This window comes from Oryctolagus cuniculus, chromosome 4 (assembly GCF_051225735.1).
Source record: "Oryctolagus cuniculus isolate XC-2025 breed Fujian yellow rabbit chromosome 4, ASM5122573v1, whole genome shotgun sequence".
Classification (NCBI taxonomy): domain Eukaryota; kingdom Metazoa; phylum Chordata; class Mammalia; order Lagomorpha; family Leporidae; genus Oryctolagus; species Oryctolagus cuniculus.
In genome coordinates, this window is record NC_142870.1 from 150795117 (window position 1) to 150936494 (window position 141378).

Below are 141378 nucleotides of genomic sequence, written 5' to 3' on the forward strand. Positions count from 1 at the left end.
CAGCTTCTACACAGCTACCTCCAGTTCAAGCAATAAGCAGCAGGACCTGCTCCTGATTGGAGGAGAGCAGCATACTCGGCGTGTGGGTAGCAGAGTTGGGATTGGTGGAAGAGGACTATAAAGGAGGAGAGAGACAACATGCACCAGGAACATCTATCTGAAGGAACACCTGTGCAGCCCCCGAGAGAGCCGGCCGGCGGTGTGCCGCTCCCCTGCGGAAGTGGGGAATGTGGCAGGGGGAACCGCCCTTCCACGGAGGTGGAAGGGACGGTAGCCAACCCGGGAAGAACCAGCAGCAAACCCGGGAAGGGCCGAGCAGACAAAAGAACAGTGCAGGGTCCTGTGTCGCTCCTCCACGAAGACGGGAAGCGACATAATGGTGCCGTGACTCGGATAGGAAGCCTAGGCAGGGTTTAGTGTCGTTCCTCCATGAAGAGGGGGAGCGACAGCCCTTGGCTTCAGATCAGCCCAGCTCCAGCTGTTGTGGCCATTTGGGGAGTAAACCAGTAGATAAAAGATTCCCTCTCTCTCTACCTCCTTCCTCTCTCTCTCTCAACTCTGCCTTTCAAATAAATAAATCTTTTTTTAAAAAAAGAATTCCGTAGTTTTGTGGAAGTTGAATATTGTTTGAGATTAGGTTGGCAGAGATTACAGGGAAACTAGAGATCCTGGGCGTGGGTCCTGAACTCCCGGAGAGATTGGTTCCTATCCCCTCTCCTACCCCTAGTGATTCTTCTAATATCTCTCCTCTTTGTCCTAACTCCTGGGACTCCCCTTTTGAATCATTCAGTATAGTTTATCTCCCCTAGAACACAGCAAATCCATTTCCAAATGGTAATGCAAGACCATCAACACTTCAACATCAAATTCCTCCATAAGAGGCCACCTCCAGTGCCCTGGGCAGCAAGGGCAGACATCTCCAGAGTGGACCACCCTCTCTTCCCTGAGGCTCCACCACCTGCTGCGGGATCCCTGCAGCCACACCCCAGAACACTTGGGCCCTGCGGTGGGCCAAAGCGACACCCCTGTCCAGCTCGAAGCAGCACAGAAGCTGAGACCTTCACCCCAATGCCCAAGATTCTACACTGTCTATCCATCAGGAGGGCATGTGGAGGGTCATTCTGAGGCACCTGATGGACTGGCAAAGTCCCTAGCTAAGGGTAGTGCAGACCTCCCCCCAGCTCCACCCAGAAATGCAAATCACCTGGCTGGGGAAACCTGTTGGACTGTGGGAAAACTCAGCCTAACTCTGGAGAGACTTCCATTGCATGTATATACTTTGGATTATGCTTGCTTCCGTGCAGTGCGTTCAATAATCCGACTGCTCTGGTCAGTTATTTCCCCCTCTGAAAGAACGGGCTCCACCCATGGCTTCCTGTAGCACTCCTTGGCATCCCTTCCCAACCTCCAAGCTGCTCCCTAACCTTACAGACTATTCTGGCGTTTAATACAAAGGAAACCACTGTTACTGCTGAATTCTGATTTCTCAGGGAGGAAGACATTAACCAGATAACCACCCAATTATCCAATAACCTCACGACGTTAACCTAAGGATGCTACAAATGAAAATAGGCTACATTGTTAACCAACCAACAATACATGGCACAGGGGTTGGGTGGTGTGGAGAGTAAAAATAAGCATGTGGCAAACAAATGCTATCCAGGAGCATCTCAGCCTAACGTCACAGCCTCACGTTAGGCCCTCGCTTTGTTTCTGATCAGTGCAGGGAGTGCTGGGAGGTGCTCCTCACAGCGCAGGGAAGGCTCCGTAAGGCGCATGCTCCTCTTGTGCCAACTGCGGACCACAGCCTCCTCCACTGGCCCTGCGTGAAGTCTACAGCTGAAACCCGACACCTGTCACTGCCAGCCCAATCCGGAGCGCCACAGCGGTCACGTGCACCGCAGGCCACGCCTCCCCTCGTAGAGCCGAGTTTTAGCCCCGCCCAGCCCAGCGCCCTTTAAACAGGCTCTAGTCTGACGGGCCTCCGCCACCCCCCCCCCACTTCGCCCGCCTTCCGGGGTGCGCCTGCGCACTGCGGCCGGTGGGCGGGGCGAGGGGCGCCGCGACCAAGGAGTGGGGATTTTCGGCTGACGGCGAACCGGGCCGGGAGCCAGACTGCGCCGAGGCAGTGGGCGGCGCGGCGGGTCGCCGTCGGGAAAGCCCGCACTCCGCGGCCCGCGGGCGGACGCGGCCCCGAACCCCGGCCGTGGTTGCCGGGGGCGCCGCGGCGGGCCGGGCACCTCCGCGCGTCAGGGCCCCGCCCGGGCCGGCGCGGCCTCGGCGCCATGGACGCGGCGGCGCTGGAGCGGGACGCGGTGCAGTTCGCCCGGCGGGCGGTGCGGAGCGACCACGAGGGCCGCTACTCGGAGGCGGTGTTTTACTACAAGGTAGGGCCGGGGGCCGGGGCTGCGGCCGAGCCTGTGCGGCCCGAGGCCGGAGGCGGGGCCTGGGGCTACTCTCGCTGTCACCCGGCTTGGATTCGTGCCCCTGAAGTAATAAACTCAGTTTTAAAAGGATGAGACCACAGTACTGGGTGTACATCTTTGCGGTTGCTTGTCGTTGGGTGTGTGTAAAACTTTTTTTTTTTAATGTAAAACTTGGGTCGTACTGTTGAGTACTAATTTTTCAACTGTTCTTTCATTCGCATTTGTCCCAGATAAATTTACTCCTGTAATTATGAACAGCAGCTGCGCATCGTATTTTCCTTACGTGCATGTACTGTAGTGTATTTACAAACTGCTGGGCGTTGAAGCTCATTCTGCTTTTTCAGCATATTTATGAAATTATTTTTATAGCGAATGATTTTTGGCACATTCGTTCAGAGTCTCTTCTGAGTGAATTACTGGGTGCGGATTTGCTAAATCAGAGGGCCTGAGTGCCCGCCGCATGGGAAATCGTGCCCACGCCCCCCAGCTCCGGCCGCAGGCACAGCCAGCTGCACCCGGAGGATGCCTTGTCTTTTAGGAAAAATGTCAGACTTTGATGATATTGAAGGTATTTTTTTTTAAAACAATAGCTATATGTACCATCAGTAAAGTGTGATTTACTTCAGATTACTATCTTACTACCAATATTTTATAATTTATATTTAGAGATGGTGTGTTTCAGAATTGTTCCTTGTGGGCTTTGTTAAAAGTTTCATCAGGTGATGTTTCTTTAAAAGAAAATTCTGTGTGTTTTAGTTTTATGAAATGGTGCTGACAAATATCAACAGGTTAGAATAGTGGGATACATCTACAACCTACCACTCTTTGATAAATGAGCTAAAATCCCTCCTTGGAGAAAGAACAATTTGGAAAATTAGATCTCTAAGGAAATGTGGAACAAGACCCATACCTGAAACCCTGTACAAAAATCAACTCACAATGGATCAGGGCTCTAAATCTAAAACCTAAAACTGTCAGATTCCTAAAGGAAAACAGGAGAAACACTGCAAGACATTAGCATAGGCACGGACTTCTTGTGTAAGACTGCAGAGGGGCCGGCGCTGTGGCATAGTGGGTAAGGCCACCTCCTGCAACGTGGGCATCTGTGGGGAGCAACTCGGACTAGACTAAGTTACTGGAATTAAGACTTATTCTATGCATCTGCTCTCCTACAATATGGCGCTGGGAGAGGAGTAAAAACAACTTTTACACAGCTGCCTCCAGTTCAACCAGTAACCTGCAGGAGCTGATCCCGCTCCTGATTGGAGGAGAGCAGCGTACTCGGCGTGTGGGTAGCAGAGTTGGGATTGGTGGAAGAGGACTATAAAGGAGGAGAGGGACAACATGCACCAGGAACATCTATCTGAAGGAACATCTGAGCAGCCCCCAAGAGAGCCGGCCGGCGGTGTGCCGCTCCCCCGCGGAAGTGGGGAAAGTGGCCAGGGGGAACCGCCCTTCCACGGAGGTGGAAGGGACGGCAGCCAACCCGGGAAGAACCAGCAGCAAACCCGGGAAGGGCCGAGCAGACGAAAGAACAACGCAGGGTCCTGTGTCGCTCCTCCACAAAGAGGGGGAGCGACAGGCATCCCGTATGGGCGGTGGTTCAAGTCCCGGCTGCTGTGCTTCCGATCCAACTCTCTGGGAAAGCAGTGGAAGACGGCCCAACTCCTTGGGCCCCTGACCCGCATGGGAAGACCCAGAAGAAGCCCCTGGTTCCTGGCTTCGGATCAGCACAGCTCTGGCTGTTATAGCCATCTGGGGAGTGAACCAGCAGATGGAAGACCTCTCTCTCTCTCTCTCTCTGTGTGTGTGTGTGTGTGTGTGTGTGTGTGTAAAACCCATACTTTCAAATTAAAAAAAGCAGAAACACAAGCAGTAAAGGCAAAAATTGACAAATGGGATTACATCAAGCTTCTGCACAACAAAGTAAACACTCAACAAAGTAAAGTGGTAACTAAAAGAATGGGAGAAAATAATTTCAAACCATACATCAGATTAAGTATTAATATCTAGTATATATTAAGAAGCTCAAGAAAATAACAACAAAACAGTCCATCTAAGAAATGGGCTAAGGATATGAACAGGCATTTTTGAAAGGATGACGTACAAATGGTCAACAGACACATGAAAAGATACTCAGGATCACTAGTTATCAGGAAATGCAAATAAAAGCCACAGTGAGGGGGCTGGCACTTTGGTGCAGTGGGTAAGGTAAAGTGGCCACTTGAGGCAGCAGCATTCCATATGGGCACCAGTTGGAGTCCCAGCTGCTCCACTTCATATCCAGCTGACTGCTAATGTACTTGGGAAAGCAGCAGAAGATGGTCCCAAGCACTTGGGAGTGAACCAGCAGATGGAAGATCTTTCTCTGTCTCCTCTCTAACTCACAACAAAATGGATATAACTGGAGACCATAATGCTTAGTGAAATAAGCCAAACCCAAAAAGACAAATATCATGTTTTCTCTGATTTATGTTAACTAATACACAGAGTACCAAAAAAATGTATATGAACAAAATTGACATTTTGAGATTTGCTTATTGTTTATAGCCCTTGTCTATACTCTGGAGGAACAGTGATTTTTCTGCTTACTATTTGTTGAATTCTTTATTCAGTGGAGAGTTAAAGCTTGTGATTTTTGAAAGTATATCATTATAAAAATTAGAAGAAAAATAAAAGGAGAAAGGGAAGAAGTATCATTATGCTTTTAAAACTGTATATCTGAAATACATGAAATTTGTTCACTTTATATAAATAAAAGTTTAAAAATTTAGGAAAGAAATTATCATTAGTAATGTCTGACCTACCATTATCTTGCCTATAATAGTTAAGGAATCTCTAGGTTTTCAGTCAGTGTTACCTACTTCTCATGTCATATACCACAAAAAGATTGTTAAATCCTACTCTAATTCAGATAGAGTTAAAGCTATATCCCACTTTTAATTTTCTCATCACAACAGTCTCTCAGATGTAACAAAGAGTTATTTTGGGCAAGTGTTGTCTTAGATGTTGGATTAATTGGAGGAAAAACACAAAATCTCTGCCTTCACTGGTAGTTATTAAAGATATTCTTGAACACTCACAGAATTATAGACATGTATAGTACAGACAGAACTTAACTTGGAATTTAGTTAATTCTGGGACAGCGCTAGGGCGCAGTGGGTTAATGCCCTGGCCTGCTGCACCAGCATCCCATATGGGTGCCGGGTTGAGACCCAGCTGCTCCTCTTGTGATCCAGCTCTCTGTTATGGCCTAGGAAAGCAGTAGAAGATGGCCCAAGCCCTTGGGCCCCTGCACCCGAATGGGAGACCTAGAGGAAGCTCCTGGCTCCTGGCTTCGGATCAGCACAACTCCGGCTGTTGCGGCCATTTGGGGAGTGAACCAGCGAATGGAAGACCTCCGTCTCTGTCTCTACCTCTCTCTGTAACTCTTTCAAATAAATCTTAAAAAAAAAAAAAAAGAAATTAGTTAATTCAACCTAATTTTCAATTACAATTTTTTTTTGACAGTGAGAGACAGAAAGGTCTTCCTTCCGTTGGTTCACCCCCCACATGGCTGCTACGGCCGGAGCTACGCCGGTCCGAAGCCAGAAGCCAGGTGCTTCCTCCTGGTCTCCCATGCGGTGCAGGGGCCCAAGCACTTGGACCATCCTCCACTGCCCTCCTGGGCCACAGCAGTGAGCTGGACTGGAAAAGGAGCAACCAGGACTAGAACCCGGTGCCCATATGGGATGCTGGCGCCACAGGGGGAGGATTAACCTGGTGCACCAAGGTGTCGGCCCCTCAATTACAATTTATTACAAACAGGAAAACACAGATGCAACTGGTAGGGACAGAAGTGCTTAAAAAAAAAAAAAAAGAAATGACTATCAATTTTACTGTAAATATTATTTTAGTCAGACTTTGTTTTTTGTATCTGTCATACTAGTGGTCAAAAATGATATACTAGTATAGTTTTTAATGAGCTATGATTATTTTAAAATTTACTGTATATGGGTGAAATGGTCATCTTTTCATTTGATTGTTGTTTATAGTGCTTGCCTGTATTACCATTGATAGTCGAATCTATTTTACTTTGATCTCTTTATTTAGTGCAGTATTAAGCCCTTGGCTATAATAGTAATTAAGAATATGTGAAATATCTCAAACAAAAATGAAGACGAGAAAGGGAGAGGAAAGGTTGGAGAGAAAAGAGGAATATCATAAAATGGTTTTATAAAAAATTATTTAAAAAAGGAATATCATTATGTTCTTAGAATTGTATCTGTGAACTAGATTGGATCTCTACTCTTTGTATCAATACCACATAAACATGAAAAAAAGTATCATTAAGAATAGTACAATGTAATAATAGCTTTTTCCAAAGCAGAAGGAACTATGCAATGCCTCATTTTCCTATAGGATTACATATATGTCACATAGGACAAATTTTTCCTCTTTGAGAAAGTAAAAGAAGTGTTTGTGGGGCTGGCGCTGTGGTGTAGCGGGTAAAGCCGCCACCTGCATTGCTAGCATCCCATATGAGCACCAGTTCAAGTACAGCTGCTCTACTTCCCATCCAGCTCTCTGCTGTGGCCTGGGATAGCAGTGGAAGATGGCCCAAGGCCTTGGGCCCCTGTACTCTCATGGGAGACCTGGACAAAGCCCCTGGCTTCAGATCGGCACAGCTCTGGCCGTTGCAGCCATCTGGGGAGTGAACCAGTGGATAGAAGACCTCTATCTCTCTCTGCCTCTGCCTCTCTGTAAATTTGCCTTTCAATTAAATAAATAAATAAATCTTAAAAAAGAAGTGGTTGTGCTTCTAGAAATTATTTACATAAACTTTATCAGTTGATTTTCAGTGTTTTCTGTTGTAGTACTGTTCTGTAAGCAGTTTCTGAATTAGTCATTTTTTTTTTTTACAGACCCTGTCCCACCATTGATCAATAATTGGGTCTTTTTTTTTTTTTTTTTTTTTTTTTGACAGGCAGAGTGGACAGTGAGAGAGAGAGACAGAGAGAAAGGTCTTCCTTTTTGCCATTGGTTCACCCTCCAATGGACGCCGCTGCCAGTGCGCTGCGGCCAGCGCACTGTGCTGATCCGATGGCAGGAGCCAGGTACTTATCCTGGTCTCCCATGGGGTGCAGGGCCCAAGCACTTGGGCCATCCTCCACTGCACTCCCTGGCCACAGCAGAGAGCTGGCCTGGAAGAGGGGCAACTGGGACAGAATTCGGCACCCCAACCGACCGGGACTAGAACCCGTTGTGCCGGCGCCGCTAGGTGGTTTTAATATGAGTAAAATAAAATTGATACCAGCTTGGCCGGCACCGCGGCTCACTAGGCTAATCCTCCGCCTTGCGGCGCCGGCACACCGGGTTCTAGTCCCGGTCGGGGCACCGGATTCTGTCCCAGTTGCTCCACTTCCAGTCCAGCTCTCTGCTGTGGCCAGGGAGTGCAGTGGAGGATGGCCCAAGTCCTTGGGCCCTGCACCCCATGGGAGACCAGGAGGAAGCTCCTGGCTTCGGATCAGCATGGTGCGCCAGCGACAGCGGGCACTGGGGGATGAACCAACGGAAAAGGAAGACCTTTCTCTCTGTCTCTCTCACTGTCCACTCTACCTGTCAAAAAAAATTTTTTTTTAATTTTAAAATGGGCTTTTTTCCTGTTTGCTTATTTTTTATTTGAAAGGCAGCAAGACAGCAAGCTGCCATCTGCTGATTCACCCCCTTTGTGCCAGTGTTGGGCCGGGCTGAAGTGGAAGCCAACTTCTCAGTTTGAGTCTTCCATGTAGGTGACAGAAAACACCTGCCTCCCAGGGTGTCATACACAGGAAGCTGGAAATGGAGCCAGGATTCAAGCTCAGGCACTCTGATATGGGATCTGGGCATCCCAACTGGTACCTTAACCGCTGGGCAAAATACACATGCCATCTTTATTTTTTAAGCAAGAATACTATTTAAAAATCATTATTTATATCTAAGATTATTGAATAGTTTATTATATTACATAAGGCATTAGGTTTGTTGATGTGTATAAGTATTTTCATAATGATGATGCGTAAGATAACAATGTTTATGTGTAAAGTTTTCTTGTCTCCCCTAAAATATCTGAGTTGTGGAATCTGAGAATTCGTGTTTTTTCTACCCTACTGCCTTTTGATTGAATTCCACTAGAATCAACCTGGCACTTTTCTTACTGATTTTGTGAAGTTCAGTGAAACAACTGCTTACATAACTGCATTCCAGAGTTGATGCCCAGTAGGTGTATGTGGCAGAAATGGGCAGTCAGGCATGAGACCCCACAAAGCTTAGCAGATGCGGCAGTGACTGTAGGAGGCTGCTGTCACTTGGAGAGCCCTGTCAGCTCTTGCTGGGTGGCAGCATTGGTAACCTGCTCTGAATGGCGGTGGCAAGAGCGAGCTCTCCAACCGTAGCATAACTGACTGGGGGAGTGACAGCACAGCTGGAAGAAGAGTCAAGGTTTTCTTTCTTTTTATTTATGTGAAAGAGTTATAGAGAGAAAAGGGGAGATTCCATTCTCTGGTTTACTCCCCTGATGGCCACAATGGTCAGGGATGGGCAGTGCTAAAGGCAAGAGCTTTTTCTAGGTCTCTCACATGGGTGCCAGGGGCCCAAGCACTTTGGCCATCTTCTTCTGCTTTCCCAGGCTATTAGCACTGAGTTGGATTGAAAACGGGGCAGCTGGGACTGGAACCAGTGTTGATATGGGATGCCAGTGTTGCAGGCAGTAGCTTTACCTGCTATGCCACAACCCTGACCCCAAAGTTTTCTTAATAAAATATGTTTATTAAACCCAACTGAAACCTGCTTTAAAATGTCACCCCAAGTATTTTCTGTGGAGGTAAACATTTTCTTCCTTTTGTGAGGTGTATTTTCTATCTAAACTTCTTCTTCACATCTTTTCTTGATATCTTACAGTTTTAGTGCTTTTAAAAATCATTTTACCTCTTCTAGATATATAGTTTTCTGTCTAATCTGTATAATGAAAACAGAAAGCATGTAACTCACAGCTGTTGTAAAGAGATATTTGTGGCCGGCGCCGCGGCTCACTAGGCTAATCCTCCACCTAGTGGCGCCGGCACACCAGGTTCTAGTCCCGGTCGGGGTGCCGGATTCTGTCCCGGTTGCCCCTCTTCCAGGCCAGCTCTCTGCTGTGGCCCGGGAGTGCAGTGGAGGATGGCCCAGGTGCTTGGGCCCTGCACCTCATGGGAGACCAGGAGAAGCACCTGGCTCCTGCCATCAGATCAGCGAGGTGCGCCGGCCGCAGCGTCCATTGGAGGGTGAACCCACGGCAAAGGAAGACCTTTCTCTCTGTCTCTCTCTCTCACTGTCCACTCTGCCTGTCAAAAAAAAAAAAAAAAAAAAAAAAAAAAAAAAAAAGATTTATGGGGCCATGTTGTAGCACAGTGGATTAAGCCACCACTACAATGCTGGCATCCTGTAAGAGCACCAGTTCAAGTCCTAGTTGCTACACTTCCGAACCAGCTCCCTGCCACTGTGCCTGGGAAGGTAGCAGAAGATGGCCCAAATGTCTGGGTCCTTGCCACCCACATGGGAGACCACATGGAGTGCCAGGTTCCTGACTTCATCTTGGCCTAGCCCTGTCCGTTATGGTCATTTGAGGAGTGAACCAGTGAATAAAAGATCTCTGTCTCTCTATGCCTCTCCCTCTCTCTAACTCTGCTTTTCAAATAAATCTTTTTTTAAAAGCGGTTGGCCAGCGCCGCGGCTCACTAGGCTAATCCTCCGCCTAGCGGCGCCGGCACACCGGGTTCTAGTCCCGGTCGGGGCGCCGGATTCTGTCCCGGTTGCCCCTCTTCCAGGCCAGCCCTCTGCTGTGGCCAGGGAGTGCAGTGGAGGATGGCCCAGGTGCTTGGGCCCTGCACCCCATGGGAGACCAGGAAAAGCACCTGGCTCCTGGCTCCTGCCATCGGATCAGCGCGGTGCGCCGGCCGCAGCGCGCCGTCCGCGGCGGCCATTGGAGGGTGAACCAACGGCAAAGGAAGACCTTTCTCTCTGTCTCTCTCTCTCACTGTCCACTCTGCCTGTCAAAAAAAAAAAAAAAAAAAAAAAAAAGCGGTTATAGGGCTGGCGCCACAGCTCAATAGGCTAATCCTCTGCCTGTGGCGCCGGCACCCCAGGTTCTAGTCCCGGTTGGGGCGCCGGATTCTGTCCCAGTTGCCCCTCTTCCAGGCCAGCTCTCTGCTGTGGCCCGGGAGTGCAGTGGAGGATGGCCCAAGTGCTTGGGCACCTGCACCCCATGGGAGACCAGGGGAGGCACCTGGCTCCTGGCTTCGGAGCAGCGTGGTGCGCCAGCCACAGCGGCCATTGGAGGGTGAACCAACAGTAAAAGAGAACCTTTCTCTCTTTTTCTCTCTTACTGTTCCCTCCGCCTATCAAAAAAAAAAAAAAAAAAAGTGGTTATAACAAGTCTCACATACTTGAGTTCATAAATTTTATTTATTTATTTATTTTTGGACAGGCAGAGTGGACATAGAGACAGAGAGGAAGGTCTTCCTTTTCCGTTGGTTCACCACTCAATGGCCACTGCAGCCATTTGTGGAGAGAACCAGCAGTTGCAAGATTCTCCTTCTCTCTGCCTTTCAAATCATAAATAAATCTTAAAAAAAAAAAAAAGAAATCTGAAGAAAAGATATTGGAGGATAATATAGCAGTATCAAAAAATACTAATACCTTAAGGACATTCTTGTTTTGTCATTCACGGAAACCAATCGTGATTAGAAAGAGACAAAGAAAATTCAAATTATAATGCGTCTATTGGCTTCCTTTGTTTTTAGGAAGCTGCTCAGGCCTTAATTTATGCTGAGATGGCAGGATCAAGCCTGGAACATATTCAAGAAAAAATAAATGAGTATCTGGAAAGAGTCCAAGCTCTCCACTCAGCAGGTGAGTAAAGTAATGTTTGTTCTCTCCCATTGTATCTCTCCCATGTGTTTCTTTCTCCCCACTGTTATCTCTGGGTCTTGTCTTCATTCTTGCTGCTCATTCCTCTTTTGGTAATCACCCCTTTAAAACCTTAATGTAGAAGTAAGCAACAGGGGGCCTGCACTGTGGCTTGGTGGGTAAAGCCACCACCTGCAGTGCTGGCATCCCATATGGGCACTGGTTTAAGACCCGGGTGCTCCACTTCCAATCCAGCTCTCTGCTATGGCCTGGGAAAGCAGTGGAAGATGGCCCATGTCCTTAGTTCCCTGCACCCACCTGGGAGACCTGGAAGAGGCTTCTGGCTTCCTTGCAGCGCAGCTCCGGCCATTGCAACCAATTGGGGAGTGAACCAGGGGATGGAAGACCCATCTCTCTCTCTCTCTCCACCTCTGCTTCTCTCTCTGTTGTAACTCTGACCTTCAAATAAATAAATCTTTAAGAAAAGAAAAAAGAAATAGGCAACAGGTCTCTGAAGATGAACCTTGGAGATAATCAAGTCCAGTTTCCTGGTTTCCTGGAGGTGCATAGATGACGAATCATCTCCATTGAAACAGTTTATCAGGGGCAGGGCGAGGACAGAGTGTGTGTGTGCAACATGTGTTGCATGGCTTCTTCTGGTGTTAAATTGGTGACTGTTCTTCAGGGTTTAAAGACTTGAGCAGGGTGTTCACAGTGTCCTCTCTGCCTGTGTCCTCTACATCCAAACCTTTGCTAAACTTCCAGACTCTATTTTGGAAAAGCAGCATGTAAGCAGAGACCTGGAACAACATCCTTATTTTTGTAAACAGCATGGCAAGTGCTGAGATAGAAATGTATGTAGGCTTGATAGTCCCATTTTGGTAGAGGTAAGTTTTTATCTCAAAATCTGCTATTCATAAGGAAAGGAAATTATCACGTATTGACATCTTGTTTTAGAAGTGCATTCCTCTGAGACAAGTGTGTGGCACAGCAGTTGAGACACTGCTTGGGATGCCTGCATACCGTGGAACGCCTGGACTTGAGTCCAAGCTCCACTTCCAATTCCAGTGTCCTACTGATAGGTACCCTGAGCCCCTTACACCCACGTGGGAGACCCAGATTGAGTTCCTGACTTCCGGCTTTGATCTGGCCCAGCCCCAACTGTTTGGAGGTATTTGGGGAGAGAACCAATGAATAAGAGTTAGCTCTCTCCCTCTCCTCCTTTTACTGTTCCCTTTTGCTCTCTCCTTTTCTCTATCTGCATTTCAGATACATGCATAAATAAATATTTAAAAAGAAGTGCACTCACCCCTTAAGAGGCTCTCTTTCTGTTGCTGTGTAATAAAGGCACAAGCAGAAGAATCTCCACCCCATTGGACTCTGCTCTCTACTGCTCTTTACATGTGAGCAGTTACTTAGGATTCCTGTCCCCTTAAACACAACACAGTTTACTTCAGGGGGGCACCCAGGAATTGTTTGCATTAAAAAATAGACTACCTGAGGAATGGGCCCTCACTTGATACAAAGTTTCTCTGATTTATGTGTTCGGAATACCAGGTAATTCAAAGGTATTTTGTTTTCCCAGCCATGTAAACAAAATTCTTACATTAACTGACCAATAATTAGGTATCTTATTTCCTGAACAGTGTGTTCAAATAAAATTATCTCTGAAGTATAGAAGGTGGTAACATGCTTGCTTCCATGATCCCCCTCTTTCCATTCCCCTGTCCCTTTATTTCTTTTTTTTTTTTTTTTTTGACAGGCAGAGTGGACAGTGTGAGAGAGAGGCAGAGAGAAAGGTCTTCCTTTGCCGTTGGTTCACCCTCCAATGGCCACCGCGGCCGGCGCACCGCGCTGATCCGATGGCAGGAGCCAGGAGCCAGGTGCTTTTCCTGGTCTCCCATGGGGTGCAGGGCCCAAGCACCTGGGCCATCCTCCACTGCACTCCCTGGCCACAGCAGAGAGCTGGCCTGGAAGAGGGGCAACCGGGACAGGATCCGGCGCCCCGACCGGGACTAGAACCCGGTGTGCCGGCGCCACTAGGCGGAGGATTAGCCTAGTGAGCCGCGGCGCCGGCCCCTCTGTCCCTTTATTTCAACAACCATTTATTGGTGCGTATTTGGCCGTGCAGTGTGTGCTGGGTGATAGATGAGTGATTGCCCTTAATCTCCCGGTCTGCAGCGTGCCAGACTGTGGAATCCAACTCTCTGGAGGGGAGAGAAACCCTGGCCGCCAGAGGGACATTTCCGTTTTCCCCTTCGGATGTACTCACACTCAGGCACCCCGTTTCTATTAGATTTACCTCAGTGATTTTTTTATACCCTAGGGGTCCTTAGAACAACTGGGGAAAAATAAGAATACCCTTTTATTTTTTCTAAAGAATTCTGTAAATACTCTTCATACTTTGAGTGAAGTGCAACTAAACCTTAAAAATCACGTTTGATTTCTGGGAAGTAAATTCTCAACACTGATATTATAAATGTGATACCTGGCACAGAATGAGACAGCCCTAATCTCTGGAAGATAAGGCTTTGGCAATGAAACAAAGTTCAAAACGGAATTTGAAAGCATAACTATACATACATTGTGTCAGCCAGGTTTTGACCCAGCTTGTTTCTTAAATAAAGCTGAATTTAGAGTTAAATTTTCTTATTTATCATTTTTAGCAGAAGTGTCCTTTATCAAATAAAAATCTTATTCACAGCACCAGGGTTTTTTTTTTTTGTTTTTTTGTTTTTTTGGTTTTTTTTTTAGATTTATTTGAGAGGTAGAGCTACAGAAAGAGAGGGGAAGACACTGAGAGAGAGGTCTTCCATCCGCTGGTTCACTCCCCAAATGACCACAACAGCTGGAGCTGGGCTGATCTGAAGCCAGGAGCCAAGAGCTTCTTCCAGGTCTCACACGTGGGTGCAGGGGCCCAAGCACCCTTGATATATTCTGGATATGTTTTGTAGGAAGATATCTTTGTATTAAGATGGAAATACTTATTTCAAAGAGCAGTAAAAATACAGCTTATTCTGGACCCAGGTGAATAAGAAAAGCAGGAGCTTTTGTCATCAGAGCCGAATATAACATAATTACAGTCTGTTGTTGAAAGAAATTTAATTACCTTAGGGTAGAGTTTCTTATGTTGTAGCATTTTCCAAGATTTTGGGTTTTGTCATTTTTGGTTTTGGAGTAGATGGGTATGTGAGAGGAGGACTCCAATGTTTTATTTTTTAAATAAATAAGAGTATTGGTAAAGAGAAAAATTCAGGGGAAAGCATTTTTAAATTTTTTTTTTTTATACATAGGATTTTATTTTGCACTGCTGTAACAATTTCATTATAGACCAAGGGGAAAAAAGGAAAAAAAGATAAAACCACCACACTGAGTAAATTACTAAACCTTTTCTACTTTTCAACAGGATTTTCCATCGGGTAGATTTATTGTCATATCCCTTTCAAAACAGACAAGATGCTTACCATATTTTAAAGATTATAGGTTGCCACTGAAAGAAAAATTTTACACAGTCACTGTACATCAAGGTTGAAAAACTGTCCTGCCTGAAAAATAAACTTAGAAATCATGTGAATAAAAGAAAAAGAAAACATTATTGTGTTAAGGAAAGATTAAAGTTCTCATAATGTGCCATCTAAATGTGGATACTCATTCTTCTTAAGAGTTGCGCATAGGTAGGGATTTCTTGCTTCTGCCCTTTTCACTCATTATACTGTGTTTTAACCCAACAGTACTCATTAAGGCAAACAAATCCTTTTCTGAAGAGGTCTTAAGGAAACTGTGGACAAATAGCAAACTTTTGGCATTAAAACAGGTTAACACGTACACAGCCTTTAGTAATATACATTAAGCATATTTTCCTTGGACTAGTGACAAGAAAAGATGAACATGCTTGTTAACAATGTCAAAAAGTTTAAAATTCAGTGTCCAAGCAATTCCTAACAATGCTTATGTAGCTTTAAGCTCTAAACAGTATAGAATTTATGCAAATGCATTAAAGAATTCAAGCTTGGCAAATTACACCCAAGCAAGTTATTAAACTATATATACACAGAAAGTAAATGATAAATACAGAATTAAAAGAGTTCTGTTTTTCCTTACAGCCTTGAAAACTGACAAACTTTCTGAGGACAGTTCTATAATATTAAACATTAGGTAACCACAGGTATTGGGGAACCTAACTACATAAACCGATTTAAAATACTCAAGATGACTTTGTATGTTTAATACAATTCAGTTCGTAGTTAAGGCCACAAGACAACATTTAACAAAAATAATCACATCAATTGACCTAGAAATCAAATGCAAATAGATATGAATACAATCTCCAAAATCTGTCTTTTTAAGTGAACATGAACCATTTATTCAAAGTTATACAAGAATTTGGAGGATTAAAGTCTTCTGTGACATAAAGCCATTTCAAATAGTTTCATGTCTCAGCTGAGCAGGAGGAGAGGGTGAAAGAATAAGTGAGCGGGCCCCAGTGGGCAGCGAGACAGTAAAAACAGACTCAACAGCAGCCGCCCCCGGCCTGCTGTCCTCCCTGATTGCCGGCATGTGTTGCATTAGTAGCAGCATGCTGAGTGCCAATTTTAATGCCATTTGCCTCATTATTAATGTCAAAGACTCCTTCTTGGATTTTTTCATAAATCTCTTTTGCTGTATTAATAAATGCCTCTTCTACATTGGAAGCAGTCTTAGCAGAAGTTTCCATGAAGATAAGTCCATGTTCTCTTGCAAAGGCTTCACCTTCTTCCTTTTTTACTTCTCTTCTAGATTCTAAATCGCTTTTATTTCCAATAAGCATAATGACCATGTTGGAATTGGAATGCTGGCGGGCATCTTCTAACCATGTTGTCAAGTGGTTGAATGTATCTCTCCTTGTAATATCATACGCTAGTAAAGCCCCTGCTGCACCTCTGTAATATGACCTTGTGATGGAACGAAAGGACTCTTGACCTGCTGTATCCCATATCTGTAGTTTTATCTGTTTCCCATCAATCGTTATCATTCGAGCACCAAACTCTACACCAATAGTAAGGTCGTGCACTGGCTGAAACCTCTTGTCCGTAAACTGTAGCAATAAGCATGATTTACCAACACCTGTGTCGCCGATGATGATGTACTTGAAGAGATAGGCGTACGCCATGGCCGCGGCCGCTCGGTGCCAGGGCACACGGCCCATTTTTAAAATTTTTAATTGATGTATTTATTTACTTGAGAGACAGCCATAGAAAGAGAGCTCCCATCCACTGAATCACTCCCCCAAATGCCTGCAGTGGGTGGGGTTAGGCCAAGGCCAAAGCCAGAACGTAGGAACTTAATCCAGGTCTCCCATGTGGGTGATAGAAACCCAGTTACTTGTGCCATCACTTGGCTTGCAAGGTCTGCATCAGTGGAAAAATGGACTTAGGACCTGGAGGCAGAACTCCAGCCCAGGTACTCCAGTATGGGATATGGACATCTTAATTGCTGGGCTAAATGCCTGCTCCTGTGCTACATTTTTAGTATTCTTCATCACTGGTCTTTGTGTGATAAATCACACAATTGAGGGGTTTTTGTGTATGTTTTTGTGTTTGTTTGTTTGTTTGCCTACAATGATGATTGAAAAGAGAATGTGTAGAGCGAGTAAAGCAACTGTCTACACCACCAGCATCCCATCCCATCCCATCCCATATGGGCTCCAGTTTGTGTCCCAGCTGCTCCACTTCTGATCCAATCCCTGCTCATGTCTTGGGAGAGGCAACAAAAGATGACCCTTTTGGGTGGTTGGGACTCTGCCACCAATGTGGGAGACCCACAGGAAGCTCCTGGCTGCAGCCTGGCTCAGCCCTGGCCATTGCAGCCACTGCCGTGTGTGTGTGTGTGTAACTGACTTTCAAGTAAATAAATAAATCTTTTAAAAAAGTAATTTTAGGCCGGCGCCGCGGCTCACTAGGCTAATCCTCCGCCTTGCGGTGCTGGCACACCGGGTTCTAGTCCCGGTCGGGACGCCGGATTCTGTCCCGGTTGCCCCTCTTCCAGGCCAGCTCTCTGCTGTGGCCAGGGAGTGCAGTGGAGGATGGCCCAAGTGCTTGGGCCCTGCACCCCATGGGAGACCAGGAGAAGTACCTGGCTCCTGCCATCGGATCAGCGCGATGCGCCGGCCACAGCGGCCATTGGAGGGTGAACCAACGGCAAAGGAAGACCTTTCTCTCTGTCTCTCTCTCACTGTCCACTCTGCCTGTCAAAAAATTAAAAAAAAAAAAAAGTAATTTTAAAGACTTTTATTTGTTTTACCTTGCTGAACTTTTTAAATTAAGGATTATAGTGTTTTGATAAAGAGTGTCTTACAAGTATTAAAATGTTTTGTTCCCTGGCTATATTTAGGTAGTATTCCTTCTGATATGCTTTTTTTTTTCTATTCTAGTTCAGTCGAAGAGTGCTGATCCTTTGAAATCAAAGCATCAGTTGGACTTAGAGCGTGCTCATTTTCTTGTTACACAAGCTTTTGATGAAGATGAGAAAGGGAATGTGGAAGATGCTATAGAATTGTATACAGAAGCTGTGGATCTCTGTCTGAAAACTGTATGTATGGCTGCAACTGAAATTATATAGAATTATACTGAGAAATTTCTTAGAGAATTTTACTTAACTCCTTGAAGAAAAATAATTATTCTATCATTATAATTAGTTCCTCATTAAAAGGATAAAGAATCAAACATTTTTTAAAAAATTTATTTATTTGAAAGGCAGTTACAGAGAGAGAGATCTTCCATCAACTGGTTTACTCCCCAAATGGCCTCAATGGCTGGGGCTGGGCCAGGCCAAAGCCAGGAGCCAGGAGCTTCTTCCCCATCTCCCATGTGAGTGGCAGTGGCCCAGGCACTTGGGCCGTCTTCTGCGGCTTTCCCAGGCACATTAGCAGGGAGCTGGATTGGAAGTGGAACAGCCGGGACTCGAACTGGTGCTTATATGGGATGCTGGCACTGCAGGCGATGGCTTTACCCCACTAAGCCACAGCACCAGCCATGAAAATTAACCTCTTTATAGCCTAACAATTAGTAGCAGAAAAATTCAGATCACAGATCTGTGGATTTAGAACAATCTTTTTTATTCAGTTTGGTTTGGGAGAGTTTTATTAATGAGAAGTACAGAATACGGCACACTGAGTGGCTTTTACTGCTCTCTGAGGAGCCCCTGTTGGGACTGTGGACTTCAGACAGCATGTGGTCTGCCATGGTGGAGACTTGGTCCTGCTCTCTGTCCCCCAAGGCTGCCTTTCTCACAGGGTGATGTATTCACGGACAGCGTCCAGCCTGATTTCTGTGTGCACCTGAGATTACACACATGTGATCTGATTAGCAGTGTTCACTTTTAGCAGTATGTAAGTTCATTTCAGTGACAAGTTTTTAACATTATTTTAAGTGATACCTTGAAGGGTGAAAATAAAAGATCTCTTTTTTATTATAATTTCAAGAAGTATAATGTGCATTGTAAAATTTTTGCGTAGAAATGTCATGGACCAAGCCAATTAAAAGGAATTACGTTTTAAAATGTCTGTCTCTTTCTTTTAAGTCTTATGAAACTGCTGATAAAACCCTGCAAAATAAACTGAAACAGTTGGCTCGACAGGCCCTAGATAGGTGAGTTTTGATCACTCAAGTTCTTGTTATACAGCATATCTATCTAAATGTGTAGCAGGGTCATGGTAGCAAGCTTCCACCTTTGAACAGATCCGGAAATCTGCCTTCTTCCCTGAGTGAAGTTCCCTCCTCTCTCTAGTCCCTTGCTTAAATTTAAGAAGCACTGAGCAATCAGATGTTTTCAGTTTTTGCCATGTATGGAACAAATAATTGCAATGTCTGAAATGGAAGATTCCCCTTTCCAGAAAGCCTTCCAGAGCCACTAACAAAAATAGAGAAATTGGCAATGAGCTTGCTACAAATACCCCAATTATACAATATGTGTATAATACCTCTTAGCCCAAATGTCAATTTTCAATGATGCCTATTCTAGCCAGGTACTTTGATCTTGCTTATTTTATTCTAATGTTCTTTCTCAAGTTCTTACCACTTTGAAAGTATATGAAATTTACCAGTTTATTAGACTCATACTCTCTAACCCCATCTCCCAGATACAAGTTGTGTGAAGGTAGAGAATTTTCTCTGTTTTGTTCAGTGCTGTAACTAGACATCTAGCGTAGTGCCATGACATATGGTATGTACTCAGTAGGTGTTAGTCAAGGAATGAATGAATTTGTATAAGAGAAATATACCTTTCATAAGGGTGTTATAGACAAAGGAAACGGATAGGCATTACATGTGTATCTACAGCATGAGTTAATGCAGTTACCTGCTTTGAGGCTCTGACTAGATAGTTGTACCACCCCCAGCACCACTTTTTGTACTTGAGGTGTAGCAGTCATCTCCCCGTTTCATCACCGTCGTTTATCAGCCTTTAGCATGTTTCCCCAAATGCATGAAAATGTGAGAGCTTGACAGTGGTTGCCTTCTCCATCTTAACTTCTTCCCTGTCAGAACCGCAGGTGCCTCCCCTCACCTGCGGGGGTAACCCAGCCAGGATTCCTGAGTGCACCTGAGTGCACCTTGAGTGCATCAGGGGACTGGGAGGGGTCAGCCACGGGATCCTTGGAGGAGCTGTTGACAAGTGTGGGTCCGTTCCAGGACAGTGTGCACAGAAAATGTACATTGATCTCAGAGTGGACCTCAGGTTGAGAACTTCCATGTGCAGCTCGTGCCTTCAGGCAGAACAAAGTCCAGGTTCCCTCGCGTTTCATGTGGGGCCTGGCAGGATGCAGCCCTGCCTTCCTGTCCCAGCTCGTCTCCGCTGCACTTTTCCCAGGGCTGCCGCCGTTGTTGTGGAGTGAGCCCAGCTCACTGCGCAGCTGCCTCATTCTGCACATGCTCCCATGCGCTTCCTACACACATCGCGGCCCCTCTCCCCCGGGTGGGGGTGGGGGAGCTCCTCTGCAGCTCCAGCATCAATGGAGCAGCCTTCCCTGACCCACCCCCTTCAGCGGTGAAGGCTGTGGCTGGGCTGTGCAACACCTCCATCCAGCAGCTCGCATTCTGATGCACTTCTTTCTCGTTCCCCACAAAACTGTGAGCACCTTAAGGGTAGGAATTGTTTTGTACATTCTTGTATACCTCTTACTTTATTAATTAAGTATAATAAGTGCTTGATTAATGATGTTGACAGAATATTTTTGGCAAAAATATTCATCCTACCTTTGCGAGTAGCCTAGAAGTGACTTACTGACTAGGATGTAATGTTACATTAGGGTGGTTTGACTACTTGTTGACTAAATTGTCTCCTGAAAAGCTTAAATGTGAGAAGAAAAACTAGAACAGTTTTTCTGTGCATCTTTTACAGAGCTGAAGCATTGAGTGAGCCTTTGACAAAGCCACTTTGCAAAGCCAAGTCAACAAATGTTAAACCAAAGCCACCTCCAGTGAGAACACATTTCCCACTAGGATCTAACCCCTTCCTTGAAAAGCCTCAGGCATTTATAAGTCCACAGTCTTGTGACGCACAAGGACAGAGATACACCGCGGAGGAAATAGAAGTGCTGAGGTAAATAGTTTGTGATTCCTTGGGATGGATTTGTTAACATAATCAACACAGGTAATTTTATTCTCATTGAGTTTGCTGAATTGTGTTCAGATCTTACAGTATATTGTGCTATTATTATGTAATTATAAATCATGTATTTTTTAAATATTTATTTGAAAGGCAGAGAGAGAGGTCTTCCATCCCCTGGTTCACTCCCCAAATGGCCGCAATGGCCAGAGCTGGGGCTATCTGAAGCCAGGAGCCAGGAGCTTCTTCCAAGTCTCCCACGCGAGTGCAGGGGCCCAAGGACTTGGGCCATCTTCTACTGCTTTCCCAGGCCACAGCAGAGAGCTTGATTGGAAGAGGAACAGCCAGGACTCGGACCAGTGCCCATGTGGGATGCCTGCACTGCAGGCAGCAGCTTTACCCACTATGCCACAGTGCAGGCCCCTAAATCATATGTATTAAAACAACTTGAAATAGTTAAAGTGTGTTCCTCCTAATATATTTTACTAGACATAATGTATATTCCTGAAAATCCTAGCATTCTGTAAACTGAGCACTAAAAGATCAAGGAGCAAATTAGAGCTGCAGCAATCACTTGTATTTGTGTGGCTTTGCAACCAGAGCCCTAATGGGGGAAAAAAATGTTCCTTCCAAATAATCTAGGCCAGCGGTAAGCAAAAGAAACCTTGAATTATGAATAGTTTCTATTAAATAGTTTTTAAAAAGACAACAAAACCCAGAAGAATATGTATCATAAACCTCACTGCAAACCCTAAAAGGTATATCATCTGGCTCCTTAAACATTCATGGGCCCCTGGGCAGCTAGCCCCATGCATCTGAAAGCAGCCTCCAGATACTAGAATTGCAAAGCACAGTAATGTGGAAACCACTGATTGCCTTCTGAATCAGAGCAAATTGGATGGGTCTCCCAACCAGCGTGGCTATTCTTAAATTGGGCACAGCATGCTTAGAGCTGTGCAAGTCATGTGAGTTCACATTTTAATTTTCCTAAAATTGAACTGTGAAAAGGCCCCCTTCTACTCATGTTTGGAATTCCACATTGCAACTAAGCAACTCTGTGTTTCCACTTACTAAAGTGTTGCTGTTCTTCACGAAAAGGAAAAGTTCTCATCTCCTCACCAAGATGAATATATGCCTAGTTCCAACAGTCACGGTTTGCATTGCTAGTTGTGTTCTTCAATACTCAGATTACCCAGATGCTGTTACCTAAAGACAATAGTGGACCAGGCATTTGACAGAATCATTGGTACAGCACTTAGGACATCTGTAACCTGTATCAGAGTACCTTTCCTAATTCCAGCTTCCTGCTCTTTGCTCCCTGCGAAGCAGCAGGCAGTGGCTCGAGTAGTTGGGTCTCTGAATTCCAGGCTCCTGGCTTCAACCTGGCCCAGCCCTGGCTGTTGCAGGCTTTTGGAGAGTGAACCAGCAGATGGGAAATCTATCACTGCCTTTAATATAAATTTTAAAGAAAAAATTTTAAAAGACTAGGTTGTGAGGTTTCTCTGCAGCTACTTTAAATAAAAGAAGCCAACAGATGTAAAGAGAAATAGTGAATGTATACAAATAAGCATATATACAAAATGAAGAGAAAACATGCAAAGCTACCACAAACCTCATTTCTTTGTCAGTAGACTGTAGCTGATGATTGTGACAATTTGTTCTTGTATTACCCATTCTGTATTACCATAACCAGAAAATATAAAGAACATATTTGTTAGAATTATGTGTCATGTTTTTGAATTTCAAAATCATGAAACAGCTGGTTTCTCCCTTGGGGCTTAAGATAGAAGTGGCTTGTGTCTTGGTGCTGGGTACAAGGGACACTTTCATTACCTCTAGAATGAAATCGTAAGTCTAGGATTTTGTTGTAAAGGATGTTAGCCTTAAAAGACTACTCTTCCTGAATTGAATTGAATCAGTTATTTTCTGGTATTTGTTTTATGAAAACGGTGTCCAAATAAAGATAACAATATGAGGTTGTCAGTTTAATTTTAATACAATACTAGATCTTATCATTTGAATTTTAAAGATTTGTGATTAAAATAGACTTGGACATTAGATATTTTTCTTGTGTTTTGTAGGACAACATCAAAAATAAATGGTATAGAATATGTTCCTTTCATGAGTGTTGACCTGAGGGAACGTTTTGCTTATCCAATGCCTTTCTGGTAAGTAAAAGCTGTTGGTATTTTACTTCTAAGGTCATTTTAGTATTCCTGTACCTTTTCAATACTCTGAAGTCAAATTTTATTCATAGCCTTGAGATTAAAGTTGGTGATTAAAATATTGATCTCTCTGTCTCTTCCTCTTAAATAAATATTTTAAAAAGTAGTGGGGGGTGGGGCTGCTGGCACTGTGGCGCAGTAGGTTAATCTGCCTGCAGCGCCGACATCCCATATGGGTGCCGGTTCTACTCTCGGCTGTCCTCTTCTGATCCAGCTCTCTGCTATGGCCTGAGAGAGCAGGGGTAGACGGCCCGAATCTTTTTTACTAAGAGTATTCAACGTTCCTGGGTAAACTGTGACACATTGATCTTAAATGACTCATAGTAGTGCGTGAGCCAGAAAGGATTTTATTACATCAGGCTCCAGTGATGAGACAGAGCACTGAAGAGTGTATCAGGCAGCACTGTAATAGCAAACTATGGGAGACAATCTGCATGTCCACATTTTCTGGATAACCAATTGGAGGTGGATAAAATTTGTCTTCCTCAAGTGGTGAAATAGTACATAGGTAGCTAAAAGGAGTAAAAACTCTGCATAGAACATGGATTTTTTTTTATAAAGATTTATTTATTTATTTGAAAGTCAGGGGTGCAGCACTGTGGAGTGGTAGGTTAATCCCCCACCTGCGGTGCTGTCATTTCATAAGGGCTCTGGTTCTAGTCCCAGCTGCTCCTCTTCCAATCTAGCTCTCTGCTATGGCCTGGGAAGGCAGAAGATGGCCCAAGTGCTTGGGCCCCCTGCACTTGCATGGAAGACCCGGAAGAAGCTCCTGGCTTCGATTTGGCTCAGATCTAGCCATAGCAGCCATTTGGGGAGTGAACCAGTGGGTGGAAGACCTTTCTTTCTGTCTCTTCCTTTCACTGTCTGTAACTACATCTCAAATAAGTAAATAAAATCTTCAAAAAAAAAAAAATTGATTGGAGGAGAGGTGTGGCTGTGGGAAAGCAAGAGAACCTTGCTTATCCCTCGTCTGCTTGCAAGCTAGTGTGGGCCTGCAGTGGGCTGACATGGGCACAAAGGAAATAGTGTTTGTCCAACTAGTGATTTAACTGTGGTAGAAATACAAGTCAGCAAAGGAACTGAGTGGAAACGTGGAACAGAATGACAGTGTCATTGTTTACTGAGAAGATCCAATTCAAGGACCTACAGTAAATGAATGGCTATCGTTGGTTAAAGATATTGAATGATTTTTTAAAAAAATTATTTATTGGGGCTGGCGCTGTGGTATTAAAGGTTAAGCTGCCAGCCACAGTCCAACATCCCGTATGGTTGCTGGTTCAAGTCTTGGCTGTTCCACTTCCGATCCAGATCCCTGCTAATGTGTTTGGGAAAGCAGTGAAAGTGGCCCAGATACTTGGGCCCCTGTGCCCACATGGGAGACCAGAAGAGGCTCCTCGCTCCTGACTTTGGCCTGGTCCAGCCCCGGCTGTTATAGCCATTTGAGGAGTAAACCAGTAAGTGAAGATCTCTCTTTGTTGCTTTCTCTGTATCTCTGCCTTTCAAGTAAATAAATTAAAATCTTAAAAAAAAAAAAAATGATTTGAAAGGCAGAGTTAGAGGGTGAGAGATACCTCTTCCATCTGCTAGTTCACTCTCTAAGTGGCTCTAATGGTCCAGGCTGGGCCAGGCCACAGCCAGGAGCCAGTATCTCCATCCAGGTGTCCCACATGGGTGGCAGGAGTCCAAGTACTTGGGCCATCTTCTGTTTTGCCAGGTGAATTATCATGGAGCTGGATTGGAAGTGGAGCAGTCAGAACTCAAAATAGCACTCATGTGGTATACCAGCGTTGCAGGAAACAGCTTAACTTGCTGTTCAACAGTGCTGACCCCGGTATTGAATGATTTTTAAATGTTTTTCTATTTTGGTCATATATTAATTTTTTTTTTGACAGGCAGAGTGAACAGTGAGAGAGAGAGAAAGGTCTTCCTTTTGCCGTTGGTTCACCCTCCAGTGGCCGCCGCGACTGGCACGCTGCAGCCGGCGCACCGCGCTGATCCGATGGCAGGAGCCAGGTGCTTCTCCTAGTCTCCCATGGGGTGCAGGGCCCAAGTACTTGGGCCATCCTCCACTGCACTCCCTGGCCACAGCAGAGAGCTGGCCTGGAAGAGGGGCAACCGGGACAGAATCCGGCGCCCCCACCGGGACTAGAACCCGGTGTACCGGCGCCTCAAGGCGGAGGACTAGCCTAGTGAGCGCGGTACCGGCCTATTTTGGTCATATATTAATATTTTTTTTTATTTTTGACAGGCAGAGTGTACAATGAGAGAGAGACAGAGAGAAAAGTCTTCCTTTTGCCGTTGGTTCACCCTCCAATGGCAGCCGCAGCTGGCGCACTGCGCTGATTCGAAGGCAGGAGCCAGGTGCTTCTCCTGGTCTCCCATGGGGTGCAGGGCCCAAGCACTTGGGCCATCCTCCACTGCCTTCCCGGGCCACAGCAGAGAGCTGGCCTGGAAGAGGGGCAACCGGGACAGAATCCGGCGCCCCGACCGGGACTAGAACCCAGTGTGCTGGCGCCGCAGGTGGAGGATTAGCCTATTGAGCCACGGCGCCAGCCGGTCATATATTAATATTTAAGTCAAAATTATAGTTGTAGTTTTTTAATATCTCTAAAGTTCTAAAGAAAAAGTGTGTTTGGTAATTTAGTTGTGACCTGCAAGAGTAAAGAGTAAGATATCTTGCATTTGCTCTATTATAGTTTGTATGGTAAATAATAATACTAAATAATTAAGATTATAAGCTTGAGTTAACCTTTATTTTTCTCCTGGAGATTTTGTGGTAGCTGTCTTCAGACTGTTCTAAATTCAGCCAACTATTTTTTCCTTATAATGGACTCCTGATATTACCCAGGTACCAAATGTTACCCTGAATACTAGTGGTCCTGTGGGATGATCCTTGAAAAAGTTTGAGAAATACATACCACCTTCTGCTCTGGGAAATTACAGTAAACGCCAGATCCTTAAAAATCTATAGGCATCAGCCGGCGCCGCAGCTCACTAGGCTGATCCTCCGCCTGCGGCACCGGTACCCCGGGTTCTAGTCCCGGTTAGGGTGCCAGATTCTGTCCCGATTGCTCCTCTTCCAGTCCAGCTCTCTGCTGTGGCCTGGGAGGGCAGTGGAGGATGGCCCAAGTGCTTGGTCCCTGCACCCCATGGGAGACCAGGAGGAAGCACCTGGCTCCTGGCTTCGAATCAGCGCAGTGCGCCGGCTGTGGCAGCCATTTGGGGGGTGATCCAACGGAAGGAAGACCTTTCTCTCTGTCTCTCTCTCACTGTCTAACTCTGTCAAAAAAAAAAATCTAAAGGCATCCTAGTTCTGATATTATGGAATGATGGCATTGTGCTTATTTAAGTGAAAAATTGGTCAAGAGACACAGCCATCTAGAGAGCAGGTCAGTGTTTGGAGAAGCCCTGGGGCAGGGTGCAACAACCCGTCTCCTGCCCCTTCACCAAGGGCTCTCTGCGTTGTCCTCACAACTCGGAGGGCGTGACATCCGTGCCCAGGTCTGGTCCCCTGAAACTCACCCACTGCTGTGGAAGGCCTCCTTCCTCCAGCAGGAGTTCCAGGGGCCTCTTCCTACAACCAGAACCGAGGCCCTGTTTTCCCAGATTCAGCACAAAGAGGATCCCTGCTCTGTCCCACCCTGGGACCCGAATGTTTCCTGGAGCATAGGCCTTGCAGGTTCCTTAAGCTACCTCCCCTGAGTGAAGGTGGACTCCCCTCCTGAGTCTGCTCTCCAGTCTCATTCCACACGCCTCTGCCAGCGTAGCGGTGCTGGCTCTTAGAATTACAGCTTACTGTGAAGCAGGGTGGTGGGCTTGCAGCCAGCACCTCAGTTCTCTTTGAACCATATGGTATTACTCTCCTGTCGCTGGGACAAGTATTGAGCGCAGGGAAGCAGAGGAGCCTTGGCTAGCTAGTTGACTGACATTTCTCAGTTGAGCAAAATTCTGATTCCATGTGATGTCCACTGTGTCAGCAGCCTTCGAGCTGTAAACCCTGATGCATCTCGAGAGGTTTCCATTTGCAAGTGTGTGGAAAGATTGAGCTTTGCCACTGTCACTCCTGAAGAGCAGTTTTCACTCTGCTCAGGAGTGCGAGGTGCTGGCCCTGGACTCGGCAGGTTCATCACATGCTGTCTGGGTGTGTCTGCAAAAGGGACAGCCAATTTTTAAAAAAGTCACAACCCAGAAAGAACAGTTTCTTAAAACGTCGTACATAGATTTATCATGTTGAACAAAATGAATGCTCTCCTTTAGTTTGGGAATTTTGATGAAAAAGCATGAAGTATCGATGATATTAGTTTATCAGGAATTTGGTTTAGTAAATACCAAAGAGTACTGCATGCTGCTTTGATCTGTGTAACTTCTCCTGGTCCTTATACCCTGGCAACTCCAAGTTTGCAAGCCTGACAAGTTGAATTACCCATTCCACCCCACTGGGCCCGCCCTGTGTTAGCCCTAGTTGACTCCCCACGGTGTGGCTTCTCTTCTGGCTGTGCCTGTGGTCACCGTGGTTCCCTCCCTGGGCGCTCCGTCCCCTCCACCCCCATCTCACGTGGATGTCTGAAATGTGAGCTACTCAGGCCTGGGTGCAGACAGTGCCAAGCCAGTGCTGCCTCCTTCTAGAAGGAGAGTCTCTTCCTTGCCAAGGGCAGCTGCCTCAACTGCTGAGAGTCTGCACCCCACATCCAGGGCCTGACCATGCCGCTGTAGGGAGCCCTGCTGGGTCAGGGCAGCAGGTGAACCTCAGACAGATGAGGGCAGTTTGCCTAAAAGGTGCAGAAAAGACAGACGTAGCTGACCCCAGTCTGGCATCAGGCCTGAAAATCAGAGTTGACATCACTGATCTGTTCGCATTGCCTTCAGCCTGCTTTTATTTCTGTATGCTCTGCACAGCCAGCCTTCCCTCCACCTCATTCACTTCCAGGACCACTCGCCCTTCTGGGACCCGGGGCAGCTCCTCTGGGGAGTCCTGTGCCCGAGCTTCCTGAGGCAGCCTGTGGTCCTGGTCCCTCCTGGGGAGTGGCGGTGACGGCCCACACCTTCTTAGCAGAGCGGCAGGATCTGAATCCATGCCCCTCCCTAGTGACTGCATCGCACCACTTTTCCAGTCTGTCAGTGACATCAGTCGGTTTTGTTCTTGGTCATTTAAAGGCAAAAAAGAGAAAGTTGGTTTTTTTAAACTCGTAAGTCACCTGAAGTACCGGGGTCTTGTAGACGCCAGGCCTGGGTTTTCCTCCCACCGTGAGAAGAGCAGCTGGTCTGTTGTTGGGCCACCCTGCTCACCGTGCCAGTCTCTTCACTGGGACCTGCTCTGCGGGATCCCTGTGCTGTTTGTGTGGATTAGGCGGTTAGACGTTTTGTACATTAGCATGTTGTAGGTTGCTCATTTGTTTTATATGAAATACTTTACTTCTCAGTCACCATTTTTCATGTTAACATGGACTTGTTTCCCATAATGTGTGACTCTGCTCTCCAGAAGTCAACAATAAAAATGAATCCTGTTGTGTCCTTTTGAGGACATTTATGTATAGCAAGTTGGTTTTTTTTTTTTAACTGTTATTTTCAGGAAAAAAAAAAAAAAACACCTTATCCCTTTGCAACCTTGCCCATTGCCCATTGCCTTTTTTTTTTTTTTTTAACATCCCTGTGAAGAAATGTTCTTCCGTGTTTTAGGAGGAATAAACAGACATAGATTTTGATAAACAAGAAGATTTCAGATTAATAACAAAGCTTTGAGAGACCATTTTTCAAAATTTTGGTGAAGTGTGAATATTTTTTAATGGCTTTTTCAAAGAGAGTGAAACTTTTACATGATTTTCAGAGTTTTTATAGAAATGCCAAATTGATACAGTCACATGTCATGGAAATATTAAACAACTGCTCATAACTGTGGCGATATTTAATTCAGTTTCCAGAGCTCTCAACACGTGTACTTTGGAAGTCAGAGTGGCGTGGTTTGGAGCGTTGCCGCTGGTTGTAAATGAGTCAGTTGTCCAGTTACTCAGTCTTGCTGCAGGTATCAGGTTTGTTTTAAACACTGTGTCTGAACAGTGACTGGAATTCTGCCGTATTTTGGTAGTGAGGTGGGATAACTGAGAGTGGGAAAGAAAGAAAGGGAAGTCTACAGGTGGCCTGCAGTGGAAAACTGATGCTTAAACCCGGAGTTTGCAAACCACACCTGACCACAGAGCCATCTTTCCTGCTGCCAGCCTTCACTGAAATGAGTGTTGCAGTAGGTTTGTTTCAGGCTGCATATCGTGTACCTTATGTTATCTAAAAGGTTTTTGAAATCCAAGGATTTATTGCCTTTGTTCAAGAAAAGGACTGGGGAAAGGTAGATTTATTTTCTTTGGTGCTGTATAACAGTTTTAGAGAAACATAACACAGCTAGTAGGCGGCACTGGGTAAGAATGGTGAAATCCCCAGAGACCTGGATTCAAGTGGTAGTTCTGATGCTTCTTAGCTGTTTGATCACTTTATCCACTTTCAAAGAATATTTGTGGCCGGCACCATGGCTCAATAGGCTAATCCTCTGCCTGCGGCACCGGCACACCGGGTTCTAGTCCCGGTCGGGGCGCCGGATTCTGTCCCGGTTGCCCCTCTTCCGGACCAGCTCTCTGCTGTGGCCCGGGAAGGCAGTGGAGGATGGCCCAAGTGCTTGGGCCCTGCACCCCATGGGAGACCAGGAGAAGCACCTGGCTCCTGCCATCGGATCAGCGCAGTGCGCCGGCTGCAGCGGCCATTGGAAGGTGAACCAACGGCAAAGGAAGACCTTTCTCTCTGTCTCTCTCTCTCACTGTCCACTCTTCCTGTCCAAAAAAATAAATAAATAAAAAAGAATATTTGTTAGAATAGAGTTATTGTGCTCATGAAGTGGAGAATGTGTGTGAAGGACTTCAGCCGATGCCTGCCACGTGGTTTGTATTCCACAGCTGCCCTTTCCCATCATTAGCCTGTTTGCTTATGAGTCAGACTTGCCTTGACAGGACCCTTGATGATGACACTGTTACTGCTGAGTTTCTTGAGCACAGGCAAGTTAGGTTAAACTTTTAAATTGTATATTTTTAGAGATTTATATATTTTATTTAAAAGAGTTACATGGAGAGAGAAGGAAAGGCAGAGAGAGAGAAGTCTTCCATCCACTGGTTCATTCCCCAGATGGCCACAGCGGCCAAAGCTGCGCCAATCCAGAGCCAGGAGCTTCTTCCAGGTCTCCCATGTGGGTACAGGGGCCCAAGGAGTTGGGCCATCTTCTACTGCTTTTCCAGGCCATAACGGAGCTAGATCAGAAGTGGAGCAGCCAGGACTTGAATCGGCACCTATATGGAATGCCAGCACTGCAGGCAGTGGCTTTACCAGCTATGCCACAGCGCTGGCCCCTAAATTGTTTTCTTAAATAGGCAAATTTAGGTTGTTCTTCTGTTTTCAGTTACTTATGCATATTTTTAACTGGGAAATTGTGATCAGGTTGACTGGATTCAAAGTTAAGTAGAATCAGGTTCGACCAGAGAGTTATTTTAGGAAAGTATAAGTGTAGTTGTGATCACTGTACCAGGAAAAAAAAAAAGGATTTGTAAGAAATGAGGAAATTTAGTTTGGCTTTGGTTCATCTAAGATGAATTTTGTTACATGTTCTGATTTTTTATTATCTCAGTGATAGATGGGGCAAGCTACCATTATCACCTAAACAAAAGGCTACATTTTCCAAATGGGTACGACCAGAAGACCTCACCAACAATCCTACAATGATTTATACTGTGTCGAGTTTCAGCATAAAGCAGGTAAACATTTTTGTGTAATTTTATATGAAAGTACTTTAACATGAATACAGTATTCAGTTGTCTCTTTGGTTTAGAAAGTTTACTCATTTTGTACATGTTGACTTAAACATACTACTGTAAGTATGAATAACTTATAAGTAGTTGTTTTTACAATACTGTTTATATGTTTGTGGGTTAACTTGAAAATCTAAATTTCACCTTTTATAAAGAAACTAAATATCAAAAGTAGAAGGATAATTATTTAAATATCTATTCTAAAATAATTTCATTGAAATACATTATTTGATTTTTCTAGCACGTGTTAAATAAAATAGGTGAGTCTGCAATGTGGCATGTCTGTTATTTTCCTCTTCAAGCAACAATCAAGAAGATATTTATCATAAAAAGTCAGATGCTATGTGCAATGCCTAAATATTGTGATGCTGAAATTACAGGAATGAATGAGGGTAATTCAGAAGTTCATGGGAAAGAGAATTAAAAGATAAGTTTATTTTGGCCAAAAAAATTTTTTTAAAGATTTATTTTTATTTATTTGAAAGAGTTACAGAGAGGTAGACACACAGAGAGAGATCTTCCATCCACTGGTTCACTCCCCAGGTGGCTGCAACAGCCGGAGCTGTGCTGATCCAAAGCCAGGAGCCAGGAGCTTCCTCCAGGTCTCCTACATGGGTACAGGGGCCCAAGGACTTGGGCCATTGTCCACTACTTCCCAGGCTACAGCAGAGACCTAGATCAGAAGAGGAGCAACCAGGACTCGAACCGGCGCCCATATGGGATGCCGGCACTTCAGGCCAGGGCTTTAACCTGCTGCGCCACAGCGCCGGCCCCACAAAAAATTTTTAAATCCATTCGTTCAAGAAATCTTCCAAAAGTTAATGGAAAATGTCTATTATGAAACCCATGCATGAATTCATTTATTTTTAATATGTATGTATTTATTTGAAAGGCAGAGAGGCAAAGAGATAGAGGTCTTCCGTCTGCTGGTTCACTGCTCAAAAGTCCACAATGGCCGGAGCTGGGCCGATCCAAATCCAGGAGCCAGGAGCTTCTAGGTCTCCCACACGGGTGCTGGGGCCCAAAGATTTGGGCCATATACTACTGCTTTCCCAGGCCATAGTGGAGAGCTGGATTGGAAGTGGAGCAGCCAGGACTTGAACCAGTGCCCATAGGGGAAGCCGGCACCGCAGGCCAGCTCCATCCATGCGTGAATTTAAAAGAAAGTTTGTACCAGATAAGCTTATCTTTAATTTCATTTCCCATGAGCCTTTTTCATGTGTTAATAAATTGTTCTTATTAACAGACAATAGTATCGGATTGTTCCTTTGTGGCATCACTAGCTATCAGTGCAGCTTATGAAAGACGATTTAATAAGAAGTTGATTACCAGGTAAAATTTTGTATTTGTCCCTTTACCCTTTTGTTTCTTAACTGGAAATCAAAAATTTAGGTCTTAACTTTTGTAGAAAGTGGAGAGAGCATATCACCCAAAATTTGGTCCTTTTTACAGGTTAACCAGATGAATCGCAAATGGGGAAAGAAGCACTAAGGCATTGTGATAACATATGCAATGTAGTCAGCATATAGGGAATAAGTAGATTTTGATATAAATGAAAGTGGCCAAAGTGAAACCACGTCTTGTGTATAATGCTGTATAATTGTACTATATAGTAAAGCCATTGCTGGACACATGTGGCTATTGAGCATTTGAAATAGGCTAGTCTGAATTGAGATAGGCCATAAGTATAAAATACACATGAGATTTTGAAAACTAAGCACAAAATATAAAACTGAAAAATATCTCAAATTTTTATATAGATTACATATATTTTTGATGTTGCATTAGTCAAAATGTTATTAAAATTGGTTTTTACCTTTCTCTAACTTTTTATGTGGCTATTGGAAAACATAAAATGACATATTTCTACTGGCTAGAACCGCTTTAGAATGTAGTGAAATGCTTCTGAAAAAAATTTATCTTCAGTTTTTAGAAATTCTGTTAGCTTACAATCATTCATTGTAAAAATTATTATACATTATACTTTTTTAAAAAAATATTTTATTTATTTACTTGAGAGGTAGAGTTACAGATAGTGAGAGGGAGAGACAGAATGGTCTACCTTCCATCGGTTCACTCCCCAGTTGGCCACAATGGCTGGAACTGTGCCAGTCCGAAGCCAGGAGCTAGGTGCTTCTTCCCAGTCTCCCATGCAGGTGCAGGGGCCCAAGCACTTGGGCCATCCTGTACTGCTTTCCCAGGCCACAGCAGAGAGCTGGATTGGAAGAGGAGCAGCTGGGACTAGAACCGGTGCCGGGATGCCGGTGCCACAGGTGGAGGATTAACCTGCTACGCCACAGCACTGCCCCTATACTTTTTTTCACTTGGCTTTTCCTGAGTGGTTTTTGTGTTATGAGAGTACAAAGATGGATTAAACAAAGCCCCTAGTTTCAGCTGTTTGTCAAATAAGTAAATAATTCACAACATGTTCATTTTGGTTCAGATTTGTTTTTAAAACAAAAGCAAATTGACCCTGATAGTTTTTGTCAGTATCTTACTGTATAATTTTATGCAACTCCACTAGAGTTGTACATAGTTGCCTTGGTTGTGGTAGTTGAAATAGCCTTCTTTTTTCTTCTTCATTTTATTTATCTTAACTGGCTTAAAATATATCTACTTAAAAGATAATTTACTAGGTATGTAAATAGATTGAAATTTTTTTCTAGGTCTATTAGAGGAATAATAGGAATATATTATAAAATTATTTTATATTTATAAAAATATTGTCACTAAGACAATAGCATATGTTTAAAACATATTCTGTTCAGTAGTTGAATATTAATATTGGTATTTCTTCATTTTCCTTACAAAAGCATAATTTACCCTCAGAATAAGGATGGTGAACCAGAGTACAATCCATGTGGAAAGTATATGGTGAAACTTCACCTCAATGGTGTCCCAAGAAAGGTGAATGATATCTCTTCTTACCCCTACCCCTTGTCTCTGTTCCTTACCTTTGAATCTTGAGTGGAATTAATCAAAAAGTGTTACCTGTATAAAGGGTTCTAAGCTCAGTTTAGTTGACTTTGCATCTATGATAATATTATATTTGTGAGTATTACTACCAGTAGCATTTTTTGTTAATTAAAAGTAAACCTTGACAAGTATGAAGTGTTTTTAAGTGATTTTGAGAAAATTTACACAAAATTCCAGTAAACAACATTGAACTAAAGATTACTAATGCATAGAATAAATTTAATCTTGTAGTGATTGATTCTTATTTGATTAAATGGAAATCAGACAGACTGAGTCTGTTAAGCCCAAAGAGTTTATATGTAGTCATAATTTGAGATAGAGGAGGCCTTTAAAGTTCTGTCTTTGGTGACATATATGCACAGTTTTAACTTTAATTTCTTCAGCACTCTGAACTTTAAGGGCCTTGCATTGTTAGAATCCTCTAGTGCCTGCCTCCTCCTGGTGTGTGCATCAGCATCAGCATCACCAGGCCAGCTGGGTCAGAATCTGCATTTTAACAAGATTCCCAAGGGGGTCCATCCTGACAGTCATTGCTGTTTGGCTCAGTAATGCGCAAATTTGAGTTGCACAGAGCCCTCTAGAGGACCTTGTTAAAACACAGATTGCTGGGGCTCCCTCCCTGAGATGTTCTAATTCGTATCTGGAATGGGACCAGAATTTGTGTTTCTCTCAGTTCCCAAGTGATCTGATACTGTTGTATAGAACCCCTTCGAGAGCCACTGCAGCCAATTAAAAACTAAACAAAATGTTTGGCAATTTTTTTCTAAAGTAAAATTCTCAACTTCTTTGTCTAAGAATCATTCAAAATGCCACTGCGGATCTTCCTGTTAGTGTTAGATCAAACTTACTCTTATCCCATGTCTTCCAGCTCACTTCTTTATGTAAATTGGGAACTGTATCTTTGTGTGATTATTTTCTCTGTTATTTGAATGTATTTTAGGCATATTATTCCACCTTTACAGCTTCACATAACGCATGTTCTTTTTACAGGCTTAGACCAAGAGGACACATGATATTAGTGTTTACCTTACTAGTGAGACCCTTTCAGAATTATTTTAAATGTACATTTCTAGGATCCCTCATCAGTTTGGTGGTAATTACGTGACATGTAACCAGTTGGTTCATTTAAGACTGAATGAAGGTGCCATGCTAAACATCGTTTGACAATTGATCAGATTCCAGAAGCATGAAACTGTCATTACCTTAACAATAGGGATATTATATCTTTTACTTTATCAGTATGTTAAAGGTATCAGGCTTTTTTTCTTGATAGAACTTTAATATATTTTGTGCCACCCAAGGAAGTTAATGCTCTCTTTCTCCAGGTGATAATTGATGACCAATTACCTGTTGATCATAAGGGAGAATTGCTCTGTTCTTACTCCAACAACAAAAGTGAATTATGGGTTTCTCTCATAGAAAAAGCATACATGAAAGTCATGGGAGGATATGATTTCCCAGGATCTAACTCAGTAAGTAATGGTGGATGGGTTAACCCAAATCAGACTCAGCCTGTCGGACTCTTTAAATTTGAAACTTACAGGTGTTGGTTTTGTTTCTAGGAAAAGAAACACGATCAAGCCCTGGAAAATGACCATCCCCTTATTATGGGGGTACTTACATTGATATTTTGATATTGTATTAATCAAAATGTTACTAAAATTAGTTTTTGCCTTTCTCTTTAACTTTTTATGTGGCTATTGGAAAACATAAAATGAAAGATTTCTGTTGGCTAGAATTGCTTTAGAATGTAGTGAAATGCTTCTGAAAAAAATTTATCTTCAGTTTTTAGAAATTCTGTTAGTTTACAATACACATTGAGAGGGGATGTTTGGCCTAGTGGTTAAAATCCTGGCTAAGATGCCCACATCCTGCCTCGGAGTGCCTAGGTTCCGTATCTGGCTCTGATACCAACTTCCTGCTAATGCACACCCTGGGAGTCAGCAGTAACTCAAGTAGTTGAGCCCTGCCCTCACAGGGAGATCTGGATTGCTTCCTGACTCCCAGCTTCTGCCCCAGCCAGGAGCCCTTGCAGCCATCTGAGGAGTAAACCAGCAGTTGGGCACTCACTCTCATGTACCTTCTCTTTCTCTCTCTGCATCTCAGAAAACACATTGCACATAGATTGTGTATCCAGGAAAGCCTAAAATGTATATGTTTGCTCTTATGTTGGAATATGGGCCAGTTAAGTACAGTATATCTTTCCAGAACAGGCTGCTTAGCTCAGAGAGGTGTGTTGTATTGTCATCCTTATGTATATTTTGATTTGTAATTTCAAATTGAGGGAGTTGTTTTCTTCAACTCTAATTAACACAACCTATAAAACTGACCTGTCTGCCAGTGGCCTTCCATTGTGTGAGAAGTACTAGACAAACCAAAAACTAGTCAGTTAGACATGACTTTAAATTTACATACTAGCCAGTCTGTAGCCTTCGAAAGGCTATGAGTATTTACCCTTCCTTAGCTTCACACAGGATAATAGCCTCCTCTCAGGGTTGCAAAGAGTAAATGAAGGATTATATGCAGATCACCCATCATTCATACCTCATTTGTTTCCTTGCCTAATACCAGGCCTCCTTCACTCTTCAGGTTCTTTAAATGCCAGGCAGAGGATGTATAAGTCACGGTTAAATGTGATAGAATGTTACAGTTTCATTCATTGACTCCATTCTTCAAATACCTTTAGGCTGACTTTCTAATCCAGTGCATTAATTTGCCAAGCGCAGTTTAGAGAAAGAATAAGTGTGTATAAGACATTAGAAGTGACTCAGTAAATGGTGGCAAGAATCATCAAAATTGTTTTATAAGTTCTCATTACATTTATCAGTAAAACAGTTCTTTTGTATTCAGGAAGAGTTATAAGGAAAAACAAGCATGTATCTAAATCCAGGTAGGAATTTGAGTTAAAGAATTTATTACTGGTTGAAAACAACTTTACCCTCTAATTTAATTCCTGTCAGCACCATTATGCCAAATTGATGAGATTTAATAGCTGCCTTGGGGATTTGAGAACCATTGACAGCCCTGAAATATGTTTATGTTGCAGAATATTGATCTTCATGCACTGACTGGGTGGATACCAGAAAGGATTGCTATGCATTCAGATAGCCAAACGTTCAGCAAGGATAATTCCTTCCGAATGCTTTATCAAAGGTATTTATTACTATTATTATCATTATTATTATTTTTTAGTAGAAGAAGCTCCTTAAACACATCATGCCTTGTTTTGATTAGAGATTGCAGAAGCTGTCATCCTAGTTATTAGGGAAATTGTTTTAAAAATAGACTTCACTATGTACTTGCTAAAATCAACTCTCATTTATCCTCACTGATGGTTATACTTCATCTAAACTATGGATAACCCAGAGTACTTGCATCTCAAATACATCATATGGAAAAAGTATTTTGTAGTATTTTTCCACTTGAGGGAAGGTGGGAAAAGAGAAGTCTGAGAGTTTAAGCTTGATTGGATAATCCATGATAGGGATGGGGAAACTGTCAAATCATGAGATACCTTTGGTGGCAAACTAAAAAGCCCAATGATTTGATGAATAAAATGATACCCCTTTTTGGTGAATTTGGTGTTTCACTTCTTCACCCTAATTGTTAACATTTGAAAATTGAGTATTTGCTTTCCTTCATTATTCTCATTCATTTTCGTTACCTGAGTAAAAAAATGATGGATGGGGTAACTCAAAACAGACTCGGCCTATTGGACTCTTTAAATTTGAAACTTGTAGGTGTTGGTTTTGTTTCTAGGAAAAGAAAGACGATCAATCCCTGGAAAATGGCCGTCCCCTTATTATGGGAGTAGGAAAATTGTTTTTTCAAAGTAGGGAAATTATTTTTTCAAAAGAAAAAAGGGAATGATGTGATTTATCTGATGTGCTGTGGATTGTCAAGTTCTTCTTGGGTGTTAGAAAGAGCCCCCTCAGACAGACTTGCAGCCTGCAGAAGTGGCGATGTGAGCCATCGGACCCCCAGGGAGGATGGTGTGATGAGGGGTGGTAGTGCGCTTCCCTGATTGCCGCTTGTCTTCTGGGGTCGTCCAGGTTTCACAAAGGGGATGTCCTCATCACCGCATCCACTGGGATGATGACGGAAGCTGAAGGAGAAAAGTGGGGTCTTGTCCCCACTCACGCCTATGCTGTTTTGGACGTTCGAGAGTTCAAGGTTTTGTCTCTTTTTCTATGACTCTTAAGATATTGCATGGATCCCAAATGATTTCTGAGACTTCAAACACTGACAAATCAAGGTTTAGGTGGCGTTCTTAATCCCTTCTACCTATCACATGAAACAGCTTGGCCTCTCCCTCTTGAAATTATGGTGTTAAAAAGTGGGAACTAAAGTGATGCTGGCGGCAGAGATACTGAGGACAGAAGAGAAATGCTGTTACCTCTTTTGTTCCCCCTAACTGGTAGGATTGAGATAAATACACCTTGTCCCCAAGGTCCAGGGGGCATTGGGTCAATCAGTGTTAAGCTGTAGGGTTTAGTAGACGCTGAGGAAGTACTCAGGAATGGAGGAAAAGTAGGACACTCCCTAGGAGTAACAGGCATGCCACTGGCCTAGGTGAGCAGTTCCCTTACTCTCAGCCCTTGCTTGCTCTCAGACCTGCACACCCTTTCTAACCCTTTCATTGTTGGAATGTTTGGCTTCATTATTTCTCAGGTTATTTTTAACTGAAAAATTGATTGGTTCAAAACAGAAAATACAGAGAACAGAAGTAATGATGAGTCAGCAACAACAGTATCACTAAGCATTTATTAGACTGGTTTTCACTTGTTTATTTTTTTAAGATTTATTTGAGAGGCAAAGTTATATAGAGAGAGCAGGGTCTTCCATCCGTTGGTTCACTCCCCAAATGGCCACAATGGCCAGAGCTGGGCAGATCGGAAGTCAGGAGCCAGGAGCTTCTTCCGGGTCTTTTTGTGAGTACAGGGGTCCAAGCACTTGGGCCAGCCATCCTCCACTGCTTTCCCAGGCTGTTAGCAGAGAGCTTGATTGGAAGTGGAGCAGCCAGGACTCAAACTGGTGCCCATATAGGATGGCAGTACTGCAGGCAGAGGCTTAACCCACTACACCACAGCACCAGCCCCTAGACTGGTTTTCAAGTGTGCCACATGGAATTGCAGTCATATATGACTTATTGACCAGGATGCATTCTGAGAAATGTGATGTTAGGTGATTTCATTGTGATGCAAGCATCATAGGGTGCACTTACATAAACCTAGATGGTATAGCCTGCTGAACAGTGAGGGTGGTGTGTGTTGGGGTGTGTGTGTGTGTGTAGCCTATTACTTCTAGGACCATGCTAAACAACAAAACACTACCATATAGCCGGCGCCGTGGCTCAATAGGCTAATCCTCCACCTTGCGGCGCCGGCACACCGGGTTCTAGTCCCGGTTGGGGCGCCGGATTCTGTCCCGGTTGCCCCTCTTCCAGGCCAGCTCTCTGCTATGGCCAGGGAGTGCAGTGGAGGATGGCCCAGGTGCTTGGGCCCTGCACCCCATGGGAGACCAGGAAAAGCACCTGGATCCTGGCTCCTGCCAACGGATCAGCGCGGTGCGCCGGCTGCAGCGGCGGCCATTGGAGGGTGAACCAACGGCAAAGGAAGACCTTTCTCTCTCTGTCTCTCTCACTGTCCACTCTGCCTGTCAAAAAAAAAAAAAAAAAAAAAAAAAAAAAAAACACTACCATATTAAAATGGGGTCAATGGCCAGCGCCGCAGCTCACTAGGCTAACCCTCCGCCTGCGGCGCCGGCACCCCGGGTTCTAGTCCTGGTACCTACATGGGATGCAGGTACTGCAGGCGGCGGCTTTACCCACTAACCCACTACGCCACAGCACCAGCCCCAGTAATTTCAGTCTTGAAATAAAAAGTGGGAGGGGCCGGCACTGCAGCTCACTAGGCTAACCCTCTGCCTGCGGCGCTGGCACCCTGGGTGCTAGTCCCGGTCGGGGCGCCAGATTCTGTCCCGGTTGCCCCTCTTCCAGGCCAGCTCTCTGCTGTGGCCCGGGAGTGCAGTGGAGGATGCCCAAGTGCTTGGGCCCTGCACCCCATGGGAGACCAGGAGGAAGCACCTGGCTCCTGGCTTCGAATCGGTGCAGCACCGGCCATAGCGGCCATTTGGGGGGTGAACCAACTGAAGGAAGACCTTTCTCTCTGTCTCTCTCTCTCACTAACTCTGCCTGTCCAAAAAAAAAAAAAAAAAAAAAAAAAAATTGGGGTCAAGAGGAAACGTGAGATGTGTGAGGCTGCAGCTGGTGTAATGTGGCAGACTGTTGTACCAGAAACTGAAAAGTCATGATGAAAAAGAGAAAACGTGCAAATCAGTAACAGACTTATTATGCAGTTTGAGGACGACACATCATTCTGTGTGCTGTCCTTTGATAGGACCCCGAGTGCAGTTGTGTTCACCCCAGCACCACTGCAGACACTGAGTACTGCCCTGGCGATACCACAGCAACAGTGGTACCAGCAGTGGGAGTTTTCCGGCTCCATTACAGTCTTTGGGACCACTGTCCTTTTCATGGTCCATTGTTGACATCATCACGCAGTGCATGACTGTGTATGAATTTAAGGGACTCTTCCAACATTTTCTAAAAACCTACACTCTCAAGACTTGCTGAGTTAGCTAGTAAATATGACAACCTTAACCTTTCTGTATAGGATTGTGTGTTCCTTCAAAAATGGCATAAAGGAGCCAGCATTATAGCTTAGGCAGTTCAGTCACTGCCTGCAATGCTGGCATCCCATATGAGCACTAGTTCAAGTCTGGCTGCTCCACTTCCGATCCAGCTCCCTGCTAATGCTCCTGGGAAAGCAGCAGAAGGTGGCCCAGCTGCTTGGGCCCCTGTACCCATATGGGAGACCTGGAAGAAGCTCCTGGCTCCTGGCTCCTGGCCCCAGCCCTGGCTGTTCCAGCCATCTAGGGAGTGAACCAGCGAATTGAAGATCGATCTCTCTCTCCCTCTCTCACTCCGACTTTCAGATAAATAAATAAATCTTTAAAACAAAAGGTAGCATAAAAATTGGCCTCCTAAAGCAAAAAAATATATAAATTATATTAAATTGAATAAACTGAGAGGTTTGTGTTTGTTTTAGAATTGTAATTTGCCACAAACACTAGCTCAAACATTACAAATAGCAGTTGCCATTATTCATTACAGTGTGTACATCTTTCTTTGTATTGTCAGAACATCCTGTGAGGTAAGTATTAATGATTAGGTGACCAACAGTGAGCTAATGGCCGGAGATTTACATTTAGATAATGAAATAACCAACAGCAAAGTGAGCTTGAATGAATGAAATTTCTCTGAAGATTTTATCACTTATTTTGAATAACAAGCCTTTTTCATTGTTCTAAAGAAACCCAGTATTTATGAGAAAGATAGACACCTGTGCTCTGACCTGATTTTAAAAAATCACTGACGGCCAGTAGTGTAAGAATTTCAAATAACAGCCTTTCTGGTATATAAAATGAGTGGCACTGTGCACACACTATCAGTTTCTCATGGCAGTGACTGTAAAGATTGAGGCATTTGAGAGCAGGCATGCAGTGTGCAGGATTTGCTGCATCACGCTCACCTTCACATTGTAATTCTGTGACAGCTGCTGACGGGAGCAGCGGGACCCAGCTTGGGCAGACATCACGCTGGCCTTGGCTGCTTGGGCAGACATCACGCTGGCCTTGGCTGGGTTTCCTTTTGTTTATGTGCTCTTTGTACAGTCAGGATTGATCGTTGCCTATAGCCATCTTCATGTGTATTCAAATTAGTGTGGATTTCCTTGAGTATTTTTTATTGGGTATATATTTGAATAATTTCCTGGCTTCAAAAAAAATTTTTTTTTTGTGGGCCAGAATTTTGAGACATTTACTTAATTCTGACTTATGTTTTAAAATATCTGATTGCTTGAATAATTGGGAGTCCTGGATTGAGTTCCTGGCTCACACCTTTGGCCTCAGCCCCAGCCCAACCACTGCAGGTGTGAACTATGAACTAGTGGATGGGAGTTCTGTCTGTGTTTCTCTGTGTCTGCCTCTGAAATAAAATGAGAGTTTAAAAAAAGTTTTAAATATTTACGTGTCTGTCTCATTCAGACATTTATCTCTAGAGTCTTTTTTGCAGGTAGACTTAAAGATTAAAGCTGTGCTCAGTCTTATATCACTTTTTACTTTCTTTGCTTAAGAGTCTTAAGATTTATTAATACTTGCATAGAAGTATTAATCTTTTTATTAAAAAAAAAAGATTTTATTTATTTGAAAGGTCGAGTGACAGAGATAGGGATCCTCATCTGCTGGTTTACTCCCTGGATCCTTGTAATAGCTGGCACTGGGCCAGGCTGAAACCAGGAGCTCCACCCACATCTTCCATGTGGGTGGCAGGGCATAAGCACTTGGACCATCTTCCACTGCTTTCCAGATGCGTTAGCAGGGAGCTGGATCAGAGCTGCAGCAGTTGGGACTCAACAGCCCTCTTTTTTCGTTTCAAGTGGCAGCTTAGCCCCCTGCACCCTAGTGCCAGCCCCGTGACTGCCTCCAACCTTCCTGCATGTTCTAGGATCTTCTCTTCAGTTTCGTCTCAGCTGCTTTGCTTGAGAGTCTCGTCTGTGTCTTCTCCATGAGGTCGTGTTCCGTAGTCTGCTATGGAGCTGCATCTCTGGTTCAGGGTTTCGCTCTGAACCTACCTGAGGCTTTTCCTTTGTAGCTCTTTGGGGATATCTTTGGAAAAGGAATGTTGCAGTGTTAAGTCAGATTCTTATTTTTAATTCTGTAGTAGTTCTTCCCTTAGTTGGGCCCATTTGAATTGCTGATTCTCCACTTATCCAAACAAAACCTGCAGTGTGATCTGTCCTCGAATGTCCCTGGTGCCTGGGCCCCGTGTCTGAGAAGGTTAGCAGCACATTCCTCTCCTCTGTGTTCCCTTCGAGGAACTGGAAGAGTCCTGAGATGAGGGAGATTTCCTACTCAGATGAAACTGGGCTTTATGAAAAGGAAGGACAGCATCCTGTGTGCACTGACTGATGTAAGGTGCAGATGATACAGAATAAATCCATCACTGTATTATTAAGGATCCAGGAATATAGCCTGAGAGGAATGAGTCTTGTACAGAAATCATGGGAAGGGGCCAATGGTGTGACACAGGAGGTTAAGCCATGGTCTGCAGCACCGACATCCCATATGGATGCCAATTCGGGGCCCAGCTGCTCTACTTCCTGTCCCACTCCCTGCTAATGTGCCTAGGAATATTTACATGCCTAGGAATATAGTGGAGGATGGCCCCAGCCCCTGGACCCCTGCACTCAGTTGAGAGACCTGAAGGAAGCTCCTGGCTCCTGGCTTCCGCTTGGCCTACCCCCAGCCTTTGTGGCCATTTGGGGAGTGAACTCGTGAAGATCTCGCTCGCTCGCTCTCTATCTCTGTAACTCTGCCTTTCAAATAAATAAATCAGTCTTTTTAAATAAAAAGAAATCATGGGTAGCCCAGGCCACAGCTTGCCACCATTTAAAATATCAAAGGAATGTAGGTTCTTTTTTTTTTTCAAATGCCTCTAGTTTGATTTATGACATCAATAGAAAAAAGTATAGTTGGGGCCGGCACTGTGGCGCAGTGGGTTAAGGCCCTGGCCTGAAGCACCGGCATCCCATATGGGTGCCAGTTCGATACCCAGCTGCTCCACTTCTGATCCAGCTCTCTGCTACAGCCTAGGATAGCAATAGAAGATGGCCCAAGTCCTTGGGCCCGTGCACTTGCGTGGGAGACTTGGAAGAAGCTCCTGGCTCCTGGCTTCAGATAGGCACAGCTCCAGCCATTGCGGCCATCTGGGGAGTGAACCAGCGGATGGAAGACCTCTCTCTGTGTCTCTGCCTTTCTTTATAACTCTTTCAAATAAATAATAAAAGAAATCTTTAAAAAAACAAAAAGGTATAGTTTTCCCAGATCGCCTGTTTGAAGTAAGACTAATATTCCATTTCAAGGAGTTTATTATCTCAGTGGGAAGATCAGATTCCCACATTGTGCAAGTAGGGAACAGGATAAATAGGATATTCTTTTAAGCTAAGGTAATACAGATTGTTAGCACTATATACAGTTGAGAAGAGAGGGAGTGCTTAGAAGAAGAAAGCTCTAAATGCTAGATATGTGGCATGTTACTTCAGTTTGTCTTCACCGCAGTCTTCCAGGGAGACAATCCTCATTTTATAGACCAGTAAGCAAGCACGCACTAGTGGACGCCCCCTCTCAGTCCACAGAGCTTTTAAATAGACTGGAATTTGAGCCCATTTTATTCCAACAACAAAGTCCATGTCCATTTTTCTTCATTGCTTCAGGCTGCATTGAGAGAAGAAAGGGTAGCTAAATGGGAACAGAGCAGGCCCTTTAGCCAAGGGCAAATGCCTTCACAGGCAAAGTGGAGTCTGGATTATTTATGGGGATGGCGATGGGGACACAAAACTAGAGTCAAAGATACTGGAGTACTAGAAAGGCAGGAAGTGCCTGATGCTGTCAGGCAGCCTTGTCCAGCAGAATGTACGTGCTGACGGCGCCGTCCACTGCAGTAGCTACCGGTGCCGTGTTGCACACTGAAAATGTGGCTTCTGTGACTAAGGAACTCATTTTTAAATTTAATTTTCATTTAAGTAAATTAATTTAAGTAATTTAAGCCAACTTGTGGTTGGCTAGTGACTAGCGTACAGGGATAGCATAGCTCTGAGGAGTAGGTAGCCCATTAACGGTTTTTGATCAGATACGTGATGATGTGAAAATGTTACCCAAAGAATATTAATGTCCAGGAGATTTGAAGGGAAGAAGAAACTACTCAAGTTCCATTCTCTCTTAATAAGAATGATGTAACTAATAATAAAACTGGTTTACAACTCGGTATTATCTCCTAATTTCTACTTAGGGGCTGCGATTTATCCAGTTGAAAAACCCTTGGAGCCATTTACGTTGGAAAGGAAGATACAGTGAAAATGATGTGAAAAACTGGACTCCTGAGTTGCAAAAGTACTTAAACTTTGATCCCCGAACAGCTCAGAAAATAGATAATGGTAAATACCTTTTTAATTTTAACACCATTTATTTGTCAATGAAGTAACATGTTTTAACCAGGGAAAATATACTTGAGTCATTTATCATTAAGAGATTTTTAGATTAACAAAGAATTAACTTTCAGGAATATTTTGGATTTCCTGGGATGATCTCTGCCAGTACTATGACGTGATTTATTTGAGCTGGAATCCAGGTCTTTTTAAAGAATCCACGTGTATTCACAGGTAATTTTTGTACATTTCAGAATGTGCTTTATAGTATTCTCTGCTTTCTAAACTAAAAATGTAATGGTTAATTTAGAAAAACTAGCATTCCTTTTTTGTCATGCCTACCCATAACTATCTTGTAACAGTTGTTTTCTTTTTTTTTTTTTTTTTTTTTAATTTTTTTTTATTTATTTATTTTTTTTTTTTTGACAGGCAGAGTGGACAGTGAGAGAGAGAGAGAGAGAGAAAGGTCTTCCTTTGCCGTTGGTTCACCCTCCAATGGCCGCCGCGGCCGGCGCGCTGCAGCCGGCGCACCGCGCTGATCCGATGGCAGGAGCCAGGAGCCAGGTGCTTTTCCTGGTCTCCCATGGGGTGCAGGGCCCAAGCACCTGGGCCATCCTCCACTGCACTCCCTGGCCACAGCAGAGGGCTGGCCTGGAAGAGGGGCAACCGGGACAGAATCCGGCGCCCCGACCGGGACTAGAACTCGGTGTGCCGGCGCCGCTAGGCGGAGGATTAGCCTAGTGAGCCGCGGCGCTGGCGTAACAGTTGTTTTCTTTGTATATTTCAGGGTTATGCCAAAAACTTTAAAAACAGTCAAAAAATCTGGTAGTTTGTTTTTGAAACACAACGCTTTTTAAAGCAATATAGTATTTCAGCTCTATGAGAAATGTAATTCCTTCCTTCTTTGTTGACTTTATCTTTTAGTACTTGGGATGCTAAGCAAGGACCTGTGAAAGATGCCTATAGCCTGGCCAACAACCCCCAGTACAAACTGGAGGTGCAGTGTCCACAAGGGGGCGCTGCAGTTTGGGTTTTGCTTAGTAGACACATAACAGACAAGGTACTGATACCCTTCTAATGCACTCCAATCCAGAAATTCTTTTCAGTACGCGTACAATCAGACCATGAGATGTATGATTTGATCACCAATCTGTCTCTTTATGTGCCCTGATAATACTCTTTTCTTAAATATATAGATATTTTCCTCCAGTGAAATTTCTATTTTGTGATCAGTTTAAATCTTGTTCAGACATCCTCTCTAAAGAAAAATGTGAGAGAGTTTATGCTTTTCTTTCTAGTGAGGGTTTTGGAGTTGATTATATATACTTTAGATCTTAAGAATATTACGCTGAAGGGGGTTTGAGAATGTTGTCTTGATTCTAATTTTAATACCTCAGAATATTATTTAGTGCTGTGTGCAGTGTGTTTATTGAAATGACAGTATGATTTAGAAATTGTTTTATAGCACTAAATAACTGAAAGAATTGCTATTAAATATTCTTCTTAACATTAAATACAGAGTATTTTTAATGACCATTTCCTTAACCACATTGAGTTCTTTGTGATTTTAGGATGATTTTGCAAATAACCGAGAATTTATCACAATGGTTGTATACAAGACTGATGGGAAAAAAGTTTATTACCCAGGTATGTTCAGTAGCCACACAAATGTACATTAAATTTTTATTTACATCGTTAAGTTGAAAAATGACTGATTTTGGTTAGATGCTATACAGATATTATTATGCTGAGAGACTAAAGGAAGCCACTCTGGTGGATGCTTGTGCTCTTATATTTGGGTTATTTGGTTAGCAATTTAGATACTCCACAAATTTTGGATTTCTACATTCTTGTATGTTGCTGATTTCTGAAACTTAAATCATGTTGTCTTCTGTGGTCAGAAGTATTTTCTGGTTTCCCATGGGCTCTTGGATGAATCTGATGAACTCTCCAGCATGGGATGGGCCTTCTTACGTTCTGGCCTTGATCTTCCTGTCCCACTTTATTCTGTGCCCTGGTTTTCAGAGCTTTCACTGAGAAGCTTGGTCCTCCTGAGCACACCATGGCCTCATTGCCCCTGCTTCCACACACACTTCCATCAAGAGTCTCCCCCTGCCCTCTCCCACACACTCCTTATGCCCTGCTCTGCTCATTCACCGTGGTGAAGACACCTCTCTGGGTTCTGCCAGGCAAACGGAATCTCTTCTTTAACACTGAACTAAAGCACCTTTGCTTTCCCACGCAAAAACACACACACACACACACACACACACACACACAAATACTAAGTGATAGGAAGTGTTTCAAGGCCATGGGGAACCCATGGTGAACAAAACAGGACCCTCCTTCATGTAGTCTATGTTCTGATTGGAGAGACAGATAATAAGCAAGGAAAATACCAGGTGTGTAAAGAAATAGGGTCTAGTGTTGGTGCTTGGTTGGTTGCTTTGGTTGAGTGGTGGTGGAAGGCCTCTTTGAGGAACTCTGAATCACAAAAAAGGAATCAGGCATGCAAAGAAATGGAGAGAAAAGCATTACAGGCCGAAGGAGCCAGCACGGGGATCCTGAGAAAAGACTGGCATGGTGAGGAGCAGGAAGAAGGCCGATGTGCCTGCTGGGTGTGGGATCTGAGACAGAGGGCATGCAGAGGAAGCCACTGGGAATTGGGGCTCTTCATCAGGAAAATGGCATCATCTGATTTTTAAGATTTATTTATTTTACTTGAGTTACACAGAGAAAGGAGAAGCAGAGAGAGAGAGGTCTTCCATTTGATGGTTTACTCCCCAGTTGGCTGCAACGGCCTGAGCTGCACTGATCCAAAACCAGGAGCCGGAAGCCTCCTCCAGGTCTCCCACGTGGGTGCAGGGGCCCAAGGGCTTGGGCCATCTTCTACCGCTTTCCCAGGCCCCAGCAGAGAGCTGGATCAGAAGTGGAGCAGCCAGGACCCAAACCAGTGCCCATATGGGATGCTGGTACTGCAGGCGGTGGCTTTACCCACAACACCACAGTGCTGGCCCCATCATCTGATTTTTTTTAAAAGAACATTCTTTTTTTAATTGAACAGGGCCAAAAATGGAAGCAGAGCAACCATTTAGGTGATTTTTTTAAAAAAAAGATGTGTTTATTCATTTATTCATTTGAAAAGGCAAAGTCAGAGAGAGAGGGGGATCTTCCATCCATTGCTTCATGTCCCAGATGGCCACAGTAGCCAAGGCTGGGCCAGACTGAAGCCAGGAGCTTTCTCCAGGTCTCCTATATGGGTGCAGGGGTCAAAGCACTTGGACCATCTTCTGCTGCATTCTCAGGCACATTAGCAGGGAGTTGAAATGGAAGTAGAGCAGCCAGAACTCAAACCAGCACCCACATGGGATAGCAGCGATGCAGGCAACAGCTTAACCCACTATACTTCAATGCCAGCCTCCATTTAGGTGATTTTATGTGTGAGAAGTGATAATGGTTTGAATTTGAGGTGGTAGGAGTGGAGACGAGAGGAAGCGGGCATATTTGAGTCTCAGTAGAGTTGTCAGGACTTATTGACGAAGGGGGCAGAGGGATACCAAGGATGACACCTTTGTTTTCTTGAACAATAGAAAGGTGAACGGTTACTGCAGTGAGCAAGAACTGGTGGGGAGGGCAGGGAGCAGATTCATTGTAGAGTACAATCTGATGTTCATTTTTGGTTTGTGAAGTAAGTAGGTGGATTTTTTTTTTTTTTTAACCGTTCTGGGGTGAGGTTAGCACTGGCGGTATAGATGGAGGCATTTGAGTCCTGGACTGTGTCAGTCACCCATGGAGAGGTTTGTGACTACAGAGGTGGACATCCAGGACCTGACCTTTGGACACTTACATGTCTTGAAGCCGAGTAGAGGAAAAGACTGAAAAAGAACCTTAAGAGTTCCTGGTAAAACAGAGCGAGGTTTCACATAACTCGAGAGGAAACGATGGGGCAGCTGCATCTGTTGCCATTTGGGAGATCAAGGAAGATTAGGTGACGAGACTGTTGGACCTGGCGTGCTGGTAGTCACCAGCCTTGACAGAAGAGCCTGCTGGAGGAAGCAGACCCTTCCTGAGAGAAGCACCTGTGCAGAGAGCGGGGCAGTGATGGGGCGGTGTGAGCGAGTTACTGAGCACAGGAAAATACGGCGTTCTTCCCATTTCACTGTGTTGAGGGCAGGACAGGGCTCCCATTCCCGAGTACCCACACCAGCCAGGCCAAGGTAGGAATTTGGTCAGGTCTCCCACGTGGGTGTCAGATCCAGTCACTTGAGCTGTCATCTGCTGGCTCCCAGGGTGCACAATACCAGAAAGTTGGAATTTGGAGCAGAGCCAGGACTGGGACCCAGGCATTCAATACAAGAGGCAAGCATCCCAACCAGCACCTTAACCACCATGCAGACATCGCTGAGTCTTCATCAGTCAGTATCCCTAGATTCTGGAGTGGTCAGTGCCAAGCTAGAATAGCTAAATTTTCCATTTTTTATATATTTGTTGGTCATTACAAAATCAGAAAGAAAGTACAGATACTCTGAGGTATTACTGACATTCAAAAAGTGTTACATGGCTTTTCAAGTAGGTGAGAGGACTTTGATTGGTTCTTAGAGGAGCCTGAGTTGTGGAGCAGCAGGTTCAGCCACTGCTGGGGTTGCCCACCTCCCATACCAGAGTGCCAGTTCGAGTCCCAGATCCTCCACCTCCCATCCAGCTTCCTGCTGATGTGTACTGTAAGGCAGCAGCTGATGACTCCAGTGCTTGGGCCCTGCCAGCGAGGTGGGACCTGGCTTCCGCCTGGCCCAGCCCCTGCTGTTTGGGTTATTTGGGGAGAGAACCAGTGGATGGAAGATCACTTAGTTTTCCTCTCTGTCACCATGCCTTTCAAGTAGATGAAAATACACATTAAATGGAATGAAAAAATTTATTTTGGTATAAAAATCCTTAGAAATATAAAAATCCTTAGAAATGCATAGCTTTTTCATAATGACATATTTTCCATAAATTCTTTGAAGTACCCTCATATTATTATTTTTATTTGGATTTTTAAAAAAACAGTTCTATTTTACTTATAGTGAGTTCACTTTTCTAAGAATGTTTTCAGGTTTATGGCTCTATTTTCATCACAGCACAACAATAAATAGGCCTTATCTTGTTCTGCATTTGGAGGAAGGTTGGAAACCTGTCCAGGACCACAGATTTGCCCATTCTCTTTCTCTTCCAACTAGGGCACACCACCTCTCAGTATTAGAGACTTACTGAGATACACATTGTGAGTATTCAACATTCCTAGGTAAACTGTGTGACACAGCATTGACCTTAAATGACTCACAGTAGTGCGTGAGCCGGAAAGGATTTTACTACATCAGGCTCCAGTGATGAGACAGAGCACTGAAGAGTGTATCAGGCAGCATTGTAATAGCAAACTATGGGAGACAATCTGCATGTCCGCATTTTCTGGATAACCAATTGGAGGTGTGGATAAAATCTGTCATCCTCATGTGGTGAAATGTTATTATAGGCAGCCAAAAGGAGTAGAGGCTCTGCATAGGACATGGATTTTTTTTTAAAGATTTTTTTGTTTTTTTGAAAGTCAGGGGGCCGGTGCTGTGGCACAGTAGGTTAATCCTCCACCTGCAGTGCCGGCATCCCGTATGGGCACCAGTTCTAGTCTCAGCTGTTCTTCTTCCAGTCCAGTTCTATGCTATGGCCAGGGAAGGCAGAAAATGGCCAAAGTCCCCTGCACCCACGTGGGAGACCCAGAGGAAGCTTCTAGCACCTGGCTTTGGATTGGCTCAGCTGCAGCCAAGGCGGCCACCTGGGGAGTGAACCAGCAGATGGGAGACCTTTCTCTCTGTCTCCTCTCCCTCTCACTGTCTATAACTACCTCTCAAGTAAATCGATAAAATCTTTAAAAAAGAAAAAAGAAAAAGAGTTACACAGAGAAGAGAGAGAGAGAGAGAGAGAGAGGTTTTCCATCTGCTGGTTCACTCCCCAATTGGCTGCAATGGCCAGAGCTGTGCTGATCTGAAGCCAGGAGCTTCTTCCAGGTCTCCCTCACAAGTGTAGGGGCCCAAGGACTTGGGCCATCTTCTCCTGCTTTCTCAGGCCATAGCAGAGAGCTGGATCGGAAGTGGAGCAGCTGGGTCTCGAACCGGCACCCATATGGGATGCTGGCACCGCAGGCAGCAGCTTTACCTGCTACACTACAGCGCTGGCCCTAGAACATGGATCTTAAAAAACATGACGGATGGGGTGGACAGCTGGTGCAGCAGTTAAGATCCATTTGGGATGCCCACATTCCACATCAGAGTGCCTGGGTTGGCGTCCCACCTGCACTCTCCAGTTTCCTTCTAATGAGCACCCTAGGAGGCAGCAGATGACAGCTCAAGGAATTGGATCCCAGCTATCACGCAGGAAACCCCGATTGAGTTCCTGCTCCTGGGCATTTGGGGAGTGAACCAGCAGATGGGAGGTCTCAGAATTTAAAAAAAGTTTTAAGTTGAATGAAAAATAAGAGAGATAAAATGAAATGTATACTACCCTTTAGGTGTAGATATGCTAGTATCTCTGATATGAAATGCTCTGAAGTACACTGAAAGTCCAGCATGATATGCTCAAAACATTTTGGATTTTAGACCTCTAAGATGTTCAGATTAGGGATGCTCAGCTTGTACTCAAAAATACAATTTTGTTAATTTTGTCACAAAATTTTGTTGATTTGTTCATTTTAGACCCCCACCAAATCCATCAGTGGATGGGCATAAGATAGGGGTGGTAGGTAGAAGAGTTTGTTTCACAAAGAAGCTGCTGGCCAAGGATCTTTATATATTTTAACCTCAAAAAGAAAAAAGCTAACCTGACTTTAAAATCCTGTACTGGAGAAGAATGCAGTGCAGAACAAGTAACAGGGATCATTGTACTCACTGGACATGCTCCAAAGGGTGGCTCTTGTTTGTTAAAGACTGCTTAATGTCAGAGCTTTACCATGATCTGCCAATATCATGTACTCGTATCTTAAAGGCCCAGCCAGTTAAAAGGCTATCTGTCCATTGCACTATTTTTCCTAGTATCAGTAGTGTAATACGGAATCTAAAGAAAAGTCTCCATTTCTGTAAACCTGCTTGCTTGTTTGCAGCTGACCCCCCTCCCTACATTGATGGGATTCGAATTAACAGCCCCCATTATCTGACGAAGATAAAGCTGACCACGCCTGGGACCCACACCTTCACCTTGGTGGTTTCTCAGTATGAAAAACAGAACACGATCCATTACACTGTTCGGGTAAGCCAAAGCCCGTGGCAGGCGTGGTTCTAGAAAGTAGTCACGTGGTGACTGCCTGGGAGAGGCCTGTCCGGAGAGGAAGCCTGTTTCTGAAAATGTATTGTTCTCTTCTTCCACAGCGGTACTTCCAAAAGATCATGGAAAAATGGAATTAAAGTTTATTTTGATACAAAAAAATTGAAATTCATGGAGTTCTTTCATAATATACATTTTCCATGAATATTTTAAAGTATCCTCGTGTTTGTACCAATATTCAGTTATGCTTTTAAATATTTTTGTTTTGAATGACATTTTGAGTATTTTCATTTTCACAGTAATAGTTTAGTCCTAAGGTAATGTGCTGTGTTGGACTAATAAATTCAATTTTAAACCAAGGAATAAAAACTCTTTTTAGCCTACGTAATACCCTTCTTGACTTAGAAAAGACTTTTTGACCTTTTTATTCACCAGTAAAAATACTGTTCTTGTGTAGTTGGGAAGATCATTGTAATGTTGCCCTGCATAGATTTGCCACAAATAAGATGAGACTGAATCTGAACAGGTTTTTGGTGATGAGCGGGCACCCACGCATCTTTGCAATGCAGTCACCAAGGCCTAGGCAGACCGCGGTGTGTCCCGAGCCGTGCGGGCGCAGCAGGGCGTGCTCACGCCGGGCCGAGCTCCCGGCCTCCCAGCTCCTTCACGCTGACCTGCTTCCCACTGCATTGCCTGCACAGAACAACCCGCAGATGCCAGCTGTTTGATGAGTCTCCCAGCATGTTCTCTCACTACTCTGAAACTGCAGTTCCTCAGTGTATCTTTCATGTTTAAATCTAGGTGTATTCCGCATGCAGCTTCACCTTTTCAAAGATTCCTTCACCATACACCTTATCTAAACGGGTAAGACGATACTTTCTCCAGGTTGTAATCTCAGCATCCTTCTAGAATTTTAGAACTTCCTTTCCCCTTTCTCCTTTTTTTCTTCATTTTATGATTTATTCCAAAACAAACATTCTGGGGCTCGACAGGAATACGAGAGAAGGAAGCGGCCTTCGTCGGGGCTGGCTGTGAGGCCGTCCCTGAGCGGCATTAGAGTGATTCCGTGGAAAGGGAAGTATCCAGACAGAGGAGGAGCAGAGACCTCAGTGGTTAGAGAAGGCCGTGTGCAGGGGAGCCCTGGAGCAGCATCAGGGCTGCAGGCTGCAGGCTGCAGGCTGGGCGCGTGTGCAGAAGATTCCAGGGACGCTCTTGGCAAGAGGAACCATTTTAGTAAACAGGGAGACAGAGGGCTTGGTGTGGCAAGACAGCCTGGCTGAAATGCAGCAACACGGACTGTCAGTGGCAAAGAAAGAACTAGCAACGGGGTAGAAGTATTATTTTTTGTTTTGTTTTTGTTGGTAAGATAGAAAGGAGTATTGTCTGTACAGTGGAATTGAAGAATGTGAAACTTCACTAACACAAAAACTTGTTTTTGTTAGATTAATGGGAAGTGGAGTGGTCAGAGTGCTGGAGGATGTGGGAATTTTCAAGAGACTCACAAAAATAACCCCATCTACCAATTCCACGTGGAAAAGCCTGGGCCGTTACTGATTGAGCTAAGAGGACCAAGGTGTGTGATGGGAAACGTTCCTGATGTCGTTAAAAGTGAACGCCGTAGGAGAGGATGAGGTTTGGAAACAGCTCTGCGTCTGTGTAGACGTTAGATTTGTGGTGACCGTGGCACCGGGGCGAGGGCGGTCTCTCCAGGGAATGGAATGGCCGAGTGCCCAGGGACGAGAAATGGTAACCAGACCCCACCTCACCTTGCATCCAAAACCAGTTCCAAGTGGATTCCACACCTAGGTGTGACCAGCAGAAGAGTACAGCCTCTGGAAGGTAGCAGAGGGTACTTCAGAAAGTTCATGGAAAATGCATCGCCTGATTCCGTGTGTCCGGGAACTTTCTAGGTACCCTTGTAGGCGAAACAAGGGATCTCATTGCCCTTTTGTATTTAATGTCTACAGAAATTGAACACGTAAGAATTTTTAGTTCATGAGCAGTTTTTCCTTTTATTGCGTATTCATGTCTTCTGCTCATTCTTCTGTTCCTGTTCTTAATTATAAAAGTTATGAACAAGGATATTAATTCCTTCATACATTTGCAAATGTTTTTCCACATAGAGAAGTAGCCTTTTTCCTTAAGGTTTTGTTTATTTGAAAGCCAGAGTAACAAAAAAAGAGGGAGACACAGGAAGAGGTCTTCCATCCACTGGTTCACTCCCTCAGTGGCTGTGGCTGGTCCAGGCTGAAGCCAGGAGCCTGAAACTCCATCCAAGGCTCCCATGTGGGTGGCAGGGGCCCAAGAACTTGGGCCATCCTCCAGTGCCTTCCCAGGTTCATTAGGAGGGAGCTGGATCAGAAACGGACCAGCTGGGACTCGAACTGGCGCCCAGATGTGAGGTGCTGTCACAGGCAGCAGCTTACCCCACTGCACCACAGCACCAGCCCCAAGGATCATTTTAAAGGAATCCAATCTGTCATTTCTGGATTCCTTTTACTGTAAACAGGAAATCTCACCCAAATACCAGATTTGTACCTTATTTTCTTCTGTGAATTAATTTTTTACATTTTTAAAAATCCATATGGTATATATTTCAGTATTTGATAGGAATTCAATTTTATTTTCAGCTCATCACCATCTAAATTAGTCCTTTATTTCCTTATTGATTGGGAGAACTATGTCAGTTCACTGTTTGTAGAAATTTCTATTTTATTCCAGGGCTTTCTTTGCTGTTCCATAGGCTTGTCTCCTATTACAATAAAAACTATCAGATCTTTTAAATTTACATGACAGAATATTTCATCTTTTAAATTAGTTCTCGGGGAACCTGTGATAAAAATAATCTCTTTTAAAGTAAGTTTAGTACAGTATTACTCTTTATGGCTTCAAATAAAAAACACACTTGATTAAAAACATACGGGGGTGCCGGCGCTGTGGTGTAGTGGGTAAAGCCACTACCTACAGTGCCAGCATCCCAGCGCCAGTTCAAGTCCTGGCTGCTCCACTTCCATCCAGCTCTCTGCTGTGGCCTGAGAAAGCAGTAGAAGATGGCTCAAGTCCTTGGTCCCCTGCATCCACATGGGAGACCCAGAAGCAGCTCCTGGCTCCTGGCTTTGGATTGGCCCAGATCCTGCTGTTGTGGCCAATTGGGGAGTGAACCAGCAGATGGAAGACATATCTCTCCCTCTCCCCCTCTCCCCTCTCCCCTCTCCCCCCTCCCCCCTCTTCTCTCTTCTCTCTTCTCTCCCTCTCTCCCTCTCTCCCTTTCTTCTCTCCCTCCCTCCCTCTCTCCCCCCTCCCTCCTTCTCTCCCTCCCCCCCTCCTTCTCTCCCTCCCCCCCCCTCACCGCGTGACTCTTTCAATAAATATTTTTTTAAAGCACAGGGGATTTAGTATAATTAGAAGTGAAAATAGTTTGCAGCGGTTTCAGAAGCTTCAGCAAGCATACACGGGCACTTCAAAGAGCAGGAGCCACTGTCACGGCGTAGCAGCTAAAGCCGCCGGCTCTGGTACCAGCTTCCCTACGGGCGCCGGTTCAAGTCCCAGCTGCTGAGCTTCCCATCCAGCTCTCTGCTAATGGCCTGGAAAGCAGAAGATGGCCCAAGTGCCTGGACTCCTGCCATGTACATGGGAGACCCAGATGAAGCTCCTGGCTTTGGCCTGGCCCAGCCCCAGCTGTTGCAGCCGCCTGGGGAGTGAACCAGCAAATGGAAATGGAAGCTTGCTATTTCTGGCTCTTTCTCTCAATAACTCTTTCAAATAAATAAACCTTAAAAAATAATTTGTGGAAAATGAAAACAAGCTGAGCTGATTTTTGAGCAAAAAGCTTTGAAATCCAGGCATTACTTCTGTAATACCCCTTTTTCCATTGACTTTGTGAAGACCCCTCATACTTGATCATCTGCACTTTAGATGTGCTTATTTTCTCTCTCATTTATTTCAGTGCTGTTCGTTTTCCTTGCCAGGCAATATAGCGTTGGATTTGAGGTTGTAGCAGTTTCTTGGGTAGGAGATCCTGGCCCTCACGGCTTCCAGAGGAAATCCAGCGGAGACTACAGGTAATGGCATTTGGATTGTATAGAATTTATGGTTGACTCTTGGCACCATCCTCAATAAACCTTATTTACCCTGTCCCTGAATACAACAGGTGTGGATTCTGCTACCTCGAATTGGAAAATACACCTGCTGGGATCTTCAATATCATTCCTAGCACGTTTCTGCCTAAACAAGAAGGTCCTTTCTTCTTGGACTTTAATAGTACTGTCCCCATCAAGACGACACAGCTGCAGTGAGGGGACCCCTGCAGCCTTAGCACTTTGTTTACCCGGCTTCGGCTCCGCAGAGGAAGACACAGATCTTCAGGATGAGAAACGACCATCGTGCAGCTCTAGACAGCTCGTCACAGTGGAACCTGGTGCTTGTCAGTGTTGGGTAAGAAATGTATATAGTCAGAATTTCCTGAATCATCTAGAAACACTGTGTACATGGCTGTGTGTGCAGAGTTGGCTTGTACGTAGGGGCCACTCTGTATCAGACAGTGCATAGGATTAAAGACTAGACTCGTTCATCACTGTGACAGGCCTTTGCTAAGAGGACAGGGCAGGAGACCAGACGAGGAAGCAGAGGGGCAGAGACTGAGTGGAATGGCGGCCTGGAACGTTATCGCGTTCCCTTTTTACAGAGCATGCTGTAAGCTAAACCTGCTTGTGTTGGCTGCACTGTACATCTTGTACAACCAATTACCAAATCATGTCACTGTAACTGACTTTAATTTTGCATTATTTATGACTTAATGTTTCTTGTTGCCCAGATGTTAGGAAAGAGGAAAGCTTTAAGGATTGACTAGCTTAGCATGAAGACGCTCATGCTTAAGAATGCAGGCTGTGGACCCTAGACCCCTACATCACATGGACCTGTGTGGCAAGGACTGAGGTGTGGTCAGTGTTGTTGGAAGTAGTGACCTGACACACCGAAGACATATAGTTCAGTGTGGACAGTCTCATAAAATTGCTCTATAGTTTAATGCTCAGCACTTTGAAGAAGAAAATGGAGAATTTAATATATGGTGATTGGGTTAGAGAGCATTCAGGAAAATAATTTGCCATGAAGTCTAGTGTTGTGTAGATTGGCCAGTCATTTATATAAAACCCCATCAGAACAGGACACCCACGATTTTAAAGGTCTGAAATTAACTAATAGGGTGGGATTTTTCATGGTCTCTACTTTATAATTATCAAAACTTTTTATTTTGTATTTTTACTGCCTTTAATTGAAATAAAATGTTTATACTTAATGGAAACTGCTGGTTTAACTTAGAAAAATTTATTTATTGAAAGATTCTTCTGTGGTCTAAAAGAAAAGTATTTGCATGAACACACACGGGTCAACAAAAATACATAGTTCTTTTAACTTGGGATAGTGATGGATTATTTTCTGATATTGCACTTTTAGCATACTGATTCTAGCTGGATTAATTTCACTAATTTTCTGTGAGCTTTTAAAAAAAAAATCCAATGCATACAAGCTGTATATATTAAACGCACATGACTTGAGCCTTGTGTGTTAAAGATCTTGAGCAGGGCGTGTACTAAAGTGGGACCCGCCCTCAGGAATCGAATGGAGGAGACACGCATGGAGCAACTTACTGTACTACAGTGTTGAGTTCTCTAACAGAGCTGCAGGTGCAGTGCCACAGATGAAAGAGTAAACCACAACTTCTCTGAACTAAGTCACTAAGCAGATGCTAGGCAGAAAAGGGGTGAGTTCCCACACTCACCGGCAGCAAGCCTGGGTGACAGCTGGCAATGTGTCTGCTCATGTCCGGGCAGAGAGCACTTTTATAGAGAGAATCTGAGGAGAGCAAAATTATTTACACTGAACTGTGCTGGCTCTAGATAAGAGGGGCAAGACCACACGGGCCAGGAGGCCTGGGGATGGGCGGGCTGCTGCTGGGCTCTGAGCAGGACGCACTGGCACCCAGGGGCTCAGCCACTTCAGTCAGGGTGGTTTTAAGATTTGAAAGGCTGGCCTGCACCGCGGCTCGCTAGGCTAATCCTCTGCCTTGCGGCGCCGGCACACCGAGTTCTCATCCTGGTCGGGGCACCAGATTCTGTCCCGGTTGCCCCTCATCCAGTCCAGTTCTCTGGTGTGGCCTAGGAGTGCAGTGGAGGATGACCCAAGTGCTTGGGCCCTGCACCGCATGGGAGACCAGGAGAAGCACCTGGCTCCTGGCTTCGGATCAGCGCAATGCACAGGCTGCAGCGCGCCGGCCGTGGCGGCCATTGGAGGGTGAACCAACGGCAAAGGAAGACCTTTCTCTCTCTCACTGTCCACTCTGCCTGTCAAAAAAAAAAAAAAAGATTTGAAAGGCTGAGGTCCGGTGCCGTGGCTCGCTTGGCTAATCCTCCGCCTACAGCGCCGGCATCCTATATGGGCACCAGTTCTAGTCCCGGCTGCCCCTCTTCCAGTCCAGCTCTCTGCTGTGGCCCAAAAAGGCAGCAGAGGATGGCCCAAGTCCTTGGGCCCTGCACCCGCATGGGAGACCAGAAGGAAGCACCTGGCTCCTGGTTTCGGATCGGCGCATTGCCGGCCATAGCAGCCATTTAGGGAGTGAACCAAAGGAAGGAAGACCTTTCTCTCTCACTGTCTATAACTCTACCTGTCAGATAAAAAAATCTTTTAAAAAAGATTTGAAAGGCTGGGACTGGTGCTGTGGCCTAAAGCGCCAGCTTCTCATATGGGTGCTAGTTCTAGTCTCGGTTGCTCCTCTTCCGATCCAGCTCTCTACTATGGCCTGGGATAGCAGTAGAAGATGGCCCAAGTCCTTGGGCCCCTGCAACCGCGTGGGAGACCAGAAAGAGGCTCCTGGCTCTGGATCGGTGCAACTCCAGCCGTTGTGGCCATCTGGGGAGTGAACCAATGGATGAAAGACCTCTCTCTCTGCCTCTCCTCTCTCTGGGTAACTCTTTCAAATAAATAAATCTTAAAAAAAAAAAAAAAATATTTGAAAGGCAGAGGTGACAAAGAGACATAGTGAAATCTTCCATCCACTGGTTCATTCTCCCAAAATGATGTCAACAGCCAGGGCTGGGCCAGGCCAAAGCCAGGAGCCTGGAACTCCATCCAGGTCTCCCACATGGGTGCAGGGGCCCAAGCACTTCGACCATCTTCCACTGCTTTCCCAGGCACATTAGCAGGAGCCGGGTCAGAAGTGGGACAGCCGGGACAGGAACTGGCGCTCATACAGGATGCCGGCATCACAGTGGCAGCTGACCTGCCTCAGCCTGCAGTCAAGGGTCCTTACGTGCAAGCATGGGGTACTTTTTGTTGTTGGTTTGGCCCACAGCTCGCCTCTCCCCTCCTTCCTCCTGTTCTTATAATTTAGGACCTTGGGATTCTTTTATCCAGAAGTTTAAGGAAGGTCTGAACCAATACAGAGAAACCTACTAGGCAGCCATAAAAAGTAGCAGTGAGTGCCTACTATGTAGCTAATGTGTGCATCCCTTTTTATCTTCCCACTGGTTGAACAGAGCACTGGTACCAGTACTTCTTTCCACGGCTGAGCAAATCCAGAGACGCGGCAGAGGTCCCAGCTCTCTGCCCAGGCTGCCAAGCTGTCCAGAGCGCGCCGGGGCTGCTCTGCTCCGTGCAGTGTGGGGCAGCGACTGCAGTAAAGCACACACCAGACGCTGACTCGGGGGGATGGGGGTGGGGGGCAAGCTCAGACCAGGTTTCAGGACAGTAACTGCAATGAATGATCAGAATGATCAGATACAAAGGGAAAACAGGCCAGGTCCTTAAAAAATATTAAAATTTGAAAGAGTTACACAGAGGAAAAGACCAAGATCTTCACCCACAGATCATTCCTGGGCTGGGCCAGGCTGAAGCCAGGAGCCCCCTCCGGGTCTCCCACATGGCAGCAGGAACCCAGACACTTGGGCCAGCCTCTGCTGCCCCCCTCCCAGGCCATCAGCAGGGAGCCAGATCACAAGTGGAGTAGCCTGGACACGAACCAGCACCCACACGGGATGCCGGCGTGCTAAGCCACAGTGCCAATCCCAGGCCAGGCCAGGCCCTTCTGAGGTCCTCAGTTCCAACGGTGGGGTAGAGTGGAGACAGAGAAACCAGTCAGGAGTCGATGGAGTTGGAGGGTGGCTGTTGGCCTGCGGGCAGAGCTTGGAGAGTTCAGAGAAGCCCATTAAAGGAAGGTGGTCCAGGAAAACCCAGGTCTGCAGTAAGCACATGGCGACGAGTGAGCTACCCCAAAATCAGAAGTCACATGTGAAGTAGAAGTGGCTAAGAACTGGTTTAGGGACCACATTTTTAGAAGTAGTAACTATGAAGATAAGGAGTGGGGGGTCTGGGGAGGTAAAGAAGCCAGGTGAGCAGGGATTCCCAGAGGCGGCTGCAGTGACAGGGGTGGGCACCGCATCACCCAGCAGTCCGCGAGGAGCGTCAGGAGGGGGCAGGGTCAGAGGGAGCCAGAGTCTGAAGTCAGCAAAGAAATAGATTACCCAGCAGTCCTAGCGCCCAAATCCAGGACACTACCTTGATGACGTAAGGCTTTAGTCTTCCAAACTCTGCCGGAAGGACTCAGAGTTTCGTTCTGAATCATTAGTGAAATATTCTGGGGCCAGTGCTGTGGTGCTGCGGATTAACGCCGTGGCCTGAAGCGCTGGCATCCCATATGGGTGCTGGTTCTAGTCCCAGCTGCTCCTCTTCTGATCCAGCTCTCTGCTATGGCCTGAGAAAGCAGAATAAGATGGCCTCAGTCCTTGGGCCCCTGCACCCGCGTGGGAGACCTGGAGGAAGCTCTTGGCTTCAGATCAGCATAGTTCCAGCTGTTGCAGCCAATTGGGGAGTAAACCAGCGAATGGAAGATAGCTCGCTCGCTCTCCCCCTCTCCCCGCTCTGTGTGACTCTTTCAAATAAATAAAATCTTTAAAAAATACTATAAAAAGTTAGTGAAATGTATTTTTGTGGTTTCTGTGTATTTACAAGAGAAATCTGCCACCCACACACAGGTGGAGGAGCTGCAAACCCTCCTAGTGTGGCTGCTCTTCTGGAAGGGAGAAAGTGAAACAATGTTTCAACTGCGGGGAGCAGTTTTTCTGACAGTAATTCAGGAAGGGGTCTGGGAATTCACAGTGCAAGGGGGTTTCATGAGAACTGAGTAGCTGTTTTATTTGTAAATCTAGTGGAAGGGCCTTCTGGGAGCTTTTCTGTAGGACAGGAAATATTAACTAGGAAAAAAGTATTTCTCGTTCACAGTGCAAAGGGTTATGAGCTTTCCTGAAACCACGCACTCTGTCCCCCACAGCAGACTTCAGCGTGTAGCACACTGACACGGGGACATCTCCATGAGACACAGGGCCCAAGATGACCATCGGACTCCCAGACTTGAGTTTTCCTCCAGGTCCGAAGCCCACGTGCACCCCAACTCCCAGGTAGCAGCCTCTTGGGGTGAGGAGGCAGCGCACAGCTCCGGCGCTTGCCAGCTTCCCTTCATCCCCGCCCGCTGCCTGCTCGCCGCTCACCGCAGCAGCGGAAGGGGAACCGGGTCCCTGCTGTCAGGATTCCCGACCAGGAGTGACAAATGAGAACAGGTGGCCACCACCTTCATGCCCCACCCTGCGCCAAGAACACTGGGATTTTCTTAACTGAAGTCGCCAAACACAAGGTTTCTTAAGCCGTTTTTATTACACTCAAGGTATAAGACAAGTACAAAATAATCTTGTAAGTAGGATATTGTATCAGTGAATAAAAAAGGAGAAATCACGCAGTATGAAGAGCTTTGCAAACGCCTAAGATGCAGACGCTGCGACGTAACACACAGCCTGAAAGGGAGAGGCTGCTTTTCCCCTCGTTCAGAAATGCTGGATTTCCCGAAACAAAACAGGGACAAAATAAAACAGGGTGCTCTAAGTATGCGTGACCAAGAGAGGAAGAAAGATAAAGCGGTCTTAACACTACTATTAGCATACCAGACGCCACTGCTCCTGTTTGACAGCCTTTGCCAACACATGCCTACTCCCTTCCCTTTCAGGAACAGCTTCCTCTAAGGAACTCTAGTGCTGCAAACCCCTTAAATAATTTCCTTACGTTACAACCTACAGAGAAAGGAACACTGGTCAGTCTTGGAGAACAGTGGAAGCCATTCCTCACATGCACTTCTCGTCGAAGATCGGCTGGCTGGCAGGGTGAGGTCTCTGCTGTGGAACCTTCCCTCCTATTCTATGAAACGCCCCTTCCGCCCGCAGCCCCCCGCCCCCGCCCTGGCACTCATCCGTCCCACCCCCAAAAGTGCAATTCCCGGTGACTTTTTTCTGCGGCCTCTGAACGCCGTAGGAAGTGGATGACAGCAAACTCCGTTCTCGGTTTCTTGAAGCCTTCACTGGGTCAAAACGGTGCTCGGAACACCCTGAAAAGGGTGTCTGCTGGGGGAGGCAGTGGGGATGGGGAGGGGGCCTGGGGAATGAGGGAGGGAACACCTCCTTCCTCCCAGCCAGCCTGAGGGGCAGGTGCACGCCGGGCCTGGCTCCGCAGCTCTCCCAGGAACGCGGTACTGCTTCCACAGCGCCGGCACACAGGCCGCTGCGAGCTGGGCCCAGTCCACCCGCCACAGCAGCTCTGCTCCGAAACACCAGCCAGCTCAGGGGTCTTACCAGAACAATCTGCAGCCCCCAAGGTCGCTGAGACCTCATTAGTTCAGTTCAAAGTAAATGCTTAAGATTTGGCATAGAGTGAACAACTATTGGCACGGTGCTCTCCAGTTTCCTGTATAAATAGTATTCACAGGGCCACGGGCCGGGTCAGCCGATCTGCACCACGTTTATGTCGGCAATGAGCCCCTCTCTTCCCTTGGAGCACTGGAGGGAGAGCTGCTGCACCCGGCTCTCCAGGGCCTGGCCCTCCAGGGACACGCTGCTCGGGCCCTTCCGGCAGCCGCCGCCGCCGCCGCTGCTGAGACCCCGGCTGTGGCTGGCTTTGTCACTTGTCTTATTTTCTGCCCCTTCCGCCCTGTCTCCTGGGGAGATAGAGAGAGCTCAAGTGAGTAGATGGGCAGGGGCCAGGAGGCCCACTCAACCCGCGGGGCTCCAGGGGCTGCCCACTGCACAGAAAGGGCGGCTCCCACACTCGAGCCCTGGAGAGCACAGGGCCTGGGCTCTGGCAGGAGCCCCCTGGGGAGCACGGCAAAGGCGCACCCGGGGCCCAGGCGCCTGGCACTGGGGGGACCCTGAGACCCAGCCGAGGGGTGGAAGGGTACAGAGTGGCCTGCCACAGCGCGAGGCTCCATGGACAGGGCAAGGCTGCAACTCACCTCGTTCCACCTCGCACTCGGGGGAGGAGGCCCCGCTGCACTCACTGCGGGGGCCCAGCACTGGGAACATCAGCCCGAACTCCGACAGGGACACGGGGCTGGGCAGGTCCAGGCTGCCGGGCCTCGCCACCGCAGGGAACGGCTCGGCTGTCTCCGACGGGCTCGTGGGTCCGGAGCTGAAGCTGGACACCGACTGCGTTTCTGAGTCATCTTCAGACACGAAGTTGCTGCAGGTGTCGTCTTCAAAGGCCTCCGAGGCCACTGGGGCGAGGGGACAGTCAGTCACACGGGTGCTGACGGTCACCTGCCCCTTCGACTTCCCCTCCCAGGGTGCCCTGCTTCAGACACAGCGCAGGGAACACACTGCGGCCCTGCCAAGCCTCTCCGCAGCCGGAGCCCTGACATGAGGTCCTCGCGATACCCGTAACCCTGCCCTCCACCTGGAAGAGCAATCAGCGGCAGAGCGGCCTTCTTGTCCACCTGTGTCCCTGAGACGCACAGGTGCACAGGAAGGGGTCTGGCCCCGCCCACGCCAGGCTGGCCAGCTCCCCTCTGGCCCTACAGGAAAAGCAAGAGCCACTGGAAGACTTGGCCCTGCGGAGCCTGCAGCTGGGGGTCTTTGTTAGCCCCCGCTAACTCCTGAGCTCCGCAAACATGCACTCAGTGCCTACCTGGGTCCCTGTTTGCTCCCTCCGCAGGGCTCTGGAGCTCCGCCTGCCCTGGGGACCAGGACCATCGAGGCCCAGAGGCAGGGCCCTGGCCTCGTCTCCAAGTCTCCTGGAGCCCGCACACAGCCCATGTGTTACTAGGTCTTTCCTCCTCCCTCGCCTTTAGAAACAGCCTGGCAGCTCCCACAGAGAATTACTCCAAATGACAAGGGCTTCAGGAATGTTGGGGACACAAAACAGGCTCAGACCTCAATCCAAACCCCAACTCCACACCTTGCTGAGTGGTAACCTAACTTCTCTGGGCTCCAGCTTTCTCTCCGTGGAGGATTAATGAGCGGTAATTCACACACAGTCGCTGCTTAGATGATGGTTCCCTTTTCCCTGAGAACTAAAGAAGTCCTGGGGAAGCGCCCATGGGCCTTGTAGCACAGAAAAGAGGGGTGCAGGCCAGTGCCGGAGGGGTCTCCTGATTCACCATGAGAAGCCAGGTCAGATCTGTTGGGTCCCTGCCTGCCACGCGGGAGACCAGTCTGGGATGACTTCCAGACTCACGGGACCCCAGCATCCTGGGAAGCCGTAGCCTGCTGAGCTCTGAGACCCTCCGTGCCGGCCACAGAGGATGGGGACCTGGGAGCGCACCGCACGGCCCGACTCACCAGAGACGGCGTCCGGCTCTGGTTTGCTCCCCGCCAGGCCCTCCGCAGCCACGCTGCTGCCCTCCGCGCCAACGCCACAGCCGCGGGGCCCCATGGTGCTGGAGCGCCGCCGCTCGTGGATCTCGTCGGAGATCATCTCCAGGTTCTTCAGGGCCGTCTTGTACTCGCCTTTTGCCAGGCTCAGCTTGGCCTGCAGCTCGTCCACCGCCGCCTTCAGCAGCTGCACAGGAAGGGAGAGGCTCGGTGAGTGAGGGCGCCCCCTGCTGACCTCGAGCTGCACAGGTGACAGGTGCAAGCACACGGCCCCTGCCCATCACTTTGGGGATTGCCAACACACGAGGGAGGAAAGACCTGATTCCTCCCATCAGCCCCCCGACTCCCACCAGGGGACAGGCTCCAACAGCCCAAAGCCCACCCCAGCAGGGAACAACAGTCTGGCCGTCCTGGCCATTTGGCCCCCAACACAGTACTTCTCAAACATGCGCTCATGTGGAGGCCCCACCCCCAGAGTCTCTAACTCAGCAGGTGCAGGGCGGGGCCTGGGAGCCTGCCTTTCAATCCTGGGGCCCGCACAGGCTGCTGGTCCCAGGAGCACACAGTGCGAAGGCACAACCGGGCCCAAGACAGAAAGGGATGGAACAGCCCAGTCCAGGAGCTCCCGGGAAAACCACAGCCCAAACTGCATCCTGGGACAGCCCTGCTGCATCACAAGGCGGGGGCCGAGGGGCAGGAAGTCCCACCCGCCAGGAAGCCCCAGGCCACACGTACCTCCAGCTGCACGTAGTACTTCGCCTTGAGCTCAAAGTAAGGCCTACACGAGACAAGGAAGAAAGCGTTCACAGTACCCTGGTGACCGTGACAGAGACCCCCACGGCTGTAGCAGAGGCCAAGGGGAAGGAGGGCGAGGCTCCCAGCCACCACCCAGGGTACACACGGCGGTGGGGGAAGCACAGCAGCACTGCCCACCTTCCCCTTGCCCACGAAAATGCCACGGACGCCAACACCTGCTGCTCAGCAGAGCCCAGAGCGCCCCCTGCAGGCCGTCTCCCTCACTGCACCTGGACCCCACCCAGGCCCAGGCCCCTCCCGGCTGGAACTGGAGTCCAGGGCCCCAGGACAGGTCTTTCTGGAGCCCCGCAGGTGCACCCTGCTCCAGGTCTCTGGCTGGCAGGCCATCCCCAGCCCTGCTCCTCTCTCTTGAAGGCCCAGCAATTTCGCAGGAAGCAGGGGGCTTGGCGTGGCCTGGAGAAAGAGGGCGAAGGCCGCACCAGACTCACTTGGACTTGTTGATGGCTCTCTTGAGCTTCTTCTCCAGCTGCCGCATGCGGCCCATGGCGGCGTTGTACCTGGCCGCGGTCTCCTTATGCACCAGCTCGCTCCTCGTCTTGGTCTGCTCGGCCTCCATGACCTTCAGACAAGAGCAGGGGTCAGCCCGGGCAAGCCCAGAACAGCTGCTGCTTGGGGTGTGCCTTACATCACTCTGTAAAAATACGCTTTGGGGAAACGAGCAGACAGAGAGAAACCGGGGGCAGGGGCTGATGGCAGACAAACGGCCAAGCAGCACCAGGGCAAAGAGCAGAGCCATCGAGAAACTGGAAGGAGAGTCCTAGAAAGACGGCGCACCAGCAGGCGCAGGGGCCCGTCAGACTGCTGCCTGCAACGCTGGCACCCACGTGGGGCGCCAGTTCAGTCCAGCGGCTCTGCTTCCCACCCAGCTTCCTGCTGATGCGCCTGGGAAGACAGGCGATGATGACCCAAGGAGTCGGGCTTCTGCCGCCCATGTGGGAAGCAGGCCTGGAGGACCTGGCTCCTGGCTTCGGTCTGGCCCAGCCCTGGCTGTTGCAGCCACTTGGAGAGTGAACCGGATGGAAGATCTCTGGTCTCTCCCTCCCTCCCTGTCACTCTGCCTTCCAAGTAAAACATCTTAAACAGAGACGCAAACAGGTGTGACAGCAGTGTAGCCAACGAGGCAATCCCAATTTCGGTTGTTTGGGCCTTTCCCAAATGTCCCAAATTAGCTGGACGGGCACAGAAGAATCCAGGACCTGGAGGGTCAAACGTTAAACAAAAGCCAAGTCGCTCTGATCTGATTTTGAGGTTCACAAAGGTTTATGACCAGGAGACCAAAGTTCTGGCAGGATGTCCTGGTGGGAACATTTTGTTAAGCCTGGTGACTCAAAGGCCGTCGGTCCAGGGCCCTCAATAGCACACTCCCAGAGACGGGGGCCCGGCCGGCCCTCTGCCTGGCCTCCTAAACCCAAGCAACAGGAGGAGGCCTGCCTGGAGGAGAGGAGAAGCACCTGACCACAGCGGCGGCTTCCTAACCCCTCTCCATCTTCCAGCGACAGCTCACACACGCTGATCGGGGGTCTTCATTGTCCTGAGGAGCCCAGCAGGACACTGCAGGAAGGGGCCGCTGTGCCCAGAACTTAAGGTTAAGAGTGAGGCCCCCCACCTGGGAGGCCAACGTCCTGCCATCTCCTCCTGGCCAGCAGCCTCGGTCAGCCCCGGGACCACATGTCGGTGCACTGCGTTGTGATAAGGACTCTAAAGGCTAGCAGGGCAGGTCACAAAAGGCTTACTTACTACAGGCATGAAAAAGTTGGGGGGGGGGGGCGGCTGTGGTGTAGCAGGTAAAGCCCCAGCGTGCAGCCCCAGCATCCCGTGTGGGTGCAGGTTCAAGACTCAGCTGCTCCACTTCTGATCCAGCTGCCTGCTAATGTGCCTGGGAAAGCAACAGAAGATGGCCCGAGTGCCTGGGCCCTTGCACCTGTGTGGAAGACCTCCAAGAAGCTCCTGGTTTTCAATCGGCCCAGCTCTGGCCTTTTAGGGAGTGAACCAGTAGACAGAAGACCTTTCTCTCTCTTCCTCTGTGTGTGTGTGTTTGTATATAACTGCCTTTTTTTTTTTTTTTTTTTAAGACAGAGTTACAGAGCCAGGTAAAACCAAAGAGAAAGGGACAGAGAGACAGAGAGGTCTTCCATCTGCTGGCTCACTCCCCAAATGAATTCAACGGCCAGAGCTGAGCTGATCCGAAGCCAGGAGCTTCTTCTGGGTCTCCCACGCGGGTGCAGGGGCCCAAGGACTTGGGCCATCTTCCACTGCTATCCCAGGCCATAGCAGAGAGCTGGGTCGGAAGTGGAGCAGTCGGGTCTCAAACTGGCACCCATGTGGGATGCCAGCGCTTCTGGCCAGGGCGTTAACCCACTACGCCACAGCGCCGGCCCCAGTGATGTATCTTTTAACAAAGGCTTCCACACTGGTAGTAGTTTTTAAAACAATAAAAACAAAATCAGAAGCAACTGAGCTAAGGCAGTGGCGACGCGCTTGCTCAACCGGGACCAGAGGGCTGGAAGCATTTTTTCTTTTTGTACTGAAACGCACGAGAAGCATGTCACACGTGACCCTGGGGGAAACAGCAGTGACTCTCGGGGTGGTCTCAAATCTCAGGCTCTAGGGCTCTACCCACAGGACTCTGATGAAAACTCAAAACCAGACACCGGGCTGGGGAGCTGTGCGGCACACAGAGGCAGAGGCTTCCTAACCTCAGGCGCTCACACAGCTCCCAGGCAAGACTGCGAGGTGACAGACAAGCACATCACTGGCCCCGCTCTGCCCGTCAGGCCGCGTCCACCGTGTCCCGGCCCAATCCCACCCTCCCTGCCTACACTCGCAGCCTCCCGAGCTGGGAGGGAGGCCCACACACATTCAGCTTCCCGCCTCCGGGGAGAAGGCCACCAAGCGTGTCACCTTGGCCACGTCTCCTAGGTAACCAAGGAGCCCCCCCCCCCTCCTGCTGCAGCCTGCATCAGGCAAGGGAGGAGGGGGCAGCCCCGGGCCCAGGGTTCTCCAGGGAAGTGGAAGCAGCAGGGAACAGAGCACAGCCACAGAAGCGGCCCAAGGAACAGCCATGGCTCAGACCTAAGGCCCCTGAAGCCACACCCCAGGCCCCCCAGGGGCACCCTGCTCTCCTCAAAGGTCCCGTTAACCAGACGTCAGGTCTGGACTCGAGAACCCCACCCCCATCCCTGTACCAAGCTCTTCCTCTTTACTCCCATCATATTCAGTTCAGAGCCCCATGCGCTGATTAAGTACCTGCTGTGTACAGGCACTGCCCAGGACACAACAGAGACTAAGCCCAGCAGTAACTCTCAAGTCAGCAACACCTGGAGCCCGCGGCAGGTGAACCTGGGAGGGCGACCTCGAGTCTGTGGTCTTTGGGGCAGTGGCAGCCAGAGTGCTGCAGGGGCTGGCAGGGGCTGCGCTCCCTCCTCTCATCCGGCCCTGGGGCCCTCTGCCCCACCGCCATCTGCCCGGGCCAGCTCCCAGGAGCACTCTGCTCCAGGGGGCCGAGCTGGATACTCTGGAACTTTCTCCCTGCCTGGGGCGAGCCACCGGCTCCCTGTCAACTTCAGACTGTCTGCCTCAGCCGGCAGCCCTAAGATGCCAGGCCACCCTGGGGTTCCCGAAACCTTCAGACACCCACTCCACCCCCGGGACCGCCCAGGAGACTCAGCCAGAGCCGGCACCAGGCAAGCAGGTGGGCAGCGGGCCCTGGGATGCCACCCAAGACCAGCCACCACCCTCCCCGCCCCGTCCAGCACCGGCAGCTTGCCGGCCCCCGGGAGCCCTGCCCTTGCTCAGAGCAGCCCACAGGAGACTTGTCCAACAGCTGGGGCCTCCCTATCCAGACGCCGGTGGGCACTGCACAGGTGGGCCAAGCTTCACCCTGCGTCCCAAGCCTGCAGAACGACCCGCACCAAGTGGGAGCTACCCGGCCGACATGGCCGCAGCTTGCTGCTTGCCCGTCCCCAGGGGCCTGTCCCTCCGTGTCTTGCCGGCAGCACAGGGCCGAGGCCAGGCCGCTCCGCAGGGGACAGCAGTCTCAGGCCCTCAGTCTGCTCAGGCCCTCAGTGAGCCCTGCACACCACTGCGTGATTCTTCCCACTCCCAAGAAGGCAGCTCTCACCACCACACGGGAGGGGGCGGTTCAGACCCACGCGTGCCAGCACGGCTGCCCCACGCAGCTCACCTGCTCCCCGGGACCAGGGGCTGGGGCTGGCTGAGCCTCCGGCAGCCACCTGCTGCACCAGCTCGGAACAGCCTAGGCCCCCCCAGCTCCCAGCCGTGTTCCCTCCTCCCAGGCCCACCCTCCTGCAGCAGGGCCAGGACAAAACGCCCTCACGTTCCCAGAAAGGCCAGCCCTGGGCCCTCCTCCCCCTCCTCTTCTTTTTTTATGTGTGTAGGTATTTATTTAACAGAGGACGAGGCGAGGTGGCATGGACTCCCACATCGCCCATCCTCTGCTTCACCCCCCAAATGCCCACGATGGCCCAGCTGGACCAGGCAGAAGCCAGGAGGCAGGAGCTCAATCCAGGTCTCCCACTTGGGAGACGGGGAGCCAACCACGTGAGCCATCACCCTGCTGCCTCCCAGGGTGTGCACCAGAGCAGGAAGCTGGAGGTGGGAGCAGAACTGAGACTAAACCCAGGCACCCCGACATGGAATGGGGTGTCCCGGGCAGCGTCCTAACCCCCAGGCCGAACACCTGCACCCCGGCCTTGCTCTGGGTCTGCTCTTCCTCGGCCTTAGGCTAGTACCTTCCTTGGACGTAGGCTTCCCGGAGGATTAAGTCAGACAAGCAGTGTCCCTCGGCAGGATGAGCGCCCAGGCCCGTGAGGCTCTGCGGTGGTCAACTTGAGCCCCCTTCTGGGGAGACGGGATCCCAGAGAGGGGTTCCCAGTCAGCAGCACAACCACAAAGCCAGGCGTCTGGCCTGCAGGGAGCATGCAGCTCTGTGGCACCCTCACGTCCAGAGAGCTTGCCCTGCAGGCCGCGTTCGGGCCGCCTCTTGCTGGCGTCGGTTTTGAATCCGTCAGTTCAGGGAGAAGCAGTCAGACTATGCAACCGTGAAGGAAATGAGAAACACCAACCCCAAGGTGGAAACCCTGGCCCTCTCATCTGCAGAGGTGTCCCCCATGGCCAAGGACACGGAACGACTGGGCCCTTCCCTAAGGAAGCCATGGAGAAGGCACACATCCCCTGAGCCTCCAGGGCCACTGTGGAGCCCTGCGTGACCTCAGGAGGTGCCAGGACATCTCGTACAGCTCCACGGTGTGTGCACTGCACAACTGCAGAGAGCGACTTTCCCCAAGACTGCTGTGAACAGCGCCCCCTGCTCAAGGTGTGCAGTGTGGAAGTCCGGAAGCACCTCTCCTTGGGCACACTCCCCCCGCCACTAGGGCCTCAAAACTGGGAAACTAGATAATCAGTGCAGGGCTGAGCATTTGGCCTAGCAGTTAAGACACCCAACATCCTGCAGCTGAGTGCCCCAGTCTGATTCCCGCTCTGGCTTCTGACTCCAGCCTCTGCCAGGGCAGAGCCCGGACGGCTCCAGCAACTGGATCCCCGGTTGGAGACCCCAGGGAGACCCAGACGGACTTCTGGGCTCCTAGCTTTGGCCCTAGCCCAGCCTCGGCCATTGTGGGTATCTGGGGAATGAACCAGCAGATGGGAGATTTCTTTGTGAGTCTCTCATACGAAACAAATGTTTGGAAAAAATAATTTTAATTTTGTAAAGTGACATTCAAAGCAGATGCATGCTTTGCTCGGTGTTTTTTGTTTGTTTGTTTGTTTGTTTGTTTTTTAAGCTTTGCTCGTCTTTTAAAGAACACATGGAATAATTTCTTACAGGCCGACCCAGAGCTCCAGCAGGGGTGGAGGGAGGCTTTGAGGACAGCTGATGGCTGGGTTCTCGTAGTGCAGGGAGGGCAGGCACGGGGAGTGGAATGACGGGGTGTCCATTTCAAACCTCTCTGGCTTGTCAATCTCCAAGATTTCCACCCTCCCCTTTGGCTTCCCCGACTGACCCCCAAAAAGCGGTCCCAGCCTGGACTCAGCTGTGAGCATCAGGCCCACTGGGGGGCAGAAGACTCACACAGAGCCAGCACCTGGGCAGACCGGGGGGAGGTGGTCAAGGATCTGACCCTGGCTTTCTATTTAAGGAAGCGCGGGCCCCTATCCGTGCGACACTGAAAGGGGAGAGGCTGCTGGCACCCCCTCCCGCCTTTCTATTCCAGTCCCCTGGCAGCCTCGGGAGCCACAGCTCAGCGCCGTGACCTGCCCCTGCCTCCCTGACCCCGGCCTGGGCCAGAGCTGTGGTCTGAAGCCCCCGGAGCGAAGCTCCCTGGCCACCCTGCAGTCAGCCAGTTGGGGGGTGGGGGGTGGGGGGGGAGGCCGGGCCCAGGCTGGCGCTGAAGGTCAACAGGAACAGGAGGGAGGAACCCAGGAGGCCCCCATTCTGGGCAGCATAGAAGCCCAGCAGAGGCAGGCAGGAGTGCCCAGGTCCCGCGCAGCCAAACTGTCCTCTCTACCTGCCCCTGCCCAGGTCCCGCTGTCATCCCTACCTGTCCCCCAGCCCCCAAGTCCTGTGCTGAAACCTGATCCCTGGCGTGGTGGCCTTAGGGGGTGGGGCCTTTGGGCTGATCAGCTCACAGTGTGAAGCCTCTGTTAACAGTACTGGTGCCTTTATGACAGAGACCCAAGAGAGCTCTGTGCCCCATGCCACCACGAGCCGAGCCGGGAGATGAGCCCTCTGCAGACACACCTGCCGGCGCCTCGTTCTCAGGAACTGGGGGGTGCACTTTTCTGGGGCTTATAAACCACTGGGTTTACGGTCCATCAGTTACAGCAGCCCCAGCGGACCAGAGTTCTACCACTTCCCACGTGGAGCCACCTGGCCAGACAGGAGCCCCAGAATAACAGCAGAAAACCAAGCCAGTCAAGGACTGAAGATCAGACACAGCCCGCTTCCTCCACACAGGCTGGCTCCTCGAATCCCAGCCTCACCAGGCCCCCTGAACTCTGGTCTAATCCACCACGACCCCCGCCTTCCACCAACAGCACCACCGCCGAGCCCAGGTCCAGCGCGGTTGAGACGTCCACTTGGAACTCCACACCCGGGCACGGCCCTCTGCTGGGGCTCAGTGGGAGTGGACTGTGGAAAACCACCTGGTCCCCCTGGGGTGCCCAAGTCCACGGTCAAGACCTTCAGGGATGAGCTCTACCAGGCTGACCTCCAAGCGGCCCTGAGTGGGGGAGCAGTGACCCGAGTGGGACCTGGCACCAGGCTCAGCCAAGAGACCACCTGAATGAAGACAAGCTGACCTCTGGAGAGAGACTATGGACACCTGGGGAAACGCAGCACATGCGCAGTGCAGCGCGGGCGCAGCCGCAGCCCGGGGCGGCTCCTACCCTCTGGGTGGCGTGGTTCAGCATCTCCTGCCAGGCGGAGTCGAACTGTCGCTTGTCATCCTCCAGCAGCCGCTGCTCAGCCAGCGAGATGGTCTCCTTGGCGGCACGCAGCACCTCCGTGGCCCTCTGGAAGTCCTGTGTGGCCTTCTGGGCTTCCAGCTGAGCCTGTGTGACAAAGCACCCTCGTGAGAAGTGACAGGGGCTCCCCATGGCCTGTCACGCTCTCCCCCACCCCGACCCCCACCCCCAAGGAAACGAGCACCCTGAAAGCCAGGATGTGCCCCGTCCAGCTCTGCCTCTCCCACTCTGGGACAGGCGAGGTACCCCAAGGCCTTGGAAACGCCAGACAGGACAACAGTCGCCGGACGAGGAGCGGGTGCCGACTCGCTGAACGGGTACTTTTCCCAATGCAGGACCCAAAGGATCAGAAGAAACACATGGGCCCTCAGTCAGTGGCAGACAGGTGCACCCAGCTGTGGTCACATGCTCCGGGAGATTCCTAAGGCCAAGGTGGACACAGTGGTGCCCAATACCTTTCCTGCCCAGGCCTGTGGCTCAACTGTGGGCATGTCAGAACCAGAGAGGCCCCACGGGAGCAGGATCCCAAGGGAGCACGGGCCACCCAGGGTCACAGGGCTGGTTAACGGGGAGCTGGGGGCAGACTGCTGGCAGCACGGTCCCCAGGCCAGCACTGTGGCTCTGCCACACAGCCCCCCACTGCAGTCACACTCACGGACACCAGCGACAGGGGAAGGGCCTACCTGTAAGAGCTCAGCCCCGCCAGCCTGTGGGGGGCTCCTGAGCGTCTGAAATGGTATTAATCCGCTGTGGAGCACAAAACACGCCTAATTTTTAAAGACTCTCTACAAAACAGCCCCTGGGTGATTTGTGCACTTAGTACACGATGAAACATCTGGGATATAGGGAGGCCAAGTAAAATACATTCAAATTAAGGTCACTTGTTTCCTTTTTTTTTTTTTTTTTTTAATTTATTTGACAGGTAGAGTTACAGACAGTGAGAGAGAGAGACAGAGAGAAAGGTCTTCCTTCCGTTGGTTCACTCCCCAAATGGCTGCTACGGCCAGCGCGCTGTGCCGATCTGAAGCCAGGAGCCAGGTGCCTCCTCCTGGTCTCCCACGCAGGTGCAGGGCCCAAGCACCTGGGCCATCCTCCACTGCACTCCCGGGCCACAGCAGAGAGCTGGACTGGAAGAGGAGCAACCGGGACTAGAACCCGGCGCCCATATGGGATGCCAGTGCCGCAGGCGGAGGATTAACCTATGGTGCTGGCCCCCCCCCCTTTTTTTCCCCCACTCTGTCTACTGGGAAATGTAAAATACGTAGCAGACGCACACTGCATTTCTCTAGGATGGGGGAAATGCTTCCCGAAGAACAGGCCGCGTGGCTATGACTACCACAGTGTGAATGTGTCCGAAATCAGCTGCCAGACATCCCGTTCACCCGCCTAAGCCCCCGCAGGCCACGGCCAAGGGTCGGCCACCGCAGGGTCCCCCTAGGCTGACAGAGGCCCTGCTGGGACACCCAGGGGGCAGCCCCCTGGGGCTCAGAAGGGAGAAGGACCAGCAGGGCCCCACCCTGCCCGGGGAGTGACTCTCACATGACTTAGAGGAAGTGTTCAGAAACCGCAGGCTGAGGGCGCTTGGTGAAGAAGATGAAGGGGAAAAGGAGAACCTGAGGCTTGGGAGCACGCCAGCTCCCCACCCCCACCCCGCCCCGGGGCAAAAGGGGAGGGGGAGGGGCCCCAGGGGGGCTCCGCCAGGAAGCAGCCCAAGGTGGACTCCCACAGCCTGCAGGGAGTCCACAGGGAACTCCAAGGAGAAATGACTTCCTGCAGGGCGAGCCGCAGGGGTCCTGGCTGAGGACAAAGGAGAGGGTGACACAGAGACAAGCAAGGGCCAGTGGCAGGCCAAGCCGGGAGGAACCCAGTGCGCTGAGAGGAGGATCTCTAAGAGCTCTTGCGGCCTCGGCTCACAAGGAAGGCCAGGCGACACCTCAGATGAGGGACCTGCCTGCCGCGGCCACACCCTGCGGCCCTGGGACCAGCCAAGTCACCCACGCCCACTCAGGCGTGCTCAGCCACACTACCTCCCTGGAGCTGATCAACCCACTTAGGAGCAACGTGGCCGGCAAGACCCGCCCCGCCCCCCTCACCACACTGCAAACCAACACCAGGAGACACAGGAGGACGCTGTACCTGCCAGGACACTCACAGGACATCTCGCTGCAATCCTCCCTAATTATGAACCTATTCTCTGTTCAAGCAAGTAGAGATGCCCTTGCAGGGATGTCCCCAAGACAGCGGCGGCCACACCGCAGCCTGGCACTTCCCATAGCTCCTCCCAAGAAGATGACTCCCAGACTCCACGGAGGCGGGGGAGACATGGCTCGGCCCAGGCAGCCATGCATAACACATCTTTTTTGTAAGGATTCATTTATTTATTTGAAAGGCAGCACTATAGCAAAGGGTGGTGGAGACAGAGAGAGCTTCCATCCACTGGTTCACTCCACAAATGGCCGCAACGACAGGGCACTGTGTGCCACCCTAGAGCGTCTCCCCAGTTCAAGAACTGCCAAGCAAGGGGCCAGCGCTGTGGTGTAGAGGGTAAAGCTGCCACCTGCAGTGCCCGCATCCCATATGGGCACTGGTTTGGGTCTGAGCTGCTCCACTTCGATCCAGCTCTCTGCTGTGGCCTGGGAAAGCAGTAGAGGATGGCCCAAGTGCTTGGGCCCTGCACCCACATGGCAAACTGGGAAGAAGCTCCTGTCTCCTGGCTTCAGATCAGCACAGCTCTAGCTGCTGCAGCCATCGGAGGAGTGAACCAGTAGATAGAAGACCTCTCTCTCTCTCTCTGCCTCTGTCTCTCTGTAACTCTTTCAAGTAAATTTAAAAAAAAAAAAAAAAGAGCTGCGAAGCAGGAGGGGCCAAGGTTTTGTGCCAATACCTGTGAACCCTCCCACACTTTTTTTTTTAACTGACTGATAGAGTTAGACAGTGAGAGAGAGAGAGACAGAAAGGTCTTCCTTCCGTTGGTTCACCCCCCAAATGGCCACCATGGCCGGAGCTATGCCGATCCGGAGCCAGGAGCCAGGAGCCAGGAGCTTCCTCCTGGTCTCCCATGCGGGTGCAGGGCTCAAGCACTTGGGCCATCCTCCACTGCCCTCCTGGGCCACAGCAGAGAGCTGGATTGGAAGAGGGATAGCCGGAACTAGAACCAGCACCCATATGGGATGCCGGCACCGCAGGTGGAGGATTAACCAAGTGAGCCACGGCGCCGGCCCGCCTCCCACACCTCTATACCCTTCTCAGTCATGGCGGCTCATGGCCTGCCAACCACACAGTGGGCCCCCGGAACCAGCACGCCCCAGGTCACAGCCCTCCTGTCACTGCAGGGGCACTGCAGTCACCCACCCTGGGCAGAGGCGGCGCCATGCTGCGGGCTTCCTCCTGCTCTCCCCACGGTGCTGCCGGCACCACAACAGCATCCCCCCTCACCCACACAGAACTGCCGATGTTGGGGGGTGGGGGCGCCACACTCACAGACGGGGCTCACCGCCACACCTAGACCCCCAGCCCACAGAACTCAAAGACTTAGAAACAATGTGCATCAGCCATTTTATCACGGAAACTGTGGGGAGCAATTCGGACTATACTGTTACTGGAATTAAGATTTATTCTATGCATCTGCTCTCCCACAATATGGCGCTGGGAGAGAAGTAAACAGCTTCTACCCAGCTGCCTCTCACCAACTTGACAAGCTGCAGGAGCTGCTCCTGATTGGAGGAGAGCGGCGTGCTCGGCGTGTGGGCAGCCGAGTTGGGATTGGTGGAGAGGACTATAAAGGAGGAGAGAGACGGCATGCACCAGGAACATCTATGGGGAACATCTAAGGGAACCCGTGCAGCCCCCGAGAAAGCCGGCCGGCGGTGTGCCGCTCCCCTGCGGAAGTGGGGAATGTGGCCAGGGGGAACTGCCCTTCCACGGAGGTGGAAGGGATAGTAGCCAACCCGGGAAGAACCAGCAGCAAACCCGGGGAGGGCCGAGCAGATGAAAGAACAGCGCAGGGTCCTGTGTCGTTCCTCCACGAAGAGGGGGAGCGACATAATGGTGCCGTGACTCGGATATGAAGCCTAGGCAGGGCTTAGTGTCGTTCCTCCATGAAGAGGGGGAGCGACAGAAACAAAAACTCAGGGTCCCCTGCTGGGGCGGGTCTGTCCCTTCCTCCCTGCGCTGCCACTCACACGCCTGCCATCTCCACAGCACCCCCAGGACACAGCAGCACCTGCAAGGTGTGCAAGACACATCCATGAGGGAAGCCTCTACACCCTTCCACTGCGATGCACAACACACAGACCCGGGCCACGGAAAGTGGCCTGGTCACCGCCCGACGATCTGAGGGCGGGCACAGCAGGATGGACGCCACCCGTGGCAGGAAGCGCCCGCTCTGGAGCTGTGCCCGTGACAGTCCTCGGCAGTTAATGAGTAGCTGCTGGCTTCCCCTGAGAAAAGGGGCCCAGGAGTGGGCTGTGCAAAGAACCGGGGGTCCCAGCTCTAGAAATAACATCTTCCTGCCTCAGCAGACGAGACCCGGCAGGCACAAGACGCCCCGCAGAGCTCTGAGCCCAGCGCCGGGAGGTGGAGGAGCCAGGTCATTCCCGTGCTCCGCTTCTGCCTCGACAGGCCCAGCCCTGGCTACCTGGGCACCAGCAGCACAGCTACCAACACTTGCAGGGACAGCTGTCCAGAGATGGTCCCACCAGCACCACACGGATGGTTCTCCACAGCTCTCCAAGGCCCGGGACCCCAGCTCTTAACAAGTGGCAACAAAGCAAACATTCCAACGCCCTGGACAGAACTGGCATTGACTGCCCAGGACAATCGGGCCACTGTGAGGCCGCAGGAGGAACAGGGCACATTCCTGGCACCAACAACAATGGCCATTGTCGTGGGTCCATGACCTTGAACAAGTCACTCACCTCCGCAGACTGGAATGCCAAGGCCTGTGGTCCCCCAGGGGCTGCACACAAAGAATCACAGCGGTGGTCAGCAGCCACGGGCAGTGGGCCGTGGAACCATCGAATGACTTTGCTTTTGCAACATCACTGTATGCTTGCAAGTTTTCCACAATAAAAAGTTTCTAAAACTGCTTCCTGGTGCGTGTCTTAATCAGCTATCCCTTCGCTGGTGATCTACCATTCAGTTCTTTATACTCCACGCCATGCCACTGGGTTAAGGAGTAACAGTGGGAGGAGCAGGAGGCGGCCCCTGCTCCTGAGCAAACCACAACGAAGCAGCTGCTTCCAGTGGCCTGCTTTAAACCAATCCTAAGACGGCACATATTTGAAACGGCTGGGGAAATCTGAAAAAGAACTAGATGATATTTAAGAATTATGACTGGGCCGGTGTTGTGGCACAGGGCATTAATGAGCCAGTGCACATAATGCTGGCAGCCCATATGGGTGCCAGTTTGAGTCCTGCCTGCTCCACTTCCAATCCAGCTCCCGGCTAAGGCACCTGGGAAAGCAGCACAAGATGGCCCAAGTGCTTGGGCCCCTGCACCCACATGGCGGATAACCAGGCTCCTGGCTTCAACCGGGCCAGCCTTGGTCACCGCGGCCAGCTGGGGAGTGAATCAGTAGATACTCAATTCTACAGTCTCTCTCTCTCACGCTCACTCACTCTGCCTTTCAGAAAAATGAATACTTTTTTTTATAAAACATCTATGATTAACTTTGTTAAAAAATAAAACTGTGATCTTTTAAAGGTTCTTCTCCGCTAGGGTGAGTGAGTATCGAGACGGGGAAATGAAACATGAGTGACGTTAGTAACTGCTGACGCCAGCGACAGGGACAAGGGGTTCACAATGACTCTCTCCCTGCTTTAGTGTACACCTGAGAAATTCCAAAAAAGAAAGTTACGGGGGTGAGGAGGCCGGTACTGTGGCGTAGCGGGTGCCAGCAGCCAATATGGGCACCGGTTCAAGTCCCGGCTGCTCTACTTCCCATCCAGCTCTCTGCTATGGCCTGAGAAAACAGTAGAAGATGGCCCAAGTGCTTGGGCCCCTGCACCAGTGTGGGAGACCCAGAAGAAGCTCCTGGCTCCAGATTGGCTTAGCTTCAGCCATTTAGGCCATTTGGGGAGTGAGCCAGCGGATGGAAGACCTCTCTCTCTTTCTCTCTCTGCCTCCGCCTCTCTGTAACTATGCCTTTCAAATAAATACAATCTTTAAAAAAAAAGTTACAAAGCCTGGTCTTCGAAACCACTGGTTCATCAGTTACTGCTTTTGCTGGTTCCCTTCCACATAACCCTCAAGGAAATGCTACTCACTAGAACAGGGATGCTGGCGGGCCCTACAAGAGGCAAGATTTTCAGAAAGTAAACAAAACCAAAAGAAAGAAACGCCTCTAAGATGGGCAGTGAGGGGAGTTTAGGAGGCAAAATACTCTCTCCTGCTATGACACGAACCCCCAGCTCATTCCAAGTCCTACCATGGACAGAAGACCAAAAGCACTAATAAAAGCCACTCTCGTTACACAGTCCTCCCAGGCAGGGCCAAAGCCTGTCTGCAGGCCTGGGCCAATGCTACCCTCCACTCACACTGCCCTGGCGGAGGGCACAGCAGGCACCAGCAAAGGGCAGTTGGTTACCACAGCCCCAGTGGGTGCCATGTGGAGTCTGGCCTCCAGGCCTGCTGGCAGGTTCTGTACCCATTTACACTCAAAGCAACAGGCCTGGTCCAAGCTCCAGGGCTTAGCAAGGAAGGGAACTGGAACTCGAACCCAGACCCCCAACCCCAACAAGCTGCAGGGAAGCAGCACACCCGGGCCCTGTGCCGTTCCACGTCTCCAACGCTGCAGCCTGCTGAGGAGCACACGAAAACTCACTTCCAGAAACCCCCTGCACACCGCCAGCTGCACACCCACTCCACCAAGCGGGCACAGGCGTGGCGCGCCCTCTGTGGCTCCGTACCTAGGCACCAATGGCTCAATGGAACCCGCAGCAGAGGTGCCTGCCACGGTGACTTTGCTGGATTAAATGAAAAGCTTTCTATCTGGCCTCCCCGCTCCCAGTCCCACACTCCACGTGGCATAGACCGAGTCTCACACAACAGCATTCGGGACGCTGGCACTCCCGACAAAGTGTGCATCTGATGGCCTGCTCCCTGGCCTAACACCCCTTCCTCAACAGGACCAGGCTGCGGCACACGCTCCCCCTGCCCAGCGAGACGGAGCCCCTCACCATCCACTCCCTACTCCTGGAGGCCAGGAACACACCCTTCTCCCTCACCTCCCTGCAGGGGACTCCGGCTCATCCTCAGAAACCCATCTCAAACGTCCGGTCCTCTGAATTCTCACGTACCACGGCGTGCTGGAGGCCGCCACCGAATGGTCAGCTCTTCTTGCTTACGGAATCCCTGAGGCCATTTATAAAGAGTTCTTGTCACCCCTCAGTCTACAACGAATGGTCCTATTCTAGACTCACAGGTCCCCTCTTTCCTGAATTTCTACTGAGCTTCAGTTTGCCAGCACTTGATGGAGAACCCGTTCAAAGACAGCCTGCACTGCCCAACAGCAACCAAGCATCCAAGAATCTGCAAACCCAAAACTTGGCAAACGTGGGAATTGTGCACCCAGCACGGAGCAGAACGCCTGCCACTCCCCCTCCCCGCCCCACACACAGCCATGCTGCGGCACTGCTGGTGTGTTCCCAGTCCCCGTCCCCGTCCTACGTCCCAGAAAGACTACTCCCCAGCTCCTACCCACCACCGTGCTAAAGAAGGCCACGCTCATGCTCATCCAACACGGGAAGACCAAGTCTGTGGTTCCCAAGCCACCCATCCTTCCCAAACTCCCTCAACACACCCAGACGGCTAGGAAACTAACAGCCAATCACAAGGAGACATCATCACACATGGCCCAGGGAGGCTCAGCCTCTGGATTCTGGGAAAGGGGTAGTGAGAACACATGGAGCGCTGCCCATCCTCACCACCTGCCCAGCCCGCCACGCGGTGCTAATCCTGCACTCGCTCAGCTTCACTCGGAAACTGCTTTCTAACATGAGTTAAACAAACAGGTTCAGGGGTGGGCATTAGGCACAGCGCCATCAAGATGCCTGCATCCTAGGGCCGGCGCTGTGGCGTAGCGGGTAAGGCCACCTGCGACGCCGGCATCCCATCCTGGCTGCTCCACTTCTGATCCAGCTCTTTGCTATGGCCTGCGAAAGCAGTGGAAGATGGTTCAACACCCTGGGCCCCCGCACCCACGTGGGAGACCCGGAGGAGGCTCCTGGCTTCAGATCAGCACAGCTCCGGCCATTGCGGGCAATTGGGGAGTGAACCAATGGATGGAAGACCCCTCTCTCTCTCTGCCTCTCCTTCTCTCTGTGTAACTCTTTCAAATAAATAAATAAATCTTAAAAAAAAAAAAAAAAAAAAAAAAAAGATGTCTGCTTCCCATTTTGAGTCCCAGGACTGCTTCTAGTCCAACTTCCTCCTGGGAGGCAGCAGGTGACAACTCAAATAATTGAGTCCCTGTCACCTACACAGCATGTTCCCAGCTTTGCCCTGGTTTAACCCTAGATGTTGTGGGCATTTGAGGAGTGAACCAGAGAATGCAACAGGTAGATGTAGATATGTGTGTATCTGTGTGTGTGTGTGTGTGTGTGTGTGGTGTGCATTTCAAATAAAGATAAATGGGTTCAGAGCGAGACATTCAGCTCATTGGTTAAGAGGCTGGTTAAGAAGCCTACGTCCAGAGCCATCGCTGTAGTGCAGTGGGTTAGGCCGTGGCCTGCAGTGCCAGCATCCAATATGGGTGCTGGTCTGAGTCCTGATTAATCCTCTTCTGATCCAGCTCCCTGCTAACGTGCCTGGAAAAGAAGCAGAAGATGGCCCAAGAGCTTGGGCCTCTGCACCCATGTGGAAGACCTGGATGGAGTTCCTGGCTCCTGGTTTTGGCCTGGCCATTTGGAGAGTCAACCAGCAGATTAAAGATCCCTCTCTCTTTCTCTGCTTTTCAAATAAATCAATCTTTAGAAAAAAGGACAGCAACAATGACCACGTCCTATCCTCAGAGTTCCCAGGTTCAAGTCTCACCTAGGGCTTTTGACTCCATCTTCCCACCAGTGCAGACCCCTGGGAGCAGCGGTGATGGCTCAAGTTGTCAGGTTCCCGCCACCCACATGGGAACCGTGGATGGAGTTCCCAGCTCCTGGCTTGTGCCCCTGCTGCTGTGAGCATCTGGGACTTAAACCAGCTGATGGGATCTGGCTGGTGAGCTGTCTCTCAAATAAACTAAATAGATACATAAGTGGGTTTTAAAGCCATTGCTATCCCTCATGTCCCTGAGACAAGAAATACTCAAAAGGAATGAAAGGAATATCTGTCAGCAGCCCGCTCCCTGCCAGGCGGGATCTACAAGAGGCGGCTCTTGCTTAACTGGACGCCTTTGCACAAACGCTTCACTTCCCTCCCAACGGGCTGCCGTCGGCAGAGGCCAAGGTCACTCCAACGAAGTGACTCAGTGAACACCAGCTCACTGTGTGGCTTGGGAACTTGGAGCGTCTTCTGGCCTGGGAGCCCGGGAGAGACCCATAAAGAGCAGGTCAGGGAGGAGAGAGACAAGAAGACAACCCAAACCCAGGGACACCTGCAGCCCCAGGCCCAGGCCCCTCAACAGTGTCCAGCTGCAACAGCAAACAGTCCAGCAGCCCCCAGCTGGCCCCTCCCACTCAGCACATGGGATTTCTATGCTCTGTGGAAGCAGCAGCAACCTCGGTGACCAAGGAGGCGAATGGGAGCAGAAACCGTGGCTGGAAGATGCACTCCCCAAACCTGGCACAGTGGTCGGCGCACTGCATACGCAGAGACGCCTCTGCTTCATTAAGGTACCAGCTACAGCACAAACGAGAAGCCACAAACTCCCTCACGGCCAATCGTTTTAATTCATCTGTGATTTTTGTTATCTCCTGCAGCTCACATAATAGATAAAGGTCTCTCTGGGTGCATCTATCCTTGGAAGTGCCTGTTTATGGTGATGTAAAAATTCACCTGAAAAACCTCCATACCGTACACAGTAAATCCTGAGTTGTGAGCACCATTCTCTCAAGACCAGATACTGAGGCTGTGCTGTGGTATAGCAGGTTAAGCCACTGCCAGTGATGCCAGCATCCCATACGAGCACTGGCTCAGGTCCCAGCTGCTCCACTTCTGATCCAGCTCCCTGCTAATGCACCTGGGAAGGCAGAAGATAGCACAAGTGCTTGAGCCCCTGCACTCACATGGGAGACCCAAATGGAGATTCCTGGTTCCCGACTTTGGCCTGGCCCAGTCCCAGCCATTATGGCCATTTAGGAAGTGAACCAGCGGATGGAAGACCTCCCACTCCCCATCCCTGCTTTGTGACTCTTTTCAAATTAAAAAAAAAATAAATAAATCTTAAAAAAAAAAATCAAGCATTGCCCCTTGCACTCAATATGCCTCTTCTAAGCTGAATGGTAGGAGCTGGGATGAGTCCCATGGGGCTTCATGAAATTTGCGCCTGGGTAAAATATGACCCTCTTTGAATTTTTTTTAAAAGACTTACTTATTTGTTTGAAAGGCAGAGTTAACAGAGAGGCAGAGAGAGAGAGGTCTTCCATCTGCTGGTTCACTCCCCAAATGACTGCAATGGCTAGAGCTGGGCAGATCCAAAGCCAGGAGCCAGGAGCTTCCTCCTGGTCTCCCACGAACTGCTTCCCCAGGCCATAGCAGAGAGCTGGATCAGAAGTGAAACAACCAGGACTCAAACTGGAGCCTATATGGGATGCCGGCACTGCAGACGGTAGCTTTACCCGCTGTGCCTCGGCACCAGCCCCAGACCCTCTCTGAATTTACAGAACCAAATTTCTGTATTTCTGCCCCAGGCCACATTTGAGATCATATGACTACTGCAAAAGATTCACAGATAATGGAATTAACAGATAGACATTGGCTCCCAAATTTTGAAACCCATCTCCACGAACTTTTTGAAGGCCTATCGTACAGACGGATTTTGGAAATCCCTTGAAGGCAGGGCGAGGTCTGCCCACCGGTGCACCTCCAGGTGCACCTGCTCCCCCGCCCCACCTCCTCCAGGTGACCTCCCGTCACTGGGCACCACACGGAGCCTGGTGCAGGGAGCACTGCCAAGGGAATGACCGATTCACAGCAACTCCAATCCCCAGATCCACCCCATCTTTTGCTTCTGGCTCTGAGTGACCCGGCAGGATTTTAAGACAGGTTGAGGATCCCTTATCTGAAATGCCTGGGGCCAGAAAGGTTCAAACATCAAGGGTCTTACAGATCTTGAAATATTTACAAAGACTCTGCCAGTTGGGTATCTCTAATCTAAAACATTGCGCAAGCCACAATTTTTTGAGCTCAAAAAATGCACGTTTTGCATGCTCAGATTAGCAGCGTTCAACCCGTTCAACCCGTGCACCTGCCAGAAGAATTCCAAAGGAATGCTGGGCAGCGGAACAGAGGAAGACGAGGGTCTGGTATAAACAGCAGCCACCACAACGCCCCTCCCCGCCGAGCACAACGTATGGAAAAGCCGAGCAATGTGTGTCAGCCTGTGGCAGAGTTGGCCACGCAGCTCGTCAGAGACAGCGTCACCCACGCAGGCTGAGGCTCACGGCACTTCAGGCCCCCCAAGGCCTGCCAAGAGACAGGAGCAGGCCTGCGATGGCCAGGGCAGCAGCTGGGCCCCGGCCTGGGGAGGCCAGGTGGACACAAGCTGGGGTGCCAGGGGCTCTGTGTGTGAGCCCAGGCGTTGGCAGGTCCCTCCCTTCCCACCTGTCACCAGCACATGGAGCAGCCCTGCGGGACCCAAGGCCTCTCCTCACCCCAGAGGAGGATGGAAGCCAGCAAGGACAAGGACAAGGCATACACGCGCGCGTGCGCACACACACACACACACACACCGTCTCCAGGCTACAATGGACCAAGCTGGGCTAAGAGGTGATTTCCACCCTCAAGGAGGTCCCGTGTTTTGGATGCTGGGAACTCACACTGGGCCTCAGGCAGCCTGGATCAAGCCCCAAGCGGGCCGTGCAACAGCAGCCCAGGAGCGAGCGAGTCAGTGCACAGGAGGCACCCACGGCAGGGGAGGACTGGCTTTCTGTTACGTAAGCCAAGCCAGGGCTATGTCCTCGTCCTCCTCGCATGCATGCGCTGGGCGCTGGAGCCGGGGAATGCCTCCAAGGTGCACTCAGAACTCTCACCCCGGGGGGAGTGTTTCCGCTCTCACAGATCCAAACTCAGAGCAGCCAAGCTGAAGGATGCTCAGGGAGGGGGAGGGGAGGAGACCCCAGGAGGGGCTCCCGGCAGCCCCCCACCCTGTGGGGGCTGGGTCTTTGCTTCCCATACATGAAGGGTTAAAGTCGAGCTCGCGTCCCTCAGAACTTTCTGCAATGAAAGAAACGCTCTCCATCTGCACTGTCCCAGAAGAGCAGCCCTTCAGGCGTGGCTGGTGACACGAGGGGCTAATGGCCCCCACCGCAGCCCTAGCAGGGGTACAGGGAAACCAGCGCAAGAAAGAACAGATGACGTCATGACAGAGACCGAGACGCGGTGTTCCAGCAGCCGGGAGTTGTGGCGTGGGTGGGGGCGTGCGCACAGCACAGATGCGGAAGATGACAGCGGCTCGGCCAGATGGCACACGGCTGAGCCTGACGCTGGAGACAGAAGACAGGAGCTGTGCGAGAGACAGCGTCCCACAGGAAAAAAACAGAAGCAATCAGACAGGCTCACGGAGGCAATCAGACAGGCTCACAAGCCAGGGACTGGCTCGGTGACCGTGGAGGCTGCGAGGGGCCGGGGCTGTGGCTCAGACTGCAGGAGCCCCTGCTGCACGCCCGAGGTCACTGGGTTGTTCTGACGGATCAGGAGGGGCAGGGCACTCTGCCATACTCTAGGCCTCTGATTCCAAAGTCGGCCTCATCCAAACACAGCCTCGCAGGAACACTGGAATAACACTGCACCCGGCATCTGGCCACAGGGCCCAGCACAGAATCAACCATCACGCGTGCTACGGTCTTGAGCAGGACAATCAGCAGAAGAGACTACAGTCAGAGAACTCCCCTGCGGAGCTTGTGCCACGGAAGCAAGAGCGAGCGCTGGCCCCAGCTGGCTTTTCCAACAATCTCCCCGACCTACGGGGGGCACGCCCACCTCCTAGACCCCGAAACTGGACAAAGCTTCCTCCCCAGCACCACCAACTTCCGACTTCAGGAGCTGTCGCCAAATCCTATCAAAGTGCAGCAGGCTCGCACTGGAATCTGAATTTCGAGTGAACACACCATCTTCTTAGCACGGTCTCAAACACTGCACAAGATGGACTTGTAGTTAAAACAACAACTGTCTGAAACTCTGATGTAGGCTGGTCCCGCGTCCTTCCGGGAACCCTGCCTCTAGTTCAAACTCCACAAGGACATTCTTGCGGTCTGGACCACTCAGTGCCTCCTGCGTGGCATCCTGGCGGGATGGCTCCTTGCCCCGCCCATCGGGACGCTCCTGTGAGTGATGAGCCTGCGCCACGGGCACACGGCTATGCTGAGACCAGCCCATCTGCAAGCCTAAGCTCACCAGACTCCCCCGGGCAGACTTCCACAGGAGGGAAGGGAAGTGGAGGATGTGAAGTCACAACCAGGAAGGTAGGGAAAGCAGGAGTCTGCCAGGGTCAGGAACAGGAAGGGAAAGGTGCGCCAAGGGCCCCAGGCCCTGTCGCCCTGCAACGTAAGAAAGCCTGCCCACGTTGAAAGACACAATCTACAGTCTGGTTTGCTTTCCCTGCAAATGTGACCACTCCGCCACCCTCTTCAGGGAATGCCTGTGGTTCGCACACGGGGGTGGAACGCAGCTCGGCCAGTCAGCCCGGCGAGCGTATTAAAAACAGCCACAGGAAGAAAAAAGCCAGCCAGCCCCAGAAACCTCATGGTTTCATGTACAAGTGCAAAACTGCACACCCTGCTTCCCTGTACCCGTTAGACAGTGGGCACAAGCCACAGCTGGCAGCTGCAGAGAGCATGTCCCCCGCCCAGCCACACCATGGAGAAGTGCCACAGGACAAGGACACAGGGACTGTCCAGGACAGACCCGACACAGCAGCAGAGGCAAGAGCCAGCTCGCAACCAGCGCCCCGCAACAGGGCTTCCTGCCACCTGCCAGGCGTGAAAGGGTCACTGCCCACCACCCCACAAGGAGAGGACCTCAAGGTCAGGGGCACTGCACCTGCTCCAGCCAGCCCTCGGGGGTGGGGCGGGGGAGGCTGAGGCAGACCAGCCAAGCAAAAGGGTACAGCTAGTTCCACGGGGTGAGGAACTGGGCCTTCCGACTGAAAGCAAACACGCGCTCTGTGTCAGGGGCCTGCAGCCAGACCCTGTTCCAATTCACCAGTCAAGGCTTCCAAAACGCGGCTACTGCTTCCCGGGACCGTGAGCCTAGACGCAGCCTTGCAGGCGGAGTGAGCAGTGACCCCATCCTCATCCTCCATTCCACTGCCAGTCACCGGGCTTCGGGACAGGTGCCCCGTCACCCGCAGCTTGCCCTCATCACAGGCACGGGGACAATGCAGTTCCCCGGGGGGCTGGCCTGTGGCCACCCACAGGAACTGTGACCATCGGGGCCTCCTCACCCAAGCCCCTTGGGAGAACGACAGCCAGGGGCGAAGGGAGGCTGACGGAGCCACGCTGCAGGCCCAGGTGAGCGGGGCTGAGCTGAGGGGCAGGAGGGGAGGGCCAAGTGCCCAGGGTCCCAGGGGACTTGGACAGGGACCCATAGTTCTACAGCGCAAAGGCAGGGAACCCACAGGGGAATAACCCACCACACTGATGGGCTCAAGAGCTGCCTCTAGGCCCTCACGTCACTCAGGTCTCCGACCTGTTCTCAGAGGTGCCCACGTGCCCTCGGGCTGCGCCCGTCACAGGACAGGCAGATGTGGCTCCAATCCTGGCTCTTCTCCTGCTGAGGCCTGCGATGATCATGCACGCCCTCAGAGTGAGCAAAGGAGACGACAGCCACCAAGACCCACACCACCGAGCGCCCCCCCAGGCTCCCCAGGCCCCCCAGGTGAGCAGCAGGTCCTCGGCAAGGCAGGGGGCCATGTGCTTATTAGCACAGAGAACTCAACTTCTCCACGTCTCAGCTGTCCTGTGAAATGCCCAACAGGCAACCCCTGCGTGCATGCGTCACACCCTTCCTGCCTCCAAGCCTGTTCCCTACACACACACACACACACACACACACACACACGCGTGCGCGCGCGCTCTCCAGGAGGCGGTCACCGGCACCACCCCCACCCAAGCCACCCCCTCCCAGGCCAGGTCGCCCCAGCCTTGCCTTCTGAAAAGCGAGCTCTCGGCCTTCTCTCACGGCCAGATCCCCCCTGCCAATCACTTACAGGTATTGAGGCCAACACCACAGGTTCCCCAGGGCTCAGCCTTGACAGCTAGTTAACTGCTGAGTCAGCTCCAGTCTCCACATTCCTGGGCCACCCCAGGAATCACACCAAGGCCCGAGGCACATCTTTGGGCTCCAAGACTGGGTTCCTCATTTGTACAACAGGGACAGAAAGGGAAGACAAATGGCGTGCCCGACCCAGAGCGGCACACACGGCTCCTAACGCATCCCTGGGGCCCTCCCCACCCCTAAACGGAGCTGCCATTAATGAGAGGACATGGCACCAGCCATCACCGCTGAAGTGAAACAGCCCACGCCCCAGCTTTGGAGTCCCCAAGGCTGCACCGAGGCTTCTCCGCCAAGTGCTGTGCCTCATGGGAGAAAGCACGTATGTCGGATGAGCTCCCTCTGCCAGGAGTCACGCTGCCAGCCCTGAGTTCAGGGCCAATGAGCTGACAAGGCAATACACCCAGGAAGAGGAAGAGGAAGTGCACCAATCTGAACCTGAGTCCACTCGCTACGTGCTCAAGGATGAAGCAACAGAAGAGATGTGTGCATTCTGCAACTTACAGTCCAGGCAGGAAGACGTTCGGCCCTTCTCGGCTTGTGTTTTGTTACATAGCAATACTCCCTGTAATTAATCACTCCTATGCTATGCAGATCCAACAGGTATACTTAAACAGAAATACACCTACAACAAGGCTATGCATTAAACGCCGTGACCAGGGGCTCTCGGGAACCTAACCCTCACTTCGCCCCCAGGAGCAATGCCTCAGTCCTCGCTGACTCAGTGTCCACGGCAGCTTTATAGGATGCACCTGCCACCATGCCGAGCGTCAGAGGAGGCGCTCCAGAAATGCTGGGCGATGCTTCATTCCTCCAGCCCCGGGCCACTCCAGTCCTCCCACTGCCTCCCTCCCCACCTCAGACACAGAAAACACAGGCACGTCACGCCAGATCTCTGACACGGATACTGAGTTTGCTCATAACCGCCCACACCACACACTCCCAACAAGACGGCCCTGAGGGGCGTGGGCACCACCAGGGCAGGACTGGAATAGAAGAGCCAGGACTCCAACCAGGTATTCTGGATGTGATGTGGAGTCCCAAGCTCTGGCTCAACTGCTGTGCCAAACACCAGTCCTTTTTTTTTTTTTTTTTTTAAGGCAATAGGTTTGCACAGAAAAACACATCTGGAGTAACTTACATTTCTTTGACCCAACTGCTTTACATGTACTAATTAGATCACTAGGGTCAGTTATGAAAATAGCTCTAATACTTTCTAGGTACTTAGCACTAGTTCACTTTCCCCACCTCTTGGTCACTAACAGACTATTAAGAATCAAACACAGCCGAGGTCTGAAAGCAGCATGCCCTTTTTGTTCCTGGAATGCCAACACAGAGGGACAAAGACAAGGCTGTCTGCTGGGTGACACACATGTGGCCCAGTCACCCCTGCCCCCGTGGGACAGACAAGGACCCCCTGAGGATCAGCCACCCCAGCCAACCACCCACAGATGGTAAATGCATGAGGTCAGCTAAGCTTGAGATCAGAACAATTACCCGGCAAAAGCAGGAGCCATGTCAGTGTTTTAGGCCGCTAAGTGCTGGGGAGGCTTGTTCTGGAGCCAGAGCTAACTGATGCACGGCTCCATTGTACAGATGTAGAAGGTGAGGCACAGAGGTATAGGACGCTGCTGATGGCCCCACAGCTAGCAAAGGGTGAGCTTGGGATTCGAAGCTGGGCATTCTGGCTCCAGGGGCTGTCCCCACGGCTAAGCCACTGAGGTTTCCTATGCCTCCCCTCGCCTACTTTTCTAAAGGGGCTCAATGTAGGCCAAGGATTTCCATGGCCCCACAGACACTAAACAGGCAACTTCCAGCCCTGAGCGACCCTCATTGTTCTGCGTTCATTAAACCTGCTCAGCTCTCTTCTGGTATGTTCCAAAACAACACGTTCCCCCTAACGACAAGGTTGCCCAGTACCTACAGACGAATAGGCCAGCAAAATGTAGTTGATCAACCTGACACGACAGTATTCAACCTTAAAAAGGGGGTGGGGGGGAACGGCGGCACACACTACATCACGGGTGGGCATGGGGACATCTTGCTAAGAGAAAGCCGCCAGCCATAAATACGACAAACGGTGTATGATTCCTAAGTGATCACGTGACGTACCTGGAGTGGTCACATTCACAGAAACACAAGGAAGGGAGTTACGGCTTAATTAGGAAGACGGGACGGTTCTGGAGGCAGAAGTAGTGAGGGTGGCACAGCCAAGACAACACACTGCGTGCCGTGGGCTTGCACCTTTTTATTTTTTTCCTTCAATTTGATTTTATTTGCTTGAAAGGCAGAGTTACAGAGGGATAGGGGGAGACGGGGGCAGGGGGTCTTCCATCTGCTGGTTCACACCCCAAATGGCCGCAACGGCCAGGACTGGGCCAGTCCAAAGCCAGGAGCCAAGAGCCATGAGCTTCTTCCGGGTCTCCCACATGACTGCAGAGAACTGGCTTGGAAGTGGAGCAGCCGGGACCCAAACCAGCGCCCAGATGGGATTCCAGGCGTTGCAGATGGTGGCTTTACCCACTACAGCACAGCGCCAGCCCCAGGCCTGCACCTTTAAAAGGGCTAAACAATCACTCTGCTTCACCAGAACTGTACAAAGAATGAACAAGGGTTGGCCCTGGCGGTGACCAAAGCACATTCCGAGGTCACTGTCCGCGAGTTGGAAAGCAAGGAGCACAGGAAGCAGGAAAGCAAGGCTCTCTGCGCAGCCCTCCTGAGTCAGCACCCCGCCCGCAGCGAGGCCAAGGCCAGATGGGCGGGCAGAGGAGTCACGGCAGCCTCACAAACAAGCCTGGGCTCGAGGGCGCAAGCCCGCCCCAGCCAGCCAGAGCCAGCTCCAGCCCAGAACACACAGGTCAGGTTCTACGGCTCAGCACGGGGGGAATCTGCTTGAGCTTTTCAGGATTCCAAGACTGAATCTGACTCCCTGGCAAGAAAAGAGGGGGCATCTGGGAACGGCAAAGTCAGGATGGACAGACACAGTTTCCAAGAGCCCTACACCTGCACCTCTGTGTAAACTAGAGAGTCCCGTGGCAGGCATGGGCACCTGAGACACAGGGAACCACTGCTATGGCATGAGTGCTGACTGGCGTGTGGGATGCAGGGTGGGGGTACATACAGCAAGTAAGAGAAGGTACTGGGGGGCTGGTGCTGTGGCATAGTGGGTAAAGCCGCCGCCTACAGTGCCCGCATCCCATATGGGTGCCAGTTCGAGTCCCAGCTGCTCCACTTCCCATCCAGCTCTCTGCTATGGCCTGGGAAAGCAGTAGAAGACGGCCCAAGTCCTTGGGCCTCTGCACCCACGTGGGAGACCCAGAAGAAGCTCCTGGCTCCTGGCTTCAGATTCGCTTAGCTCCAGCCATTGCAGCCAAATGGGGAGTGAATCAGCAGATGGAAGACCTCTCTCTCTCTCTCTCTCTTTCTGCCTCTCCTTCTCTGGGTAGCTCTGACTTTCAAATAAAGAAATCTTTTTAAAAGAGAGAGAGAGAGAGAAGGTATTGGGACTCATTCTCTTTTTGTCTGCTAAGTTTTCTGTACTACTCATAAATCCTATTTTTTTTTTAAAGGTTTATTTGAAAGGGAGAATGATAGAGAGGGAGAGACAGAAAGAGATTGTCTATCTTCTGGTTCACTCCCCAAATGGCTGCAACAGCCAGGGCTAGGCCAGGCAGATGCCAGGAGCCCGGAACTCCAACCAGGTTTCCCACGTGGTGCAGGGGCCTATGGACTAGGGTCATCCTCCGCTGCTTTCCCGGGTGCATTAGCAGGGAGCCTGACTGGAAGCGGAGCAGCCGGGACTTGAACAGGTGCCCATTTGGGATGCCAGCGCTGTGAGCCGAGGCTTAACCTGCAGCACCACAAGGTCAGCCCCTGTAAAGCCCAATTCTTAAAGAAGCCCAAACTCAAGTTTATGCAGGGATCTCATCGTCAAACACTTGGTCCTGGGAGAACCAGACTGACCCCTGGGCCCTCAGAGTCTCCCCATGAGGACACAGAGGCTCTAGGAACAGTGCCTCCCACAGACGCCTGAAAGAACTGCAGTGGTGGCTTGGGAGGGGGCTGCAAATACAAACGGGAACTGGGGGAGGCGGACGAGGCCAGGGGAAGCAAACAGGAAGGCTTGTGAGGCAGCAGCACCAGGAAGGTCGGGCACACCTGCCCCCAGCCCAGGTGCCGACCACACACAGTGAGCAGAGGCCACACTGCATCCCGCTCCTCCCCTGGGGACTGGGGGGCAGGGCGCGCTCTCAGCCTTCCCCACCCTTTGTCCTGCCCTGCCCTGCCCAGGCCCACAGCAGCCCCTCAGTGCTCACCACTGAGTCAGTCACCCCCAGGACCTGGGCCCCATCAGATGAGACCTGGTGACTCAGTGGCTTGCCCAGGGAACTCCCCAGCAGAGGGAAGGGAGAGAGCCGCCGTCCCTGCCTCCTCTGACCTTCCCCATCAAAGAGGATCCGGGGTACAGAAAAGCAAGGCGGGGTGTCCAAAGCCGCCACACAGGCTTTGAACCAACCCGGCCCAGAGGAAGCGGGGTTTGCCTCAAATCCTCCTGCTCCTACCCCTACCCCAGAAGCAGCGGGAAGGAGAGGGCAGTGGGAGGAGGCAGGGGAAGCCGGGCCCGCCTTCCACATTCACCCTTGCGTTCATCCATCTGCTCAGTCCCCCAGGGCTTCCGGAATGCCAGCATCGCAGCCAGCAGACAGAATTCTGCGTCCTTGAGAAGCAGCGCTGCCGTGGACAGGACCCTCCCCAAACCTGGCAGGCGTGAGAAGTGCTCCCGGGGAGGAAGCCGGAGCCCACTCAAGGGAGGAGGAGGCGGCTGGCAGAGCCCAGCCACATTTCTGAACAGAAACCTGAAGGAGAGGCGGCTGTGGCACAGTGGGTTACGCCTTAGCTGTGACACTGCCAGCATCCCATATGGGCACCCATTCGCATCCCGGCTGCTCCACTTCCCATCCCGCTCCCTGCTGATGCGCCTGGGAAAGCAGTGGAAGATGTCCAGGTGCTTGGGCCCCCCACCCACGTGGGAGACCTGGAGGAAGCTCCTGGCTCCTGGCTCCAGCCTGGTACCACCGCAGCCATTGCAGCCATTTCAGGCATGAATCAACAAATGTCAGGGATCTCTGAGGGTGGGTGTGGGTGTGTGTGGGGGTGTCTGAGTGCTGCTCTGCCTTTGAAATAAATACATAGATCTTTACAAAAAATACAGAAAGAAAAATGTGAAGGAGATGACAGACTGGGCCATGAGAAACACGAGGGTCGGGACACCACGGCCACCAGAGGACAACAGGAAGTCGAAAGACCTGGAAGAGGGGGCACGCGTGACGTCAGTGCAGCCACAGAGGGCAGCGTCCGACGGCAGCCAGGGCCAGCGGCTCAATCAGAGCGCCAACCCCGAGAGGCCTTGACCACACAGTCCCTGAGCTCCCGCTGCCCCGAGATCGGCGCTCGAGGGAGCAGGCAGGAACACAGCAGGTGTGGAGGCCACCGCCAGCCTCCATAGGCCGCTGCCACAGGACAGTCTCACACGGGTCTGCAGCACAGGCCGAGTAGTCCTTATCCAAAACGCTGACGTCCACACATGGTCAGATTCTGGAATTCCTGCAGGCACACAGTAAGGTACCTCGGGGAGGGGACCCAAGTCTAAACACAAAACCCACTTATGTTTCACAGACGTACACCCGAGCCTAAAGTAATTTCATGTGCTACTTTTAATCAATGTGTGCATGAAGCTGAGTTTGGGAGTGTAGAATACTCTACTGGTGGCAACCTGTTCGCACTCAACAAGTTTAAGATTTTGGAGACTTCGAATTGCTAACGAGAGGCACTCAACCGGCAGCTACCCGTGGGTGAAAAAGAATCAGATGGCGATAAATTGAAGCGTTAAAAACTTTCAGGAAAACAGATTTCGCGGTCTCCTCAGGATTTACCCGACATTTAAGTGATCAGAGATGTCTTAAGCCTAACGGGGGGGCCCTGTCTACTTGAATTTCGGGTGGAGACTGAGGCTGCCTTGACTACCCCACGTGGGGACATCTCAGCGACTCTGGGGACAGGCACGCCGTGCAGTGTCGCAGTGTCGGAGCTGCAGCAGCTTGGGGGAAGGGTTTCTTCCCCCTGGAGCACTGGAGGCCACGAGAGGGAGGCGGGAAGAGGAAGTGGCTGCTCAGAGCCTGCTGCAACCAAGGAGCAGGTCGCTGGCACTCTGAGGCCGCCCAGCCCGGTTTTCCAGGTCAGGACAGGAAGGAGGGTTCAAGGCAGCCACTCTGTCCAGGGGTAAAGGCACCCTGCCTGGCACGGCTCCACCAGACACCTCACATCTAGCTCAGCTCAGAGTTCTGAGTGCAAAACCCAAACACCTCGCCAGGACCTCAGCCAGGGGTGCCCTGATGAGAAACGGAAAGGGCGGGGGCTGGCTCATCACCCTCCACAACTCCCCGCCTAACACGTTTCTGGATTTCTGGGGCTTCATTTCCAAAGCGTTCACCCCACCAGTGACTCCCCTACCTAGCCCGACAATATGGTAAAGGTCTGGGCAAAGCCCCCAGCCCGGGCATGGCACGTAGCAGGCGCTGGGGTCTCTGTTGGGGGCTCTTTCTCAGCCCCTTTCACAAGGCTGGGTGATCAGAGGCTGGGAGGTGGCAAAGCCATCCACTGTGTCACCTAAGAGGCCACCAAAGGACAAGCTCTGAAACCAGGCTGATGTCCACAGCTCCCCTTGCCACGCCCCTGGGGCCCTTATCTGCATATTTGGGCTGGAAGGACACAGAACCAATGTCTCAAGGAGTATACTTCCTGCCACCTGACAGGCAGTCACTGGGATAGGAGAAGCCAGCCTCATGTTCTAGGTGCAGCTGTGTATTCCGGGAAGCAGGCCCAGCCCCCAGGGACGTGGACCAGGCTCCCACTCGGGCGGCCATGGGGGTGCCCACTTGCAGGTCATCCAAATGCCAGCACCCACCCTATTTATAGCATCACGATCTGGAACGGGGCAGATCCCACGTGGCCGTGCACACAGTCACAGCAGTGTCACAGCACGCAGGCGCCAGGCAGAGGCAGGGGAGAGGCCCTGCAGGGCTACCGTACCTGCCTCGCCACCCTCCGCGCCTCCCAGTAGGGCTTCGAGTCTTCCACGGCTTTGCCAATTTTCTTCACCAGCTCGTCCAGCTTCACCGTCGCTTCCACCAGGACCGAGCGGAACTTCTGGCGAGCATCCTGCAGCCAGGGGACATGGAGCAAACAGAGGTCAGGGTGATGAAAGGACTTGTGGACACCTGCTCCCCCCGACCAGGATCGCCAAGCGGGACTTCACCCAACCCCCAAGCCCCTAACTTCACACCCTGACGAAACAGCGTCCCCACCAGCACCATCCGAAGGCACTTTCCATGACGGTACAATGGCCTGTGCTCCACGAAGTCTTCACCCACACAAGGGACACATCAGTATTCCACACTCAGTACAAATTTCCTGCGTGTAGCACAGCGGGTAAGGCGAGCACCACAGGCCACTGCAGGAAAGTCAGCATCGGGATGGGAACAGCACAGGGGTCACGGAACCCAGCGGCAGAGGACCTCAGCAAGACAAGGTTCTGGAGAGAGACTCATGGAAACTTCTAGAAAGTATCCAAACAGAAACCTGAAATGTGCATGGGCACTTGGGGTGAGAGAGGCAATACCCAGACCCAGGCAAGCTGCAGGTCCTGGCTCAGCCTGGAGGGGGGGGGAGCAGCCTGGTAAATGAGTGAGATGGGAGCGCGGGGTGTGGAGTGTGGAAAATGGCCAGAGCTACGGTAGCCCCTCACCCTGGGGACAGCAACGTGGGCTTGACAGCATTTGGAAGGGAAGAACCAGCGGTTGGGCTGTGCTGGGCTCAGTTACACCAGAAAAGTCAAGAAACCAGATCGGGGGAGGCACGTGGTACAATGACTAAGACAACTGCAGCCCATGTCGGAGTTCCGGGTTCGAGTCCCAGCTCCACTCTTTAGACTCCAGCTTCCCGCAGCAGTCCTGGCTCAAGCATTTGGGGCCCTGCCACCCGTGTGGGAGATCCAGATTGGGTTTTGGACTTCTGGCCCAACCCTGGCTGTTAGGGACATTTGGAGAGCGAACCAGCAGATGAAGATCTCTCTCTCTCTCTCTCTGTTACTCTTTCAAATTTAAAAGAGAAAGACATAAAAGAAAGAGAAATCCAGTCTGTCATCCGGCAGGACCCACATGGGTCAGGTCTGTACGTCCGACTCCACATCCCCTCCACCTCTGTCTCCTTGGCACCCCCCTGACGAAGCCACGCCCAGGGTGTGTGCACACACGGGACCACAAACCAGTTTGCAAGAAAGGAAATGGATCCTCAGAAATAAGGGAACACCACGTGCTCACGCGCCCAGGGGCTGCCCGGAGACTGGACAGCTGCCTGCAGGCAGCACCCGTGGTCCATGGGCCACGTGAAAACTGTGTACCCATGGAATCACAGGGCTCCTGGCTTCGGCCTGGGCCAGCACCAATGATTGTGAGTGCTACCGGAATAACCTGTTACACTGTGAAAGCAGCCATTTGAAATCAGATTCCTGCCCCCTGCAATTAAGCCTTAAGGAAAACATGAGATTGAAAAATATACCTCAGGGTGGTCATACTATTCCAGGTAGGGAGGGGGCGGCCCACACCACCCCCACTACCACCGCAGCAAAGCACCGTGATGTGATTGGATCCGGCCAGCTGCTGGGGGGCCTGCCAGTAAAGCTGGGGTTCAAGAGCAGAGTTATAAAGCCTCTTTTAAAAAAAGAGATTTATTTATTTATTTATCTATTTATTTGAAAGGCAGAGTTACAGAAAGAGGGAGAGCTCTTCCATCGCAGGTTGACTTCCTAGATAGCCGCAACAGCCAGGGTTGGGCCAGACGGAGGCTAGGAGTCTGGAACTCCATCCAGGCCTCCCACATGGGAGCAGGGGCCCAATACCTAGGACATCTTCTACTGCTTCCCCAGGTGCGTTAGCAGGGAGCTGGATCAGAAATGGGGCAGCCGGGACTCAAACCGGCACCCACAGGGGATGCTGGCGCTGCAGGGGATGGCTTAATCCGCTATGCTGCTGCACCGGCCCCTATAAAGCCTCTCTTTAAATCTATGCCAGCGACAGCCTGCCCCAATCAGACACATGCTTTTTCCTTCCTAGTTCAAGGAAAAGACCGGACTGTGGTTCTTTGTCTCTCACAGTTACAAGGACATGTGTCCCCCGAGATCTGAGAGGGAGGACACATGTCCAGGGAGGAGAGCAGGCTGTTTACCCTCCGGGAAACCACCCGCAGAGTGGGGAGGATCCAAAGCGCAAACTCCTCGCAGAAGAACAGCCAGCCCAGGAAAACAGGCTCTCCCCTGGGCCAGAGCTGTTGACCTGTGGGTCTTTAACACCAGCCCTCAAAGGAGCCCTGAGACCGTTCCCTTCGGCTGCATGAGGCCATGGCTCTTAGATGCCAAAAACTGTCTCATCCACTTGTGACTCGGGCCGAGGACAATTTGTGAGCAAGCCAAGAGCTGCTGAGGTGGCACGGCCTCCCCGTGCGCGTGTCACTGCGTCAGACACAGCCCTGTGTGACACAGGAATGCCAGCGAAAGCCAGCCGGGGGCAGTGCCTCAGACACAGGAGACCCGGCACCGGCTGGCAGCACCGCGGGGCGGAGTCCCTGCCTTCCGCCTCCGCCCCAGTGACCTCACTTGTAAACTGAGAATGACCGCCTCTCCCTTCCCCACGCTGTCCTCGGAGATGAGGACGCCAGCTTTTTAAAAATAACTGCCCTGCATATCAGAGATGATGGCACGCTTTGGAGGGCGCTTAGCAATGCCGTTTCTGCGGGCACAGCTCTCCATTTGTGAGCTGCACCTCAGAACAACCCTGTCGGACGGGCTCAGCCAGAACCACTACCCCCAGCCCGCAGGTAAGAACCCCGGAGAGGGGGCCTGGCATTGCAGTACAGCAGGTTAAGCTGCTATGGCCTACAATCCTGGCCGCTCCACTTCCAATCCCGCTCCCTGCTGATACACAGAGAGCAGAGGAAGATGGCCCAAGTCCTCGGGCACCAGCACCCATGGGAGATAACATGGCCATGTGGGGAGTGAACCACTGATAAAAGATCTCTCTCTCTCTCTCTGTCTCTCCTTCTCTCTCTGTAACTCTGCCTGAGGTCATGGGAGTTAAGCATCAGACCTTCCACAAAAGCACACATTTTGGGCTCCCAGTCCTGCGTGCCTTTCACGGCACCATGGGCTCCCCCAGCAGGGTCCCAGGGAACCGCGGAGGGGAATCTACAAAGGGGAAGCTCTTCTCGCTGAAGAGGAAGACGCACTCGCCTTTCTGGTCAGCACTCTACCCCGTGAGCGCGCGATGGGGCTTTCCAGAGGCTGTATGACACGCGGCCTGCAGGGACGGACACAGAAGCAGACACGTGGACGCTGCAAAAGGCTGTGGCAAATGGAGCTACGAGGCGAGTTCTGGGGGAGACATCTGGCCTGGTGGAGGAGACGCCGCCCCCAGTTCCAGCCCCAGCTCTGCCGAGTCCAGCTTCCTGCCAGTGGAGACCCTGGGAGGCAGCAACAATGACGCAAGAGACTGGGCTGCCGCCACCCACAGGGGAGACCCCGCCTGCGTTCCCAGCTCCAGGTTTCAGCCTGACCAGCCGGACTGTTTGGGGCACTTGGGGCGTAAACCAGCAAACAGGAGCTCTTACTCATTCTCTCTCTACCTATCAAGTAAATAAATTTTTTTAAAGATAACTTTATTTTGATGCACAAAAAATCTGAAAGCCACACATAGAAGAAATCTCTAAGAAGTTCACAGAATATATATTATGAAAAAACGATGCATGGATTTCAAATTCTTGTGGCACCAAAACGAACTCGTCTTTTATAATTGCATTTTTCCACAAACTGAAGTCACCTGAGACCCCAGTTCTACTAAAGCAGACGTTCAAGAGACCTGAAGTGTACGGAATCCTTCATTTTAGGCTGAGGCGTCCTTTTCAAGCGAATGCACACCTGAGTTCTCACTTCTTACAGGGCGCACACTGTAATTACTAACAAAAATTACTAACAAAAAGCTCTCTGGGGCACGGGGTGATTACCACGAGTGTAAAGGGGAGGGGCCAGCAAAGTGGCCACCCCGCCCCCGCCTGCTCCGGAACCCTACACGCTCAGTGACTCCTCAGAGCTTCTCTCCTTCCGGCTGTCACTCAGAAAGGCTCCGTGCAGGCCACTGTGTCTTCCATAGTCTTCACCTCCCCAACCCCCTCAAGTGCACGTGCAAGCCTCCCACACAGGAGGCGGTGCTAGGATTTGAAAAGCAAAGCTAGGCAGCCACTGGGAACCATACAGGGTGCTCTGCCCCAGGGTGCTGGGCACTTCCAGTGTATTAATCTCTAATAAAAGGCTTGCTTTGGATTGGCATTATGGCATGACACCAGCATCCCACATGGGCGCACGGGTTCAAGTCCCAGCTGCTCCGTTTCTGATCCACCTCCCTGCTAATGCGGTCTGGAAAAGCCGCAGATGATGGTCCAACTACTTAAGCCCTTGCTACCCACATGGGAAACCTGCATGAAGTTCCAGGCTCCTAGCTTCAGCCTGGCCCAGTCCCCTGACCTTCTGGGGTACAAACCAGCAGACAGAAGACTGGACTGGCTCGCTCGCTCTCTCATTCTCGCTCTCGCTCTGCCTTAAAAAGAGTTTGCTTTAAAGATGTTTTCCTCTGATGGTTTTCCAGAGTCTCCTGTTCAAACTTACTGCAGTACAAGAAAATAAATAAATCCGTTTAAAGGACAATTTGGAATAAACAGCCCACACAGCACCAGCAAGTGGCAAAAAAATGGCGGCCGCAGAATGACTACATGGAAGAAGTACTGCTCTCGACACAGACGGCGGCAACATCTACGTTCGCGCAGAGCGCGCCAGAATTCTGGAAAAAGCTGCAAAAGGTAGCGGCCGGTGGCGGAGCACCTGCAATGCTTTCTCTTCACCCGGCCCGCGTGTTCTTGAGGTTCACTTGAGCAGCCACTGAACACACACAGCAACCACTTCAGTGCTGGCGACAGCGCGTAAGTGCTCTCCAGGGCTGGCCGACGGAACCTTTGGCGAGGCTGGATGTGTTCCTTTTCTGCACCATCCACTACAGATGAATGAACAGTGGGTTTCAGTAGAATTTACACAGCTGCACGTGGTGCACACGCCTAGCCCCCAGATGTCCACCTTGAGAGATCTCGCCGTGGTCCCCCAGCCCTGCAGCTACCTCCCCTCCTGGCCTCTGTGTCTCTCATTGCCCTGGAAGAATTCTACAGCAGAGGCAGGAATTCAGGGACTGCGCAGTGGGGCAAACCAGAAAGGCCAGCGGGTGCAGAAGCCAGGAAGCAGCAGGGGTGGAGGAGGGGGTGCCGCAGATAAAGGTGATCATGGGACTGGACACTCGATCACTGCGCAGGCCCGCTTCCACCTCCATGGGCCCCATCCGACCGTAAGAGCCTGGTGAATGAGTCCCTCAGTGACAGAAGCACGAGTGGGAAGGCAGGAGAAGACAGACGAGGCTCTCTGGCTGGGTGCCCGCAGGAGAGCTGGGGGTGCCCGCCCCGCCTCCTGCCGACCCAAGCCCCGACTTCCGCAGCACAGGGCTGCCATGTGAGGACCATCCTTCCACAGTCAGGACCCAACCTGCTGCCACGCTCCTGACACAAGACCCTCTGGCAGGGATCGGAACGGACAAGGCCCACGACAGTGGCAGGGACAAAGAGAGAGATGAGAAAAGAGAGAAAGCCAGCACGCAGCAAGACAGGAGGCGGCCTGGGACGCTGACTCTCAGCCTGCAGTAACACGCCACACACGGCTCATCAGCCAAGCCAGGCACCTCTGGGAGCGAGCCAGGCACGACCTGGTCGGGCGGCCTCCCTCCCCTGGGTTACTTATGCCAGAGACTCCCAGGGCCTTTCTTTAGTGTCAGCAATTTGGATGTGGGACAAAGTGTGCGGGGTCTAACTGGCTGTAGGGGCCCCTTGGCAGCTCCCTGATAGGACCTGATCCCAATGCCTGACCCCACTGGGACCTGCAGTACTGCTCGGCCTTGGCCCGGTTCCTTGGTTCACCGAGAGGTTCCCTCCTCATGGGGAGGGTGATGGGGACATCCCCACCTCCACCACTGCCGCCGGAGTTAACAATGGTCTGGGGGCCTTTTAGGCTGTGTGGAAGTCCTCCCAGGCAGAAGGGCTAGCGGTCAGAACTCTGACTACACAGCATTTCCAAATAAACAGGTGAACTGGCGAGCACCCAGCCCCACCTCCCGGAGCCTCACGGCCGTCCCACTCTAAAACTCCGTAACCAAGGGAGGCGCTGCCACTGGGGACGGAGTTAGACCCCTGGCAGGCCTGAGAATGGAGAAAAGCCTTTACTTTTGAAAAAAGTTTTAATTTGGGGCTAGCGTTGTGGCACAACAGGTTAAGCCACCACCTATGACACCAGCATCTCATATGAGTGCCGGTTCAAGTCCCAGCTGCTCCACTTCTGATCCGGCTCCCTGCTAATGTGCCTGGGAAAGCAGCAGAGGAATGCCCATGTCCTTGGGCCCCTGCCACCCGTGAGGGAGCCCCGGATGGAGTGCTAGTCTCCTAGCTTTGGCCTGGGCCGCTGTAACCATTTGGGGAGTGAAGCAGCCAGATGGAAGATCTCTTTCTCTCTGTCTCTCTGTCTCTAACTCTAAATAAATAATTTTTTAAAAAAGTTTTAACTCAAAGTAATTTGTCTTTTTTTTTAAGATTTATTTATTTTACTTGAAAGTCACAGTTACAGAGAGAGAGAGAGACAGACAGAGAGAGGTCTTCCATCCAATGGTTCATTCCCCAGATGGCTGCATCAGCCGGAGCTGGGCCAATCCAAAGCTAAGAGCCAGGAGCCAGGAGCCAGGTGCTTCCTCCAGGTCTCCCACAAGGGTGCAGGGGCCCAAGCACTTGGGCCATCTTCTACTGCTTTCCCAGGCCATAGCAGAGAGCTGGATCAGAACTGGAGCAGCCAGGTCTCAAACCGGCGCCTACATGAGATGCAGGTACTGCAGGCGGTGGCTTTACCCACTACACCACAGCACCAGCCCCAGTAATTTCAGTCTTGAAATAAAAAGTGGGAGGGGCCAGCACCGCAGCTCACTAGGCTAATCCTCCGCCTTGTGGCGCCGGCACACGGGGTTCTAGCCCCAGTCGGGGCGCCGGATTCTGTCCCGGTTGCTCCTCTTCCAGGCCAGCTCTCTGCTATGGCCCGGGAGTGCAGTGGAGGATGGCCTAGGTCCTTGGGCCCTGCACCCGCATGGGAGACCAGGAGAAGCACCTGGCTCCTGGCTTCGGATTAGCGCAGCGCGCTGGCCGCAACACGCTGGCTGTAGTGGTCACTTGGGGGGTGAACCAATGGAAAAAGGAAGATCTTTCTCTCTGTCTCTTTCACTGTCTAACTCTGCCTGTCAAAAAAATAAATAAATAAAATAAAAGTGGGGGGATGAGATGGAGCAGACATGATGCCCTTCACCAGAAGTATTGTGATGCATCCATGTTTCCTAAAAATAAGACCGCCGTCCCCGGGACCCAGAGTGCAATCATCAAAATCAGAACATTCACACGGAATCAACACTCTGCACCGATCCGTGGCCTCCTTCCAACCGTACCTATTGTCCCACTGATGTCTTTCACAGTTAAAGGGGGTGGGGGGAGTGTTTTTCCTGCTGCTGCATCCAGTCCCGGCTCACTCCTCACATCCCCTGGGGTCTTTCGAACTGGAACCGTTCTCAGCCTTGATTTCTTAAATAAGAGTCGCTTCACAGAACGCTGTCCATTTAGAAGAGACTCACTTTGGTTGATGCGACACAGGCCTGCGCCACCAGAACCGCAGTGAGGCAATCACAAAAGAATGTTTCAATAGCCCAAGGTCCAGGGCACCACAAACAAAAGGAAAACCTCCTAAGCCCTTAAACCTCTGAGCACTGGAACAAGGACCGAAGTTCAAAACAGCCAACAGCTCCCCTACCCTACCCCACCCCCACCCCCAACACACACACACACACACACACACACAGAGCAAGCCTTGCTGACAAGAGCCAGTGCCTTTTCAGCCATAGCCAAACCCATGTTCTTAAACCCACAGGATTCTCTGTTGTTAGAGGAGGCAGAATTACTAAAACCACAGTGATTTACTGAGTTCAACCACGGGAGGACTAGTTCCATGTTTACGCCAGGAAGCCCAACACCTATCTTCTTGAAGAACCACTCCCCCGCCACCACCAAAACAAAAAAACCTCACAATCACTAGATTCCAAAGTGTACAACTGATATGCACGCTCCTCAGGGGCCATGCCTGGGCCGTCTCCACCCACGCACAAGGTCTACTTAGTAATCAGCACTGAGCTTTAGAAGCAGGGAGGAGGAGGGTTCGGGGCCAGCCTTGCAAGGCTTGGCAGATCTGGCATCGGCATCGCAGCCCCCTCTGCAGCAGGCTCAGCATTCCGGGCAGGCTGGCTAGCTCCTCCCGCCCCACCCCCAACAGCCAATCAGCCTGGAAAGGAAGGAGGGCCCCGGGTGCAACGGAGCCACCAAGGCACCCAGAAGATCCTACAGCGTGGCTGCTCCTCCTTCCCGTGTTGGGGACAGCCTCTCCGGGGCTTTCTCCACATGGATGTGCCAGACTGTTTCGACAGAAATGAGAAGCGGCTGCCCATGACAGCAGAGACTGACCACAGGGAGCGCCCAGCACTGGCGATACTCAGGGCGAGTCGTCATGTATGCAGCATGCCGACAGATAAAAATCAAAATCTCAGACACACAGCTAGAAAAGGCTTTGGGCACCACTTGGCTCCGAGGCTCCAGCCTCCCAGGCAAGTAAGCTAACAGCTCGGGAGGTGAGGCCCTCTCCTGAGGACCTGTTAGTTGCAGGACAGACACTAAGTCCTTGGCCAGTGATCTTTCACCTCACCAGGGTGGGGGTGGGGGATCTCAGACTACGCATCCTCCCAACACACACATACCCCAAAAACTATTTAGGCTCATAGGCTCCAACTTCAGATTCTTGAATTCCAATCCTGGCTCTTGACACAGCAGATCAAGCTGCTGGCTAGGTGCTAGTCCCAGCTCCACTCCCAATTCCAGCTTCCTGCTAATGCACACCGTGGGAGGCAGCAGGTGATGGCCCACGTACTTAGGTCCTGTGTGGGAGACTCAGATGGAGTTCCAGGCTCCTCACTTCCACCTGGCCCAGACACTTAAAGCATGAACCAGCAGAGGGAATCGATCTGTCTCTCCCTGGCTCGCTGGCTCTCTTTCAAATAAAATGTAAACCAAAAATTTCTTAATAAATAAAATCCTGGCTCCACCACCCACTGGCTGGGGGACGTGGGAGAAGTCACTTAACAGGAGTGCCTCCACTCCTCTCTCGCCAACATCCTCAAGAGCTGTTGTGGGAATAGAACAAATTATGTGAACCAGCCGGCACAACACTTCACCTATAACAAGCTCGCTCTTTCTAGGTAGATGCCCGTACTCAATAAATGCCAGAGCGGGAAAGGTAAACCCAACACTATGTGCTTCACAACCAGCCCCTCACTCAACTTTAACTCAATCCTTAACAGCCCAGCAAGGTTAAACCCCATCCTCCCCCTTTTAAAAGGACAGGAAAACCCAGAAAAGCTAAGACAAATTTGCCATGACTGCAGGCTGATTAAGAGACAGAATTCAAAACCAGCTCTCAGATGCTATTAGCAAAGGAAAAAAAAAAAAAAAAAAAAAAACCTTTCCTACACTTTTCTGACCCCATGTTGCATAGCATGAAAGTGTGGTTTTCTTTAACAAGTTCCACCCAGGCAAGCAGAGCCAACTGCTAGCAAGTGAATGCAACACTGGACCTCCACCTCCCCAGAGGAGACCGAGCAAAACCAGAGGGGGCGAGAAGGCTGCTTGTGTGTGGCTGCCCAAGACCCCGCCTCCCCAATTTATAAAGTCTGCCTCACTACTGTGCCCTTGGCACCACGATCCACTGAATTTTTCTCAGACAACATTTTTAAGAAATGGGCAGAGTAGCAAGACCTAGGGCACAGCTAAACACGGTTCCCTTGCTTTTTACCGGGGCCTGCTTATTTAACGTCACCCCAAGCCCTAGCGAAAGTCTGGCCCGGCCAGCTGGTGAACCATTAAAGCACCTGCCAAGAAGTGGAGTGTGGCTGTGAAAGCTTCCTGAGAGAGGGAGGGAGGGAGGGAAGTGGGAAGGAAGACACCCTCAGGACGCAACCGCAGCCAGCGCAGCGCCAGGGTCACCAGCAGCATGGTGGTCTCCAGTTCCCAGGCACTGCACCTAGCAAGAGGAATCCAAACTGGAGTGGGCTCCTGCTTGGACCAACAGAGGATGGCCCAAGTGCCACCTGGAAGGATGGGGTACCTGAGACCCCCACCCCACATTAGAAAGGTCACACGCCCTGGTTGACCACCTCAGCGGAGCTCCCAGGCAGCGTCCACGACAGACACGTGCCAGGGCCACCCTAGACGCCCACAGCCCCCCTGGCCGGCGACTACCACAGCAGAGACGTCCAGACCGAGAGGCGCTGGGCAGAGACCCCTCCAGCCCTCTCCCAGCTCCCAAGTCACAGATCGCTGCTGGGAGCCACAAAGGTCCGGCAGAAACAGAACCCAGAACAAGAAGCAAGGCCAACACCCTCACTTCCTCTCTTCCCCCCAACCCTGGCACAGCCAAAACCAAGGAAGAAAACACTAGATCCGCGGTCCTCCGAGCTCTCCAGCCGCAGTGGACACCAGGGCGGGCGCCCACCGAGACGGCCAGAGCCCATGCATCACGCCCCGGTGGCGTCAGACGCCAAGCACACAGTCGCCGTGTTTGTAAGCAAGGGGGCCAGGCTGCGGCCATCGGTGACTGACGGTGGCTATTCCCATCACTGTCTCCCTGTCCGCAGCCTCTGTATCTCTCAGATAATCCGGCAAAGGAACAGAACAAACACCTTTCCAGCTTCCTTGAAGGAAATGCCGAGCTGTCAATGGGCTGCTCATGCCTGGACAGACACAGCCGGGACGGCCGCTAAGGAGAGATTTAATTTTCCTCCAGCCAAACACGCACCACCCCGCAAGCTGCAAATCCCCACAACACAGAAGGGGACAGAACAGCTCCGTGTGGACAGGCTACGGTCCACAGGGACCCCAGCGCTCTGTGAACCCGGGACTTTGAAGATTCTCAGCAACACCTCCGGCCACCCCCACAGCCGACGCGTCTTCTTTCGGGATGGGGACGCTCCGAGGAGAGACACCCTGGGAAGTCACATGACGGCAGAAATGGCTGCTAACAGCAAGAGTCTGCACATGCGCCGTGGGTTCCTGTCAGGAGCCTGGGACAGTCTGCGTTAGCTTGTGGGTCTCTGTAACCCCAGAGGAAGACACATTCAATTTGCATGAGGCAATAGAATCCAGATTCCAGTAATAGGTAGGTATTTCTCCGTTATAGCCAACAGCCCAAATGAACATGGTTTTGCTAAGGTGGCCGCAAGAAAAACACGTGCAAGAGAGCCACTGAGATAGGAGGCTGACAGGGGCCCGGCAGGTGCAGCTGCCACCGGCGACGCTGCCATCCCACATGGGCGCCAGTTCCAGTCCCAGCTGCTCCACTTCCAATCCAGCTCCCTGCCATGGCCTGGGAAAGCAGCAGAGGATGACCCAAGTCCTTGGGCCCCTGCACCCACGTGGGAGACACAGAGGAAGTTCCTGGCTCCAGGCTTTGGACCAACCCGGCTCCAGCCATGGTGGCCATGTGAGGAGTGAACCAGTGGATGGAAGACACATCTCTCTCTCTCTCTCTCTCTCTCTGACTCTGCCTCTCAAATAAATCTTTAAAAAAAAAAAAGAAAGGATGCTTACACTCAAATGCACACACTAACTGAATAGCTAACTGTTCTCCATAGCTGGAACACCTAGTGATTTCTTTGTATTTTATAAGAAAGAGTGCAAGCGAGTGTTTCTTGGCTCTAGACAATCCCAAAATGAGCCTGTAAAGTGTTTTGCCTTCTTCCATGAGTGACCACGACCACAGTCTAACAAGGCACTCATTCACCCAGCAAGCCCATGAACACCAGGCAGAAACCACCAACGCCAAGCTCTTCCCATCAGCCTGCATAGGTCCTCAAACTCCTTCCATAAAAATCCACCTCTTTCCCTACTGCTGCCCCCTTGCCCATGAAAGCTGTAAAGTGTGCTCATTGGAGACAATTCTGAAAACGCCAAGAGTAAGAAATCAAATCGTCAGCACTCTGAGCAACACCAGGGACCCGCTGGTGACATCAGGGGAAGCATTGTCCCCGAGCCGTGCTTCTGAGGCTGTACAGTGAGGCAACCTCCCCACGCACGCTGTGAGGCAGGGCTATTGTGGAGTACAACAAAAGCCAGCAGACTGAAATGTCACGGCAATGTCAAGGTCTGGAATTCCCAGTCTCGCTCACAATTTCTTGCATTTGCTTCCCTTTAACTGCTAGCGAGCAGTCCACGTTCCTCAGCCCACACTGGGAGTTAACTCTGGTCTAGACCTCTGTCTCACATGCACACATTCTTTTACTGCACATATGGTTTGTTTGTTTTTAAAGATTTATTTATTTTACTTGAAAGTCAGTGTTACACAGAGAAAAGGAGAGGCAGAGAAGAGTGTCTTCCATGCACTGATCCGAAGCCAGGAGCCAGGAGCTTCCTCCCAGCCTCCCACGTGGGTGCAGGGGCCCAAGGACTTGGGCCATCTTCCATTGCTTTCCCAGGACACAGCACAAAGCTGGATAGGAAATGGAGCAGCCGGGACTCGAACCGATGCCCACATGGGATGGCCAGCACTGCAGGCAGCAGCTTTACCTGCTACGCCACAGCGCCAGCCCCTGCACATATGGTTTTCCATACACTTGACATATACCTCCATGAGTTAATGTTTCCATTAATTAGTTCATAGCAATTTGATCATATCCACACACATCAAGATTTTATTTGAAAGACATAGTTATGGGGGGAGAAGGAGGAAGAGGATGAAGACGGGAGAGGAGGAGGAGGAGGATGACGATGACAAAGAAAGATCTTCCATATGCTGGTTCACTCCCCAGATAGCCACAACAGCCAGGGCTGAGCCAGGCCAAAGCTAGGAGCCAGGAGCTTCATCCGGGTCCCCCACGTGGAGGCACGGGCCCAAGCACTTGGACCATCTTCCGCTGCCTTCCCAGGCACATTAGCAGGGAGCTGTACTGGAAGTGGAGCAGCCGGGACTCGAACTGCCGCTCAAACAGAATATCAGCATTGCAGGCAGTGGCTTAACCCACTGCGGCACAACAAACCAGCCACACACATCATCCCTTCTAATGTGGGGGGCCACTTGACATGCTAACACCCCATGGGGGACGGAACATGAGCCAACACCTCCATAAAGCGTGTGGGTCTGTGTGGGAACAAGGAGCAGCACGGGGTTGTCTCACCTGTCCCCAAGGTCAGCCCGGGGACAGACGCCTTCCCAGGGCCCTCTGCTCCACAGGGAGTACACCCATACTCTTTATGCCTCTGTGTTGCTCTCCGCAAGGCACAGGCAGTAACAGCCAACCCATAAAGTGACGCTGCGAACTCAATGAGTCCACCTGTGCCACGTAGTAGACGCTCACTGTCACTGGCTGTCATTACCATTATTAAAGGACAGGAGACAGAACAGGCAGCAAAGATGGCCAGGACCCACCCCAGCGCAGCCCTCACCTCCCTACACCAGAATCCTGGCAGCCACACTGACTAATGGCTTACACTAAGCACCACTGCTGGGATAAAGAAACCGAGACACAAAGACATTAAGTAACCTGTCCAAGGTCACTCAGCTGTTAAGAAGCAACCCGTTGGTACTCATTCACCCTACATCAAACATCAGAAGAGTCACTCTAACAAGGCGGGGCTCAGGCAGTAAACAAACGCATTCTGGTTCTTTCACAGCCAACACTCACAGACAAAGACATGGAGGTGCAGAGGCTGCGTGACCCACAGCGGGCGAGGGGTTTGAAGCCAGCCAGTCTGGCTCCAGAACCCAGGCTTTGTCAGGGGTCCCGTGACGTAGCCACAAGACAGGTTTCAAATGGTTCCCCAATTCGCCTACGTGCTTGCCCTCACGTTGGGGAGCGGTGTGGTGGGGTGGGGACCACTGAGGCACAGGCCCTAAGCCCCACCATGAATGGCCAAACTTCACATCCAAGGTGGTGGTGGGGGAGGGAACAGGTGCACAGGAAAGCCCGCAGGTGTGTTTACCTTCACAACAAGCCTATCACCAAAGCAGTGCTGGAGGGGATGTCCTTCTCCACTCCCAGGTTGCTCTGGATGTTAGCTGACCCTCTCAATGGATTTGGGGCTCTCTGGCCTCCCAAAGGGCCATGCCGGCCTCCTCCAGCACCTCTCTCTCCACGGTTAAGTGCACAATCCGCCATAGACCCCAGCACCCAAGGGACTTAGCTCACCAGGCAGGGTGCCAGGTTCGTTCACAAAGACTCTCCCAGCCCAGACAGGCAAGGCCGAGAGTTTGGTGCCTGCTTTAACAGTTGCTCCTCACTTCCCTCATCCATCTACGGCTTCAAACATTTCCTCCCCCGGTGCACCCCACACACGTGTGCATGCGCCCAGAAGGGGCTGGAAGGAGAGCGAGCGAGGACATGGTGACACTGGCCTTGAAGAAAGGAAGTCTCCTCTCCTGCTGTCCCCGGGCAGAGAATCCCTGGCGAGAAGCCAGGCTGCTTCCGCCTCCTGCCTCTGGGTTTGCAAGCTCCAAACAGGGCTGTCTGGCTTGTGCTTTGTCTTCGAGAGAACGCATCTGCTGGTTTCTGGAGGGGGCAGGCAGATGTGCGCCCAGGCTCGAGGCAGGTTTGGGGGAGCACAGATCGCCCAGATCCCAGGGATCTTCCAGCCCACCATGCAATTGGCCCGGAGACCGCCCCCACCTGAGCAGGGAGGGAAGCCCAGAACACTTCCAAAATTAACCGCTTCCACCTCCCGGGGAAGGGCAGGCTGGAAAAGCCAGCTTTTCATCACCCTGAGCCAACCAGGCGCTGCCGTACAGCCCTCCTCTTCCTCCTTAGACCACTTTTCCGCCCCAGAACAGCTGCCTTTGGAGCTAGCAAGGACAATGAGGAAAACCCCACACTTCGGGATTAAAAAAAAGAAATCTACACACAGGTGTGCGCAGAATACCGCAAACCGTGATCCTCAGTAGACTTCGAAAATCTCCATGTGGCGTCTGTTTAACAAACCTGGGAAAAGACGACGGCTCTATGGCACGTGCATTTTTAAATCACATCCACACGTTACCTTCTATGTCATCTCCTGGCAGGGCAGTCACACACCTGCGTGACCCACTTCTCGGAATCGGCTCCATCCTTCTATCCATTGCTCAGCCACGCCGGATCCCCGGACCCCTGGCTTGGCCTCAGCCAGCCACAAATCCACTTAGCACTGGCCGTTCCCTCCGTTTGCAATGTTCTTCCCTCCATACGGCCCCAAAGTCCACTCTCTCCAGACTTTCCTGGCCATAGACTTGATACTGCCCTCCACTGCCTCCTTCTGTGACTCACTCTTCTCCTTAGCCGACACCCCTACATCACCCACTGTGTATTTCCAATGTTTCTCCTATTCCCTCCGCTTTGTAACGTAAGTCTCAAGAGGACAGGGCCTCCAGGCCCACGCTCTTCACTGAGCTCTCCCCAGCACCCAAAACTGTCCCTGGCGCATAATCAATAAATACTGGGTGAATTAATACTTAAAGCTAAGCTGTGTGTCTGTGGGAAGACATGTTTATTTTCTTAAGCGAAAACACTGGGCTCCCATCCAAAGGCCTCTCTGGCTCGCTCCGATACAGATCAGAGGGCAAAAGGGGACCCGGCGCTGTCCACAGAAGGGCGGAGGCAAACTGGGGCTGCAGGAAGAGGCAGAGACGGCTGCATGCGGAGGTCTTTGCGTACCCCCGACGTCAGCCGGCAGCCGGGTCAGGCAGCCACGTGCCCAGGAGGTCAAGTCCAGGAGCCGTGCCTGAACCCAAGGGGCAAAGGTGTCGCTGCCACAACCCGGTCACCAACTTGGCTCAATCAGGAGTCAAAGCCAGGAACACTGAACGCTCCAGCTCATGAAGGGAAGTGGAGGCGGCAGCAAGATCCCTCCCTGGGGGGCCTGAAAGTACACAGGAGGAGTCTTCAACAAGTTCACGGAAAATATGCACCATCTTCCGGTTCCCTTTGTCCGTGACCTTCATGGAGTATTTTTGTATGGTCGATCCTCATTATTTTGGGGTTCCATATTCATCTCCTCACTGCAATTTAATTTTCCTCTTCAGAGGCAGAGAGACAGAGTGCTCCCATCAGCAGCTTCACTCCCCAAATGCCCACAGTGAATGGGGTTTAGAGAGCCAGAGCCCAGAGCTGGAAACTCAACCCAGGTCCCCCACCTGTGGGTGGGGGTGGGGGCAGGAACCCCGTCACGTGGGCCATCACTGCCTCCCAGGGTCTGCGTTAGCAGGAAGCCAGAGCCAAGGAACAACAGGCGCTCCGAAGCGGGAAGCAAGTGTCTTAACCACCAAGCCAAACGCCATCTCCAACGTACCAAAATGGACATGGGGCGGGGCGGCGCAGCGGTCATGTCACGGCTGAGGACACCCACATCCCACACCACGGCGCCAGTCTCAGTCCCCGTTCCGATCCAGCCTCCTGCTACTGCAGCCTGGGAGGCAGCAGATGGTCGCTCAAATGCTCGAGGCCCTGCCACCCACGCGAGAGCAGTTTCATGCGACTGCGGCTTAGGTGGTTTTGCTTGTAAAAGTGGCCATGAGGCTGCACTGCCCTGGAGAGGCCAAGTCCAGGAAGCAATGACGATAAACTCAGGGACATGAAGGATCTTCAAATAGAAGCCCGTGGAAACACCGTGACCCACGGCCCGCAGGAACTTAACTCCACGCTTCCCCTAGGAACCAGGGCTTAGTACTTGCTATTCAGCACTTGCACCTCTATAGGATACAACTTGCGTTGAGTGACAAGACCCATAAAACGGCCCGTCTTCCGGTCCCGAACACACCTGCCCCACCCCGGGCCGCCGCTCCCAGCACACGCGCGTCCTCTCCAGTCTCTGTCACCTGGCTCTCCGCTCTCTCCCTGTGCTTAGCACGGTCAGTCCCTGCCCCACCTCTCCCTCACCCACAAATCTGCAGGGGACCCCCAGAGCACCCAGGGCTTGACAGAAGGGACAGACCCCGGCAGCCGGACAAGGTCCACAGAGCCTGTATGGAGGGCGACCTCCCGCCCGGCTCTGTATGAGGCTTGTAGCAAATACCCATCAGGCCTTGCTGTCCTATGCCACACGTGGCCACCAAGCCCTGGAGACAGGTCCCCAGGGAGGGGGGCTGAGGACAAAATACACACAGACCCTTGAAGACTTAATGCAAAAACCTAACGCACTACCACAGTGATTTTGTCATAATGAATCCATGTTGACATGACACCAAGCTTTTTAATGTGCCTACTAAGGAATCTTTATTCTGTGGCCTGGGCTGCTCTGAGTCAGTCTGGGTTACAACACCACCGCGAGGAGGGCAGCTAGCGCCACCGCCCAGGCCCAGCCCCCCCCACCACCACCACCGGCTCGCCTTATACATACATGGTCCAAGTACTCTCTGGGGCCAGCAGGAAACACCTGTCCCACGGCTTCCTGTGACACACTAACACCTCCGGGCATCCACAAATGGACTCGGAAGTCAGGGTTGAAAAGATGAACCAGTTTCACCCCCTAGCAGACAGCATCATGCAGGCGGAGATGTGGGGCCACTTCGGCACGACCTACAGCAGTGGCCAGCCCGCAGCAGGTAAACAGAGCGAATCGACCAATCCTTTCCTTGGGGAGGGGGAGCGCAGACAAACTCCAACTTGTCCGCCGCATTTGGGATGACAGAATATGTAAGACCCATGAGAGACCTGGACAGTGCTGGGCCTAGCATGGGAGACCGGCTCCACCTCATCACCGAGCCATGAGCCCAGTATCCATGCCCGTCCAGGCTACTAGAACCTTCCACAGTGACAGACGTGTTTTGTTTGGCCAATCCAGTTGTCACTGAGCTCCTGAAATGCTATCGCTGGGACTAGGGCACTGAATTTTTTTTAACTTACTAAATAATTTTAATCTGAAATTCAAACCACCACACGTGGCCCGTGGCTACCCTACGGGACAGCACAGCTCCACACTGGTGCTGGGATGGACTGAGATAAAGCTTACAAAAAACAAAACATCACTGTGTACACACTACAGCCCCACAGTTTGCTGGGGACAGCAGGGGTGCCATGGTTTAAAGAATTCCCCGGGGGCCGGCACTGCGGCATGGCAGTAAAGCCGCTGCCTTCAGCGCCCATATGGGCACTGTTTCAAATCCCAGCTGCTCCACTTCCAATCCAGCTCTCTGCTACGGCCTGGGAAAGCAGTAGAAGGTGGCCCAAGTCCTTGGGCCCCTGCACTCGGAAGAAGCTCTTGGCTCCGGGTCAGCGCAGCTCCAGCCATTGCGGCCAGCTGGGAAGTGACCCAGCAGATGAAGACCTTTCTCTCTGCAACTCTGCCTTTCCAATAAATAAATAAATTAAAAAAAAAAAAAAAAAAGATGTATTTATAAGAATTCCCAGCCTGAGATTCGGAGAGCCCAACACAACCAAGTCAACCCATCATAAGTAAGAAACGGAGAAATAAAGTGTGTACAGTACAGGCAGGGAAGGGCAGCCGGGGTTCCTGGTTCCTAGGAGGGCACTGAGGACCCCGCCACAGGGCTGCATGTGCAGCCAGCCAGTTTCTGGCACATTCCACTCCTCCCTCCCACCCCCATGCGCAGGGGCCAGGTGTTGTCTGACCTTGCCGGTGACCTCTGCGGCCACACAAGCTGGTTCTCCCCCAACAGCGCCCTGCATTCTTCCAGCTCTGTGTCCCCCCACAGGCTCCTGATATGTGCAGGGGTTGCTCAGGTTTGCTGGGGACGGCGAAACCAAGACCCACGGGGCGGCTGTGCAGAATGCTCACAACTGGTTTACACTCAGGTCAGAAAAAAAACGCTCATGAAATTCCAATCAACTTCTAGTCTCCCAAGAATGTTCCCAGCAGGAAAGCCCGGCCCAGCCTCAACAGCTTTTCGTTATCATTAAGATTAATTACATTCCGCATACAGCAGACAATGAAGAAATGAACAGGGACGCGGAAGGGGGAGGGTGGGAACTATCAGGACAGGAAAGCCAAAAATTGGCGACAGCTCGGGAAGACAAGGAAAGGATCCGCCCTCAAACACTTGGGCCATTCTGTGAGCTCATTCCTTCTCCCCCCTTAAAGGGCTCAGCCACTTCTCTGCTCAGTCCATCCAACTTGGCCAGATACACAGAAATCTGAGGCTTGAAGCTCTGTGTAATGCTCCACACAGCCCTGGGTTTGGGCTCCTCTGGGGCTTCCCCGATGGAAAACACTGGAAATCAGATCCACAGGCCTCCCGCCCACAGGCTGGGCTGGGGGGGCCCCAATCACCTCCCAGCCACGTGCCAAGAACAGGGACCCAGCTCCGCACCTCCAGTTCAGTCTCCCGTCTGTTGATATCATCCGTGGATTGATTTAACTTCTCCAGTTCTCCCTAGTAGGGGAAAAAAAAAAAAAAAGACTTAAAAACATCCGTTTCCGGCATAAGCTGGTCCAATATCCTGCAAAGTTAACCCGAGCCCAAAGCAGAGGAGGGTAGCAGAGTGAGATCGCTCTCCAGGAAAACAGCAGAGGCTTGGCTGGGCTGGGCGAGCAAGTGGATGTCAACATTTCTAAAAGCCCCTCCACTACCACAATGGGTGTCACGGGATCCCAAGCGCTGTCTGTTCTTACAAGGTCAAACACCCCTTCCAGGTTTGGGCCTTCAGGAAAACCTTAGCAGCCCAATCCAAACAACAGCATATGCCTCAGAGCAAGAAAACAGTGAAGGCAGCGGCCAAGCCACAGGTATGATCAGACTCAAGGAAGCCATTTAAACCCGAAGACAGAATTCCCGTAATTCACTCATCAGTGGTTGTCTATATTTTTCAATTCCTTTTCCCACTGGCCACTGTTCAACCTAGCTACCTGGAAAGAAAAAAACAGAAAAAAAATCTCGCTTTAATCCAGATTCCTTATATTTAAAGAATACAGGAGCTGGCATTTCGTAGAAAGTTCCCAACCTGAAGTTGGCATCTTTACTCTGCGAACAAAGCACCTGGCTAACAGAAGTCCACACCAAGAACACAGGATTTAGCCGTCCAAACCCACGATTTTAATTAATACAATTCCTAACAGAGTGGGTTTTTTTCCCCTACCTGATCTTTTATCTTGCTAATCTGACAAAAACAATTCATTTAAACCCCAACCGCTGAGTTAAGTGCGCTTTAAATTGATCTGTGCACTGAAAAACCAATTAGAGCTCCAGAAACCGCAGAGCAGGCTTAAAACGTGTATTTTTTTTTTAAAGATGATTTATGGAAAGGGTAGAAAACCGGGTCTTGGGAAGGAATTTGCTGTGCTTTTTCGCTTGAGGGGTGAAGAGGTTAAGCTGTCACTCCTACATGTCGGCTTGGAAATCGTTTTTTAATCATCCCTCCTGGAAATGGAGACGCAGGAAGCAGGGCCATTCCGCCCGCCGCCTCCACCGCGGCTCCGCGCCTCGGCTGTCCCCATCTCAGCTCCCTCTCCACGGGGAAAAGCAGGGTTTTAACCCGCTGCAGGTCTAGCGGGACGCTACGCCAGGGGGACAATACACCTCTCAGGCTGCGGACAATGAATCCACCGGGCTGAGAGAGGACTCTGGCCGGGCACCTCGGCCAGGTGACAGCTCGAACCCGGCCCGGGCGCCCGCCCACGCTGCGGGAGAGGACGACGCCCACCCGCCCCGGCCACCCTCGGCGCGGGCGCTGCGGGCCAGCGGCTACGCAGTGCCCGTGGCGCCGTGAACCAGGCTTGGGGGGACCCCGATACCCGCCTGGCGCCCCCGCCCCCTTTTCCCTTTGTTGTAATTCGCCCGCCCCACCGCCCCCAGGTACCCCGGCTCTGCGGGAGGACCCCCGCCTGCAGTCAGGCCGCATCCACGCGGGCACAGGAGCCTCCAGACGGGGGTGGTTAATAATAATAATTTTTTAAAAGGCTCCCCGTCCGACCCTCTCGCCCCGGGGCAGCGCGCCAGCGGCCGAGCGCGGGACAAGCGTGTGCACCGCCTCGGCGGCAGCTCTGGCGCAACCGGCTGGCGAGGCGCGCGCGCCGTGCGCCCTACCTGGATCCGGGGGTCCACCTCCTCCTCCTCTTCCAGGCCCTGCTCCATCCCCTCCTCCGCCACCTCCTCCACGTCCCGAGCGGGCGGCAGGGATTCGGCCGGCTCCTCGGAGCGGCTCCGCTTCGCCGCCGCGTCCATGCGAGCAGCGCCCGGGACGCCCACGCGCGGCGGGCGCTTGAGCGCAGCAGGGGTCGCGGCGGCGCAGGCTCGCCCAAGCCGCTCCCCGCCCCGGAGCCTGGCAGCCGCCGACGCGGAGGAGACGCGGCCGCCCCCTTCCTGCGGCTGCGGGAAGCGCAGCGCTGCTCCGCCCCGCCCGCCGCCCGCGCTCGGCCGGTGCCACAGTCCCGGGCCCGTCACAGACGCTGGACGAAAACCTGGGCCGCTTCCTTCCCTTGCTCAGGCCCCTGGACCCAGAGCACGGGGAGCCTGGTGGCTGCAGCCACCGGAAGATTTCCCGGAAAAGGGAAATCAAGGGGCCGTTCTTGCACGCACGGGGCAAGAAGAGGAGCGCGCGGCAGCGCCTCATGGGGATTCCTTGTCCTAAGACCCCGCTCCCAGCCGCAGGCTTTCCTGGGTGTGTGCTCCTACCTGGATAGCCAGCGAGCACGGAGAATCTAGCCCGCTGGATGCAGGGCCCTGGTTTAGCCTTTTCAAAGCTGGGGGGCCCCCTCTGGCCTTGGCTCTGTGAGCTGGGGAGGTTTCCTGCACACCCCCCGCCCGCCGTGGGGACCATCACAAGAGGGCCACTGTGATGTGGGGCAGGTGAGATCAGAAGGGGGCGGGGGTGGGTGAGGACAAGCCTCCCGGAGACACCAGTGTCCTTCTGGAAGCCTGTGGTCAAAGCCACCTTTGGGAAATCTGCTTGGGATGGGTGCCCTCAGATGCTAAGCTAGGGGACTCTTCATTGGACAGGAAGCCACCCTGCACCTGCTGGCCGCGTGGGGCGCTCTAAAAGCTGGGTCCTGGCCCCTGGAGGTGGTGCAGGTGTGTGTCATGGGAGTGTTTCAAAAAAGGTTCCACCTGTTCCGTCTTTAAGGCTAGGGTGAGTCAGCATTTCTTGAGAGTTGTTTCCGAACTCGAAAGACATAATTGCTTTGGTTTGGGTTTTCCAGTAATAGGAGGAGGCAGGGACAAGATGGCCAGCGAGCGTCACCCAGAGACACGGACCCAGCAGCTACTGAGCAAGTTCATCCTGTTTCTGAATACCTGAGGGGCAGAGGTTGAAAAGCAGAAATGCCAAGTCTGCCCTGACAGTAACTGCTCTCTCTCGGGAGGTGGGACCCCAGCCTTCCCACCATTCTACACAACCGGCTCCACCCTAAGCCGAGGGGTGGGGAGCTTGGCTCCAGATGGCCTCCAGGGAGGTGGGAGCTGGAGCTTCAGACTTGCATGTCTTTTTCGGAGACCTGTGCCAGGTCTAGTGTTAATCCCAATGGTGTTTCTAACGTTCAAAGAAGGAAAATAAAGCACAAACAGTGCCGTACGTTTTCCCTTGGTACCTATGCATGCTTATAAATAAAAGGAAAAACTCCAGGAGGAGTCATACCCAAGAAAGACTGGCTACCAACCCTGGCCCAGGGAAAAGGGGCAGGGAGGGGCCCGGGATTGGCTGCTGGGGCTTTGAGGCAAAGGGTACTCAGCTGCCCAGAAATGCTTCCGTTTTGCACATTAGTATTATTAAAATTTTAAAGTCAAAACAACACATACCATAGTCATTTTCTATTGTTGTGTGGCAATGTACCACAAATACAGTGGCTTAAAACAATGCTCAAGGGGCCAGCACTGTGACATAGTGGGTAAAGCCGCCACCTGCAGCGCCCCCATCCCATATGGGCACTCGTTCAAGTCCCAGCTGCTCCACTTCGGACCCAGCTCTCTGCTGTGGCCTGGGAAAGCAGTGGAAGGTGGGCCAAGTCCTTGGTCCCCTGCACACTGGGGACCTGCAGAAAGCTCCTAGCTCCTGGCTTTGGGGGCCACTGAGGCCATATGGGGAGTGAACCAGCAGATGGAAGTCTCTCTGTCTCTGTATGTCTCCTCTTTCTCTAACCTTGCCCTTTTTTTTAAGATTTATTATTTTTTTTGAAAGGCAGAGTTACAGAGATGCAGAGATAGAGAGAGAGAGAGATCTGCCATCCGCTGGTTCACTTCCCAAATGGCAGCAACGGCTGGAGCTGGGCCAGATCCAAAGCCAGGAGCCAGAAGCTCCTTCCAGGACTCCCATAAGGGTGCAGGGGCCTAAGGGCTTGGGCCATCTTCCACTGCTCTCCCAGGCCCTAGCAGAGAGCTGGACCAGAAGTGGAACAGCCAGGATGAAAACTGGTGCCCATATGGGAACCCTGGCTTTCAAACAAATCTTTTTAAAAAAAATAAAAATAAATAAATCTTTAAAAAATAAAAAACCAACAACACTCATTGTCACCCAGGTCTCGGGACAGCCTTCAGACATGGCTCGCCCAGGGTCTCTCGAGAATTCACTTCTTCCGGTTCTGGAGGCCAGGAGCCAAAGGGGAGGGCACCAGCAAGGCCAGGTATTGCTAGCCTCTCAGTGCTTTCTTGGGTGTTGGAATGAGGCCTAGAGTTTGCGCGCGCTCTCTCTCTCTCTCTCTCGGAAGATTTATTTATTTATTTGAAAGGCAGAGTTAGAGAGAGAAAGAGAGATGTTCCATCAGCTGGTCCACTCCCCAAATGGCCTCAATGGCCAGAGTTGGGCCAGGCCAAAGCCAGGAGCCAGGAGCTTCTTCCAGGTCTCCCACATGGGTGCAGGGGCCCAAGGACTTGGGCCATCTTCCACTGCTTTTCTAGACCACAGCAGAGAGCTGGATCCGAAGTGGAGCAGCTGGGACTCGAACCTGCACCACAGTGCCAGCCCCTGGGATCTCTGTTACAGGGGCACCAAAGCCATTGGTGAAGGCTGTTAGTAAAATGGTGTGGTCTTATCTATGGTTCCATCTACACCCTGACACCATCCTAGGTTCTAGCCCCCACCGCCATTGCTGGAAGCCCGGTGACCCCTTGGCCCACCTCTATCCTAATGGGATTTGCTGCTCCTACTTCCCTGCCCACCCCTGCCCCAGCAAAGTTTTAAGAGGACCTGTTCCTGAACAGGTGCTCTTTCTTTTTTTTTTTTTTTTAAGATTTTTTATTTATTGACAAGTAGAGTTACAGACAGTGAGAGAGAGAGAGAGAGAGAGACAGAGACAGAGACAGAGACAGAGAAAGATCTTCCTTCCATTGGTTCACCCCCCAAATGGCCGCTACGGCCGACGCTGTGCCTATCAGAAGCCAGGAGCCAGATGCTTCCTCCTGGTCTCCCATGTGGGTTCAGGGGCCCAAGCACTTGGGCCATCCTCCACTGCCTTCCCAGGCCACAGCAGAGAGCTGGACTGGGAGAGGAGCAACCAGGACTAGAACCCGGTGCCCATAGGGGATGCTGGCACCAAAGGCGGAGGATTAGCCAAGTGAGCCATGGAGCCAGGCCAGAGGTGCTCTTTCTCTCTCTTTTCTCTCTTTCTCTTGATCTCTCTCCCTCTCTCTGCGTCTCTTGTTCTCTGGATCTCTCTCTTACACTCTCCCTCCCTTTTTCCCTCTTTGCCCCCTCCCTTTGGTCTGCCGGGTTTCCCCCAAGAAACCCTCTCCCTTACTCCGGTGTTTGGTGCGTTTTGTGGTGGCCTTCAAAGGCTGCACCTTCCCACCTCTGTGTCCTGGGACACGAAGCGTTAGGATCTCAGCCTGTGTTCTGCGGAGCTCACACAGTCAGTGTATAACAGAGTGCTTGTGAGACAAGCGAATGCTGCACATTCGTTTCAGCTGGCACACCCATCAGGAGCGATGGGCCGGAGCCCTGGACATCTCCCAGACCTTTCACAGTGTGCGAGAGCTCCAAATGACCTCATGCTGAGACAGTGTATGCCAGTTGCTTTTATCCTCCAGTCCCCACCCCCTGAGTTGGTTTAATTCCAGGTGATAACAGAATTTGGAGAACAAAGACCAAAAGCTGACTCTGGCTGGATTCTGGGGTTTGCTAAGTGAGAATGGCTGAGTGAGAGCCACTAAGAACCAGGGAGCCGCTGTGTGGTTACTTCCCCACTTTTGTACCCAAGTTCACATGCTAGCTCTGGGTGGCGGGGAATCCTGATGCTTAGGACTGGGACTGACAGTCAGCCTCACTCCAGGCCCAGGGAACAGCTGGCTTCCTGCCGGACTTCCTTGTCGCTCCCCCTCTTCGTGGAGGAACGACACAGAACCCTGCACTGTTCTTTCGTCTGCTCGGCCCTCCCCGGGTTTGCTGCTGGTTCTTCCCGGGTTGGCTACTATCCCTTCCACCTCCGTGGAAGGGCAGTTCCCCCTGGCCGCATTCCCCACTTCCGCAGGGGAGCAGCACACCGCTGGCCGGCTCTCTGGGGGGCTGCACAGGTGTTCCTTCAGCTAGATGTTCCCCTTAGATGTTCCCGGTGCATGCTGTCTCTCTCCTCCTTTATAGTCCTCCTCCGCCAATCCCAACTCGGCTGCCCACACGCCGAGTACGCTGCTCTCCTCCAATCAGGAGCAAGTCCTACAGTTTATTGGTTGAACTGGAGGCAGCTGTGCAGAAGCTGTTTACTTCTCTCCCAGCGCCATATTGTGGGAGAGCAGATGCATAGAATAAGTCTTAATTCCAGTAACTTAGTCCAGTCCGAACTGCTCCCCACACTTCCTGATCCCCATGCAGCCCAGGGGCCCTTCTTGGCGGCCCTGCTTTCAGCTCCCCGCGGCCCGCGCTTCTTCGCCTCTCTTTGTTTTTGCGTGATAGCCTGACCTTCCTATCTGTCTTCTCGAGCTGTTTCAGGGCGGCCTCTTGCCCCCTTTGCAGGTAGACACGGTGCTTGCCTATGTAGCATTTGCCAAACTCTCATTTTTACACAAGTGCACGCTTGGAATTTTCTGGAAGTTTTGTGACATGTGATATCCTAACCGACTAAAGGCAGAAGTTACAAGACGCCAGCTGTCTTTCATTATGAAATTTGCAGGGGGAGGGAGGACATTTAGCCTAGTGTTTGGGTGTCTCATATCCCATGTCCAAGTGCCTGGGTTTGAGTTTCAGCCCCACTTCCAGTCCAGCTTCCTGCGTATGTGCTGGGAGGCAGAGGTGCTGACTCAAGTAGTTGGGTCTTTACCACCCACATGGGAGACCAAGACTGAGTTCCATGGGGCCAGCGCTGTGGCATAGTGGGTAAAGCCGCTGCCTGCAGTGCCGGCATCCCATATGGGCGAGACCCGGCTGCTCCACTTCCGATCCAGCTCTCTGCTATGGCCTGGGAAAGCAGTAGAAAATGGCCCAAGTCCTTGAGCCCCTGAACCCATGTGGGAGACCCAGAAGAAGCTCCTGGCTCCTGGCTTTGGATCAGCACACCTCCGGCCTTGTGGCCAACTGGGGAGTGAACCAGCAGATAGAAGACCTCTCTCTGTCTCTCTGTCTGTCTCTGTCTATCAGACTCTCTCTCTCTCTCTCTCTCTCTCTCTCTCTGCCTCTCCTTCTCTCTCTGTGTAACTCTGACTTTCAAATAAATAAATATTTAACAACAACAACAACAAAAGACAGAATTCCCGACTGGGCATTGGGAGTGAGCGGGCAAGATGGGAGTTCTTTGCCTGCCTCTCTGTTTCACGCTCTCTCTCTCCCTCTTTTGTCTCTCAAATAAATAGTTTTTTAATTAAAAAAATGAAAAATGTAAAACAGTATCTTCCTCACTATTTGTTTTGTTTTGGAAGCTATTTTATCTTTTCATTTTGTAAACTATAGTTATTTTCATAAAATTATACTTGTATTAACAAGTGATAGATTTAGTTGTTAGATTAATTCATTTAAAATATTTTTAATTTCTGTGCAGTAGCTACCAGGAAGTAAAGCTACATAAACAAAAGTTCTTAGGGATCATCAATCATTTTAAAGAACACAAAGTTTGGGAACTCTGATCTACAGAAATGGGTCCTGTAGTTCCAGGTTTTCTTGTTTTACTTGCCTTTTTTTTTTTTAAGATTTATTTATTTATTTGAGAGGTAGAGTTCCAGACAGAGAGATCTTCCACCCACTGGCTCACTCCCCAGATGGCCACAAGGCCGGAGTGGGGCCGATCTGAAGCCAGGAGCCAGGAGCTTTTTCCAGGTCTCCCACGTGGGCACTGGGCCCAGGCAGTTGGACCATCTTTTACTGCTTTTCCAGGCCATAGCAGAGAGATGGATTGGAAGAGGAGCAACCAGAACTCGAACTGGCACTCATATGTGATGCTGGCACTGCAGGCAGAGGCTCAGCCCATTATGCCATAACGCCGGCCCCTTAACTTGTCTTTAAATGTCTAAATTTCTCTTCACTCAATGGGTGCACACTCCACCCCTTCCCCAGGACCTCCACTGGCCATTGGTGGAGTACAAGGGCAGTTCAAAAAGTCCATGGACAAATGAGAAGAAAAAAATCCGTTTATTTCGGTGCGGAGGCGAGGGTTGGGCCCAGCGGCTAAGACACTGCTTGGGGTACGTGCGTCTGGTGTCAGAGGGCCTGGCTGCAAGTTCAAGCTCCACTTCCCATTCCAGCTTCCTGCTCAGGCACACTCTGGGAGGCGACAGGTTCAAGTACTTGGATCCCCAGCACCCTTGTAGGAGACTCAATCAGATTGAGTCTGATTGGCAGTTAGGCGTATCCGTGAGGTCAGATAGGGGTGTGAGATCATGAAAGGGGCAGAGCAAAGGTGTGGTCTCAGCTCACAAATCTAATCAATCTACTCCTATCTGCCTGCCTACCTCAAAGCCATGCAAGGGACAGCCCCAGTCAGAACAGCTTGAAAGGAGCCGCCGCATCTAGGCAGCAGCCAAGAAGGGTCAGTGTGGTGGGCGTGGAGTGGAACAAAGCCTCAAAGAGGATCTGAGGCAGGGCTGTGAGGCCTGAAGTGCCTGGGAGGTCAGGCCGGCACGGTGGCTTAACAGGTAAAGCTGCCACCTGCATATGGGCGCCAGTTCGAGTCTTGGCTGTTCCACTTCCAGTCCAGCTCTCTGGTATGGCCTGGGAAAGCAGTAGAAAATGGCCCAAGTGCTTGGGCCCCTGCACTCAGGTGGGAGACCCAGAAGAAGCTCCTGACTCTGGGCTTTGGCCTGGCCCAGTTCTGGCCATTTAGGCCATTTGGGGAGTGGACCAGTGGATAAAAGATCGCTCTTGCTCTCTCTGTAATTCTACCTCAAATAAAAAAAAAAAAAATGAGGTCAGGCTTTGAGTGACTGGGAGACACCATGAGGCTCTCCATTATAGAAGTTTAGGTTAGGGCAAGAATGAATTCATTTTGGGACATACTGATTTTTATGGGAAAACCCTGAAAGCACAGCTAGTCCTTGAACTTGGAAATGGAGATCCAGTCATGTAAATGCTGAGCACACCCTTTGAAAGGCCTTCCCTGCCCCTGCAAGAGTGTCAGAGTTCATCCAGTCTCTGAGGATTGCGCTAGCATTAGCCTGCACTCAAGTCCCTTCTGGTGCAGCTCACAGAGAATCGGCAGTCGCAGGAACTGCGGTTGAACTGGGTTCAGCTCCAAACTGCAGCATCTGTGAGCTGTCCGGCCTCGTGTACTCTCTCCGAACTTCAATACCCTCGCCTGTGAAACAAGAATAAGATGACTGGTGTCTCCCTCGCAGAGACATCATGAGGACTGCGTAGGAGGATGTTTACAAGAGAGCCGGCACATCCCAAAGTTCTAATTCACAGGGCTCCCCCCGCCTTTGTTCTTCTCCTCTGCCCATGCCCTAAACCTAAGGGAACCAGGTATTTTACAGAAGAGATTTTTTTTTATTTCATTTAAATACAAGTTTCATGTAAGAAGAGCTATTTTTAATCTTTTTTTTTTTTTTTTTTTTTGACAGGCAGAGTGGACAGTGAGAGAGAGAGACAGAGAGAAAGGTCTTCCTTTTGCTGTTGGTTCACCCTCCAATGGCCGCGCGGCCGGCGCACCGCGCTGATCCGATGGCAGGAGCCAGGAGCCAGGTGCTTTTCCTGGTCTCCCATGGGGTGCAGGGCCCAAGCACCTGGGCCATCCTCCACTGCACTCCCTGGCCACAGCAGAGGGCTGGCCTGGAAGAGGGGCAACCAGGACAGAATCCGGCGCCCCAACCAGGACTAGAACCCGGTGTGCCGGCGCCGCTAGGCGGAGGATTAGCCTAGTGAGCCGCGGCGCCGGCTTTAATCTTCATTTTTTATATGGAAGATGTTCATTTATTTTCATCTAATGAAAGGCAGAGTGGCAGAGAGAGAGAGAGAGAGAGAGAGAGATCTTACACCTGCTGGTTCACTCCCTAAATGCCTGCAACAGTCAGGGCTGGGCCAGGCCAACCCCGGAGCCTGGGGCTGCGTCTGGGACTCTCACATGGGTTGCAGGGCCCAAGCACTGAATCCACATCTGCCGCCTCCCAAGATGCATTAGGTGTGGAAGCACTGGGACACAGACTGGACTCTGGAGCAGGATGCAAGAGTCCTTGGCAGTGGCTTACGACCACCACCCATATGGGATGCTGGCGCTGCAGGCCGTGGCTTACCGGCTGTTCCACAGAGCCAGCCTCAACAAGCAGTGTCTTAATTGCTGTGCCACACACCTGCCCTGGAAGAGCATTTTAGAGTAGACCTGCAATCCTTCAACACTGTGCGCTTCAAAAAGCTCCTGGGAGATAGAATTCAAAGACAAGTTTCTTTTGGACTCCAAATGACTGGTTCTCAGTACACCAGGAGCCAGAGATGCCAGTTTGAAAGGGATCAGGGCCTCCGCATTAGAGAGACATCTGTTTCTTCCAGCCACTCATTAACGTTAACATGTTGCCAAATTGTCTTGTGCTGTGGCCGCTCCCTTCTAATGAGAACCTTTATTTGTGCCCTAAATTGAATTAAACTCAGGTCTCTTGACCCAGATGAATTGCAGGCCAGAGCACTTGGAGAACCCAGGAAAGAGACTTTCAGTGTTCTCCTATGATCTCAGAGGATCTGTAGATATTTAGCATGGTGCTGGAACCCTGGAGCTAGAAAATGAAGAAACAATGTTCTATACCTTACAAACCACTGAGCAAAAACCTTGCAGCCAGGATTCTGGAGTGGATTTTAAAGGGCGGAGGATGCTTCTATGCTATGTAAGAGAAATGGCTGAGCCCTGTGACCCCGTTGGGTTAACCACAAACAAATCATGTCAGCACTGCCCTCACTTCCTAGGAACCTCCTGGAAGGAAATACACAAGACAGGAGTCCTCACTGTCACGGGTAACAGGCCCAGGCAAGACCATCTAACTCAGTCCCCCGATAAAGGAAACCAAAACTTCACACCCAATAGTGAAAAAGCTTGTGTAGTTTTTGAAAAAAAAATTATTTATTTCAAAGGCAGAGGAAGGAAAAGAGAAAGACAGAGACAGAGAGAGGGAGGGAGAGAGAGAAAGAGAGAGAGATGTTCTATCTGCTGACCTAGCTTACTCCCCAAATATCCACAACAGCCAGGGCTGAACCAAGCATGAGCCAGGAGCCACAAACTTCATCGGTTCTCCCACACAGATGGCAGGGACCCAACTATTTGAGCCTGCTGCCTCCCATTAGGAGGAAACTGTATTGGAAACGGAGCCAGGAGTCAAAGCCAGGCACTCTGATAAGGGATGCAGGTGACCCAAGTTATGCCTTTTTTTTTTTTTTTTTTTTTTTTTTTTTTGACAGGCAGAGTGGATAGTGAGAGAGAGACAGAGAGAAAGGTCTTCCTTTTGCCGTTGGTTCACCCTCCAATGGCCGCCATGGCTGGCGCGCTGCAGCCGGCGCACTGCGCTGATCCGAAGGCAGGAGCCAGGTGCTTCTCCTGGTCTCCCATGCGGGTGCAGGGCCCAAGCACCTGGGCCATCCTCCACTGCACTCCCTGGCCATAGCAGAGAGCTGGACTGGAAGAGGGGCAACCGGGACAGAATCTGGCGCCCCAACAGGGACTAGAACCCGGTGTGCTGGCTAGGTGGAGGATTAGCCTATTGAGCCGTGGCGCCGGCCCCAAGTTTTGTCTTAAACACCGAGCCAGAGTGCTTGCCTGACGAAGAAAGATTTTTACTGGGACTTTACCCTGCAAAATGAAACGTAAAATTATAAAAACAAGGTCTTCTTTTCTTGTATTTTAAAAACGAGTTATTTTTTGGACAAATATTTATCGGACATCCATTATGTGAGTGTTTCTGGCCAGTGACAATACAGCAGTGAACAAAATAGACAAAGTCCCTGTTGTCTTGGGGCCTACAGTCTAAAGGAACACAGCCAGACATTTAAACACATAACCCTTGGGGCCAGCTCTGTGGCGTAGCGGGTAACGCCGCCACCTGCAGTGTCTGCATCCCATATGGGTACCGGTGCAAGTCCTGGCTGCCCCACTTCCCATCCAGCTCTCTGCTGTGGCCTGGGAAAGCAGTAGAGGATGGCCCACGTGCTTGGGCCCCTGCACTCATGTGGGAGACCAGGAAGAAGCTCCTGGCTCCTGGCTTCGGATCGGCACAGCTCTGGCCATTGTGGCCAATTGGGGGAGTAAACCAACAGATGGAAGACCTCTCTCTGTGTCTCTACCTCTCTCTGTAACTATCTTTCAAATAAATAAAATAATTCTTTAAAAATACAAAACAATACACTGTCTCCAAACTGCAGGCTAGGCCACTACCCCCAGACCCATAATTTTGCATGTTTTTTTTTTTTTCCTGATAAAGTTGTATGATCACATAATATGAAATTTGTCTGTTTGGATTTGCCCTTCCTGGCACAATTACAAACAGTACAATTTTGGAAACAGTAATTTTCCCAGGTGTCTGTCCCACTCTGATACTCAAGCCCTTCTCACATCCTGTTGGTCTCTATCCTCCTGGATGGCCTCTCGTCTCACGCTGCCATTTCCTCCTAGGGCAACCGCTCTGCAGATGACTAAGGCCGTTCACCAAAACTGCTTTCCTAATCTTCTTGAAATCTTGCTGATTTTGCAAGACTGACGGTTTGACTTTACCATCAATTTCTGTGTAGTTTGCATTGCGTCACTCTCTCGTAGCTTGGCGATTGTAGAGAGAATAATGGGAAAAGGCGTTGAGTCAATGGGCAGGAGTGGAAGGTGGGTTTTCAAAGGAAGGGCTGTGCGGTCAGTCTTTTAGTGACAAACAGTGCGTCGTGATGACTTCAGCTGCAGACCACTGTCTGCTCACTAAATTCATTCCCGTGTCTGTTTCAGCAGTTCTCTAACGGCCTTTCTTTTCCTTCCATTTGGCGAGGTGTGCGGCTTTGTGACTAAGCAAACAGCAGCGGCGCACCTGCCCCACCAGAATGCCCCTCCTGTGCTCCTTTGCGTGTTTCCCTTTTCTCTGGATGCTGATGACAAGGAGGCCCTGGAGGATGGCAGATCCACAGGATGGAGCAACCCACATCCCCGAGTGGCTGCCCAGGGGAGAATCCCCCTGCCAACTTGAGGACCTGCTCCCCAGAGATAAAATCCCCCCCACTGAGACATAAAATGCTCAGGTCTGTCTGTCACTGGGACTTGGTCTATCTTAAATTACCAGTGCTCTACTGAGCTCTCAAGAACGGGATCATGAATGCCCAGTAATGAGGACCTGCTTAGCCAGTATCCTGCGACTTCCTGTCAACAACACCGAGTAACCCGGATGGTTACTGGCCTGGGGCGGAGAAGCAGTGACAGCACAGGTAGGTCCAAAGGCTAAACAGCCATTGTAGCCATTTGGGGAGTGAACCAGCAGATGGAAAATCTCTCTTCCTCTCTCTCACCCTTCCTCTCTCTCTTTCTCTCTCTGTAATTGCCTTTGAAGTAAATAAATAAACATCTTTTTTTTACAGGTTTATTTATTTTATTTGAGAAGCAGAATTACAGAGATAGAGAGGGATAAACACACACACACACACACACACACACAGAGGTCTTTCATCCAGCAATTCACTCCCCAGATGTCCACAACAGCTGGAGCTGGACCGATCTGAACCCAGGAGCACTTGGGCCATCTTCCACTGCTTTCCTAGGGCATTAGCAGAAGCTGGATCGGAAGAGGAGAAGCCAGGGCACAAACCAGCATCCATATGGATACTGGTGCCACAGGTGGAGGCTTAACCCACTACACCACAAGGCAGGCAATAAAAATCTTTTAAATAAAAATAAAAGAGAGGGCGTGGTGGACTAAAATCGATTTTGGCAAAATTCACTAGGACTCTCTGCTCATGAAATTGGTTTGAAGTCGACTAGAACAAGATGGAGAGACATGACTTAACAACAGCGCATTTCTAAACATTTTAACATTTAAACATTTTAAACATGTATCTTTTGTGTGTGTGTGTGTGACAGGCAGAGTGGACAGTGAGAGAGAGAGACAGAGAGAAAGGTCTTCCTTTTGCCGTTGGTTCACCCCACAATGGCCGCTGTGGCCGGCACGCTGTGGCTGGCGCACCGCGCTGATCCGAAACCAGGAGCCAGTTGCTTCTCCTGGTCTCCCATGGGGTGCAGGGCCCAAGCACCTGGGCCGTCCTCCACTGCCTTCCCGGGCTATAGCAGAGAGCTGGCCTGGAAGAGGAGCAACCGGGACAGAATCCGGCGCCTGACCGGGACTAGAACCCCGGGGTGCTGGCGCCACAGGTGGAGGATTAGCCTAGTGAGCCACGGCGCCGGCCTAGACATTTAACATTTAAACATTTTAAACTGGACATTTTAGGGTGCATTTCTCCAAGTATTGTGTCTGGAAGGAGAAGGCAATCACCTCACACTGTTCTCTTAGAGAATGTTCCCTTGAGGTATTTTGCCACCAGGTGCTACCCTAGACGTGAAATGTGCTCAGAGGAGCGTGCCTGGGGTTGGGAAGGGCTAGCGAGATGCAGCTGGTGTTTGGTCACCTTAAGTTGCTATTTCTTAACTCTGTCCAGTTTTTAATTAGGCTGCCTTAGTGGAAAGTGAGTTCTCTGTGGAGGTCATTGAATAAACTGGCCGGTGGAATTACTGACATCCGGTCACCTTACCCCTGCATGAATGGTAATTCCCATTGTTCAATCTATACTTAATAGTAATTATAGAGGATGACTCACGCAACTGGTGCTATTTTAAGAGTAAGTGATGGAAGCATATCTCAAACTGTCATAGACAAAGGAAAGGAGCAGGAATAGTGGAGTGGGAGATGTACCGGATTGTGCAACTGCGAAGTCCAAGGAAACCTTTTTGTTTGTTTTGTTTTGTTTTGTTTTTAATAGGAAACGTTTATTTAATAAATATAAATTTAAAAAGTACATCTCAGGGCTGGCGCCGTGGCTCACTTGGTTAATCCTCTGCCTGAGGCACCGGCATCCTATATTGGCGCTGGGTTCTAATCCCGGTTACTCCTCTTCCAGTCCAGCTCTCTGCTGTGGCCCAGGAAGGCAGTGGAGGATGGCCCAAGTGCTTGGGTCCCTGTACCCGCATGGGAGACCAGGAGGAAGCACCTGGCTCCTGCCTCGTATTGGCGCAATACGCTGGCCATAGTGGCCATTTGGGGGGTGAACCAATGGAAGGAAGACCTTTCTCTCTGTCTCTTTCTCTCACTGTCTAACTCTATCTGTCAAATGAAAAAAAATACATCCTCATCTCCTACTCCCTCTCCCATCCCATTCTTCATTAAGATTCATTTTTAATTATCTTTATATACAGAAGATCAACTCTATACTGAGTAAAGACTTCAACAGTTTGCACGCACAGACACACAAAGTATAAAGTACTGTTTGAGTAGTAGTTTTACCATTAATTCTCATAGTACAACACCTTAAGGACAAAGGTCCTACATGAGGAGAAAGTTCACAGTGACTCCTGTTGTTGATCCAACAATTGACACTCTTTTTTATGATGTCAGTAACCACCCGAGGCTCTTGTCATGAGCTTTCAAGGCTGTGGAAGCCTCTTGAGTTCACAAAATCCGACCTTATTTAAACAAGGCCTTAGTCAAAGTGCAAGTTCTCTCCTCCCTTCAGAGAAAGGTACCTCCTTCTCTGATGGCCCCGTTCTTTCCACCAGGATCTCACTCACAGATCCTTCATTTAAGTCATTTTTTGCCACAGTGTCTTGGCTTTCCATGCAGTCCAAGGAAATCTTGCTTTAGGTATGTAGGTATGGTTAGATCTGGGAATCCATTTCTCTCTCTCTCTCTCTGCCCTGCTCTTCTCTGTTTTGTTTCCATTCCCAGATAGCACTAACCCTTGTGATGAACAGCCAGACACCAAACTTTTGTTAACGAAGGCAGCTTAACAATCCCAGCCAAGAGTTTCTCCTCACCAGTATTTCCCGAGGCTAACACTTACTGAGCTGACTTGGCTCCTATGCTTATCCCCAAATCAATACTCAAGACCAAGGGGAGAGGGCAGCATTACTCATTGACTTGGCTTTGATTACAAGTTGACCCCAGAGTCCAGCTAAGGGTGGGGTGAGATGAGAAGGGGTTCAGCCGCATGAGCTGAAAGTAAAGGTGGCTTTTCCAGAGGAAAGGGTCGATCTGGACTAGGCAATGGCCCAACCAAGGCAATTATCTGATGAGAAACAAGTTCTAAGCCGAGGGAGCAGCTGGTGCTGCTGGAGGAACGAGCTGGGTGGGTTGGAGGAACAGAAATGAGACCAGTTATCTGTTGCTATAAAACAGAGCACCAAAGTGCAATGGCTAAAAGTTGCAGCCATTTTCTCTCTCACGGCTCTGTGAGATGCCTGGGCTCAGCAGGAAAGTTCTTCCGCTCCATGCTGGCTGCTTGCAGCCATCTAGAGACTTGACCAGACTGGAACCCCCAAGATGGCTCAGCCACACAGCTGCCAGTTGCTGCTGCTGGCTGGGGTTCCTCTGGGACAATGGCCCGGAGCTCCTTGGCTCTCATCCCCATAACCTTTTAGCATGGGAGCTAAATTCCAACAAAGGAAGCTAAAGTTGCCAGTGTTGTATAAGTCTCAGCTCAGAAGAGCCTGGACATCAATTCTACTACATCCCATTTCCCTAAAGCCATCATGGGGCAGCACATTCAAGAGGACTGACGTTACTGTAAGGGAGGGAAGGCACTGGCAGCAGCCATCTTGGAAGGCCATCCACCTCAATTTGAGATTAGATACGTGGCCATGGTGAAGGGCAAGGTGATGTGTGAGAAATTAGGGAAGTACAAGGGGCTAGATCCAAGGTCAGCAAACTATGACCCATAGCCAAATTCAGCCCACTGCCTGTTTTTGTAAATAAAGTTTTATTAGAACACAACAACATTCATTGCCATTGTGTCTATGGTAGAATCCAACAGCAGAGTTGCAACAGAAATCATCTGGTTAGGTCGACACTGTGGTGTAGTTGGTAAAGCTGCCACCTCTTGCATCCTATATGGGCACTGGTTCATGTCCCGGCTGCTCCACTTTTGATCCAGCTCTCTGCTATGGCCTGAGAAAGCAGCAGAAGTTGGCCCAAGTGCTTGGGCCTCTGCACCCACATGGAAGACCTGGATGAAACTCCTGGCTTTGGCTTGGCCCAACTCTGGCTGTTGCAGCCACTTAATGAGTGAACCAGCAGATGCAAGGTCTCTTTCTCTGTCTCTTCCCCTCTCTCTGCAACTCTGCCTTCCAATAAGCCAGGAGCTTATTCCTGGTCTCCCATTGCAGGTGCAGGGGCCCAAGGACTTGGGTCATCTTCTACTGTTTTCCCAGGCAATAGCAGAGAGCTGGATGGGAAGAGGAGCAGCCAGGACTAGAACCGGCGCCCGTGCCAGCACTGCAGGTGGCGGCTTTACCCGCTACGCCATAGCACCAGCCTGGAGAAGCTTCTTTGGACGGAAAAGGTCTACTGCAGCTCACAGTTTGAGGTTACAGGATTGGGCAGCCCCACAGATCTGCATCTGGTGGCAGGTGTGGAAGCAGGATCACATCATGAGGCAGGAAGCAGAGACAGAGCCTAGGTTAAAGTTGAACTAAAATTAATGAAACCTCTCATGAAAGCACCCTCCAGGGGCACACCTAAAAGCCCTCCCAGGGGCTGGCGCTGCGGCACAGCGGGTTAACACCCTGGCCTGAAGTGCTAGCATCCCATATGGGCACCAGTTCAAGACCCGGCTGCTCCACTTCCAATACAGCTCTCTGCTGTAGCCTGGGAAAGCAGTGGAAGATGGCCCAGGTCCTTGGGACCCTGCACCCACTATTGCGGCCAACTGGGGAGTGAACCATCGAATGGAAGACCTTTCTCTCTCTCTCTCTCTCTCTCTCTCTCTCTCTCCCTCTCTCTCTCTCTGTAACTCAGACTTTCAAATAAAAATAAATAAAAGCCCTCCCATGGGCCCCACCTCCCAGACGCCATCATTAAGCCAAATTTCCACCCTTAATCCCTCAACCATGAACAAGGAAGACCACAGTGTCTAAACAGCTGCATGGGGTTGAGGAGACAATTCCCACTCAACTCAGAACAGTTGTGCGGTGTTTGTTTCATTTATTTATTTATTTATTTATTTCCATTTGAGAGAATGAGAGAGAAAAGCAGATAGAGAGAGAGCTCCCGTGTCCTGAGTCACTCTCCAAATGCCTACAACACGTGGTGAGTGGACTGGCCTGACGCAGGGAGTCCAGATCTCAACTCAGGTCTCTTGTGTGGGTGGGTGGCAGAGACCCAGTTGCTTGAGCCATGGCTACTGCTTCCTCAGGTCTGCATTAGCGGGAAGCTAAAGCCAGGAGCCAGAGCTAGGATGTGAACTCAGGTACGTGGGGCACCTTAATTGGCGGCTTAACCACCATACCAAATTCCCACCCCCATTGGAGGATTTTAAACAGACTCATCCACTAACTACTTTTTAAAATCTTGTTTTTATTTTTTAAAAGGATTTATTTATTATTTGCAAGTCAGAGTTACAGAGAAGGAGAGACAGAGGCAGAGAAAGAGAGATTTTCCATCTGCTGGTTCATTCCTCAAATGGCCGCAATGGCCAAGGCTGGGCCAGGAGTTTTATCCGGTCTCCCACACGCGTGCAGGAGCCCAAGCACTTGGGCCATCTTCCACTGTTTTCCCAGGTGTATTAGCAGGGAGCTGGGTCAGAAGAAGAACAGCTGGGACTTGAACTGGTGCCCATATGGAATACCAGCACAGTAAGTAGCAGCTTTACCCACTATCCCACAGTGCTGGGCCCTAAAATCTTATTTTTAAATTGGCACATAATTGGCCAGCACCGCGGCTCACTAGGCTAATCTCTGCCTGCGGCGCCGGCACCCCGGGTACTAGTCCCAGTTGGGGCGCCAGATTCTGTCCCAGTTGCTCCTCTTCCAGTCCAGCTCTCTGCTGTGGCCCGGGAAGGCAGTGGAGGATGGCCCAAGTCCTTGGGCCCCTGCACCCGCATGGGAGACCAGGAGAAGCCCCTGGCTCCTGGCTTCGGATTGGCACAGTGCCAGCTGTAGCGGCCATTTTGGAGGTGAACCAACGGAAAGGAAGACCTTTCTCTCTGTCTCTCACACTGTCTAACTCTGCCTGTCAAAAAAAATTGACACATAATAATTGTACTTATTTCTGGGGTAGCTATTCAATACATGTATATAACGTATAATGATCAAATCGAGGTAACTGACAGGTGCACTCCTTAAACATTTATTATTTTTCTTTGTGATGGGAAACTTCAAACTGCTGTCTCCTAGTTCATTATAAAATATCTAATAAATTGCTGGAAGCTAGAGTTACCATTCTGTGCTGTAGAACACGAGGCCACAGTTCTCCTATGTAATTCTGTTTTGGCACCCATTACCCAGTCCCCTTCTCTCCGCATCTCCCCACCCCGCTCCCATTCCTAACATCTGGTGTCTACTCTTAAGACATCTTGTGTGTGTGTGTGTGTGTGTGTGTAAGTGACATAGGCAGCATTTGTCCTGTGCTTGGCTTATTTCACCTAAGGTAATGTCCTCCAGTTCTATCCAAATGACGGAATCCCATTCCTTATCACTTTACTTATGTATCTTTATCTGAGAGACACAAATAGAGAGAGGGCCCATCCATTTGTTCACTCACCAGATGCCCACAATGGCCCAGCCAGGGGGAAGCCAGCTGCTGGGAACTCCGTCCAGACCTCCCACATGGGTGGCAGGAGCCCACTTACTGGAGCATCACTGCTGCCCCCCGCCTTCCCCGGTCTGTATTAGTAGGAAATTGGAGTCAGGAGCCAAAGGGAGGTATCTGACCCAGGCATTCTTTTCTTCCTTCCTTTTCTTTTCTTTCTTTCTTTCTTTCTTTCTTTCTTTCTTTCTTTCTTTCTTTCTTTCTTTCTTTCTTTCTTTCTTTCTTTCTTTCTTTCTTTTTAACAGGCAGAGTGGATAGTGAGAGAGAGAGAGACAGAGAGAAAGGTCTTCCTTCCGTTGGTTCATCCCCCAAATGGCCGTCACAGCCAGCGTGCTGCACTGATCCGAAGCCAGGAGCCAGGTGCTTCTCCTGGTCTCCCATGCGGGTGCAGGGCCCAAGCACTTGGGCCGTCCTCCACTGCACTCCCAGGCCACAGCAGAGAGCTGGACTGGAAGAGGGGCAACCGGGACAGAATCCGGCACCTGACCGGGACTAGAACCCCAGGTGCCGGCGCTGCAGGTGGAGGATTAGCCTAGTGAGCCGTGGCGCCAGCCCCCCAGGCATTCTGATAAGGGATTCAGGCACCTGAACTGGTAGGCCAAATGCTCACCCCAGGATTTCTTTCTTTTTGATGGCTGAATAGTAGTCCATCGTATGTATATAGCATATTTTCTTTATCCATTCATCCATTCATTGATACTCCAGTTGATTCCATATCTTGGCTATTGTGAATAGGGCGGCAGTGAACATGGGAGTGCACATACCTCTCTGATGCACTGATTTCCCTATTGTGGTTCTACTTTTTAAAAAAAAAAAAAAAAGATTTATTTATTTATTTATTTGAAAGTCAGAGTTATACAGAGAGAGGAGAGGCAGAGAGAGAGAGAGAGAGAGAGAGAGAGAGAGAGAGGTCTTCCATCAGATGGTTCACTCCCCAATTGGCCGCAACAATTGGAGCTGCGCTGATCTGAAGCCAGGAGCCAGGAGCTTCTTCCGGGTCTCCCATGTGGGTGCAGGGGCCCAAGGACTTGGGCCATCTTCTTACTGCTTTCCCAGGCCATAGCAGAAAGCTGGATTGGAAGAGGAGCATCCAGGACTAGAACCGGCACCCATATGGGATGCCAGCACTGCAGGCCAGGGCATTAACCCACTGTGCCACAGCGCCAGCCCCGGTTCTACTTTCGTTGTTTGAGGACCCTGCATACCATCCTCCCTAATGGCTGGACTGACTGACACTCCTACAACAGGATGAAGAGTCTTCCTTCCTGTGTATCCTTGCCAGCATTGGTTATTTTTCATTGTATTTATTAAAGTCATTTGGACTGGGGTGAGATGATATCTCATTGCAGTTTTGATTGGCATCTTCCTGATGATTAGTGACACAGAGCATTTTTTTTTTTAGGTGCTTGTTGGCTATTTGTGTATCTTCTCTATTTAGGTCATTTGCCCATTTTAAAATTGAATTATTTGGCAGTGTGTGTGTGTGTCTTCCTTGTATGTTCTTGATAGGAATCCCTTATCAGATGACTAGCCTGAAAATCTCTCCTCGCAATCTGCAGGCTGTCTCTCCACTCTGTTGATTGGTTCTTTTTGCTATGAAGAAGACTCTTAGTTTTATATAATTCCATTTGTCTAGCTTTGCTTTTGTTGCCAGCACTTTGGGGTCTTATCCAAAAACTTGTTGCCTATACTAAGGTCTTGAAGTGTTTCTCCTTTTTTTTTTTTTTTCTAGTTATTTCACAGTTTCAGGTCTTAGATTTAGCTCTTTGATCCATTTTGAGTTGATTTTGTATATGGTGAGAGATATGGGTCTAGTTTCTTTTTAAAAGATTTATTTATTTATTTATTTGAAAGGCAGAGTTACAGAGAGGAAGAGAGAGAGAGGGCAAGCTTACACTCACTGGTTTGCTCCCCAAATGGCCACCCACAGCCAGGGCTGGTCCAGGCTGAAGCTAGGAGCTTCATCCGGATCTCCCATGTGGGTGGCAGTAGCCCATGGACTTGGGCCATCTTCTGCTGCTCTTCCCAGGCTATTAGCAGATTGGATTGGGAGTGGAGCAGCCAGGACTTGAACTGGTGCCCATATGGGATGCAGGCACTATAGGCAGTGGCTTAACCTGCTGTGCCACAGCACTGGTCCCTGGGGGTCCAGTTTCATTCTTTTGCATATCGAGATGCCCTTCTCACAGCACCATTTATTGAAGAGACTGTTTTTTTTTTTTTTTTTTTTTTGCCAATGTATGTTTTTGGCACCCTTGTCAAGAATAAGTTGGCTGTAGATACTGTCACTTTATTTCTGGGCTCTCTGTTCTGTTCCTTTGGTCTGTGTGTTGGCTTTTATGCTAGTACTATTTGCTTTCAGATCGACCTAAATCGAAAAAAAAAAAAGCCACTCTGGAAATGTACTATAGGAACATAAACAGTAAATCAGTGATACCAGTAGAGAGAAATAGAAGAGTTGGGTACAAACTCCTAGTGCTCAAAGACCATGGGACATGCTGAGCCATGGGATAGAGGGATGAGAAAAAGAGAGGAATCTAGGAAGACTTCCAAGTCTGGGGCTTGAACAGCTGAGTGAAGGGCAATGTGCTTGACCTACAAGAGGGCGTTTGGCATAGTAGTTAAGATGCCACTTGGGATACCCGCACCCTATGTCAAGAGTACCTGGGTTCAAGTCCAACCTTTGCACCTGATTCTAGCATCTGACTAATGTACATCTTGGAAGGCAGTAGCGATGGCTCAGAAACTTGGGTCCCTGCCACCATGGGTTGAGTTCCTGGCTCCCAACTTCAGCTTGGCCCAGCCCCAGCAGTTGTAGGCATTTGTGGTATAAACCAGCAGATGAGAGCTCAGTCTCTCTCTCTCCCTCTGCCTTTCAAATAAATAATTGTAAAAAATAATTAAACTAAATCCCTCCTGCCTGTGCTCTATATATGACATGACAAGGCACATATGTTCCCAACATGGGTTACTGAACATTTTCAGTCGGATGTTAAGACCCGCTGCTTGAAATGAAAGATTCCTTTCAAAGGTTACCGCTCATTGACCAGACACCTGGTCAACCCGAGTGCTGATGGGACTGAGCACTGTTTCTGCCTGCTGTCACGGCATCCGTTCAAGGAGTAACTTCAGCTCTCAGCTCTTACTGTTCAATACGCGCATCTTGCAAAGCTATGGCTGCCATATGTGGTGATTTTGCCAACGGATCTCGGCAAAGTAAATCAAAAGCCTTCTGCCAAGGATTCACCATCCTAGATGCCATGAAGGGCACCCGTGGCCCCAAGGAGGAAGCCAATGTCAGCATCAGTAGAAGGTGACTCCAAGTCTCGTGAGTGACCTTGAGGGGTTTAGTGGAGGAAGTAGCTGAAGATGTGGTGGAGGGAGCAGGGGAACCTGAATTAGAAGCAGAGCCTGGGGCCAGCGCTGCAGCCTAGCGGGTAAAGCTGCCGTCATGACACCAGCATCCCATGGGGCGCCGGTTCGTGTCCCAGCTGCTCTACCTCCAACCCAGCTCCCAGCTAATGGCCTGGGAAAGCAGTGGAAGATGGCCCCTGCTACTGACACGGGAGACTCAGATGAAACTCCTGGCTTCAGCCTGGCCCAGCCCCGGCCACTCGGGGAGTGAATCAGCAGGTGGAAGATCTCTCTCTCTCTCTCTCCCTCTCTCTCTGCCCTTCAAATAAATAAAAAATTAAATCTTAAATAAAAAGAAAGACACTGCCTCAGCGAAAGAACAAACCTTCAGCAGCTACCACCCTGACCTGCCAGCAGCCATCACCGCAAGGCTGACTCCCATGGAGACCAAACGCCACCAGTGGCAGGGAAGTCGCACAGAGGACCAGGAGCACCTGGTGAAGCGACAGGGAGCCAGGAAGAACCCAAAGAACCTTCCACACCGGAAGGCGCGGTCCTTGTGCTGAATGCTATGGGTGGGCAAGGACTCGGTGGACAGAGAAGCGACCACCCTATTTGGGGATACGAGGTCTCTCTCAAGCCTTGAGCCGAGCAGTTTCAGTGGAGGGCACTGCTCACGCCTGAAGGGATTTGAGAAAACCATGGGATGTGGGCAGTTGGAGACAGAAAATGCAGAGACTCACTTTGAGAACTTTTGCTGCAGAATGAACAGGTCAAAACTACAGATGTCCACTGCAGGTTCATGGCGTTTAAAAGTCTCTTTCAGGGGTTGGCACTGTGGCACTGCAGGCAAAGCTGCTGCCAGTATCTCAAATAGGCACAAGTTCTAGTCCTGACTGCTCCACTTCCGATATCCAGCTCCCTGCTAATGTGCCTGGGAAAGTAATGAAAGATGGCTCAAGTGCTTGGGGTCATGCCATCCACCTGGAAGACCTGAAAGAAGCTCCAGGCTTTGGATCAGCCCAGCTCTGACCATTGTGGCCATCTGGGAAGTGAACCAGCAGATACATATATAGTCTCAGTCTCTCTCTCTCTCTCTCTCTCTCTCTCTCTCTCCCCCTTGTCTCCACCTCTGTAACTCTGCCTTTCCCAGAGTTAAACAGAGAGAGAAGGAGAGGCAGAGAGAGAGAGAGCAAGAGAGAGAGAGATCTTCCATCTGCTGGGTAACTCCCCAGTTGGCCGCAATGGCCGTAGTTGTGCCAATCTGAAGCCAGGAACCAGGAGCTTCCTCCGGGTCTTCCCACGCAGGTGCAGGGGCCCAAGGTCTTGGGCCATCTTCTACTGCTTTCACAGGCCATAGCAGAGAGCTGGATCGGAAGTGGAACAGCTGGGACTTGAACCAGCACCTATATGGGATGCCTGCACTGCAGGTGGTGGCTTTACCTGCTATGCCATAGCACCGGCCTCAATAAAGCTTTTTTTCTTTAAAGTCTCTTTCAATGCTGAGGTGCACTGATTCCATGAAGCACCTACTGTGCCAGCCATGCCTTGTCTATGACACCAAGGAGGGATGTCTCCCTAATGGCTCACTGAGAAGTCGGATGGAATGCAAAAGAAATCCATGTCTATAGCTTCAAGAAAAAAGAGAAAGAAAAGACTGCAGCCAGAGAGAGAGACACTCGGAGGTCTTCAGGCGGGATGTGCACACTCTAAGGAGACCTGGGAAGCCACAAAGCCAGCAGTTTCGTTTCCGCTGGGTGTGCACACGAGCTCTTCCTTCCAGGCCTTCTTAAGGAAGCTCGTCAAGCAAACTTCTGAGATTTGCTGCCAAATAGAAATGTGTGCACCAAGGAGTAAGCAGAGCTTTGTAATCAGGACACGACGTCATCCTGTAGAAGGGTCTCAAGAATTGCTTGTTTGTTTCCATTTGTTGTTGGTGGTAGTGGAGAACCTTTAGCCTTTCATGGTAGACCTGTAAGGCAAGGCATTGTGGCACAGTGTATTGAGCTGGTAGGCTCTGTATCCCCTCACAGAGTTCCTGGGTTCAAGTCCCAGTTCCTCCACTTCCAATCCAGCTTCCTGTTTATACACACTTGGGAAGTGGCAGATACTGGCTCAAGTACTTGGGTCCCTGCCATGGATGTGGACGACCTGGGTGGAATTCATAGCTCCTGGCTTTAGCCTGGCCCAGCTCTGGCTTTTATGCTCATGTGGGCATTTAACAGTGAACCGGGGGCCGGCGCTGGTTTGAGTCCTGGCTGCTTCACTTCCCATCCAGCTCTCTGCTATGGCCTGGGAAAGCAGTAGAAGATGGCCCAAGTCCTTGGGCCCCTGCACCCACATGGGAGACCCAGAAGAAGCTCCTGGCTGGCTTTGGATCGGCGCAGCTCCGGCCTTTGAGGCCAGTTGGGGAATGAACCAGAGGATGGAAGACCTCTCTCTCTGTCCCTGCCTCTCCTTCTCTCTCTTTCTCTGTGTAACTCTGATTTTCAAATAAATAAATCTTAAAAAAAAAAAAAAAAAAAAGAGTGAACCAGTGAATGGAAGAGCTGGCTTGCTCTCTCTCTCTACCTTTCAAATAAATTTACATATATATTTACATCTACTTGAAAGACAGAGAGAGAGAGAGAGATAAGGAGAAGGAGAGAGATTTTCCATCCACTGGTTCATTTCCCAAATATCCACAACAACAGTGCTGGGTCAAGCTGAAACCAAGAATCTGGAACTCAGTGTGGGTCTCCCACGTGGATGCAGGGGCCCAAGTCCTTGGGCCGTCATCTGCTGCCTGCCAGGATGCTTTAGCAGGAAGCTGGGTTGGACATGGAGGTGCCAGGACTAGAACCAGCACTCTGCTAGGGCACGCAGGTGCCCTAGCCAGCGACTGGATCCGCCACGCCACAACACCCACTCACAAATAAATGTTTTTTAAAAGATCTTTTTAAAGAATATTTTGTTTCT

At 50.6% G+C, this 141378-nt stretch overlaps 2 protein-coding genes, 2 long non-coding RNA genes and 1 pseudogene across 10 annotated transcripts; 3 read left to right on the forward strand and 2 right to left on the reverse strand.

The window, feature by feature from the left end:
- Nucleotides 1-2068: 2068 nt before the first annotated feature.
- CAPN7 (calpain 7) lies at nucleotides 2069-57585 on the forward strand. 5 transcript variants are annotated; one of them, XR_001794591.4, is made up of 21 exons: nucleotides 2069-2387; nucleotides 11225-11333; nucleotides 17740-17897; nucleotides 18888-18955; nucleotides 20706-20906; nucleotides 22994-23080; nucleotides 30795-30921; nucleotides 32222-32307; nucleotides 33789-33882; nucleotides 35277-35423; nucleotides 36998-37104; nucleotides 38004-38124; nucleotides 44861-45005; nucleotides 45131-45230; nucleotides 45921-46056; nucleotides 46568-46643; nucleotides 52123-52268; nucleotides 53085-53147; nucleotides 53726-53856; nucleotides 56230-56344; nucleotides 56434-57585. XR_001794591.4 is itself a non-coding variant. In XM_002716245.6 (21 exons), exons 1-21 carry the CDS (start codon nucleotides 2286-2288, stop codon nucleotides 56576-56578), a joined length of 2442 nt encoding a protein of 813 aa, XP_002716291.1. In that variant the 5' UTR covers nucleotides 2069-2285; the 3' UTR covers nucleotides 56579-57585. The 5 variants fall into 5 exon arrangements, 2 of the variants coding, with proteins under 2 accessions (XP_002716291.1, XP_051674440.1); XM_002716245.6 differs by having other exon boundaries at nucleotides 56252-56344; XR_016233311.1 differs by lacking the exon at nucleotides 45921-46056.
- LOC127482593 (ras-related protein Rab-2A pseudogene) lies at nucleotides 14604-16535 on the reverse strand (annotated as a pseudogene). The gene has a single exon (XR_016233312.1). The product of XR_016233312.1 is annotated as a ras-related protein Rab-2A pseudogene (transcript).
- A 4381-nt stretch (nucleotides 57586-61966) lies between the features above and the next one.
- Nucleotides 61967-117282, reverse strand: SH3BP5 (SH3 domain binding protein 5). 2 transcript variants are annotated; one of them, XM_002716172.6, is made up of 9 exons: nucleotides 117010-117282; nucleotides 115297-115359; nucleotides 95775-95903; nucleotides 73184-73348; nucleotides 66208-66338; nucleotides 65699-65741; nucleotides 64931-65150; nucleotides 63607-63867; nucleotides 61967-63312 (listed from the first exon to the last, which is right to left on the reverse strand). In XM_002716172.6, exons 1-9 carry the CDS (start codon nucleotides 117145-117147, stop codon nucleotides 63098-63100), a joined length of 1365 nt encoding a protein of 454 aa, XP_002716218.3. In that variant the 5' UTR covers nucleotides 117148-117282; the 3' UTR covers nucleotides 61967-63097. The 2 variants fall into 2 exon arrangements, with proteins under 2 accessions (XP_002716218.3, XP_051674441.3); XM_051818481.3 differs by lacking the exons at nucleotides 95775-95903; nucleotides 115297-115359; nucleotides 117010-117282 and adding an exon at nucleotides 85232-85370.
- LOC149127175 (uncharacterized) lies at nucleotides 87631-93906 on the forward strand. Its single transcript, XR_016233313.1, has 2 exons — nucleotides 87631-87922; nucleotides 93348-93906. It is a non-coding gene; the product is annotated as an uncharacterized LOC149127175 (long non-coding RNA).
- Nucleotides 98473-103229, forward strand: LOC138849393 (uncharacterized). Its single transcript, XR_011388211.2, has 2 exons — nucleotides 98473-98615; nucleotides 100436-103229. It is a non-coding gene; the product is annotated as an uncharacterized LOC138849393 (long non-coding RNA).
- Nucleotides 117283-141378: the final 24096 nt, after the last annotated feature.

What these genes read in the sequence shown, in the direction of transcription:
- SH3BP5 (XM_002716172.6), bottom strand. Translation starts at nt 117,147, where the DNA reads ATGGACGCGGCGGCGAAGCGGAGCCGCTCCGAGGAGCCGGCCGAATCC. An exon ending in TGAACCACGCCACCCAGAGG is followed by an intron (nt 66,339 to 73,183) that starts GTAGGAGCCGCC and finishes TCTTGTCTGAAG; the next exon opens with GTCATGGAGGCCGAGCAGAC. An exon ending in CGAGTGCGAGGTGGAACGAG is followed by an intron (nt 63,313 to 63,606) that starts GTGAGTTGCAGC and finishes CTATCTCCCCAG; the next exon opens with GAGACAGGGCGGAAGGGGCA.
- CAPN7 (XM_002716245.6), top strand. Translation starts at nt 2,286, where the DNA reads ATGGACGCGGCGGCGCTGGAGCGGGACGCGGTGCAGTTCGCCCGGCGG. An exon ending in CCAAGCTCTCCACTCAGCAG is followed by an intron (nt 11,334 to 17,739) that starts GTGAGTAAAGTA and finishes TTTCTATTCTAG; the next exon opens with TTCAGTCGAAGAGTGCTGAT. An exon ending in AAATCCAGCGGAGACTACAG is followed by an intron (nt 56,345 to 56,433) that starts GTAATGGCATTT and finishes TGAATACAACAG; the next exon opens with GTGTGGATTCTGCTACCTCG.